This window comes from Trichomycterus rosablanca, chromosome 20, assembly GCF_030014385.1.
Source record: "Trichomycterus rosablanca isolate fTriRos1 chromosome 20, fTriRos1.hap1, whole genome shotgun sequence".
Taxonomy (NCBI): domain Eukaryota; kingdom Metazoa; phylum Chordata; class Actinopteri; order Siluriformes; family Trichomycteridae; genus Trichomycterus; species Trichomycterus rosablanca.
The window spans coordinates 14,464,030-14,587,458 of NC_086007.1; the positions used below are offsets into that span (position 1 = coordinate 14,464,030).

Here is a 123,429-nt window from a genome sequence, read left to right on the forward strand (position 1 = left end):
GACCCTACAAGACCTTAACAGACCTTACTGTAACTTAAAAGGCCTAACTGGACCTTAACAGGCTCTACTGGACCTTAACAGGCCTTAATAGATCTTAACAGGCCTTACTAAACCTTAGCAGACGTCACTAGACCTTACTGGACCTTAACAGATCTTACTAAACCTTACTGGACCTTAACAGGCGTTAATGGACCTTAACAGGCTTTACTGGACCTTACCAGGCCTTAAAGGACCTTAACAGGCCTTACAAGACCTTAACAGACCTTCCTGGACCTTAACAGACCTTACTAGACTTTAACAGGCGTTACAAGACCTTAACAGGCCGTACTGGACCTTAAACGGCCTTAATGGACCTTAACAGACATTATTAAACCTTAACAGGCTTTACTAGACCATAACAGGCCATAATGGACCTTAAAGCTTAATAGACCTTAAAAGGCCTTACCAGACCTTTAAAGACCTCATTAGACCTTAATGGACCTTAACAGACCTTATAAGATCTTAAATGGCTTTACCAGACCTTAACAGTCCTTACCAGACTTTTAAAGGCCTTACTGGACCCTAACAGACCTTAATGGACTTTAACAGACCTTACTGGACCCTAACAGACCCTAATATACCTTAACAGACCTTATTGCACCCTAAAAGACTTTACTGGAGCTTAACAGACCTTACTGGACCTTAACAAACCTTTCTGGACCTTACCAGACTTTAATATACCTTAACAGGCCTTACTGGACCTTAACAGGCCTTATGGGACCTTAACAGGCCTTACTCGACCTTAATAGGCCTTACTGGACCTTAACAGGACATAATTGACCATAAAAAGCCTTTCTGGACCCTAACAGGCTTTACTGGACCTTAACAGGCCTTATTGGACCTAAAGAGGACTTACTGGACCTTAACAGGACTTAATGGACTTTAAAAGACCTTACTAGACCTTAAAAGGCTTTAATGGACCTTAACAGGCCTTACTGGACCTTAGCAGACTTTACTGAACCTTAACAGACCTTACAGGACCCTAGAAGACCTTACTGGACCTTAACACACCTTACTGGACTTTAACAAGCCACACTAGACCTTAACAAGCTTCAGTGGACCTTAACAAGCTTTACTGGACCTTAACAGGCTTTACTGGACCTTAACAGACCCTACTAAACCATAACAGGCCTTACTAAACCTAAACAGGCCTTACTACACCTTACCAGGCCTTACTGGACCTTAACAGGCCTTAATGGACCTTAACAGGCCTTACTGGACCTTAACAGGCCTTGCTGGACCTCAACAGGACTTAATAAACATTTACAGACCTTACTGGACCTTTACAAACCTTACTGAACCTTAAAAGGCCTTATTGGACCTTAAAAAACTTTACTACACCTTAACAGGACTTAATAGACATTTACAGACCTTACTGGACCTTAACAAACCTTACTAGACCTTAACAAATCTTACTGGACCTTAACAAGCCTTTCTGGACCTTAACAGACCTTACAAGACCTTAACAGGCGTTACAAAACCTTAATAGCCCTTACTGGACCTTAACAGGCCTTAATAGACCTTAACAGACCTTATTAAACCTTAACAGTTTTTAATACACCTTAACAGGCCCTACTGGATCTTAACAGGCCTTAATGGACCTTAACAGACCTTAATAGACCTTAAAAAGCCTTACTGTATCTTAACAGGTCTTACTACACCTTAACAGGCCTTACTGGACCTTAACAACCTTACTAGACATTGTTGGACCTTAACAGGCCTTACTGGACCTTAACAGGCCTTACTGGACCTTAACAGGCCTTAATAGACCCTAACAAACCTTAATAGACCTTAAAAGGCCTTACTACACCTTAACAGGTCTTAATGGACCTAACCAGACCTTACTAGACCTTGTTGGACCTTAACAGGCTTAAGTAGACATTAACAGACCTTAATGGACCTTAACAGACCTTATAAGACCTTAAATGGCTTTACCAGACCTTAACAGGCCTCACCAGACCTTACCAGACTTTAATACACCTTAACAGGCCTTACTGGACCTTAACAGGCTTTAAAGGACCTTAACAGGCCTTACTCGACCTTAATAGGCCTTAATGGACCTTAACAGGACATAATAGACCATAAAAAGCATTTCTGGACCCTAACAGGCTTTACTGGACCTTAACAGGCCTTATTGGACCTAAAGAGGACTTACTGGACCTTAACAGGACTTAATGGACTTTAAAAGACCTTACTAGACCTTAAAAGGCTTTAATAGACCTTAACAGACCTTATTAAACCTTAACAGGCCTTACTGGACCATAGCAGACTTTACTGAACCTTAACAGACCTTACAGGACCCTAGAAGACCTAACTGGACCTTAACAAATCTTACTGGACCTTAACAAGCCTTTCTGGACCTTAAGAGACCATACAAGACCTTAACAGGCGTTACAAGACCTTAAAAGCCCTTACTGGACCTTAACAGGCCTTAATAGACCTTAACAGACCTTATTAAACCTTAACAGTTTTTAATACACCTTAACAGGCCCTACTGGATCTTAACAGGCCTTAATGGACCTTAACAGACCTTACTAGACCTTAAAAAGTCTTACTGTATCTTAACAGGTCTTACTACACCTTAACAGACCTTACTAGACATTGTTGGACCTTAACAGGCCTTACTGGACCTTAACAGGCCTTAATAGACCCTAACAAACCTTAATAGACCTTAAAAGGCCTTACTACACCTTAACAGGTCTTAATGGACCTAACCAGACCTTACTAGACCTTGTTGGACCTTAACAGACTTTAGTAGACATTAACAGGCCTTAATTGACCTTAACAGATCTTACTGGACCTTAACAGACCCTACTGGACCTTAACAGACCTTTCTAGACCTTAACATGATTTAACGGACCTTAACAGACCTTACTAACCCTTAACAGGTTTTAATACACTTTACAGGCCTTACTGGACCTTAACAGTCCTTAATAGACATTACCAGGCCTTAATGGATCTTAACAGGCCTTACTGGACCTTAACAGACCTTTATATACCTTAACAGGCCTTACTGGACCTTAACAGACCTTTCTAAACCTTAAAAGGCCTTAATAGACCTCAACAGACCTTACTAGACCTTATCAGGCCTTACTACACCTTAACTTGTCTTAATGGACCATAGCAGACCTTACTGAACCTTACTGGACCTTAACAGGCCTTAATGGACTTTAACAGACCTTACTGGACCTTAACAGACCTTACTGGACCTTAACAGACCTTAATAGACCTTTAATGGCTTTACTAGACCTTAACAGACCTCACTAGACGTTAACAGACCTTACTAGACCTTAACAGGCCTTACTAGACCTTAACAGGCCTTAATGGACCTTACTAGACCTTAACAGGCCTTACTGGACCTTAACAGACTTTACTAGACCTTAAAAGACTTTACTAGACCTTAACAGACCTTTCTAGACCTTAACAATCTTTACTGGACCTTAACAGGAGTTAATAGACCTTAACAGACCTTACTAGACCTTAAAAGGCCTTAATAGACCTTAACAAACCTTATTAGACCTTAACAGGTCTTACTACACCTTAACAGGTCTTAATGGACCTTACCAGACCTTAATAGACCTTACTGGACCTTCACAGGCTTTACTAGACCCTAACAGACCTTAATGGACCCTACCAGACCTTAATGGACCTTACCAGACCTTATTGGACCTTAATAGGCCATACTAGAACTTCACAGACCTTACTGGACCTTAACAGACCTTACTGGACTTTAACATACCTTGCTGGACCTTAACAGACCTTACAAGACCCTAACAGACTTTCCTGGACCTTAACAAACCTTACTGGACCTTACCAGACCTTTCTACACCTTAACAGACCTTATTGGACCTTAACACGCCTTAATGGACCTTAACAGGCCTTACTGGACCTAAACAGACCTTACTGGACCTTAACAGACCTTACTGGACCTTAAAAGGCCTTAATGGACATTATTAGGTCTTACTACACTTTAACAGGCCTTACTGGGCCTTAACAGATGTTACTGGAACTTACCAGACTTTACTGGACCTAAACAGACCTCACTGGACCTTAACAGACCTTCCTGGACCTTAACAAACATTACTGGACCTTACCAGACCTTACTACACCTTAACAGGCCTTACTGGATCTTAACAGACCTTACAAGACCTTAACAGGCATTACAAGACCTTAAAAGGCCTTACTGAACCTTAAAAGGCCTTAATGGACCTTAACAGACCTTACTAGACCTTAAAAAGCCTTACTGTACCTTAACAGGTCTTACTACACCTTAACAGGCCTTACTGGACCTTAACAGACCTTACTAGACCTTGTTGGACCTTAACAGGCCTTACTGGACCTTAACAGGCCTTACTGGACCCTAACAGGTTTTAATAGACCCTAACAAACCTTAATAGACCTTAACAGGCCTTACTACAGCTTAACAGGTCTTAATGGACCTAAACAGACCTTACTAGACATTGGTGGACCTTAAAAGGCTTTAATAGACATTTACAGGCCCTAATGGACCTTAACAGACCTGACTGGACCTTAACAGACCCTACTGGACCTTAACAGATTTTTCTAGACCTTAACATGACTTAACGGACCTTAACAGACCTTACTAAACCTTAAAAGGCCTTAATAGACCTTAACAAACCTTATTAGACCTTACTGGACCTTCACAGGCTTTACTAGACCCTAACAGACCTTAATGGACCCTACCAGACCTTAATGGACCTTAACAGACCTTATTGGACCTTAAAAGGCCATACTAGAACTTCACAGACCTTACTGGACCTTAACAGACCTTACTGGACTTTAACATACCTTGCTGGACCTTAACAGACCTTACAAGACCCTAACAGACTTTCCTGGACCTTAACAAACCTTACTGGACTTTGCCAGACCTTACTACTTCTTAACAGGCCTTATTGAACCTTAACACGCCTTAATGGACCTTAACAGGCCTTACTGGACCTTAACAGGCCTTACTGGACCTAAAAAGGTCTTAATGGACCTAACCAGACCTTACTAGACATTGTTGGACCTTAACAGGCTTTAATAGACATTTACAGGCCTTAATGGACCTTAACAGACCTTACTGGACCTTAAAAGACCCTACTGGACCTTAACAGATTTTTCTAGACCTTAACATGACTTAATGGACCTTAACAGACCTTACTAAACCTTAACAGGTTTTAATACACTTTAACAGGCCTTACTGGACCTTAACAGGCCTTAATAGACAATAACAGTCCTTAATGGATCTTAACAGGCCTTACTGGACCTTAACAGACCTTTATAGACCTTAACAGGTCTTACTGGACCTTAAATGAAGCATCTCCTCCGGGTTACAGTTATGAACATAAGCCACGTCTTAGTGGTCGTGGTGGAGGAATAGCCGCAATTTATGACAAGGACATAGGTCTTACTGTAAAATCAACTCCCATAACAAACTCGTTTGAAGTTCTTATCTCTGACATAACCAATAAATGTTCATCTGATAAAACTAGTATGTTTAAGCTGGTTACTGTTTATCGACCCCCTGGTCCTTACTCAGAATTTCTTAACGAATTTGCCGATTTTCTTTCTAAATTAGTTTTATCAAATAAGAAAGCTTTAATTGTTGGTGACTTTAATATTCATTATGAGGATAAATGTAATCCACTCAAAACTGCGTTTGACTCTATTTTAGAATCTTTAGGCATCACCCAAAATGTAACAGGACCCACTCACCGCTGTAAACATACCTTAGATTTAATACTTACTTATGGTATAAACATAGACAACCTGGAAATTGTACCACAGAATGACTTAATCTCTGATCACTCTCTACTAATTTATGAAGTGTCCCTGTCCAATAAGGTACAGCAACCAAATCGTTTTAAATATAAGCGCACTATTACATCTGCAACTGCAGCAGCGTTCATAAACTGCCTACCAGAATTACCAAATATATCAGCATCGGAACCTAAAGAACTAGATCAGGCAACTCAAAACCTAGAGACTGTATTGCGCGCAACCTTAGATAACGTAGCCCCACTTAAAACTAAACTGATTAGGGAGAAAAAACTTGCTCCTTGGTACAATGACCACACATGCGCACTTAAACAAGCAGCACGGAAATTAGAACGCAAGTGGCGTCACACTACACTGGAAGTGTATAAGATTGCTTGGAAAGATGCTCTAACTGAGTATAAACATGCACTTATAAAAGCTAAATCTTTATATTATTCGTCCCTAAAAGAGAAAAATAAAAACAATCCCAGATTCCTTTTTGAGACAGTGTCCAAATTAACTAAAAACGTCAATGAAACTGAATCTAATATACCGCCTGACTGTACCAGCGATGATTTTTTAAAATTCTTTAATGACAAGATAGAAAAAATACGACTTCAGAGTCAGAGTGTGTCACCTGCCAATGTTAAGTATGGACTCACTCTGAGCAGCATTGGTGAGAACAGTGATGATAACAGTAACGAGTTAATCCAACTAAATTCCTTTAATCCAATCTCCCAAAATGAACTAACTGTGTTGATTAAATCATCGAAGTCATCATCGTGTATACTCGATCCTGTTCCAACTCGTCTACTTAAAGATTTACTCCCAGCTATTGTAGAGCCCCTGCTTACATTAATCAATGCATCCCTTAGCCTTGGATATGTACCTAAATTGTTTAAAAGTGCTGTTATTAAACCCCTGATTAAAAAAACCTAATCTTGATCCACATGTTTTATCTAATTATAGGCCAATTTCAAACCTTCCTTTTGTCTCAAAGATATTAGAAAAAGTCGTTTCCAAACAGCTATGTTCTTATTTGAATGAAAATTGTATTCATGAAAAATTTCAATCAGGATTTAGACCCAACCATAGTACCGAAACCGCATTAATTACAGTAGTTAACGAGTTGTTAATGTCTTCTGATAATGTATGTGTCTCTTTTCTTGTTCTATTAGATCTTAGCGCAGCATTTGATACGGTCGATCATAACATTTTACTGGAGAGGCTAGAAATTACAGTAGGTGTTAAAGGACTCGCACTCTCTTGGTTTAAATCATATCTGACTGACCGCTCTCAATTTGTTTATGTAAATAATAAATGCTCGGAAACTACAAAAGTAAAGTATGGTGTTCCACAGGGGTCGGTACTGGGACCGCTATTATTTACACTCTATATGCTTCCACTAGGTGAAATTATTCATAAACATGGCATAAATTTTCACTGCTATGCAGATGACACACAGCTGTATATATCAGCCAAACCAAATGATACTGACACAATCAGTAAGATAGAAGATTGTGTAAACGACATAAAAAACTGGATGTCGTGTAATTTTCTTTTACTTAATTCAGATAAAACTGAGGTTTTACTTGTTGGCTCTAAAGCTGCAAGAGACAAGTTGTCTAACCTGGTGCTAAACCTAAACACTTTCTTTGTTACTCCCAGCCCAGATGTAAAAAACTTAGGTGTCACAATAGATTCAGATCTCTCATTTGATACACACGTTAATAATATTACTAGAGTTGCTTTCTATCATTTGCGTAACATTTCTAAAATAAGAAATATACTATCTGTTAATGACGCCGAAAAACTGATCCATGCGTTTATAACTTCTCGGTTAGATTATTGTAATGCTCTTCTAACAGGATGCTCTGGTAGATCCTTAAACAAACTCCAGTTAGTTCAAAATGCAGCAGCTCGAGTGCTAACTAGAACTAAAAAATTTGACCATATTACTCCTGTTCTATCATCTCTACACTGGCTGCCAGTTACATTTCGCATTGATTACAAAATACTTTTACTAACTTATAAAGCGCTACATGGTCAGTATCTGAGTGAGTTTATTAATTACTACAATCCAGCACGTCCACTTCGTTCACAGGATGCAGGGTTACTTATAGTTCCTAGAATTAAAAAGATCACGGCTGGTGGAAGAGCGTTTTCTTACAAAGCTCCACAACTTTGGAATAATCTTCCTGCCTCTGTTCGGGATTCGGACACAGTCTCAATGTTTAAGTCTAGACTGAAAACATATTTATTTTCTCAGGCTTTTGATAAGTATAGACAAAGGCGCAGAGCTTGGGGGTTCTTGGTCATAGAAACTTGTGGTGATCAGGGATGTTGGGTTGCTGTCGTCCTGCCTCTCTTGTCCGATCACTCAGGTTTGATGACGGTGGGGAGATGGGCGCTGATGTCCTGTGAAAGCCTTCATGACCTTGTTACCTGCTTGCTCTCCCTTTTAGTTATGCTGTAATAATTAGGGCTGCCGGAGTCTAAAACTCTCTGTAAAACTGTTTGTCAACTAGCATTGTACATTATTAACTACTTTCTCTGTTGTTTTACCCCGAGCACATTCTGATGGAAACCTGTTTACCCGCCGAGGTTAAGGATTAAAGTCGAGACTGCCGGGACAACGATGCTGCTCCTGTCAGATGTGACGGGTCTGGAGTAATTGCAACGACAAGAAATCACTACAGACTTTATTGAAGACTAGAGCGGATAACAACTCTATTATTATTTAATTGTTTATTTATCTATTTATTACCAGTTATGACTTTTAGATCATTTAATTCTGTGTTTGTATGATTTGTGTAAATCGTGTATTTATTTAAAGTATCCTCCAGGCCACCCAAGAAGGATGGGACCTGCTGAGTCTGGTTCCTCTCAAGGTTTCTTCCTGTAATTTTCAGGGAGTTTTACCTTGCCACAGTCGCCCTCGGCTTGCTCAACAGGGGTTTTTGTATCTGTTGGTCCTGGATTTTGTATAGTTGCTTTGAGACAATGTATATTGTAAAAAGCGCTATATAAATAAAGTTGACTTGACTTGACTAGACTTTATAGGAACTTAACAGGCCTAAATGGACCTTACCAGACATTACCAGACTTTAACAAGCCATACTAGACCTTATCAAACCTTAATGGACCTTAACAGATCTTACTGGACCTTAACAGACCTTATTAGACCTTTACATGCCATATTAGACCTTAACAGACCTTACTGGACCTTAACAGACCTTAATAAACCTAAAAAAGACCTTACTGGACTTTAACAAACATTACTGGACCTTAAAAGTTCTTACTAAACCTTAACAGGCCTTACTGGACCTTAAAAGACCTTAACAGACCTTACTAGACCTTAACAGGCCTTACTGGACCTTAACAGACCTAACTAGACCTTAACAGGCCTTAATGGACCTTAACAGACATTACTAGACTTTAACAAGTTTTACTAGAACTTGCCAGACCTTAGCAGACCATAACAGACCTTACTAGACCTTAAAAGACTTTAGTAAACCTTAACCAACTATACTAGACCTTAACAGACAATAGCAGACCTTAATAGACCTTACAAGACCTTACAAGACCTTACTGGACCTTAACAGGCCTTAACAGACCTTACTGGACCTTAACAGACCTTAGTGGACCTTAAAAGATTTTACTGGACCTTAACAGATTGTAGTAGATTTCACTGGACCTTAATAGACCTTACTGGAAGTTAACAGACCTTAACAGGCCTTACCAGACCTTACTAAATCCTAATAGACCTTACTGGACGTTAACAGACTTTACTGGACCTTAACAGATCTGACTGGAACTTAACAGACTTTAATGGACCTAAACAGAAATTACTAGACCTTAACAGGCCTTATTAGACCTTAACAGTCCTTACTAGACTTTAACAGACCTTACTAGACCTTAACAAAACTTACTAGACCTTAACAAACTTTACTACACCTTAACAGACCATACTGGACCCTAACCGACCTTACTAGACCTTAAAAAATCTTACTAGACCTTAACAGACCTTACTAGACCTTAACAGACCTTACTAGACCTTAAAAGACTTTACTGGACCTTAACAGACATTAATAGACCTTATCAAACATTACTAGACCTTAAAAGACCTTACTAGACCTTAACAAAGCTAACTAGAATTTAACAGACCTTACTAGACCTTAACAGACCTCACTGTATCTTAACAGACCTTTTTAGACCTTAACAGACCTAACAAGACCTTAACAGGCCTTACGTGACCATCACAAACATTAATAGACCTTAACAGGCCTTACTAAACCTTAACAGGCCTTACTAAACCTTAACAGGCCTTACTAGACCTTAAAAGACTTTACGGGAACTTAACAGGCATTTAAAAACTTTAACAGACCTTACTAGACCTTAACAGACCTGACTGGACAATAACAGACCTTACTAGACCTTGCTAGACTTTAACATACTGTAGTTGACCTCACTCGGCTTTAACAGACCTTACTAGACCTTAACAGACCTTACTGGACCGTAAAAGACCTTACTGGACCTTAACAGACCGTAGTAGATTACACTGGACCTTAATAGATCTTACTGAAACTTAACAAACCTAAAAGGCCATACTAAACCTTAATAGACCTTACTGGACGTTAACAGACTTTACTGGACCTTAACAGATCTGACTGGACCTTAACAGGCCTTACTAAACCTTAACAGGCCTTACTAAACCTTAACAGGCCTAACTAGACCTTAACAGGGCTTACAAGACCTTGACAGAAATTACTGGACCTTAAAAGGCCTTACTAAACTTAAAAAGACCTTACTAGACCCAAACAGACCTTAATAGACTTTAAAAGACATTACTGGACCTTAACAGACCTTACTAGATTTTAACAGACCTTACTGGACCTTTACAGACCTTACTGGAACTTAACAAATCGTAGAAGATTTCACTGGACCTAATAGACCTTACTGGAACTTAACAGACTTTAACAGGCCTCACTAAATCTTAATAGACCTTACTGGACGTTAACAGTTCTTACTGGACCTTAACAGATATGACTGGAACTTACCAGACTTTACTGGACCTTAAAAGACCTAACTAGACATTAAAAGACCTTACTGGACCTTAAAAGACCTTACAAGACCTTTAAAGACGAGCAATAATAGACCTTAAAAGGCCTTACTAGACCTTAACAGACCTTACTAGACCTTATTAGGCCTTACTAGAGCTTTAAAGACCTTAATAGACCTTACCAGACTTTACGGGACCTTAACAGGCATTAAAAAACCATAACAGACCTAAATAGAGCTTTACAGCCCTGACAGGACAATAACAGACCTTACAAAACCTTGCTAGACTTTAACATACCGTAGTTGACCTCTCTGGGCTTTAACAGACCTTACTAGACCTTAAAAGACCTTACTGGACCTTAAAAGACCTTGCTAGACCTTAAAAGACTGTGGCAGATTTCACTGGACCTTAATAGACCTTACTGGAACTTAACAGACCTTAACAGGCCTTACTAGATCTTACTAAACCTTAATAGACCTTACTGTACGTTAACACACCTTACTGGACCTTAACAGATCTGACTGGACCTTAACAGACTTTACTGGACCATAACAGACAATACTAGACCTTAAAAGGCCTTACTAGAAATTAACAGGCCTTACTTGACCTTACCAGACCTTACTGGATCCTAATATGCAATTAAAGACCTTACCAGGCTTTACTAGACTTTAACAGGCCTTACTAAACCTTAAAAGAACTTACTGGACCTTAAGAGGCCCTATTAAACCTTAAAAGACCTTACTAGATGATAACAGACTTTACTAGACCTTAACAGACCTTACTGGACCTTAACAGACCTTACTAGACCTTAACAAGTTTTACTACACCTTACTAGACCTTACTAGACCTTAACAGATTTTACTGGACCTTATCAGACCTTATATGTCCTTAATGGATTTTAACAGACCTTACTAGACCTTAACAGACGTTACTGGACCTTAACAGGCCTTAATAGACCTTAACAGACATTACTAGACCTTACTGGACCTTTACAAACCTTACTAGACCTTAAAAGACCTTACTAGACTTTACCAAACCCTACTAGACCTTAACAGGCCTTACTAGACTTCAACAGGCCTTACTAGACCTTAACAGACATTAGCAGACCTTAACAAACCTTAATAGACCTTACTAAACCTTAACAGGCCTTACTAGATTTTAACAGACCGTAATAGACATTAACAGACCTTACTAGACCTTAACAGGCCTTAGTAGAACTTAACACACCTTACTAGATTTTACTACATCTTAACAGGCATAACTAGAATTTAATAGAGCTTAATAGACCTTAACAGACCATAATAAACCTTAACAGGACTTACTAAACATTAAAAGACCTTTGCAGACATTAACAGACCTTACTAGACCTTATCAGACGTTAGTAGACCTTAACAGACCTTAGTAGACCTTAACAGATCTTACTGGACCTTAACAAGCCTCACTAGACCTTGACAGGACTTACTAAACCTTAACAGACTTTTGCAGACCTTAACAGACCTTATTAGACTTTAAAAGGCCTTAATAGACCTTAACAGAACTTACTGGACTTTAACAGGCCTTACTAGAGCTTAAAAAACCTTAGTAGATCTTAACACACCTTTCTAGACCTTACAAGGCCTTACTAGACCTTAATAGGTCTTACTAGACCTTACTGGATCTTATTAGACATTACTAGACTTTAACAGATTGTACTGGACCTTAACATGGCTTACTGAACCTTAACAGACTTTGCTAGACCTTAACAGACCTTAGTAAACCTTAACAAACCTTACTGGACCTTAACAAGTTTTACTAAACCTTACTAGACCTTAACAGGCCTTATCAGACTTTATCAGACCTTACTGGACCTTAACAGACCTTATTGGAACTTAACAGACCTTAATAGACCTTAAAAAACCTTACTGGACCTTAACAGGCCTAACTAGACCTTAACAGACCTTAGCACACCTTAGCAAATTTTACAAGACCCTAACAGACCTTACTAGACCCTAACAGACCTTACTAAACCTTAACAGGCCTTACTAAACGTTAAAAGACTTTTGCAGACCTTAACAGACCTTACTAGACCTTAACAGGCCTTACTAAACCTTAACAGACATTACTAGAAGTTAACAGACCTTAACAAGCCTTACTAGACCTTAACAGACCTTACTAAACCTTAACAGATCTTACTAGACCTTAACAGACCTTACTAGACCTTAACAGATCTTAATGGACCTTAACAGATCTTACTGGACCTTAACAGGCCATAATAGACGTAAAAAGACGTTACTAGACCTTAACAGACCTTACTAGACCTTACTGGACCTTATCAGCCATTACTAGACTTTAACAGACCTTACTGGACTTTAACACGCCTTACTAGACCTGAACAGACCTTGGTAGACCTTAACAGATCTTAGTAGACCATACCAGACCTTACTAGATCTTAACAGACCATACTAGACTTTAACAGACCCTACTGAACCTTAACAGACATTAGAACACCTTAATATACCCTATCGGACATTACCAGACCTTATTAGACCTTATCAGACCTTACTAGACCTTTACAGACTTTACTAGACCTTAACAGATGTTAGTAGACCTTAAAAGACTTTACCAGACCTTAGTAGACCTTAACAAATCTTACTAGACCTTTATAGACATGAATGGACCTTATCAGACATTGCTAAACCTTAACAGACCTTACTAGACCTTAACAAACCTTAAAAGACTTTAACAGACCTTACTAGACCTTACTGGACTTTAACAGACCTTACTGGACATTAAAAGACCTTTCTGGACATTACCAGATCTTACTGGACCTTAACAGACCATAAAAGACCTTAACAGGCCTTAGTACACCTTAACAGACCTTACTGGACCTTAATAGACATTACTGGACCTTAACAAACATTAATGGACTCTAACAGACCTTTTTGGACCTTAACAGAATTAACTAGACCTTAACAGACCTTACTAGACCTTAACAGTCCTTGCTAGACATTAACAGTCTCAACAAAATCTTAACAGACCTTACTAGACCTTAACAGACGTTAGAAGACCATAACAGACCTGAACAGATCTTAGTAGACCATAGCAGATCTTACTGGACCTTAACAGACATTACTAGACATTAACAGACCTTACTAAACCTTAACAGACCTTACTAAACCTTAACAGACCTTACTAGACCTTAACAGACCTTACTGGACCTTAACAGACTGAACTAAAACTTAAAAGACCTTACTAGACCTTAAAAGACCTCACTGGACCTTAACAGACCCTACAACACCTAAACAAGTTTTACTAGACCTTACTAGACCTTAACAGGCCTTACTAGACCTTAACAGACCTTTGCAGACATTAACAGACCTTACAAGACCTTAACAGGCCTTACTAGACCCTAACAGACTTTACAAGACCTTAACAAATGTTAGTAGACCTTAACAGACCTAAACAGACCTTAGTAGATCTTAACAGATCTTACTGGACCTTAACAAGCCTTACTAGACCTTAACAGGACTTAATAAACCTTAACAGACCTTTGCAGACCTTAAAAGTTGTTACTAAACCATGAAAGGCCTTACTAGACCTAAACAGACCTAACTGGAACTTAACAGACCTTAATAGACCTTAACAAGTTTTACTTAACCTTATTAGACTTTACTAGACCTTAACAGACCTTAACGGACCTTAACAGACTTTACTAGACCTTAAAAAACCTTACTAGACTTTAACAGACCTTACAAGACCTTAATGGACCTTAAAATACCTTACTGGAAATTAACAGACCTTACTGGACATTAACAAATCTTAATGGACCTTAACAGACCATAATATACCTTAACAGACCTTAGTACACCTTACCAGACCAAACTGGACCTTAAAAGACATTACTGGACCTTTACAGACATTACTGGACTCTAACAGACCTTATTGGACTTTAACAGAATTTACCAGACCTTAACAGACCTTACTAGATTTTAAAAGTCCTTACTAGACCTTAACAGATCCTACTGGACCTTAACAGACATAACTGGACCTTAATAGACCTAACTAAACCTTAACAGACCTTACCAAAACTTAACAGACATTACTAGACCTTAACAGACTTTACTGGACCTTAACAGGCTTTACTTAACCTTAAAAGACCTTACTAGACCTTAACAGACCTTACTGGACCTTAACAGACCTTACTAGACCTTAACACGTTTTACTAGACTTTACTAGATCTTACTAGACCTTAACAGGCTTTATCAGACCTTAATGGATCTTAAAAGACATTACTGGACTGTAACAGACCTTACTAAACCTTAACATACCTTACTACACTTTAAAAAACCTTACTAGACCCTAACAGACCTTACTAGACCTTGACAGACATTACTGGACCTTAACAGGCCTTAATAGATTTTAACAGACATTACTAGACCTTACTGGACCTTAACAAACCTTAATAGACCTTAAAAGACCTTAGTAGACCTTAACAGGCCTTACTACATCTTAACAGGCCTTGCTAGAACTTAACAGACCTTACTAGACCTTAACAGACCTTAATAAACCTTTACAGGACTTACTAAACCTTAACAGACCTTTGCAGACCTTAACAGACCTTACTAGACCTTAACACGCCTTATTAGACCTTAACAGACTTTACTAGACATTACCAGACCTTAACAGACCATAGTAGACCTTAACAGGACTTACTGGACCTTAACAAGCCTTACTAGACCTTAACAGACCTTTGCAGACCTTAACAGACCTTACTAGACTTTAACAGGCCTTACTAGACCTTAACAGACTTTACTAGACCTTAACAGAGGTTAGTAGACCTTAACAGACCTCAGTAGACCTTAACAGATCTTACTGGACCTTAACAAGCCTTACTAGACCTTAACAGGACCTAATAAACCTTAACAGGACTTTACAGACTTTAACAGATCTTATTAGACCTTAACAGACCTTACTAGACCTTAAAAGACGTCAGTAGACCTTAGCAGACCTTAGTAGACCTTACCAGACATTACTGGACCTTAACAGGCCTTACTAGAACTTAAAAGACTTTATTAGACCTTAACAGACCTTACTAGACCTTACTGGACCTTATCAGAAATTACTAGACTTTAACAGACCTTACTGGACCTTAACAGGCCTTACTGGACCTTAACAGACCTTGCTAGACCCTAACAGACCTTAGTAGACCTTAACAGACCTTACTGGACCTTAACAGACATTAATATATATTACTGGACCTTAACAGACTATACTGGACCTTAACATATTTTTCTAGACCTTAAAAGGCATTACTAGACCTTAAAAGGCCTTAATAGACCTTAACAGGCGTTACTAGACCTTACTAGACCTTAACAGACCTTACTAGACCTTAACAGAACTTACTTGACCTTAACAGAACTTTTTGGACCTTAACAGAACTTGCTAGACCTTAACAGGCCTTATTAGACCTTAAAAGACCTTACTACACCTTAACAGACCTTAACAGACCTTAGTAGACCTTAACAGATCTTACTGGACTCTAACAAGCCTTACTAGACCTTAACAGACGTTGGTAGACCTTGACAGACTCTAGTAGACCTTATCAGATCTTACTGAACCCTAACAGACAATACTGGACCTTAACAGACCTTAACAAACCTTACTAGACTTTAATAATAATAATAATAATAATAATAATACATTTTATTTATAACGCACTTTACATTTGAAAACAAATCTCAAAGTGCTACAGAAAAAGAGTAATACAAAACATAGACAAAGATAAGACAAATATAAACATTATGAGACATACATCATAAAATCAGCGGTTATCTAACGGTCATAACATCTGTTAAAAAGAAAAGTTTTTAGACTTTTTTAAAGCTTTCAATCGTCTATGGTGCCCTCAGATGGTCGGGAAGGGCATTCCATAGATGAGGAGAAGCAGAACAGAAAACCCGATCACCCATGGTACTTAGTTTAGTTCTGGGAATGTGTAGAAGATTTGATTTTGCAGAACGGAGGGATCGCGATGAAATTTTAGGGGTAAGAAGTTCTTTCATGTAGGGCGGTGCATTTCCATAGATGCACTGATATGTAAGGAGAGAAATTTTATATTCTATCCTTGCAGAGACAGGGAGCCAGTGGAGTGAATGAAGGATAGGTGTAATGTGCTCGTGTTTCCGTACTCTCAGCAGGATCCGTGCAGCACTATTCTGGATATACTGTAATCTCTGGAGACTCTTGGTAGAAATCCCGATGAGAAGTGCATTGCAGTAACCCAGCCTGGAGGAAACAAAAGCGTGAACCATTTTTTCAGCATCTAAGACGGTGATGGTAGGACGAAGTTTGGCAATGTTTCTGAGATGATGAAAGGAGGTCTTGCATAGATGTTTAATATTGGCTTCAAAAGTGAGTTGAGGGTCGAATTTTATGCCAAAATTGATAACCATTGAAGAGGGAGAGATAGTATGACCAGCCAGTGTAATACTGGTTATAGGGGATGACTGGGTCTGGAGTGAGGTGCCAACCAACATCACTTCAGTTTTTGCACTATTTAGCTGAAAAAAGTTGTGTTTCATCCACAAACTTATCTCCTCCAGGCAGGCATTGAGTATTGAAAGAGATGCTGATGAAGATGATGATGAGGGAGCAGCAGAATGGAGGGAATTTGTGTCAATTTTCATGTAAAGTTGTATATCATCAGCGTAGCAGTGAAATGAAACTCCATAGCGCTTTATAATTTGGCCAAGGGAAAGCATATATAGGGTGAAAAGGACGGGGCCCAGGACTGACCCCTGGGGGACTCCGCATGTCACAGCATATGACTGGGACCTTGCATTTCCAATAGAGATGTACTCTGTTCTGTCGGTAAGATAGGACTGAAACCAAGCCAGAGCAGCATCAGTGAGTCCAATGGTGTGGTATAACCGGCGTAAGAGCATACCATGGTCAATGGTGTCAAATGCTGCCGAAAAATCTAAGAGGACAAGCAGAGAAGGTGAGCCTGCATCAGCCATCATCAGAAGGTCATTGGTAACTTTAACCAAGGCCGTTTCTGTGCTATGAGCAGAGCGGAAACCAGACTGAAATTTTTCAAAAAGGTTGTTGTGTTTAAGGTGATCCTGGAGATAAGTGTCAACTACTTTTTCCAATACCTTAGAGAGAAAAGGAAGATCGGAGATAGACCTATAATTTGCAAAAACTTCAGGATCAAGTGCTGTTTTTTTTAGAAGTGGTCTAATTATGGCCGTTTTTAGAGAAGGTGGAACATAGCCAGCTTGGAGGGAGTAATTTACTACAGTTGTAATCAGAGGACTTATAGTAATGGTGTGCACTTTTATTAAAGCAGTAGGAAAGGGGTCCAGGGCACAGGTGGAAGATTTTATCTTCCTGATAATGTCTTCAATCTGTTGTTGTGAGACTTCTGGGAAACAGTTAAGGGGCTGGGAAACCTCTTCCTGTGTATAAAAAAGAGTCTGCACTTGTAGAGAGTGGGTACTAGAGAGATCAGAGCAGATTGAGTCAATTTTTGTTTTAAAATGAGTCATAAAGTTATTACAGCTTCTGTAGCTGTAGTGATTGAGGGGACCTGTGGGTTGAGGAGATAATTGAAAGTGGAGAATAACTGTTTAGAATTCCCTGGACTGTTGTAAATTATGCTTGAATAAAATTGTGAGCAAGCCTCTCTAAGGGACCTTGAGTATGCCTTCTGATGTTCCCGATAGGCCAAATTGTGGACGGTGAGGCCAGAAGAACAAAAAGTCAAAACTACAAAATAAAGAAAAAAAACAAATAAAAGTGTCAAAACTAACATAAAAAGAAATAGAGCCACAGGAGTGTGTAAAAAAAAAAAAAAAAAAAAAAAAAAAAAAACTTAGCAGCAGTCAAATGCGCCAGCGTCCACCATCACCATCACAACAGAGAAATTTACTTTAAAAGACCTTTCTAGACCTTAACAGACCTTACTAGAGATTAACAGACCTTAGTAGACCTTAGCAGACCTTAACAAACCTTAACAGACCTTACTAGACCTTAATAGACCTTAAAAGACCTTACTAGACCTTAACAGACCTTATTAGAAATTAAAAGACCTTACTACACCTTAACAAGCCTTACTAGACCTTAACAGACCTTACTAGACCTTAACAGACCTTACTAGCCCTTAACATAATTTTGCAGACCTTAAAAGACCTTACTAGACCTTACTAGACCTTAACAGGCCTTACTAGACTTTAACGGACCTTACTAGACCTTAACAGACCTTAGTAGACCTTACTGGACCTTTAAAGACCTTACTAGACTTTAACCGACCTTAGTAGACCTTACTGGACCTTAACAGACCTTACTAGACCTTAACATACCTTAACAGTCCTTACTAGACCTTAATAGACATTACTAGACCATAACAGGCCTTACTAGACCTTAACAGACCTTAGTAGACCTTAACACACCTTACTAGACCTTACTGGACCTTAACAGACCTTACTAGACCTTAACAGACCTTACTAGACCTTAACAGACCTTACTAGACCTTAACAGACCTTACTAGACCTTAACACACCTTACTAAACCTTAACAGACCTTACTAAACCTTAACAGACTCTACTAGACATTACTAGCCATTAACAGACCATACTAGACCTTAAAAAACCCCAATAGACCATAAAAGACCCTTCTAGTTTTTACAAGACCTTTACAGTTCTTAGTAGACCTTAACAGACCCTTCAAGACCTTAACAGACCCTAATAGACCCTAACAGACATTAACAGAATATAATAAACCCTACTAGACCCTTCTAGACCTTAACAGACACTATTAGACCCTTCTAGACCTTATTAGACCCAAAAAGACTTTACTAGACCTTAACAGGCCCTACTAGACCCTACCAGACCTTAACAGACTCGACTAGAGCTTACTAGACTTTAACAGATCTTACTAGACCTTAAAATTGTTATGAGTAGCGGAGAGGGAGGACCCAAGACGCGGAGATAAGAAAAAATAATGATTCTTTATTTTAATAAATGACAACAAAACAAGGAATAACATAAAACAATTCGGGAACCCCGAACGCTGCCGAAGACTCTGGCTCTGAAAAGAAAAGAGAAGCAAAAACCGGAACCAACTTGTAATGGAAGCGAGCCACGAACCCTGGTCGCTGGCACGCCGTCCCAAGACCGTAGCGCCTCGCTACGGCAAGGCTGCAGAAAGAAACCACGCCGGCGCTAAAACGAGGCACCGCGCTCAGCCGAGCTCGGGGAAAAAACCCACGAGGCAAAACCAAAACAGAGAAAAAGGAACGGAGAATCTAAAAGGCTAAACGGTGCTGTCACCAGCGCAGCTGGGAAGTGACCGTATAAAAAAACTAGTTCGCAATAAAGTAGCGAACTCCGGACGCGAACCCTGGTCGCTCCGGTGGAGGCGCGGCTCACAAGGGAAGCGCCAATGACGCTACAAAGATCCCCGAGCCGGTAAGCGCTATAAAGCACGGGGAAGCGAATACCCCGGCGTTAGCTTTAGCCGAAAGCTAGACGGCAAGAGCCGGAAAGAAAGTCCCAGCGTTAGGACTGCACCCAGTCGCACCAGCCAATCTACCCAAACCCTAACTAGTACCTCGGGCCTCCTGACCCTACTCCTCCAACCGCCTACGGCGCCTGGAGGTACCCACTAGACTGAAGGAAAGAAAAAGCGGCTGGAGCAATGCAGCCAAACGCCGGCATGAGAACAAAAGGTGCGACGCCGGCACACTGGCGACGCCCACTTATATAGTAAGCGCGCAGGTGCCGGTCGTTCGCCCTAATCAGCGGGCTTCCTATATGAAGCCACGCTGCTCTTTGTTCTGTAATGTCTGCGACGCCGAGGACAGGTGGTAAGTCCGTCAGACGCCGCAGACCCCCTAACAAAAATACCTTAAAATACCATACTAGACTCTAATAGATCTGAAAAGACCATGCTAGACCTTAACAAACCCTACTAGACCCTACTAGACCTTAACAAACCCAACAAAAGCTTACTAGATCTTAACAGACCCTACTAGACCTTAACCGACCCTACTAGACTTTGACAGACCCTAACAGACCCTACTAGACTTTAAAAGACTTTACTAAAACCTACTAGATCTCAACAGACCCTACTAGACCTTAACAGACTTTTCTAGAATCTGCTGGACTTTAAAATACTCTACTACATTTTAATAGACCTTAACAGAGCCTAAAAAAATCTACTAGACTTTAACAGACCCTACTAGACCCTACTACACCTTATCAGACCTGTCTACACCTTACTAGACCTTAACCGTCAAAACTAGACTTTAATAGACCTTTAAAGACCCTACTAGACCATACTAGACCTTTACAGACCCAACAATACCTTACTAGATTTTACCAGACCCTGCTAGACCTTACTACATCTTAACAGACCCTACTAGACCATACTAGACCTTAACAGACCCTACTAGACCATACAAGACTTTAACAGACCTTACTACAGCTTATTAGACTCTAAGAGACCCTACTAATACTTAACAGACCCTACTAGACCTTAACAGACCCTTCTAGACATTACTAGACCTTAACAGACCATACTAGACCTTTCTAGATCTTAACAGACCCTACTAGACCTTACTAGAACTTAACAGACCCTACTTAACCTTAACAAACCCTACCAGACTTTTCTAGATCTTAACAGACTCTACTAGACCTTAACAGACCATAACATACCTTAACAGACCTTTCTAAACCTTTAAAGATTTTAACAGATCTTAACAGACCCTGCAAGACCTTAACAGACCCTAATAGACTTTAACAGGCCTTACTAGACCTTAACAGACTTTACTAGACCTTAACAGAGGTTAGTAGACCTTAACAGACCTCAGTAGACCTTAACAGATCTTACTGGACCTTAACAAGCCTTACTAGACCTTAACAGGACCTAATAAACCTTAACAGGACTTTGCAGACTTTAACAGATCTTATTAGACCTTAACAGACCTTACTAGACCTTAAAAGACGTCAGTAGACCTTAGCAGACCTTAGTAGACCTTACCAGACATTACTGGACCTTAACAGGCCTTACTAGAACTTAAAAGACTTTATTAGACCTTAACAGACCTTACTAGACCTTACTGGACCTTATCAGAAATTACTAGACTTTAACAGACCTTACTGGACCTTAACAGGCCTTACTGGACCTTAACAGACCTTGCTAGACCCTAACAGACCTTAACAGACCTTACTGGACCTTAACAGACATTAATATATATTACTGGACCTTAACAGACTATACTGGACCTTAACATATTTTTCTAGACCTTAAAAGGCAGTACTAGACCTTAACAGGCCTTAATAGACCTTAACAGGCGTTACTAGACCTTACTAGACCTTAACAGACCTTACTAGACCTTAACAGAACTTACTTGACCTTAACAGAACTTTTTGGACCTTAACAGAACTTACTAGACCTTAAAAGACCTTACTACACCTTAACAGACCTTAGTAGACCTTAACAGATCTTACTGGACTCTAACAAGCCTTACTAGACCTTAACAGACGTTGGTAGACCTTGACAGACTCTAGTAGACCTTATCAGATCTTACTGAACCCTAACAGACAATACTGGACCTTAACAGACCTTAACAAACCTTACTAGACTTTAATAATAATAATAATAATAATAATAATACATTTTATTTATAACGCACTTTACATTTGAAAACAAATCTCAAAGTGCTACAGAAAAAGAGTATTACAAAACATAGACAAAGATAAGACAAATATAAACATTATGAGACATACATCATAAAATCAGCGGTTATCTAACGGTCATAACATCTGTTAAAAAGAAAAGTTTTTAGACTTTTTTAAAGCTTTCAATCGTCTATGGTGCCCTCAGATGGTCGGGAAGGGCATTCCATAGATGAGGAGAAGCAGAACAGAAAACCCGATCACCCATGGTACTTAGTTTAGTTCTGGGAATGTGTAGAAGATTTGATTTTGCAGAACGGAGGGATCGCGATGAAATTTTAGGGGTAAGAAGTTCTTTCATGTAGGGCGGTGCATTTCCATAGATGCACTGATATGTAAGGAGAGAAATTTTATATTCTATCCTTGCAGAGACAGGGAGCCAGTGGAGTGAATGAAGGATAGGTGTAATGTGCTCGTGTTTCCGTACTCTCAGCAGGATCCGTGCAGCACTATTCTGGATATACTGTAATCTCTGGAGACTCTTGGTAGAAATCCCGATGAGAAGTGCATTGCAGTAACCCAGCCTGGAGGAAACAAAAGCGTGAACCATTTTTTCAGCATCTAAGACGGTGATGGTAGGACGAAGTTTGGCAATGTTTCTGAGATGATGAAAGGAGGTCTTGCATAGATGTTTAATATTGGCTTCAAAAGTGAGTTGAGGGTCGAATTTTATGCCAAAATTGATAACCATTGAAGAGGGAGAGATAGTATGACCAGCCAGTGTAATACTGGTTATAGGGGATGACTGGGTCTGGAGTGAGGTGCCAACCAACATCACTTCAGTTTTTGCACTATTTAGCTGAAAAAAGTTGTGTTTCATCCACAAACTTATCTCCTCCAGGCAGGCATTGAGTATTGAAAGAGATGCTGATGAAGATGATGATGAGGGAGCAGCAGAATGGAGGGAATTTGTGTCAATTTTCATGTAAAGTTGTATATCATCAGCGTAGCAGTGAAATGAAACTCCATAGCGCTTTATAATTTGGCCAAGGGAAAGCATATATAGGGTGAAAAGGACGGGGCCCAGGACTGACCCCTGGGGGACTCCGCATGTCACAGCATATGACTGGGACCTTGCATTTCCAATAGAGATGTACTCTGTTCTGTCGGTAAGATAGGACTGAAACCAAGCCAGAGCAGCATCAGTGAGTCCAATGGTGTGGTATAACCGGCGTAAGAGCAAACCATGGTCAATGGTGTCAAATGCTGCCGAAAAATCTAAGAGGACAAGCAGAGAAGGTGAGCCTGCATCAGCCATCATCAGAAGGTCATTGGTAACTTTAACCAAGGCCGTTTCTGTGCTATGAGCAGAGCGGAAACCAGACTGAAATTTTTCAAAAAGGTTGTTGTGTTTAAGGTGATCCTGGAGATAAGTGTCAACTACTTTTTCCAATACCTTAGAGAGAAAAGGAAGATCGGAGATAGACCTATAATTTGCAAAAACTTCAGGATCAAGTGCTGTTTTTTTTAGAAGTGGTCTAATTATGGCCGTTTTTAGAGAAGGTGGAACATAGCCAGCTTGGAGGGAGTAATTTACTACAGTTGTAATCAGAGGACTTATAGTAATGGTGTGCACTTTTACTAAAGCAGTAGGAAAGGGGTCCAGGGCACAGGTGGAAGATTTTATCTTCCTGATAATGTCTTCAATCTGTTGTTGTGAGACTTCTGGGAAACAGTTAAGGGGCTGGGAAACCTCTTCCTGTGTATAAAAAAGAGTCTGCACTTGTAGAGAGTGGGTACTAGAGAGATCAGAGCAGATTGAGTCAATTTTTGTTTTAAAATGAGTCATAAAGTTATTACAGCTTCTGTAGCTGTAGTGATTGAGGGGACCTGTGGGTTGAGGAGATAATTGAAAGTGGAGAATAACTGTTTAGAATTCCCTGGACTGTTGTAAATTATGCTTGAATAAAATTGTGAGCAAGCCTCTCTAAGGGACCTTGAGTATGCCTTCTGATGTTCCCGATAGGCCAAATTGTGGACGGTGAGGCCAGAAGAACAAAAAGTCAAAACTACAAAATAAAGAAAAAAAACAAATAAAAGTGTCAAAAGTAACATAAAAAGAAATAGAGCCACAGGAGTGTGTAAAAAAAAAAAAAAAAAAAAAAAAAAAAAAAAACCTAAACTTAGCGGCAGTCAAATGCGCCAGCGTCCACCATCACCATCACAACAGAGAAATTTACTTTAAAAGACCTTTCTAGACCTTAACAGACCTTACTAGAGCTTAACAGACCTTAGTAGACCTTAGCAGACCTTAACAAACCTTAACAGACCTTACTAGACCTTAATAGACCTTAATAGACCTTACTAGACCTTAACAGACCTTATTAGAAATTAAAAGAATTTACTACACCTTAACAAGCCTTACTAGACCTTAACAGACCTTACTAGACCTTAACAGACCTTACTAGCCCTTAACATAATTTTGCAGACCTTAAAAGACCTTACTAGACCTTACTAGACCTTAACAGGCCTTACTAGACCTTAACAGGCCTTACTAGACTTTAACGGACCTTACTAGACCTTAACAGACCTTAGAAGACCTTACTGGACCTTTAAAGACCTTACTAGACTTTAACTGACCTTAGTAGACCTTACTGGACCTTAACAGACCTTACTAGACCTTAACATACCTTAACAGTCCTTACTAGACCTTAATAGACATAACTAGACCATAACAGGCCTTACTAGACCTTAACAGACCTTAGTAGACCTTAACACACCTTACTAGACCTTACTGGACCTTAACAGACCTTACTAGACCTTAACAGATCTTACTAGAATTTATCAGACCTTACTAGACCTTAACAGACCTTACTAGACCTTAACAGACCTTACTAGACCTTAACAGACCTTACTAAACCTTAACAGACTCTACTAGACATTACTAGCCATTAACAGACCATACTAGACCTTAAAAAACCTCAATAGACCATAAAAGACCCTTCTAGTTTTTACAAGACCTTTACAGTTCTTAGTAGACCTTAACAGACCCTTCAAGACCTTAACAGACCCTAATAGACCCTAACAGACATTAACAGAATATAATAAACCCTACTAGACCCTTCTAGACCTTAACAGACCCTAATAGACCTTCACAGACATTAACAGAATATGAAAAACCCTACTAGACCCTTCTAGACCTTAACAGACACTATTAGACCCTTCTAGACCTTAACAGACACTATTAGACCCTTCTAGACCTTATTAGACCCAAAAAGACTTAACTAGACCTTAACAGGCCCTACTAGACCCTACCAGACCTTAACAGACTCGACTAGAGCTTACTAGACTTTAACAGATCTTACTAGACCTTAAAATACCTTAAAATACCATACTAGACTCTAATAGACCTGAAAAGACCATACTAGACCTTAACAAACCCTACTAGACCCTACTAGACCTTAACAAACCCAACAAAAGCTTACTAGATCTTAACAGACCCTACTAGACCTTAACCGACCCTACTAGACTTTGACAGACCCTAACAGACCCTACTAGACTTTAAAAGACTTTACTAAAACCTACTAGATCTCAACAGACCCTACTAGACCTTAACAGACTTTTCTAGAATCTGCTGGACTTTAAAATACTCTACTACATTTTAATAGACCTTAACAGAGCCTAAAAAAATCTACTAGACTTTAACAGACCCTACTAGACCCTACTACACCTTATCAGACCTGTCTACACCTTACTAGACCTTAACCGTCAAAACTAGACTTTAATAGACCTTTAAAGACCCTACTAGACCATACTAGACCTTTACAGACCCAACAATACCTTACTAGATTTTACCAGACCCTGCTAGACCTTACTACATCTTAACAGACCCTACTAGACCATACTAGACCTTAACAGACCCTACTAGACCATACAAGACTTTAACAGACCTTACTACAGCTTATTAGACTCTAAGAGACCCTACTAATACTTAACAGACCCTACTAGACCTTAACAGACCCTTCTAGACATTACTAGACCTTAACAGACCATACTAGACCTTTCTAGATCTTAACAGACCCTACTAGACCTTACTAGAACTTAACAGACCCTACTTAACCTTAACAAACCCTACCAGACTTTTCTAGATCTTAACAGACTCTACTAGACCTTAACAGACCATAACAGACCTTAACAGACCTTTCTAAACCTTTAAAGATTTTAACAGATCTTAACAGACCCTGCAAGACCTTAACAGACCCTAATAGACCTTAACAGACTCTACTAGACCTTAACAGACCCTACTAGACCTTAACAGACCCTAATAGACCTTAAAAAGACCTTAACAAACCTTACTAGACTTTTTTAGACTTCACTACGAGACCTTACTAGACCTCAAAAGATCCTACTAGACCTTACAAGATATTAACAGACCCTACTAAACCTTACTAGACCTTAAAAGAGCCGACAAGACTTTACTAAACTTTAAAAGAAACTACTAGACCCTACAAGATCTTAACAGACCCTACAACACCTTACTAGACCTTAACAGACCCTACTAGACTCTACTAGACCGTAACAGACCCTACTAAACCTTACTAGACAGTAACAGACATTAATATACCATAATTGGCATTTACAGACCTTAACAGTCCTTAAAAGACTCTAGTAGATATTAACAGACCTTAAAAGACCTTTAAAAACCCTGCTAGACCCATCTAGACTTTAACAGAACCTACACAACCCTACTAGACCTTAACATGCCATACTTGACCCTACTAGACCATACTAGATGTTTCTAAAGCTTAACAGACCATACTAAACCCTACTATACCCTAACAGACCTTAATACACCTTAATGGACCTTAAAAGACCTTATTAGACCATATTAGACATTTAAAGATTTTACTAGACATTTACAGACCTTACTAGACCTTAATAGACCCTTCTAGACCTTACTAGACCTAACTAGATCTTAACAGACCCCACTTGACCTTAATAGACCTTAACAGACCTTACTAGACCTTAACAGACCCAACTTGACCTTAACAGACCTTAACAGACCCTACAAGACCTTAACAGACCCTACAAGACCTTAACAGACCCTACTTGATCTTAACAGACCCTACTAAAAAAAAATTAATTTTCCTAAAATAAAATACCTTCGGGATTAATAAAGTATCTATCTAATCTATCTATCTATCTATCTATCTATCTATCTATCTATCTATCTATCTATCTATCTATCTATCTATCTATCTATCTATCTATCTATCTATCTATCTATCTATCTATCTATCTATCTATCTATCTATCTATCTATCTATCTATCTATCTATCTATCTATCTATCTATCTATCTAGACCTTACTAGCCATGAACAGAACTTGACATTAAAAGACCCTAATAGACCATAAGAGACCCTACAAGACTCTACTTAAGAGTAACAGACCCTACTAGACCTTATTAGACCTCAACAGACGTTTCTAGTCCTTACTATACCTTAACAGACAATACTACACCTTAACAGACCCTACTAGACCTTTTTAGACCATAACAGACCCTACTAGACCTTAACACACCCAACTAGACCCTACTAGACCTTAACAGACCCTAATAGACATTACTAGACCTTAACAGACCCTTCTAGACCTTAACAGACCCTACTAGACCCAAGAAGACCTTAACAGACCCTACAAGACCTTAACAGATCATACTAGACCGTACAAGACCTTAACAGAACCTACTAGACCCAACTAAAATTTTACAGAACCTACTAGACCCTACTAGACCCTAACAGATTCTACTAGACCCTGCTAGACTTTAACAGACACTACTAGACCCTAAAAGATTCTACTAGACTTTACTAGACCTTTACAGACCTTATTAGACCTCAATAGTACCAAACAGACCTTAATGGACCTTAATAGACCCTAAAAGACCTTAATAGGACTTACTAGACTTCCAAAAGCCTTACTAGACCTCAAAAGATCTTAGTAGACCTTTACAGACCTTAAAAAACCTTAAAAGACCGTAGTAGACTTTAAAAAACCTCACTAGACCTTAATGGACATTAATAAACCTTAATATACAAACATACCTTAAAAGACCTAAACAAAACTTTTAAAGATTTTAACAGACTTTACTGCACCTTATTAAATCTTAACAGACCTTAATAGACATCATCAGACCTCAATAGACCTTTAAAGAACTTAACAGACCCTACAAAACCTTAAAAGACCTTAACAGACCTTTAGAGACCTTAATAGATTTTCACAGACCTTACTAGACCTTAAAATACCTTAAAAGAACTTATTAGACCTTAACAGACCTAATTAGACCTTAGTAGACATTAAAAGAATTTAATGGACTTTAAAAGACCTTAAATGACCTTATATATCTTACTAGACCCTACTTGACCTTAACAGATTATAACAGACCGTAATAGACCTTACTAGACCTAAAAAGACTTTAAAAGATTTTAAGAAACTTTACTAGATCTTGACAGACTTTATTAAACCCTACTAGACCTTAAAAGACCTTAAAAATCTTTAAAAACCTTACAAGTCCTTAAATGACCTTAACAGACATTAATAGACTTTAATAGACCCTACTAAACTTTACAAGACCTAACGCGAATTACTAGACCTTACTAAACTTTAACAGACCTTACTAGACCTTAATAGACCTCATCAGACCTTAATAAACCTTACTGGAACTTATAAAACCTTACTAGACCTTAACAGACCTTATTACACCTTAATAGACCCTACTAAACTTTATAAGACCTTACTAGAACTTATTAGACCTTAACAGACCCAACTAGAACTTAACAGACCTTACTAGACCTTAATATACCTTAACAGATCTTATAAATCCTTTACAGACCTTTCTAGATGTTTCTAGACCTTAAAAGACCTTAACAGACCTTACAAAACTTTAACAGACCTTTCTAGATGTTTCTAGACCTTAATAGACCTTAATATACTTTAATAAAACTTAACAGACCTTAGTAGACCCTAATAGACCTTACAGGCCTTAAACGATCTTACTAGACCTTAACAGATTATATCAGACCTTAATGGATCTTAATAGACCTTACTAAACCTTAATAGACCTTAAAATACCTTAATTGACCTTAATAGACTTAACTAGACCTTACTAGACCTTAATAGACCTTATCAGACCTTTAAAGACCCTAAAAGAACATACTAAACCTTATAAGATCTTACTACACATTAACAGACTTTAATAGACCCTAACAGACCTTAAAAGACCTTAATAGAACTTACTGGACCTTATAAGATCTTACTAGACATTAACAGACCTTACTAAACCTTAACAGACAATACTAGACCTTAATAGACCTGAGCAGACCTTACTAAACCTTCAAAGATTTTACTAGATTTTAACAGACTTTACTAGACATTAATAGACCATAACAGACCTTAACATACCTTACTAGACCTTAATACACCTAAACAGACCTTAATAGACCTTTAAAGACCATAATAGACATTAACAGAAAATAACAGTTCTTAATAGACCTTAATAGACCATAGTAGACCTTAACAGAACTTAATAGCTTTTACTAGACCTTAAAAGACCTTACTAGACCTTAACAGACTTTACAAGACCTTAACAGACCGTAATAGACCTTTTCATACCTTACTAGACCTTAACAGACCTTAATAAACCTTAAAAGACCTTACTAGACTTTGATAGACCTTGATAGACCTTGATAGACCTTACCAGACAATACTAGACCATACTAGACCTAACAGACCATACTAGACATTAAAAAAATCTTAAAAGACCTGACTAGACCTTACCTTACTAGACCTTAACAGATCTTAGTAGACCTTAATAGATCTTACAGGACCTTAACAGACCTTAAAAGACCTTAAACAACTTAAAAAAACCTCAACAGATTTTAACATATCTTAGTAGACCTTATTAGACTTTAATAGTAAGGTAAGACCTAACTATACCTTAACAAACCTTCTTCTTCTTCCCGGCCTTCGTGATCATTGATGATCCATGGCGACACGGTGGATAGTAGCTCTGTATATCCTTCTGTCTTCAGCCATTTTGATTAACGTTGATATTGTAGTGTTCATTGTCTCTGTGATGTTGTCAATCCATCGTGTTGCAGGTCTTCCACGTCCGCGTTTTCCACTAACTTTGCCGAGCATGATATCTTTCTCCAGTGATTGGTGTCTAGCAATATGTCCAAAGTAAGATAGTCGTATCTTTGCTACTTTTGCTCGCAATCTCATTTCGGGTTTGATTTCGTCCAGTATCGATTGATTAGTTCTCCTGGCTGTCCATGGCACTCTGAGAATCCTTCTCCAACACCACATCTCAAAACTGTCTATCTTCTTCCAATCAGTCTTTTTGATTGTCCAGCTTTCACATCCATACATCATAGTTGGAAGCACCAGACAGTTTACTAGTCGTACCTTGGTTCTAAGCCTGATGTCTTTGCATTTCCATACTTTGTCCATATCTTTCAGTGCTGTCTTGCCTATAGCGATTCTTCGTCTGATTTCTTCTGTATTCGAGGCCTTGTTGTTTACGATTGATCCGAGCAAGGTGAAATCATTGACTATTTCAATGGTTTCCCCATCTATCTCAAATTCATCCCTGCTGTTTGTGGCCAGTATTTTTGTCTTCTTCATATTTAGTGTCAGGCCCATTTCCATGCTGCATCTTTTTACTTTGACTATTAGATCTCGGAGGTCTTCTTTGCTTTCGGCCAGTATAGTTGTATCATCAGCATACCTCAGATTGTTCACTGTTCTGCCGCCTATTTTGATGCCTCGGTCATCTTCATACACCCCTGCATTACGCATTATCTGTTCCGCGTATAGGTTGAATAGTTGCGGTGATAGGATGCAGCCTTGCCTGACGCCCTTGCCAATCTGGAACCAATCGCTGTCACCATGTTCCGTTCGTACTGCTGCTTCTTGGCCACTGTATAAATTTCGCATCAGAACTATCAGATGCTCTGGTACTCCCATGTTCCGAAGTGTTGTCCACAGTCTTTCATGATCTACACAATCAAATGCTTTCTGATAGTCAATGAAGCACATGTAGACTTCTTTTTGGTGTTCTTTTGACTTTCCCATGATCCACCGAACGTCCGCTATTATGTCTCTTGTACCTCTGCCTTTTCTGAATCCTGCTTGATTGTCTGGTAGCTCTCGTTCAGTATAAGGTTAAAGTCTACGTTGAATGATCTTCAGCAGCACCTTGCTTGCATGAGGTATCAGAGCTATTGTGCGATAATTAGAGCAGTCAGCTACATCTCCTTTCTTGTGTAGCGGTATAATGATTGACCTTTTCAACTCTTTTGGCCATGTCTTTGTTGTCCATATTTTCTGGCACAGTGTTGTCATTGCTTCTGTTATGGCTTTGGATTCTTGCAGCACCTCTATGGGAATTCCATCTATTCCAGGAGCCTTGTTCCTGGCTATATCTTTAATCGCTGATTCCACCTCTTCTTTTAGTATGGCTGGCTCATCTTCATAATCTTGCATCTCTAAGTAACTGTCAGGTTGAACACTTTTGTATAGTGTTTGCGTGTACACTTTCCATTGGTCCTTGATGCCTGACAAACCTTACTAGACCTTAATAGACCTCAATAGACCTTAATAGATCTTACCAGACCTTAACAAATTTCTCTAGACTTTTAAAGACCTTAACAGGCCTTAATAGAACTTAAAAAACCTTATTAGACCTTAACAGACCTTACTAGACCTCAAAAGATCTTATCAGAACAAAAGAGACCTTAATAGACCTTAACAGATTGCAACAGACCTTTCTAGACCTTAACAGACCCTACTAGACCTTACTAGATCTTAAGACCTTAACATACATTACTAGACTTATCTAGACCATAACAGACCTTAACAAAACTTACTAGATCTTAATAGACCTTAACTAGGGCTGTAACTAACGATTATTTTAGTAGTCGACTAATCTGACGATTATTTTTTTGATTAGTCGACTAGTCAATGATTATTTATGTCATACCCTCCATCTCTGCCTTAACATAACAAAACTCTGTTATGTTATTTAAGTTCCAATATCAAATTAAAATAATGACCCATGAAACATGAATATGAAACTTAAACTTGATAGTTAAACCAACTAAACCATAACAGGTTAAATATCTTAACTGAATTATCTGCTGAGCTAACTAGCTATCATTAAGTGGAGGAGGCTTATTATTTAGAATGAATGCTCTCATTAACGAGAGCAAAAAGTGTGGAAGACGAGACAGGGTAACGTTAGGCTATAATGTTAAGTTATATAACATTACTCATATAAATGACTGATTAACTATTGCACTTAATGAGTTAGCTAGTAATCGATAAATCGAGTTCTGGGTGACAAATGATCAATTAGCCAAGTCCTCAAGTCTAACAAAGTTTATTTAGAAAAGGTTTGGTTCTCCTCAGTCCTCACCAGCTGGTATCTGCACTTCTGCTTTCAGAGAACAATCAATGCAAGTCAGAGAGAGACAGACCCCGTGCGCAGAGTTCAACGTGCTTTTATAACTTTGCCCACACCTTCTCTATAAATCGAGTTCTTTGTTCTCATGGTCTGTTCAAACCAGTCCTAATTAATTCTTTCAGATGTTACTTTATTGTCGTCATTGACCTTGTCCGAGGCACCGAATCCGGCCTTATCGGTACAGGACATTATTAGGGAGTTCTTCTATGTATCTGAGTGCTAGCAATTATCTGTTTTACTCCCTTCACATCGACCTTGCACCAACTCAATTGTAACTCACTGTTTTACTTTGCTAACAGGTGGGGTGTCCAATTTTAATTTTCCTAACAATCCCCCTTAGAATGCAAAACATTGCATTCTTCTCCAATAGCAGAAGTCAGATCTCTAACTTACACAATTAAAAGCATGCGTGGACCCTCAGATACCTGATAGAGCAGAGTTTAACGTCCTTTAGAGACGGGAAGCACCTATATGTGATAATCATATGTAATTAAACTAAAATACGCTAAATTCCCATTATGTCATTGTGATGCCATCAAATTGATTATACATAACCACACAAAAATAAAATGAAATACAAAAAGGTGTTCCATGTTTTTGATGATGATATCTTTTTATTAACAGGGTGTCTGGTTCAGTATGAGAAACGACAGCCTCATTTATCAGTGACCTCCCCCTTAGATCACTCCTTACGTTGTGCCTTTCCCAAGGGCACAGTCTCCCTGTTGGCAAGGTGAGACAAAGCAGGTGTTCTGGCAATCTTCCCAGAAACTGCTTCAAGCTATCACATTCCCCAGACCAACTTTTCTCCCTGAACCATCATCAAACATACAGAACCTACTGTATACTAAGATATATTTGTAACCTGTGCTAAAAGCAAATGTACCTATGTGTGTTGTATTTACCCATTACCCTATTCATTTGCTATCAAGTGTTCCTCTAAATATTTGTGTATTGTTGTAATGCAAGCTAAGTAAAAAAGACATAGTAAATTCAGAAGACAATCTTCTATTCTTGCTTCGCATGTTTCTGGATGTCATCCAACTTCAAGGTGTTCCTGTGAATAAATCACACACTTCCCAAAGCAAAGAAATCAACATACTCATCCTTATTTTGACCACCCAGATCCTCATGAGCGTCAGGGTTAAGCCCTGTCGACATGAACAGTACTGTCTCACCTGTTGTAACAGGAGAGGCCCCCTTTTGGATCACAGTGTTGATAAATTTTACTATCAGAGCGCTGATGCAAGGCACGCAGCAACACCCACACACGACCACCATAGCCAAACTTACACACACAGCCATGGCTAATTGCATGATCAGACCATTCCAAGACCCAAACATTTTTTCCAGCCATTTAGTAAAGGGATTGTCTATACCTGAATTTTCCTTCCATTCTTTGGACAAGGCTTTCAAACCTTCAAGGGCTCTAGAGACAGTACCATCTGGGGCTGTATTGTTGGGGATGAAAGTACAACAGGTTGCTCCAACCATGTGACAGACACCTCCTTTATCTGCCAATAACATGTCTAGGGCCATTCTATTCTGGATAGTCATCAGTGAGGTTTTATCCAATTGGTCCCTAAGTCCCTCTACTGCCTGAACAGTAAAGTTCACGAATCGTTGCTGGTTGTAATAGAGATAGTTAATCCAATCCACATTTTTATTAATAGTTGACCACCAGAACAAGATGCTTTCAAAACCAGATGCGACTTGATCTCTGGCTTTGAACTCATCAGGAACTCCTCTGGGAACGCCGATCCCATCTATCCATACAGTTTTATCAAATGATCCTCCAGGTTTCACTTCTCTGGTCTGCCTGTGACTTCTCATAACACCAGCTGGATCCTTCACTCCGTCATGTCTGAAGATCCTGAAAGGCATTATTAAAGAAACAAGAGCACATTCTCCTGTCCACACACCGGACAGTCTCCTTCTTACTTTCAAATCACCACATAGCCACAGCAAATCAGCTCTGTTTGTCATTTGATTGTAAAAGGTAGTATTTTTGAGACTGATGTTTTCAGTCTTGCTGCACCACCCTTCGGGGAACTGCCCTCTATCAATTTGCCCAGATACAGTGGAGTGGAAACATGTATAATTACCCTTGTATGCTACAATGTTCGCAGGTAATGGTTGGTTAGAAATAGAAAACCCTTTTTCCAATTCTTGGCAGACTGTAGTGTTTTCTATAGTCATAGGTGTACTAAATAACGTTACCAAACATGTTAAGTTTTCTCCTGACATGGGATGTGTAGCTAATTTAGGATTAGCTGCAGCACAAACAAAACAATTGTTAACCCCCAAACCTTCTGATGTGTATCTTACCCATTCCAGCCACAAGTTTTTGTCGGTGAATCCTGTTTCGACAGCCAGCTGGTCTCTCCATGTCATGTTCTGGGTCTGAAGTATCGTCACTGCCTGTCCTCCATCAGAAACAATCGGGGCTGGTTCACCTAAATTGTCAGTTTTGCTTGTAGTCCTAGGTTTCAGACATAGTCTCCCTAATGGATCACTACCTGATATGTCAGCACCCACTGTGATACAAAATAGATCTGTGTTTTTCCACCCATAATCAGCTAATACCGGAACAGACAACAAGGCTTGATCCCCCCTTAGTGTCATGTTAAAGTATGGAAACACTCTACTCTTACCTTTTCTCCACATGCAGACGGCTTTCGACAGAAGATAACTAGGCTGATATTGATTTTTATAGCGCGGGTTAGTGTGAGTGAATACAGAGTTCCAAGAGTCACAATATATTTCTGACGTGCCCCACCTGAGCGCATACTTAGGAGTCCAACTATCACATCCATACACATCATGCCCTCTCCAGTTCAGATTTTTCCTGTCTTTTCCCATAACTGTACGTATGTCAAACAGGATCGTGGTTGACTCATTGTAATTTATCTCTACTGTTACACCAGGCTGAAAAGGTGCTGCAACTGCCCTTTTCTGTCTTTTTAGCCCTGTCTGTGTGTCGTTTACATTAGTAAAATTCTGAATCCTGTCTTTCCCTTCCTTGTCCTCTCCTTCAATAACCTCTAACCACCCATCATCAAACTGTTTCTTCCTTATTTCTTCCCCCTTTTCACAGAGAATCAATACAAAAACCACAAATGTTATGGATAGCATCATCATTACAGTCGTGGTAATACACCAAGTTCTACAGCCCAACCTTCTCATGGCTTGTCCAACCGGATCTGTAGGTGGGTTAAACGGCATTTTACTGAAAGTACTTGAACTAGCTTTAATGGAAAACTGTAACTTGGGTCTTTGTTTGGCTCAAATAAGATTTGAGAATTGGTTTCACTACTTTCCACTCCAACTGATCCAGTCCACACCCTAATTTTGGAATCCCCAGAGTGGGCACATTAAGTGCCAGCAGCAGCTCCGTCAAATTTTCTACTGCTGAGATAAAATCTCTAAGCTTAGGCTTGTCAGTAGACCACCTCTTGGTTACCAGATTAAACACAGTCACCCCCTTTCCTGTGTGTACTGCACACTTACCAACCTGAACAGGATTCAGACCTTCCACTCCTAGTTGGCTTCTTATCTGCTTTGCCACTCCAGCTCCAAGAGTCAGGTCTGCACCTACACAATGAGCAATATACTCACCTCCTTCTGTAACCACGTCTCCCCCTATTTCTTGCCACCAGTCAGAGGTTTGCTCTGGAAGGGGAGGCACTTCCCACCACACTGGCAAGTTCTTCAGTTGTGTTTGGACCTCCTCAGTAGTTCTGGATGGCGGTTCTGCTGGAACACAGTGGGTGATGTGGTGCCAGTGTTTGTGATTCTTACCCTGTACTTTCACTGCATGTGATGTCACTTCTTCCACTTTCCATGGACCTGTCCACCTTGGCTCATTCCACTTCCTCTTGTGGACCTTGGTTCTTACCCACTCTCCGACCACTGGTGCCGGAGTCCTGGTGTCCTCTTCTCCTTGTTCTTTAGTCACCTGTTGGTCAATCCTGGAAATAAGCTTTGTTAAAGCATTCATATACCCATCCAGTTCTTCCTCCATTAAATCTAACGCTTTGCCAATTGTCCTGTCCCTAAATGGACCAGGCATGGGTCTCCCGGTCAAAATTTGGTGAGGAGACAAATGGCTGTCCCCCTTTGGTGAGGATCTCATTGACATAAGCACCAATGGAAGTGCTTCCACCCAGGATAGTTTTGAGTTATGGCATGCTTTTGCCAATTTGACCTTTATAGTATGGTTGGCTCTTTCCACCAACCCTTGAGATTGCGGGTGGTAAACAGAGCCAAATTTGTGCGTGATTCCCAGGGCCAATTCAACTTCAGCCAATATTTTGTTATTAAAATGTGTCCCATTGTCAGACCTGATTACTTTGGGCACACCAAACCTGGGAATCAGTTCATTTTTTAGCCATTTAACCACTGTTTTGGCATCTTCCTTTTTGGCAGGAATGGCTTCCACCCACCTGGAAAATCGATCCACCATCACCAAGATGTACCTGTACCCACTCACGCGTTGGTCAGGACCCATATCAGTGTAATCAATACAAACCTCTTTGAATGGTCCTTCAGGTGTTGGGAATTTCCCTATGTCAATCTTGTAACCTGGCTTTGGATTGAAAGACTGGCACACACTGCATTCACTCACATGTTGTTTGATCATGTCTCTAAGGTAAGGGTGCCACCATTTAGACCCAATTACGTCAGTCATTACTGGTATGCCTGTGTGTGTGGGTCCATGTGCTTCTCTCATTAGCAGTCCTAGAAGTCCCAAAGTGGCTACTGGTTTCCCTTCTGGATTTCTCCAAATCCCTTCACTCTCTTTTGCTCCTTTCTCTATCCATACTGATTTTTCATAGGGGCTAGCTTTCCCTTGAATCTCTTTCAAGCTTTCCTCTGTTAGTTCTGGCTCCTGTTCTGTCCCTAGCACAACACATTGAGTTAGTTTGTACCCTCCTACTGTCTTGGCTGCCTGATCTGCTGCATCATTTCCCTGAGCTATCAGATCACCTTCCTTAGAGTGGCCTTTACACTTTACGATGGCTACTTGTGCTGGGAGTTTTAAGCTTTCCATCAAGTTGTGAATTTGTGTGCTGTGTTTGATAGGGGTGCCTTGTGCTGTCACCAAACCTCTCCTCAGCCATTGTGGTCCATCAACATGGACAGCTGAGTGGGCATAGGCAGAATCAGTATAGATGTTAACTGTTTGTCCTACAGCAAAATCCAAAGCCTTGGTCAATGCTGTTATTTCTGCTAATTGAGCTGAAGCTGGTTGTGGGACTATTCCTGAGTCCACCACAACGAACTTATCTGGTGTGTGCAAGACTACTGCAAAAGAAGCAATCAGTCCTTTCTCTGCTTTGTAACAACACCCATCACAAAAAAGTGTTAAGTCAGGCTGTTCTAGGGGCTCGTCTCTGAGGTCTTCCCTACTTTTCAGAAGTTTCTGGGTAATTGCCTCACAGCAATGAGGTTCTGAGTGTTGGTCCTGTGTCAGTCCTTCAGTCATGTTCACAATTCCTCCTGAAGTGAAAGTGATGTGTGGCTGAGTCAAAATGCTGTCAATCCTGTCTTTTCTCGTTCTAGACAGGGTGAAGGCCGCTGACGTCAAAAAAGCAACTACTCCATGTGTCGTGTTGACCGTCAGGGGGTGGCACATCACCAAGTGAGCAGTTTTTGTAATGGCAGTTGCCAATGCTGCCAGGTACCTTGTACAACCTGGTTGTCCACAGACTACTGGGTCCAATTTTGAGCTGTGATACAAAAGTACCACTCTCTCACTCCCCCTCTTCTGAAATAGAACTGCATTCACAATGCATTCTCTTTCAGAAACATCCAAGTAAAATGATTTAGAGTAGTCTGGCGTTTGAAGCTCACTGGCCAGTGACAATTGTTGTTTTAGGGCAATGAACGCAGCATGTAGTTCAGGTGTCCAGGTAATTTTCGCAGACAAATTTTTCTGGCCTAGTCTGGTAACTTCAGCTCTCAATGGGTCAACAATACCAGAATAGTTAGGAATATAATTCCTTGAGTAGCCCGTCAGACCAAGAAAGGACAGAAGGTGACTCACTGTGGTCGGCTGAGGATGATGCAAGATGGTGTTTCTAGTGTCTGCTGTCATGGAATGTCCTTTGACAGAAACCACTCGTCCCAAGAAGGTAACAACAGGTCTGCAAACCTGAAGTTTGGTCTTGTTCACCTTATAACCTAAATTGGCTAAATGAGTCAAGGTAGAGACTGTGTCACGCAAGCAGACAGTGTCTGAAGTGCAGGCAATCAAAAGGTCATCCACGTACTGGATCAAGACTGTGTCCTTGTGTAAGATCTGTGAGTCAATCAGAACAGAAAGGTCAGTAAGCAAACACTGATTAAAGATACCAGGACTGTCTTTGTAACCCTGGGGAAGTCTGGTGTACGTGTACTTTTGATTCAAGTAAGTGAAAGCAAAAATTGGCTTGACGTCATCAGAAATAGGAATGCTGAAAAAAGCATTAGCCAAGTCAATAACTGTGAAGACACAATGGTCAGGTGTCAGGTTTTGTAAGGATCTGTAAGGATCAGGAACAGGAATGTTTTCAGTGACTGTGACGTGATTAATCAGTCTGAGGTCATGCACCATTCGGTACTCCTGTCGTCCTGGTTTCTTAACAGGCAAAATGGGCGTGTTCCAATCAGAGGTTGTGGGCTCAAGGACTCCTACATTCAATAAGTCCTGAATGGTGCTGTGAATGCCAGCCTGTGCTTCTGGCTTCAGAGGATATTGTGGTTTGTCAACCACTTGCACATTAGATTTTAGTGTGATTGGGGCCAGATGGTGTGACACACATCCAACATCCACCTTACTGACTGTCCATAACTGAGCTGGAACCTCAGCTAAATGTGTTACTGTGTCACAGTGGTCTGACAGTTCTCTGCCATGAAATCTAGTTAGTTGTTGGTGTTCAAAAGTAGCCAGGTCAGAACAGTCACAAAGAATTTTCCAAAAGCGGCCACAGTGCGAGACTAACAAACCAGGAACTTCAGTGTCCTGGTAGTCCTGTGACATGGCTAAACGCATCATAGGCCCCAGTGCTCTGGCCTCCTTTCCAGCAGCCAGTAGCAGTGAGACATGTGGTGCGCAGGAGTCAGGATCAAAATGCCAAAGCAAAGACTGGTCGGAGGACAGCTGCACATGGGCAGCGACACCCTCAGGTCCCAAGATCAGATAGTCAGTGTGTACAGAGGTTTGTTGACCCTCCGCAAGACTGTACCAGTCATGTTCATACTGGTCATCAGGTTCTCTTGTGTAATGCATAGTGCAGTGTGGAGGATCTTTTGGAGGTACCATAGGCGTATGGGCAGTGAGCCAAGGTTTCCATAGCGCAAAGAAGTACAGAATGTTGCTGTGATCAGACGTTGCAACTGGTGCATCCAATTTTGCCCAGTAGATGTCACACATGTTGGGTATTGTGTCTGGAACAGAAGAAGTCACTAAAATTCTACAAAATGTGTCTGAGTCATCACTTGAATAGACAGTCAGTTTGCCATCCCTATCACAGAAAATGGTACATGAAACAAGACAAAGCAAATCCCTCCCTAACAAATTAACAGGACAATTTTGGGAATGTAAAAAAGAATGATACACAGTCTCAGTTCCTATCCTCACCGGCAAAGGGGTCGTAAATGGTTGCACCATGGGTACTCCCGAGAATCCAGTAGTGCTGGCAGTCCTGCCAGATAACTGACTTCCCCAACTTGGATTGGTTAACACAGAAGTTGTGGCTCCAGTGTCAACCAGGAAGTCAACTTGCTCTCCTGCAACTAATAAAGTCAACATTGGTTCATTGGTGCAACCAGGAGAGGAACTGGAAACTGGGCAGCATCATTGGTTACTGTAGTAATTCTGATTCATAGGCCGATACCCTGCTGGTAGTCTGGCCTGAACTGGGACTGCTGGTAAAGTGTTTGCGGCTGGGGGTGCATAGTATGATGTCTGTGGCGCAGGAACAGGTGCCAATTGAGTGTGCTGTGATTGGGCTGGGTGTGGGCAATTTCTCCACCAGTGTTCTAGGGCCCCACAATTAAAGCAACCCCTTTGGGTGTGTCTGTGGTCCCAAGATGTTCTGAAATTTCTTTCAGACCCTCTTGGACCTCGTCTACCAAAACCTCTGCCCCTGTTAGGGTAGTTTTGCACATTTTGGTAATATGTAGGCGGGGCAGGTACCCCCTGAATTGGTACCATTATTTGGGCAGATGGTATGGGCTGTGGTAACACAGTTGCATTTTGTACTGGCACCATACTGGGTGTGGCTACTGCCTGTAGGGACTGAGTGTCCACCACCTCCACCAATTGCTTTTTAACCTTATTGGCCTCCAATTTGTCCTTATGTATTTTAGCAAGTGTCATTTTATCCTGGTTTTCTGCTTCAGCTAACTTTTTATCATGTTTGACCATGTAGTGGATGACATGAGAAGACCACGGGCCCTCATCCAATTGATTAAGTCCCACTACATCATCTAATTTATTTTGCACTGATAACGGTAATGAAGCAAGTACAGCTTGTCTGAAAAGTGTTTCAGTGGCCACGTTAACATCTGGCCTACCACCTGTGTTCCTCTTCCACAGGTCCTTCATGCGTTGGATGAATTCAACTGGCTCCTCCCCTGAATTCCTGGTGACACCTGTAAGGGCTTGAAAGTTCACAACAGTAGGGTGTTGGGTCCGCAACCTTGTCCATACTACATTTCTAACAGGATTAAATCGGTCAGAATTTGCCATATTTTGCATTCCCACAGCCCTCTCTAAATCCTGCCAGTTTTCACTATTCCCAATCCTTCCCATTAATGCTCTCATGTCCCCCACAGCCAAAACTTCACCTGCAGTCAACGATTCTAAAGTGCTAATCCAATTACTGGCACCTTTAGCTAATGGCGGCAACGAATCCACCAGTGACTGTAAATCTCTATGAGACCATGGCTCATATTCCCGTGTCCCTAGTCTAGTTCTTAAGGGAAAAACTCTGTGTAACTCAGTGTCCTCTGTGTGTTCAGACAAATCACCTTCATGTGATTGTTCTCTAAGCTTATAGGTCTGTGATCTAGTGACTATTGTCCCTGTGTGTGTGCTGGGAGATGCTTGTGGTGTCGCTGACAGAGAGGCTAGTTCGCTCTCAATCTGTCTGATGTCGTGTTTACGCTTTGCTATTGACTCCTGTAACGCCTTCTTTTCCTTATTCATCTGAGCTTCCTCATCGTACCTTTGACAGTCTAAGTCATAACCTGTTATGACAATAGAGTCCCTTTCTGTCCCTTCATTACCTGCAGGGTGTCTGCTTTCCTCCAGAGGCCCTATCTCAACACAGGGGGTACCACAACAATCATTACCTCTACAAGCATGGGTTGGGCTCCTTTCTGGGCTTAAGCTCTGACACTCACCTCGTTTAACTTTGCTGGAACCACTAGTTCTAGGTTTATTTATCTGCTCACTGTCTTTTCCAGCTTCCCTATTTTCAAAGACATATTTCACCAACTCCTCCTCTGCCTGTCTCACCCTTTCTCGATTCTCAACACGCAGTCCCTCCATTTCCTACTTTAACTGTCTTACTGCTGAAACAAGGTCTTTATTAACTTCCTCCTGTAAAGGGCAAACACCTTCAAGCCAACCTTGAGTTATTTTCAAAGCCACATTTGTCATTTGGGAAACACTTTCCTCATCTGCAGCAGTAAGCACTTGTGTATTGTCAACCATAGTCGGCATCTGTAATGTAGTCAAGTCAGGGCAAACCGGAGCAGACGGCGCTGCTCTGTGAGTCTGTGTCTGTGTGTTAGAGGAAGTGGTGACTTCCTGTGTCTGTGTGTGACGGGGAGAGTAAGGTGGGGGGAATGACGTAACCACGATCTGCTCAGCTGTGGGCTGAGTAGTCAGATGCTCAACCCCTCCCTTTTCGTCACATAATGACGTAGTCGGGGTGTGTTCTGTGGTGGGCTGTCCGGTGAGTGCAGCAGTGGGCAGCACCCCTTTCTCCACCCCTCCCTTCTCCTCACACACACCGGTCATGTATTGTAACACACGTTTTGTAAAAGCAAGTTTATCTACCAATTTATCAACTTCCTTTTTCGCCAAGAGTTTTTTGACGGCAGTAACTTGTCCAACTCGCTGTTGGGCGTCAGCCAGATTTTTCCTCGCTACGATGACAATTTTTTGACGCTCTAATTTGTCAGGTACTGGTTCAAAATCACTTGGGTACAGGCCCACCTTGGTGTGTTTCACAAACCACTCTGCCAAACATTGCTCCACATCCTTTCTGTCTTTTGAGGTAGTTGTGTCTAAAATCCTCAACATAACCAACTTCTTCAACTCACCGGCAGTAGCAGCAGTCATTTTACACACAAACACAACTACTCTATTGACACGTTTAGACAAGCAGAACAAATATACCCAGCAAGAGTTAGTAGACTCAGGACAAAACAACAAAACACGCACAGTTAGTAAGGGAAATAATGCGCCAGAATCTCACTGAAAATTAATTTGGAATTGACTCAAAACTACGTGGTAAGGAGTTCCACAATTGCACGGTAATGGCTCCCTTAGCACTTTTACACGTGGCCTCAAGCGTGGCACAAAATGAACAAGGTACCAGGATTTACACCACCTCAGAAACACCAAGATGCCAGGTATTACGTGAATCACACCACCCCAGAAACATCAAGGCGCCAGGAATTACGCAACCTCAGCAATACCTGTCCACAAGGTACCAGGATTTACACCACCTCAGAAACACCTGTCCACAGACAAGGTGCCAGGGATTACGCAACCTCAGAAATACCTGTCCACAAGGTACCAGGATTTACACCACCTCAGAAACACCTGTCCACAGACAAGGTGCCAGGGATTACGCAACCTCAGAAATACCTGTCCACACTTGCTCCAATTCACAAACTAAACACATAAACCAATACAGTCTTATTTCAACTGTCCAGAATCCAATTCACATAGACATATAGATAGACAAAGAACTCTAAAAGCTCCCTTAGCTTTATCAGAGAGTCTCCTTTATCCTAATTACTTCACACAATTATACTCTCTGTCGTTGGCCAACTTATACTAAGTGAGATTCGCAGAAACAAAGAATGACAGAATGAGAACCAAAGAATAACCAAACTCTTTATTACCTTAATTACACTGAATTTACCAGCACTTACACTGAGCAAATTAATTCACCACACTCCCCCTAAATACAAGTTTCAGCTAAATAAAAGAGCTAAAGTGCCCTTACCTTTTAGTGCGCGCACAGGGAGTGCAGGAAATTTGTCCGCTCAGTTGGCTCCAGTCAAAAATATTCCAAGTCCTCCAAAATGTAAAACTAACTAAAATCACAAAAAATTGATCATTTATTGATCATTTATCAAAGCCCAGAACCATCCTCTGCTACCAATTAATCGATAAATCGAGTTCTGGGTGACAAATGATCAATTAGCCAAGTCCTCAAGTCTAACAAAGTTTATTTAGAAAAGGTTTGGTTCTCCTCAGTCCTCACCAGCTGGTATCTGCACTTCTGCTTTCAGAGAACAATCAATGCAAGTCAGAGAGAGACAGACCCCGTGCGCAGAGTTCAACGTGCTTTTATAACTTTGCCCACACCTTCTCTATAAATCGAGTTCTTTGTTCTCATGGTCTGTTCAAACCAGTCCTAATTAATTCTTTCAGATGTTACTTTATTGTCGTCATTGACCTTGTCCGAGGCACCGAATCCGGCCTTATCGGTACAGGACATTATTAGGGAGTTCTTCTATGTATCTGAGTGCTAGCAATTATCTGTTTTACTCCCTTCACATCGACCTTGCACCAACTCAATTGTAACTCACTGTTTTACTTTGCTAACAGGTGGGGTGTCCAATTTTAATTTTCCTAACAATAGCTAACAAACCTGAAAAATAGCGATCTCTTAGTGATCAACTTTCACTCTTATTCTGCCTATGTCCCAATTTTGAGTGTGCATACAGAAAAGACTGTATGCTGCATATACAACAACAAACATATTAACTAGTTTACTTGATTTAATTTAATAATTTTATTTATTAACCTGAATTAGCTGTTGCTCTTAACCTTGATGTATGGCCACCACAAGGGGTTGCCTGAGATTCATATGGCATGTTTTTTTCTTTTACAAGCCCAATAATATTAAATTCTAGGCAGACATGAATCATGGGGATACTAATAATATACAGTGTATCACAAAAGTGAGTACACCCTTCACATTTCTGCAAATATTTCATTATATCTTTTCATGGGACAACACTATAGAACTAAAACTTGGATATAACTTAGAGTAGTCAGTGTACAACTTGTATAGCAGTGTAGATTTACTGTCTTCTGAAAATAACTCAACACACAGCCATTAATGTCTAAATGGCTGGCAACATAAGTGAGTACACCCCACAGTGAACATGTCCAAATTGTGCCCAAAGTGTCAATATTTTGTGTGACCACCATTATTATCCAGCACTGCCTTAACCCTCCTGGGCATGGAATTCACCAGAGCTGCACAGGTTGCTACTGGAATCCTCTTCCACTCCTCCATGATGACATCACGGAGCTGGTGGATGTTAGACACCTTGAACTCCTCCACCTTCCACTTGAGGATGCGCCACAGGTGCTCAATTGGGTTTAGTCCATCACCTTTACCTTCAGCTTCCTCAGCAAGGCAGTTGTCATCTTGGAGGTTGTGTTTGGGGTCGTTATCCTGTTGGAAAGGTTATCCAGTTTTCGAAGGGAGGGGATCATGCTCTGTTTCAGAATGTCACAGTACATGTTGGAATTCATGTTTCCCTCAATGAACCGCAGCTCCCCAGTGCCAGCAACACTCATGCAGCCCAAGACCATGATGCTACCACCACCATGCTTGACTGTAGGCAAGATACAGTTGTCTTGGTACTTCTCACCAGGGTGCCGCCACACATGCTGGACACCATCTGAGCCAAACAAGTTTATCTTGGTCTCGTCAGACCACAGGGCATTCCAGTAATCCATGTTCTTGGACTGCTTGTTTTCAGCAAACTGTTTGTGGGCTTTCTTGTGTGTCAGCTTCCTTCTGGGATGACGACCATGCAGACCGAGTTGATGCAGTGTGCGGTGTATGGTCTGAGCACTGACAGGCTGACCTCCCACGTCTTCAACCTCTGCAGCAATGCTGGCAGCACTCATGTGTCTATTTTTTAAAGCCAACCTCTGGATATGACGCCGAACACGTGGACTCTACTTCTTTGGTCGACCCTGGCGAAGCCTGTTCCGAGTGGAACCTGTCCTGGAAAACCGCTGTATGACCTTGGCCACCATGCTGTAGCTCAGTTTCAGGGTGTTAGCAATCTTCTTATAGCCTAGGCCATCTTTGTGGAGAGCAACAATTCTATTTCTCACATCCTCAGAGAGTTCTTTGCCATGAGGTGCCATGTTGAATATCCAGTGGCCAGTATGAGAGAATTGTACCCAAAACACCAAATTTAACAGCCCTGCTCCCCATTTACACCTGGGACCTTGACACATGACACCAGGGAGGGACAACGACACATTTGGGCACAATTTGGACATGTTCACTGTGGGGTGTACTCACTTATGTTGCCAGCTATTTAGACATTAATGGCTGTGTGTTGAGTTATTTTCAGAAGACAGTAAATCTACACTGCTATACAAGCTGTACACTGACTACTCTAAGTTATATCCAAGTTTCATGTCTATAGTGTTGTCCCATGAAAAGATATAATGAAATATTTGCAGAAATGTGAGGGGTGTACTCACTTTTGTGATACACTGTACATATTATTATTATAAGCTAGATAAATGTAAAAGTAATCACTGTAATTCCTTGTAGTTGCAGCAGTATTATTAATATAGTATTATTATTTATAGTTGTTAATGTTTTAATGACCTGGCTGTATCTATTTTATCTTATCATGTTAACAAATTGTGTCCTAAGGTTAAGACAAAGCTAGACTGTCGGAATCGTTACTCTTTTACTCCTGCTGCTAATCACGTTTGTTAAAATGTCCATACGGCTCTTGTTTGATTGCGGTGACACAATCAACAGATTTTCCTGCAAGACCTCCCTTCACAAGCTTGATATTCTTTATCATTCAGCTATTCAATTTGTCACCAACGCCCCCTATAAAACACACCATTCCTCGCCGTACAACCCTGGCAAAATGTTTTTTTTTTTCAAAAAAGACCTGGAATGCTAATTCGTCTGACCACAATACAGGTTTCCACTGTGTGATGGTCCATCCTATATGCCTCTGAGCCCAGAGAAGTCGACACCGCTTCTAGACATGGTTAACATAAGGCTTTTTTTTTTGCACAGTAAAGTTTTAAGTGGTATTTGTGCATGTAACTCTGTATTGTTGTGCTTGACAAAGGTTTGCCAAAGTAATCCCTCACCCATGTGGTTATATCAGCTGTTGTTAAGTGGCGGTTCTTGATGCAGTGCCGTCTGAAGGATCGAAGATCACGGGTGTTCAGCTTAAGCTTGCGCCCTTGTCCTTTACGCACTGAAATTCCTCCTGATTCCTTGAATGGTTTAATGATATTATGCTCTGTAGAGGGAGAGATATGCAAATCCCTTCCAATCTTTCTTTGAGGTTCATTGTTTTTGAAAATTTCAATCATTTTATCACGCATTTGTTGACAAACTGGAGATCCTCTGATCATCTTTGCTCATCAAAGACTCAGTCTTTCCTGAATGCTGGTTTTGTACCAAACCACGATTACAATCACCTGTACAATCACATGTTGGTTACTCTTCCCCTTATCTAACTTAGTTACTCCGGCCAGTGTCTGTGGCCAAGGTCCTCACAATATATCAAAGTAAAATCCCCTAAATCCAATATACTCTTTGGTCAGATATCATTTCACTTTGCCACTTCCAACAACTGGAATCTGTCACAGAGAACTCTACATCTAGACGATTCATTTCTGTTGCTGCTTTTAAAGATTTCATGGCGTATTTAATGATATTTGTTATTGTTTTATGTGTTATGTTGTGTGATGTATCTCTCTTCTGTTTGCTCTCTTTTTCTCTTGTCTCTTTCATCCTTGTTTTTATCCTTCCACGAGTGCTCCTTGGCATTTGACAGGCTGTCAACAGCTGCCATATTAAATGCAGAATTTCAATGGAGAGGTTCAAGTTTATGAACCACTTTCTTGCCATAAACATAAGCATCAAAGTTACTCTCACACTGCAGTTTTCATCCTTGTAGATCTCATTAAAACAAGTCCAACTTTTCATGGAAAACTTCAATAGGTTCATACATTTCTCAGGGAAATATTTGATCCTGACCTCAGGTTTAATAAACAAGTCAATTGTCAGGAGTAGCTTATACCAACTAAAGTAAATTGCTGTATTAAAAACATCTGGAAGATCTGAAACTGCTTTTTTTCAGCACTATACATCTGAGGTCAAGTTGGGAGGCATAGTGGCTAAATGGGTAGCACTGTCGCCTCATAGCAAGAAGGTCCAGGGTTCGATGCCCAGGTGGGGCGGTCCGGGTATTTTCTGTGCGCGGTTTCCTTCGGGTGCTCCGGTTTCCTCCCACAGTCCAAAAACATGCAGCCAGGCTAATTGGAGAAACTGAATTGTCCTATAGGTACCTAGCCCCTAGATGCACAAACCAGTGCACTGTAGTGCCAGTCCCAAGCACGGATAAATAGGGAGGGTTGTGTCAGGAAGGACATCAGGCATAAAGACTGTGCCAAATCAATAATGCGGATCACGGCCACTCAGGTGGTGCAGCGGTAAAGTACGCGAGCTCACCAGAGTTGGGGTTTCAAATACATCATATCAAATCTCAGCTCTGCCTTTCCGACTAGGCTGGGCGGCTGCATGAACAACGATTGGCTCTTGTTCAGGGTTAAAGGGTAAGAACGTAAGATCATAGGTTTTCATAACTGGTGTGACTGCGGCCCCTGCTGGCCGACTGATGGCGCCTGCACAGGGCTGAGGAATAATGCTGATGGGGGTGTGGCCCTCCGTACACAGTGCCCGTCAAGTGTATGAACTCGACTCGTGCAGGTGAAAAAAGCAGTCTGTACTGACTGTGTGTAGCGGAGCGGGCGTATGTCAGTTGAGAGGTGTCCTCAGTCAGCAGTGAAGGGTCAAATCAGTATAGAGGACGCAATCAGGGTAATTAGACACGACTAGACTGAGGGGGAAGAATATAAATAAAAAATAATGATAATAATAATGCAGATCACGATCCGCCGGCAACCCCTAACAGGAGATAAACAGGAGATAAGCATTAAATTGGAGCTCAGTGAATTCCAGTGTGGTACCGTGATAGGATGCCACCTGTGCAACAAGTCCAGTCGTGAATTTTCCTGGCTACTAAATATTCCACAGTCAACTGTCATTGGTATTATAACAAATTGGAGCTGATTGGGAACTACAGCAACTCAGCAACCAAGTGGTAGGCCACGTAAAATGACAGAGCGGGGTCAGCGGATGCTGAGGCACATAGTGCACAGAGGTTGCCAACTGTCTGCAGAGTCAATTGCTACAGACCTCCAAACTTCATGTGGCCTTCAGATTAGCTCAAGAACAGTGCGTAGAGAGCTTCATGGAATTGGTTTCCATGGCCGAGCAGCTGCATCCAAGCCTTACATCACCAAGCCACCACCAGAAGTAGCAGAAAAGTATAGATTTATTGCATATTACAGTGAACACACAATAAACCGAGCCATCCCGCGTAATGACTGACTTGCCATGCCTTTGGTCCTCTAATTATCCTACCAGCTTCACAAAAGTGGGCTTAGGCGGGTCGTTTTTCACCTACTCCTATTTCAGGAACAAACATACAGACCCCATGTTTCACGTGAGCCATTCCATCTTGTCACTTGTTTATGACATGGGCCCCTCTTTCTCACACTTTACGGTCCCCTACCATTTGGTTCCCAAAATTCCCCAAGTTGAAAAACAATCACAATGACTGATGGGTCCAACTGTTTGTAATTGTCTCTTCTTGAACATATACAAAAGCAGTACAGAATGTGACCAGAGATAATCACATCTGACAAATATACTGGTGATTTACCATAAGTATGCACTTATATTGATTAAATATTTAACTGAAAAGTCACTTTACTGGTTTGTGAAGTACTTTGGCACCGCAAGTGAACACTTTGTCAGCAGCAGATGACCAGGTGAGTCGGCATACAGCCCCCTTGAGGAGAGAGGTGAGAGAGGCGACAATGATGCTGAAATGTTTTGACAAACCTTTGGTAGCACTTGGTAAAAACCTAGGAAACTTGACCAGTCTTGTAATGCCTGCATCTTTTTCCCTTCCATACTGTCTGGGGAAAAAACATACCCTAAGAAGGAGACAGTGAGTAAATGGAATTGACACTTCTCAGCCTTTATATAGAACTGGTTGAATAACAGTTGTTTCAACACTCCTGAAACATGACATGTGTACTCCTTCTGATTGCATGAATGAACAAGAATTTTATCATCACAATGGTTGTGTTTGAAAACCTAGTGAGCTCTCTACATAGATGCATTTTACGTCATCCTACCCACGCTCCCGAGAAGTAGGCTGTTCGAAATCATAGTTGCCTTAATATGCTAACTAGTAAGGTATCTTAAAATTTAAACGCTATTTTTACTCAAGAACAAGTGAGCATCCAATGCTGCCTTAGTGGTGAAGGCAATCCCAGCATTCAGTGCGGCACAACTTTTCTCAAAACATGGCAGACGGTGCGGAGAAGCAAATGGAATTATTTTCAATGCACAAATGTTATTTATTTGCAAATTCGGGCTTCTCAGCAAATGTAACTGTCTTTGGTACATGGAGGGAGGTGTTAGTTGACATGCTAGCATGTTGTGCCACCTCATCCCATTGGTTTGAATGGCATGAGGCTAACTGTGTAAAAACTAAGCAAAAGCAAAAACTGATGGAATCGCTGTCTAAGTCGTGCGTTCGAATAACCTGCCTTATAAGTCAATGTGTACCACGAAAAACATATATTATTAGTATTATTGTTATTATTATTATTATTAGTAGTACTATATTCACTGATGGATTTTGTAGATCACTTGTTATTATTAAGGGCAGTTGTAGCCCCACCACTGCCAGGTTGTCACTGTTGGGCCCTTGAGCAAGGTTCTTAACCCTCAATTGCTTAGACAGTATACTGTCATAGTACTGTAAGTCGCTTTGGATAAAAGCGTCTGCTATATGCCCTAAATGAAAATGAAATGAAACTTGCAGGACTTCATTAATAAACGACTGGCTGTCTGGGGTTTTAAATCCTGGATTCCAAAGGTAGTAACATAGCTACCTAAATTCATCATCATTCATTTATGTAATAATAAGTAATGTCATTATGGTAATGCCTGAATGCCTTATTGTGGTTGTGGATATGGTTTAAAAGTTGTGAATAAAGTCCACCATGCCAAAATAGTGCAATGGGTTCAAAGGTCAACCATGTTATCTTCCAAAAGTATGTATTGATTTATTTGCATTCATATAGGTTTTGTGCTTTGTTGAAAAAAATAAATGAATAAAATTGTTATGCTTGTTCGTAATTTTTGGAAAACTGGTGTTTTTCCTTTTCTAGGAAAAACATGTTATATTTGGAACACTGCCCTTGTTAAAAGGAAACATATTGTTGTCATTCAGTAACTAGTTTCCATGCTCACTGAGCACAAACCCACTGGCCCACTCTGTTTTGTTCATATGGTTTGTTTCTTATTTTTAAATATTTAATTTCTGGAAATACATTTTGCATCTTTTTACATTATTATTATTTTAACAAGTAGATTCAACAATTTGAATCTTACATTTTAGCAACACTTTGTGGTAAAAATGGTTCTGGTCAATATGTTGTTTGTTTCAAAAAATGTCCAAAAAAGTCCCAATTTTTGTATTTTCTAAACACATAAAACAAGGTGACACCAACAACAGTGACACCAAGGGCAACTTGGAATTAAAATTATGCCTGTAAGTGCGCACAGGTGGCGCAGCGGGATAAGCCGTTAGCACACCAGAGGCGAGATTCAGAACTCCTCGGTTCAAAACTCGGCATTGCCTCCGGTCGGCTGGGCGCTGTCTAGCGGGCACATTTGCCCACTGATTGGCCACCGTGTCCGCTAGGGGACGGGACGACTGGACTGTGTGAGTGGGGTCTTCAAATGTTGTGCAAGGACCCAGATTAGCAGATAGAGGCGCCTGTGCAGAATGCATGGGTGAAAAGAAGGGGTCCGCTAGAACTGTGCACGGGGCGGACGAGGTGCGAGCAGCAGCATACCCTCCTCGAATGCAGTCAGGAATCCCCCAGCAGCGGAAGACAGATTAACTACGCTACATCTGGAGAAAATGCAGAAATAAAAAGAAAGCCAAATTATGCCTGTAAGTTTTATGGTTAGTTTTAACCGAAAATTAAAGAATGGTAATACACTTTAATCACTTGCTTGACCGGGTGGCACGGTGGCTAAGTGGGTAGCACTGTCGCCTCATAGCAAGAAGTTCCTGGGTTCGATCCTCAGGTGGGGCGGTCTGGGTCCTTTCTGTGTGGAGTTTGCATGTTCTCCCCTTGTCTGCGTGGGTTTACTCCGGGTGCTCCGGCTTGCTCCCACAGCAAGTGAGGTGAATTGGAGATACTAAATTGTCCATGACTGTGTTTGATATAACCTTGTGAACTGATGAACCTTGTGTAACGAGTAACTACCGTTCCTGTCATGAATGTAACCAAAGTGTAAAACATGACGTTAAAATCCTAATAAACAAACACTTGCTTGACCCATGTAAAACCTCTGTAAATTTAAGTAAAAGTTTTTTAAAGTGATGTAAAGACCTGGGATTTTTGCAGGTACTAAACAGTTGTATCACTTTGCTTTGATTTGTGTTAACACAATCAAAGATTGTGTTTGATGGTTCTGGTATAATTTGTTATCAATCCAAAGATAGTTTGCTTGCAAACTGTAGCATTCACATCATTGTTAGTATTGTTGGAATATTTATTTAAGAAAAACTCTTTTTAATATATAAATATTACTGTGACTATTGATATAAATATAAAAAAGATGACGATATAGATTTTATTACAGGAGTGTATGTAAAGACTAATCAAAGTGTTTTACACCTAACTGTAATGTAATCAAAGTGATTTACACCCAACTGTAATGTAATCAGAGCGTTTTACACCTGACATTCTTCGAATGTAGCCACTTTGAAGTACCATGATCTTAATCTGGTGTGTTACTGCTTGGGTGGAACAAAGGTCAGCACTCATTATGACACCATTTAACTCTGTACATGTGTTTTAACAGGAGGGTTTTGAAGAGAGGGTCTTTGGAATGAGTTGCAAATGGAGGCATTGGACTGGAGGAAGTTAGCAGGATCGTCAGTGTTTCACATGGTTAGTAAAAATTTCAGCTTTAATTAAAACACTAAACCTGATTTTAATGACATGTTTGGATTTACTTGGATTTAAAATGCTTATAGGAGTGCGTGGTAATGAGGTTGGCTGCCCTAAATCATATTTGGCATTTTTATTATTTATTTACACCATGTGAATTTTTAAGAACATGACATTTTTGAAAGCTACTTAAAAAACTTTCAGTGCCCGTAATAGAGCCCTGAACTGTGAGACAGGACTTTTTAACCATCATCAAGATCTGGCCCTTTATAAAATAATTGAGCCTGGGGTTGAGACCAGTTGGGTAACAAACACTACATTATTGTCCATGGTTTTGGAATGCAATGTCATGGCCAGATGTGTACATGTGGGACATATAGGGATTTCTATTGCTGGCAGTGAGTTAATAATTTACAGATATTTTAGTAGCATAAACAGGTATATTAATGTATGTACTGCTAATCTAAGATGATAAGATTTAATGACGTATAGTTGACATGATGTTATTGAATGGTGAAAATCTGTCTTTACACTTACACCAGTAGTTTGTTTTTGATGTTACATTGCTGGGAAGCTGAGTTACTAAAATGATTATTACTATATATACATTGATCAGCCATAACATTAAAACCACCTCCTTGTTTCTACACTCACTGTCCATTTTATGAGCTCCACTTACCATATAGAATTGTATAGTTCTACAATTACTGACTGTAGTCCATCTGTTTCTCTACATACTTTTTTAACCTGCTTTCACTCTGTTCTTAAATGGTCAGGACCCCCACATGACCATCACAGAGCAGGTATTATTTAGGTGTTGGATCATTCTCAGCACTGCAGTGACAATGACACGGTGGTGGTGTGTTAGTGTGTGTTGTGCTGGTATGAGTGGATCAGACACAGCAGCGCTCTGTTCACTCACTGTCCACTCTATTAGACACTCCTACCTAGTTGGTCCATCTTGTAGATGTAAAGTCAGAGACAATCGCTCATCTATTGCTGCTGTTTGAGTTGGTCATCTTGTAGACCTTCATCAGAGGTCACAGGACGCTGCCTACGGGGCGCTGTTGGCTGGATATTTTTGGTTGGTGAACTATTCTCAGTCCAGCAGAGACAGTGAGGTGTTTAAAAACCACTCATACCAGATTAACACACACAAACACACCACCACCATGTCAGTGTCACTACAGTGCTGAGAATGAAACACCAGCTAAATCATACCTACTCTGTGGTGGTCTTGGGAGAGTCCTGACCATTAAAGAACAGCATTAAAGGGGGCTAACAAAGCATGCAGAGGAACAGATGGACTACAGTCAGTAATTGTAGAACTACAAAGTGCTTCTACATAGTAAGTGAAGCTTAATACATTGGAAGCTTGCTCCAAATACAAGACCAACTTTTAATCACATCATTCCATTCAACATGCCAGTTAGAATTTAACAGACATTAAATCATAATTTTGCATTAGCAAACCATCTGGACACTATGGTTTCTTACATTTACTTTTATTTGATTGCAGACAGTTTGAACCCAAGATATGTTTAATGTGGCCAACTTTGTTTTGCTAAATAAATTTATCCAGATCAAAATCATGATTTGGAAAAAAGGAAAATCCATGAAAGGCTGAGTCTTTGAAGAGCAAAGGAATCTGGAGGAATTCCTGTACATAAAAGGCAAAGTTGCAGGCCTAAGCAGAACAGTCATGATCAGTAGCTGATATAACCTCATGGGCAAGGGATTACTTTGGCAAACCTTTGTTAAGCACTACAATACGGAGTTACATGCACAAATGCCACTTAAAACTTTGCTGTGCAAAAAAAAGCCTGTTAACCATGTCCAGAAACAGCGTCAAGTTCTCTGGGCTCTGAGGCATATGGGATGGACCATCACACAGTTTATTGTGTATTGTATTTCAGATCTTTTTTTGACAAGTCCAAAAGCCAGGGTCTGTCATGGTATGGGGCTGTGTCAGTACCCTTGGCAAAGGTCATTTACACTTCTTTGATGGCAGCATTAATGCAGAAAAGTACATTGAGATCTTAGAGCAACATATGCTGCCTTCAAGACGTCATCTTTTCCAGGGACGTCCATGCATTTTTTCAACAAGACAATGCACAACCACATGCTGTTTTTATTACAAAGGCATAGCTGTGATGTTTAGCAGACCTGAAATGCATGAATGTATGTATATTAATACATGAAATGAAGTTGACCAGACAAAACATGAAATATCATGTTGAGTTCATACTGTCTGCAATAAAGTAAAAGTCAAGTAAATATGAAAAACACTGTTTTCTTTATTTGCATCACTATACTGCCCCAACGTTTTTTTGTTCTAGGGTTGTATAATAATTAATTTACATTTATAACTTTATAAGTTATGGCACATTATTGCTCATATGGCACACAATACTCCACCTAGCTAAGAAGGTCTCCCCCACCCCAGTTTTCCCCACTACCTACTCCAAACATCCTTTTTCCTATTGTTGATTAAATCAAAGGTTGTCATTGTCTGCACCTCATGTAATCAGTGAGCTTTTAAGAGTTGTGAAATGTTCTTCTAGATGCCAGAAGAATGCACGGCTGTAGCAGAGAAACTGTCTCCTGCTGTTAGTGTGGATTTACTGAGGAACACCACTGAACAGGTCATGGATGGATCCAATCTCAGAACTGAAGCTCCTACGATGGAACCCAGCGCTAAACTGTTTTGCTGTCGCTGTATACGGCGCTGCCTTCCTCTGGCCTATAGAGAGGAGATCTACCACATTTTGTGCATGACTGGACCCCTGGTAAGAGAACATTACCAACAAACTTCTATCTTACACACACATTAAAGCAAAGGCAGATATTTTATCTGTGGTAAAGAAACTATATTGCCACTATAAAAAAAGTGTGATACCTTATATACAGTGTATCACAGAAGTGAGTACACCCCTCACATTTCTGCAGATATTTAAGTATATCTTTTCATGGGACAACACTGACAAAATGACACTTTGACACAATGAAAAGTAGTCTGTGTGCAGCTTATATAACAGTGTACATGTATTCTTCCCTCAAAATAACTCAATATACAGCCATTAATGTCTAAACCACCGGCAACAAAAGTGAGTACACCCCTAAGAGACTACACCCCTAAATGTCCAAATTGAGCACTGCTTGTCATTTTCCCTCCAAAATGTCATGTGATTTGTTAGTGTTACTAGGTCTCAGGTGTGCATAGGGGGCAGGTGTGTTCAATTTAGTAGTACAGCTCTCACACTCTCTCATACTGGTCACTGAAAGTTCCAACATGGCACCTCATGGCAAAGAACTCTCTAAGCATCTTAAAAGACGAATTGTTGCGCTACATGAAGATGGCCAAGGCTACAAGAAGATTGCCAACACCCTGAAACTGAGCTGCAGCACAGTGGCCAAAATCATCCAGCGTTTTAAAAGAGCAGGGTCCACTCAGAACAGACCTCGCGTTGGTCGTCCAAAGAAGCTGAGTGCACATGCTCAGCGTCACATCCAACTGCTGTCTTTGAAAGATAGGCGCAGGAGTGCTGTCAGCATTGCTGCAGAGATTGAAAAGGTGCGGGGTCAGCCTGTCAGTGCTCAGACCATACGCCGCACACTACATCAAATTGGTCTGCATGGCTGTCACCCCAGAAGGAAGCCTCTTCTGAAGTCTCTACACAAGAAAGCCCGCAAACAGTTTGCTGAAGACATGTCAACAAAGTACATGGATTACTGGAACCATGTCCTATGGTCTGATGAGACCAAGATTAATTTGTTTGGTTCAGATGGTCTCAAGCATGTGTGGCGGCAATCAGGTGAGGAGTACAAAGATAAGTGTGTCATGCCTACAGTCAAGCATGGTGGTGGGAATGCCATGGTCTGGGGCTGCATGAGTGCAGCAGGTGTTGGGGAGTTACATTTCATTGAGGGACACATGAACTCCAATATGTACTGTGAAATACTGAAGCAGAGCATGATCCCCTCCCTCCGGAAACTGGGTCGCAGGGCAGTGTTCCAGCATGATAATGACCCCAAACACACCTCTAAGACGACCACGGCTTTATTGAAGAGGCTGAGGGTAAAGGTGATGGACTGGCCAAGCATGTCTCCAGACCTAAACCCAATAGAACATCTTTGGGGCATCCTCAAGCGGAAGGTGGAGGTGCGCAAAGTCTCAAATATCCGCCAGCTCCGTGATGTCGTCATGGAGGAGTGGAAAAGCATTCCAGTGGCAACCTGTGAAGCTCTGGTAAACTCCATGCCCAGGAGAGTTAAGGCAGTTCTGGCAAATAATGGTGGCCACCCAAAATATTGACACTTCACAAACTTTCACTAAGGGATGTACTCACTTTTGTTGCCGGTGGTTTAGACATTAATGGCTGTATATTGAGTTATTTTGAGGGAAGAATAAATTTACACTGTTATATAAGCTGCACACAGACTATTTTTCATTGTGTCAAAGTGTCATTTTGTCAGTGTTGTCCCATGAAAAGATATACTTAAATATCTGCAGAAATGTGAGGGGTGTACTCACTTTTGTGATACACTGTATATATATATATATATATATATATATATATATATCTATCGGCTTCGCTTACCATATAGAAGCACTTTGTAGTTCTACAATTACTGACTGTAGTCCATCTGTTCTTAAATGGTCAGAACTCTCCCAGGACCACTACAGAGTAGGTAGGTGGTGGATCATTCTCAGCACTGCATTGACACTGACATGGTGGTCGTGTGTTAGTGTGTGTTGTGCTGGTATAAGTGGATAAGACACAGCAGCGCTGCTGGAGTTTTTAAATACCTCACTGTCACTGCTGAACTGAGAATAGTCCACCAACCAAAAATATATCCAGCCAATAGCAATAATAGATGAGCGATCGTCTCAGACTTTACATCTACAATGTGGACCAACTAGGTTGGTGTGTCTAATAGAGTGGACAGTGAGTGGACACGGTATTTAAAAACTCCATCAGCGCTACTGTGTCTGATCCACTCATACCAGCACAACACACACTAACACACCACCACCATGTCATTTTCACTGCAGTGCTGAGAATGATCCACCACCTAAATAATAGCTGCTCTGCGGTGGTCCTGTGGGGGTCCTGATCATTGAAGAACAGGGTGAAAGCAGGTAAAAAAGTATGTAGAGAAACAGATGGACTACAGTCAGTAATTGTAGTGCTTCTATATGGTAAGTGGAGCTGATAACATGGACAGTGAGTGTAGAAACAAGGAGGTGGTTTTAATGTTATGGCTGATCAGTATATATATGTGTGTGTGCTGGAGCCTATCGCAGCTTTTCAATGGGCGCAAGGCACACAGTAACACCCTGGACGGGGCGCCAGTCCATCGCATGGCAGACACACATACACTTCACAACATTCGCAATTCAGTGTCTCCTGTTAACCTGACTGGAAGTTTTTGGACTGTGGGAGTTGCCCCGGAGGAAACCCACATAGACAACATGCAAACTCTGCACAGAAAGGACCCAGACCGCCCCACCTGGGGATCGAACCCAGGACCTTCTTGCTGTGAGGCGACAGTGCTACCCACCGAGCCACCGTGCCGCCCCAATTGAAAACAGTTAAAAATAAATAACTGTTGCACAAAGCTTAGTGTGACTTATTGTACTAAATGCATACAAGCAATTTAATTAGTGGAGAGAACTTATGAGCAGTAATAATTAAGACAGGTTTAGTGTTTCCATGTCATAATTTTAATACATTGTCATGATAAGCTAACGAAACATTTTTTTAGCGAAAAGCGTTTTAGACTTTCTCTAAAAAAAAAAGCAGATTTTCTCAATTTCTCAGAACCCCGAGCTGTAAGAAAAATCTAAATTTATAACCGTGTGTCCCATTAGGAATATAATCTGTTATTTTGTAAATGTGCTTATAATTAAAAACTTCCAAACTTTTCCTGGTTGTGAAGTAAAACACTAACTCGTTAGAAAGCCAATCAAGAGTTTCATTGACACATCATCTGTGTGATGCAAACTGAATAAATGCAAATAACAGCATTTCTTACAAAAAATTAAAATCAGAAGGTCTGACTGGTTCAGAAAGTGGTCTTTCAACCATTAGTGCCAATTCTGTAGGAGTGTTCCATTCACCCCAGTTGTTCCTGTGAAGTCCACTACGTAGGGTACTCCACCATTTTAAGTGAGATTCCAATCCAAAGATAACGAAAATGTTCAAATGAAGTGAACTTCAAACTGTGTAGGGAGCACCGGAAGCTTGCTGTAACATTTACCCATTGCATGTGCTGCGGGTTAAAACGGCCAGAGTGTTATCAGAAAGCAGAATATTTATAATAATAATTATTATATACTGTATATATACAGTGTATCACAAAAGTGAGTACACCCCTCACATTTCTGCAGATACAGTGTATCACAAAAGTGAGTACACCCCTCACATTTCTGCAAATATTTCATTATATCTTTTCATGGGACAACACTATAGACATGAAACTTGGATATAACTTAGAGTAGTCAGTGTACAGCTTGTATAGCAGTGTAGATTTACTGTCTTCTGAAAATAACTCAACACACAGCCATTAATGTCTAAATAGCTGGCAACATAAGTGAGTACACCCCACAGTGAACATGTCCAAATTGTGCCCAAATGTGTCGTTGTCCCTCCCTGGTGTCATGTGTCAAGGTCCCAGGTGTAAATGGGGAGCAGGGCTGTTAAATTTGGTGTTTTGGGTACAATTCTCTCATACTGGCCACTGGATATTCAACATGGCACCTCATGGCAAATAACTCTCTGAGGATGTGAGAAATAGAATTGTTGCTCTCCACAAAGATGGCCTGGGCTATAAGAAGATTGCTAACACCCTGAAACTGAGCTACAGCATGGTGGCCAAGGTCATACAGCGGTTTTCCAGGACAGGTTCCACTCGGAACAGGCTTCGCCAGGGTCGACCAAAGAAGTTGAGTCCACGTGTTCTGCGTCATATCCAGAGGTTGGCTTTAAAAAATAGACACATGAGTGCTGCCAGCATTGCTGCAGAGGTTGAAGACGTGGGAGGTCAGCCTGTCAGTGCTCAGACCATACGCCACACACTGCATCAACTCGGTCTGCATGGTCGTCATCCCAGAAGGAAGCTGACGCACAAGAAAGCCCGCAAACAGTTTGCTGAAGACAAGCAGTCCAAGAACATGGATTACTGGAATGCCCTGTGGTCTGACGAGACCAAGATAAACTTGTTTGGCTCAGATGGTGTCCAGCATGTGTGGCGGCGCCCTGGTGAGAAGTACCAAGACAACTGTATCTTGCCTACAGTCAAGCATGGTGGTGGTAGCATCATGGTCTTGGGCTGCATGAGTGTTGCTGGCACTGGGGAGCTGCGGTTCATTGAGGGAAACATGAATTCCAACATGTACTGTGACATTCTGAAACAGAGCATGATCCCCTCCCTTCGAAAACTGGGCGTCATGGCAGTTTTCCAACAGGATAACGACCCCATACACAACCTCCAAGATGACAACTGCCTTGCTGAGGAAGCTGAAGGTAAAGGTGATGGACTAAACCCAATTGAGCACCTGTGGCGCATCCTCAAGTGGAAGGTGGAGGAGTTCAAGGTGTCTAACATCCAACAGCTCCGTGATGTCATCATGGAGGAGTGGAAGAGGATTCCAGTAGCAACCTGTGCAGCTCTGGTGAATTCCATGCCCAGGAGGGTTAAGGCAGTGCTGGATAATAATGGTGGTCACACAAAATATTGACACTTTGGGCACAATTTGGACATGTTCACTGTGGGGTGTACTCACTTATGTTGCAGCTATTTAGACATTAATGGCTGTGTGTTGAGTTATTTTCAGAAGACAGTAAATCTACACTGCTATACAAGCTGTACACTGACTACTCTAAGTTATATCCAAGTTTCATGTCTATAGTGTTGTCCCATGAAAAGATATAATAAAATATTTGCAGAAATGTGAGGGGTGTACTCACTTTTGTGATACACTGTATTTAAGTATATCTTTTCCTGGGACAACACTGACAAAATGACACTTTGACACAATGAAAAGTAGTCTGTGTGCAGCTTATATAACAGTGTAAATTTATTCTTCCCTCAAAATAACTCAATATACAGCCATTAATGTCTAAACCACTGGCAACAAAAGTGAGTACACCCCTAAGAGACTACACCCCTCAATGTCCAAATTGAGCACTGCTTGTCATTTTCCCTCCAAAATGTCATGTGATTTGTTAGTTTTACTAGGTCTCAGGTGTGCATAGGGAGCAGGTGTGTAGTACAGCTCTCACACTCTCTCATACTGGTCACTGAAAGTTCCAACATGACACCTCATGGCAAAGAACTCTCTGAGGATCTTAAAAGACGAATTGTTGCGCTACATGAAGATGGCCAAGGCTACAAGAAGATTGCCAACACCCTGAAACTGAGCTGCAGCACAGTGGCCAAGATCATCCAGCGTTTTAAAAGAGCAGGGTCCACTCAGAACAGACCTCGCGTTGGTCGTCCAAAGAAGCTGAGTGCACGTGCTCAGCGTCACATCCAACTGGTGTCTCTGAAAGATAGGCGCAGGAGTGCTGTCAGCATTGCTGCAGAGATTGAAAAGGTGGGGGGTCAGCCTGTCAGTGCTCAGACCATACGCCGCACACTACATCAAATTGGTCTGCATGGCTGTCACCCCAGAAGGAAGCCTCTTCTGAGGTCTCTACACAAGAAAGCCCGCAAACAGTTTGCTGAAGACATGTCAACAAAGGACATGGATTACTGGAACCATGTCCTATGGTCTGATGAGACCAAGATTAATTTGTTTGGTTCAGATGGTCTCAAGCATGTGTGGCGGCAATCAGGTGAGGAGTACAAAGATAAGTGTGTCATGCCTACAGTCAAGCATGGAGGTGGGAATGCCATGGTCTGGGGCTGCATGAGTGCAGCAGGTGTTGGGGAGTTACATTTCATTGAGGGACACATGAACTCCAATATGTACTGTGAAATACTGAAGCAGAGCATGATCCCCTCCCTCCGGAAACTAGGTCGCAGGGCAGTGTTCCAGCATGATAATGACCCCAAACACACCTCTAAGACGACCACTGCTTTATTGAAGAGGCTGAGGGTAAAGGTGATGGACTGGCCAAGCATGTCTCCAGACCTAAACCCAATAGAACATCTTTGGGGCATCCTCAAGCGGAAGGTGGAGGAGCACAAAGTCTCGAATATCCGCCAGCTCCGTGATGTCGTCATGGAGGAGTGGAAAAGCATTCCAGTGGCAACCTGTGAAGCTCTGGTAAACTCCATGCCCAGGAGAGTTAGGCAGTTCTGGGAAATAATGGTGGCCACACAAAATATTGACACTTTAGGAACTTTCACTAAGGGGTGTACTCACTTTTGTTGCCGGTGGTTTAGACATTAATGGCTGTATATTGAGTTATTTTGAGGGAAGAATAAATTTACACTGTTATATAAGCTGCACACAGACTACTTTTCATTGTGTCAAAGTGTCATTTTGTCAGTGTTGTCCCATGAAAAGATATACTTAAATATCTGCAGAAATGTGAGGGGTGTACTCACTTTTGTGATACACTGTATATATATACTGTTCAGCCATAACATTAAAACCACCTCCTTGTTTCTACACTTACTGTCCATTTTATCAGCTCCACTTACCATATAGAAGCACTTTGTAGTTCTACAATTACCGACTGTAGTCCTTCTGTTTCTCTACATACCTTTTTAGCCTACTTTCACCCTGTTCTTCAATGGTCAGGACCCCCACAGAGCAGGTATTATTTAGGTGGTTAATCATTCTCAGCACTGCAGTGACACTGACATGGTGGTGGTATGTAAGTGTGTGTTGTGCTGGTATGAGTGGATCAGACACAGCAGCGCTGCTGGAGTTTTTAAATACCGTGTCCACTCACTGTCCACTCTATTAGACATTCCTACCTAGTTGGTCCACCTTGTAGATGTAAAGTCATAGACGATCGCTCATCTATTGCTGCTGTTTGAGTTGGTAATCTTGGCTGGATTTTTGGTTGGTGGACTATTCTCAGTCCAGCAGTATTAGGTTAGATAGTGCTATATTATTTTCATGTTTAAAGTGACCATAGAACAATAGGTCATAATTATATTAAAAACATAGAAAAAAAGATCAATCAGATTTTTGTTTCCTCTGTAAACATGTGGATTCTTTTATCTCTGCTGACTAAATATTGCTCTGTTTGTATCTTTAGCTCATGTGTCGCTTCCTGAATTTCCTTCTGTTCTTTGTGGTCACCATGTTCTGTGGCCGGCTGGGAAACACAGTGCTTGCAGGTTATGGCATGGCTTCAGCTGTAAGTCTACCACTTTATATATAAACACACACACACACACACACACACACACACACTCACACTCACACACTTACATGCTTCCAAGTTTGCAGCAACAGTTTAGGACAGGCCTAAACTCCACCATGACTGTGTACAAAGCAAGCTCTATAAAGACATGAAGAAAAACATCAGTGACCTCCACACAAATAATCAAATACATGCTTCAGTCTTGTGTTTTTCAGTTGGGATTTTTAACAACCTCATTGTCAGTGTTTAAATACAGCCCCAAATCAGAAAAAGTTGGGACAGCATGTAAAATGCAAATAATAAAATAAAACACAGAGTTTCTTGCATTTACTTTGACTTTTATTTTATTGCAGACAGTATAAACCTGAGATATTTCATGTTTAATCTGCTCAACTTCATTTCATTTATTAATAAACTTCCATTCCTGCATTTCAGGCCTGCAACACATTCCAAAAAAAGTTGGGACAGTAAAGCATTTACCACTTTGTAATGTTGCCATTCCTTTTCACCACACTTAAAGACGTTTTGGCACCGAGGATACCAAGTGATTTAGTGTTTCAGCTTTTATTTTGTCCCATTGTTCCTGCAAACACGTCTTAATATGTGTGACAGTACAGGGTCGTCTTTGTCGCATTTTTTGTTTCAAAAGTCTCCACACATTCTCTATTGGGGATAGGTCAGGACTGCAGGCAGGTCAGTCCAGTACCCGTACCCTCTTCTTCCACAGCCATGCCTTTGTAATGTGTGCAGCATGTGGTTTTGCATTGTCTTGTTGAAAAATTCATGGACGTCCCTGGAAAAGATGACGTCTTGAAGGCAGCATATGTTGCTCTAAGATCTCAATGTACTTTTCTGCATTAATGCTGCCATCACAGAAGTGTAAATGACCTTTGCCAAGGGCACTGACACAGCCCCATACCATAACAGACCCTGGCTTTTGGACTTATTGCTGATAACAGTCTGGATGGTCCTTTTCCTCTTTGGTCCGGAGCACACGGCGTTATCTGCATTATTTAGTTTTTTTACCTCATTACTAGCCCTAAATTGCCCCGTCCCAACTTTTTTTGGAATGTGTTGCATGCCTGAAATTTAGGAATGGAGATATATTAATAAATGAAATGTTGAGCAGACAAAATATGAAATATTTTGGGTTCAAACTGTCTGCAATCAAATAAAAGTCAAAATAAATGTAAGGAACAATGCATTTTTATTTTATTTGCATTTTCCATACTGTCCCAACTTTTTCTGATTTGGGGTTGTACTTTTGCCCATATAGTGTAATAAGTTTCTTCCATGTATGCAGATTTTACTTATTTACACCTAGTTGTCTGAGATCTTTAAAGATCAATAATCACGTTAAAGACAACCTGATATAAATGTACACAAATAATTTACACAAATACAGTTTTTTAAATAATTGTTTTATTCAAAATATGGTATATTTAAAAAAAAAAAATTTGTAAAAATTAATAGCCCCATGAATTATACAACCAATTAACCAAATTTTATTGATAATTAGGTTCAATTAGACTAGACATACCCATGTCTGATTACTTTAAGCTCTATTGAATTTACACACATTTAAATACAATTCTTCCAGCAGTGTGAAGTCTTGATTTGAACCCTATTCACAAGCTGTAACAGGACCATTAAGAAGCTGTTCATGTGCCAACAGTCATGTGGCTAAATTAAAGCAAATCTACAAAAAAGAGTGGGCCAAAAATAAAAAAACTGCAACAGAAGTGTTTTTGTTGTTGCCTTTGGATTTGAATACCTTTTTTGCAATAGAAATAATTTATTTGTTCTATGTAAATGTGTGTTTTTTAGACAATCAATATAACCACAGCAGCAACTGGAATAGGATTAGCTCTGGCATGTGATACACTGGTTTCACAGGTATGTAAAACCTAAATTCTCTTTCACATTGCTAAACAAATGCTAAACAGACAGTGACTGAAGGTTAGAATTATGTTTTAGGCAGCCATGTTTCTGCGAGGCTTCCACTCCACCAGCTGTGCCACTGGTGATATTACTTCACTGTTCTGATTACTTCAAAACCATCGGAAAGAGTCTTTTTCTCCCTTTTTCTCCTGACTTTTAGCGTGTCCAATTTTTTACTAATTGCGTTATGTTTTCTTTCTACTGGTGCTGACCCCCGCCCCGATTGAGGAGAGTGAACTGACACACACCCCCTCCGACACGTGTGCAGTAGCCAACTGTATTTTTTCACCTGCACAAGTCGAGTTCATATGCGATCAGCCTTGTGCATGGAGAGCCACACCCTGATCAACGCATTATTCCTCTACTCTGTGCAGATGCCATCAATCAGCCAGCAGAGGTCGTAATTGCATCAGTTATGAGGTCCCTATTTGGCTCCCACCCTGTATAAACAACAGCCAAACGTTGTTCATAAAGCCGCCCAGCCCAGTTGGATGGCAGAGCTGAGATTTAATACGATGTATTTGAAATCCCAGCTCTGGTGTTTTAGCATGTTTTATCGCTGTGCCACCTGACCGGCTTCTCACCGCATGAGAAACTGTCATGCTGCTATGATAAATATAGCCACATGTACTCTAGAGTACTTCAGAAAACTGTTGTTACTTTACACAGCCTTTTACTGCATCAAGAAATGCAACCTGAAATTCTATTATGAACTGAGAAAGCTATACATCAATTCTATAGAAAAACAGCGCCAAGTTCTCTGGGCCTGACTTCAACTCAGATGGACCAAAATGGAATTTTCTTAAATGGGATTTGTAGATATGTAATAAATACTAGATATATAAACCAATTAATTAAATAAGTTGTGTATTGGCATTATTATCCAATAGGTTTATCCCTAGTTTGGATATTTCAATGCACAAAACTTGATTTATCAATAAATAATTCACATCTTTCTGTGCAGACATTTGGGAGTAAGAACCTGTTGCACGTGGGAATAATCCTGCAGAGAAGTATTCTGATCCTGCTGCTCTTCTGTTTGCCTTGCTGGGCTCTGCTTATCAACACCCAGCACCTACTGCTTCTTCTGGGACAGGACCCTGATATAGCCAGGTAACTTGTATGTTAAACTAATGTTTAACACATTGGCAAAAAATTCCTTCAATTGTTTAAAACATTCAACCATTTGTTTCTAAAGACTAAACAGAAACATTAAACCAAGCATTTCATTCACAGACTTCCATGACATTCCTAAAAGTAGTTACTATTAGTTCCAAACAATCTGCATATTATCTCACATTTACACTGTCAAATGTTTGTAGGCATAGAAAGTTCAAACATCATACAACCCCAAATCAAAAAAAGGTTGGGACAGTATGGAAAATGCAAATAAAATAACAATGCAGTGTTCCTTACATTTACTTAGACTTTTATTTGATTGCAGACAGTTTAAACCCAATATATTTCATGTTTATCTGCTCAACTTCAATTCATTTGTTAATATTCCTGCAATCCTGCATTTCAGGCCTGCAACACATTTCAAAAAAAGTGGTGACGGGGGCAATTTAGGGCTAGTAATGAGGTGAAAAAACTCAATAATGATGAGATTTTAAACAGGTGTTTAAACAGGTGCTTTTTCCAAGATAATGCAAAACCACATGCTGCACACATTACAAAGGCATGGCTGCAGTCCTGATCTGTCCCCAATAGACAATTTTGAAACAAAAAAATGCGACAGTGACGACCCCGTACTGTTGCACATCTTAAGACGTGTTTGCAGGAAGAATGGGACAAAATAAAACCTGAAACACTAAATCACTTGGTATCCCTGATCCAAAACGTCTTTTAAGTGTGGTGTAAAGGAATGGCAACATTAAGTGGTAAATGCTTTACCGTCCCAACTTTTTTTGGAATGTGTTGCAGACCTGAAAGTGCAGGAATGGATGTTTATTAATAAATGAAATGAAGTTGAGCAGATAAAACATGAAATATCTGCTTTTTCCATGCCATGCCAACTTTTTCTGATTTGGGGTTGTATTTAAAATCTGTGTCTTTACTGTTTCAACAGCATCAACTTTTCTAAATAATTGCTACATATTGAAACATTTTAATTCACATACAGTTGGCCATGTAGTGTCTCTGTACACTATATGGACAAAAATTTTATTATTTAACTCAGGTCTTTAAGCAACACCCACAGTTATCAGGAGTATATAATCAATTATAAATAAGCATGAATAATAATAATTTAAATAACAATTTGTTTACAACTTTGTGGGAACAGTTTGGGGGCTGTCCATTTTTTGTTCCACTACAACCTTGCCAGTGCGCACAAAATGAGGTCAATAAAGATATGGGTTGATGTTCAGTATCAGAACTCCAGTGGTGTGCACAGTTCCCTGACCTCAACCCCATTAAGCACCTTTATGATTAATTGGAATGATGATTGCTGTTAGATTGCTTCATAATGTCATGTTTTTTTGACTGATTCTCCACTCCAAAATCTAGAATGTAGGCTTTGTAGAGCAGTATGGTCAGGCAAGTTGTCGTGTTAATCCATTACATTTGCTTGTGGATTGTACTTATAAATTCCTCCTAATACAAAAACAGATGTGACTGTGATCTTATTTTTTTCAGGGTAGCACAGATATATGTTTTTGCATATCTTCCTGCTGTTCCAGTAAGGCCAAAATTTAATTATCAATAAAAATTTCAATGAAGTGACATATAAACACAATTTCTTACTCGTGTTACCTTCATTCCTTTTTTGCAGACTATTTTTCTATACCAGTTACAAATTTCCTACCTGCAAAACCAGGTTTGTTGAATGGAGGTGACAGTTGCTGCATCTTTTAAGCTGCCCAGTCATTATGAGAGTAATATAAGAGTCGAATTGCTGTGCTGTTATCATAATAAAGTGTAATTTTGTTGTCCAGGGTGTGATTCTACCACAAATGTATGCAGCTGTGGTTGCCAATATCATGAATGTGCTGGTTAACTATGTGTTGCTGTTCTGGTGGGATCTTGGAGTGTAGTGAGTGTTGTTATTATTATTATTATTATTATTATTATTATTATTATATTATTATTATAATTATTATTATTATTATTATTATTATTATTATTATTATTTATATTATTATTATTATTATTATTATTATTATTATTATTATTATTATTATTCAGTTATATGAGAAGACAAAAGCTGTTTTAATTATGATTGTTTTAATTGTAGTGGTTCAGCAGCAGCCAACAGTTTTGCACAGATTTTTACCTGCTTTGCTCTTTTCGCTTACATTCGCTTCAAGAAACTCCATGTCAAGACATGGGGAGGTGAGCATGTTTTTAATACATTACACGTAATTTCATTAATATTTGATTAATTTAATTGATATTGATGTTAAACATTCCTTGCATTACATTAAATTCCACTATATTCACTATATGGACAAAAGTATTGGGATACCCCTTCTAATTTTTTAACTCTATTTATTAAGAATTTCAAAAACAAATGACATGACTTTTCTACATAGTCACCTTCTGGTGCATTTTTTCCTAGCGTCGTACCAACTTTATAATGCGATCAAGCAAAAAATGTTTTTGGTTGAGCGTGTAGCCACATTATCACTCTCACTCACTCACTCACTGACTTAACCGCTTATCCAATTAGGATCGTGGGGAGGGGGTGCTGGAGCCTATCCAAGCTTTTCAGTGGGCGCCAGTCCATCGCAGGGCAGACACACACACATACACACACCCATTCACCTATAAGGCGAATTCAGTGTCTCCAATTAACCTGATTGCCTGTTTTTGGACTGTGGGAGGAAACCGGAGCTCCCAGAGGAAACCCATGCAGAAAGGACCCGGACCGCCCCACCTGGGGATCGAATACAGGACCTTCTTGCTGTGAAGCGACAGTGCTACCCACCGAGTTACCGTGTCGCCCTAACCACGTTATCATCACATGAAAATCTTCTTCCTCTTAAAGCTTCTTTGAAGGTGGAAATCAGATGGCGCTAAATCCGGACGCTTTCTCTCTCTCAGTCTCTCAGACACAAGCGATCTCTACTCCTTCCACTCTGACTATTTCCAAAGAAATTATGAAAGAGCGGAAACTTTTTGAAAATCTTTCATGTATATATACAGTATACACACAAGGGATCTTCAAAAAGTTTTCGCACTTTCATATTTTGGTTGGAAACGGGGGATATATACTGTATATGTATATATACACACCAATCAGCCATAACATTGCCACCACCTTGTTGTTTCTACACACATTGTCCAATTTATCAGCTCCACTTACCATATAGAAGCACTTTGTAGTTCTACAATTACTGACTGTAGTCCATCTGTTTCTCTGCATGCTTTGTTACCCCTCTTTCATGCTGTTCTTCACAGGACCACTACAGAGTAGGTATTATCTGGGTGGTGGATCATTCTCAGCACTGCAGTGACACCAACATGGTGGTGGTGTGTTAGTGTGTGTTGTGCTGGTATGAGTGGATAAGACACAGCAGTGCTAATGGAGTTTTTAAACACCTCACTGTCACTGCTGGACTGAGAAAAGTCCACCAATCAAAAATATAACCAGCCAACAGCGCCCCGTGGGCAGCATCCTGTGACCACTGATGAAGGTGTAGAAGATGACCAAGTCAAACAGCAGCAATAGATAAGCGATTGTCTCTGACTTTACATCTACAAGGTGGACCAACTAGGTAGGAGTGTCTAACAGAGTGGACAGTGAGTGGGCACAGCATTTTAAAACCCCAGCAGCGCTGCTGTCTGATCTACTCATACCATTGTCACTGCAGTGTTGAGAATGATCCACCACTTAAATAACACCTGCTCTGTGGTGGTCCTAGGAAGGGGGGTCCTGACCATTGAAGAACAGGGTGAAAGCAGGCTAAAAAAAATATGGGACCTTTGTACTCTTGTCCATAATTTTCGCAAATGTTTATTACATTTTATTTATCTTGCAATTTATCCAGTGCTTGTAACTGGATGAACTGAATTTGGTCAGAAACTGACTTTTTATTGTTCACAGTTACAGATCTCATGTATCAATATTACAAACATCAATGTAAAAATGATCATTCCACAAGTTATTGTAGCTTAATTGTAATTGTTAGTGTATTTAGTAGTGTAATTTCATTCTGAATTCCCTGTATATATTGCTCTTTTTTCTACCTAATAAGGTTGGTCCGCAGAGTCATTGCAGGCATGGGGAAGCTATATGAAGCTAGCTGTCCCTAGCACACTAATGGTATGCTTTGAATGGTGGATCTACGAGATTGGAGGATTCTTAGCAGGTAGTTAAAAATATATAAACAATACTCTTTTTTTAAACCATTTTACAGTTCTCATTTAAACAGTGGTGACTGCTTTTTCTGACAGGAATGTTGGGGGAGGTGGACTTGGCTGCACAACATGTGGTCATAATGCTGGCTTATATAAACTACATGGTAATGTACCTCTCAATATTCATTTACTTTTGTTGTGACACATTAATGTGACTGTCTGGGTTAAAAGACAGCTAAGAGAAATGTGTACCACAGTTCATGCCCGTACCGTTTAACAAAAGCAACACCTTTGATCTTTGTACAGTACAATTTGTTCAGCATATACTGAGGCCCTGATTTACAATGAATCTACATGTAAAATATGTTTTAACACAAGCTAAAGCATAGATGCTGATTTATTATGAGGGATTAGAAATGGTTGCATCTTTCAGATGAGCTGCATAACAATATGTGTCTGCATGAATATAATTAAAGGGCAGATATTAATCTAATGTTCAAATTGCATTATTGTGGCGGCACTGTTGCCTCACAGCAAGAAGGTCCTGGGTTTGACTCCCTGAAAACGATCATGTATTTATTTCTTAGCAGATGACGTCTTTTCAAATACCATTGTTTGGGGTGTCATGGTGGCTTGGTGGGTAGAGCTATTGCCTTACAGCAAGAAAGTCCTGTATTCCTGTATTGTCTGAGTCCTTTCAGTGTGGAGTTTGCATGTTCAGCCTTTGTCTGCATGGGTTTCCTCTGGAAATTCCGGTTTCTTTCCACAGTCCAAAGACAACAAAATTGTTCAGTGGTGGTTTTAGACACTAAACTTGAATTGATGAATCATTTGTAACCTGTAACACGAATCCTGAGTCATGCATGTAACCAAAGTGTAAAACACGACATTAAAATCCTAATAATAAATAAATATTATAATTTATTAGGATTTTAATGTCATGTGTTACTTTGGTTACATTCATGACAGAACAGGTAGTTACTGATTACACAAATTCATTACTTAATTTAATGAATGCCAAACACGGTCATGGACAATTTTGTATCTTCAATTTTACCTTACTTGCATGTCTTTGAGGGCGGCATGGTGGCTCGGTGGGTAGCACTGTCGCCTCACAGCAAGAAGGTCCTGGGTTTGATCCCCAGGAATGTTCTTCCCGTGTCTGTGTGGGCTTTCTCCGGGAGCTCCGGTTTCCTCCCACAGTCCAAAAACATGCAGACAGGTTAATTGGAGACACTGAATTGCCCTATAGGAGAATGGGTGTGTGTATGTGTGTCTGTCCTGCAATAGACTGTGCCCCGTCCAGGGCGTTACTGTGTGCCTTGCGCCCATTGAAAAGCTGGGATAGGCCCCAGCACCCCCCGACCCTAATTGGATAAGCGGTTAAGAAAGTGAGTCAGTGAGTGCATGTCTGAAATGTGGGAGGAAACCGGAGCTCCCGGAGGAAACCCACGCAGACACGGGGAGAACATGCAAACTCAAGAGGGAATCAAACCCAAGACCCCCTTGCTGTGACAGTGCTACTCTTAAATAAATAAATAAATTTGCATTATTGTTTGAGTTACTTCAGCAAGTAAAGTGTCATTAACATGAAAAGGGTTCAATTCAAGTTCTAGTTCAAGCTAAACCCACTCTACCAGCTGCACCACCATGCTGTGCATAATGCATATATTCATCATCATTTAAATTACTGATTTAAAGAACTGATTCATCTTAGTCAGTCGGTGCATGTTTTTGAGAATTGGAAGGAAAATCAGAGCACCCTGACACATCCACACAAATATAACAAAAATATCCAAAACTCACCCTAGGTAAGGATTAAACCCAGGTCCACAGGCAGAACCTGTTGTGCCACTCTGCTTCCATAAATAAATTAGAATGCAATATAATATAATAAAAATGACAACAACTGTTAATTGCATTTGTACGAGAGTTAATTATCAGCTAAAATGTAATAATAATGACGGGGCAATTGGCAAAAAAATTTAACACATGCAAATTAGTAGCTTTAATTAGGACTTAGGATCTTACTTGCCTATTTTATAGCACACTATACATGTGTTGTGCATGTATGGTTTATTTAGGAAACAGTGGTAGCCTAGTAGGTAGGGCTTTGGGCTATTAACTGAAAGGTTGAGAGTTAGAATCCCAGCTCTGCCATGCAACCACTGTTGGGCCCCTGAGCAAGGCCCTTAACCCTCTCTTCTCCAGAGGAGCTGTACAATGGCTGACCCTGGGCTCTGACCCTAGCTTCCAAACAAGCTGGGATATGTGAAGAAATAATTTTGTTGTATTGTACACCTATATATGTATGTATACAGATCAGACATAACATTAAAACCACCTCCTTGTTTCTACACTTACTGTCCATTTTATCAGCTTCACTTACCATATAGGAGCACTTTGTAGTTCTACAATTACTGACTGTAGTCCCCTGTTCACCCTGTTCTTCAATGGTCAGGACCACCACAGAGCAGGTATTATTTGGGTGGTGGATCATTCTCAGCAGTGCAGTGACACTGACATGGTGGTGGTGTGTTAGAGTGTGTTGTGCTGGTATGAGTGGCTAGGACAGTAGTGCTGCTGGAGTTTTTAAACAGCTCACTGTCACTGCTGGACTGAGAATAGTCCACCAACCAAAAATATAGGCAGCGTCCTGTGACCACTGATGAAGATCTAGAAGATGACCAAAACACACAGTAGCAATAGATGAGTGATCGTCTCTGACTTTACATAGACAAGGTGGACCAACTAGGTAGGATTGTCTAATAGAGTGGACAGTGAGTGGACATGGTATTTTAAAACTCCAGCAGTGCTGCTGTGTCTGATCCACTTATACCAGCACAACACACCCTAACACACCACCACCATGTCATTGTCACTACAGTGCTGGGAATGATCCACCACCTAAATAATACCTGCTCTGTGGTGGTCCGGTGGGGGTCCTGACCATTAAAGAACAGGGTGAAAGCAGGTAAAAAAGTATGTAAAAAAATAGATGTTGTACAGTCAGTATTTGTGGAACTACAAAGTGCTTCTATATGGTAATTTGAGCTGATAAAATGGACAGTAAGTGTAGAAACAAGGAGGTGGTTTTTATGTTATGGCTGATCAGTGTATGTCAAATAAAGGCATTCTTCTCATTCTTGCTTATAGGTTCCAGCTGGTTTGCACAGTGCAGCTTGTGTACGTGTAGGTAACGCCCTGGGAGCTGGAAATACTGCAGGAGCAATTCTCACCAGCAAAATCGCTTTCATATGTGCAGGTGTCAACACAATGTCAGTTTATGATTAAATACTTATTGTAATGTTATAATACCTATATAACTAAATGTATTTGATTCATTTTTAGCTGTATTGGCAGTTGTTCAGGGTGGTATCCTTGGTGGAACTAAATCAGTCATAGGCTTTATATTCACCTCAGATGAGTAAGTATTCATTAACTGGTTTTGCTTTATTATTTTGTGTTTCAAGTTTATTATCACACTGTTGAATTAAAAAAAATTAATTACTGCAAATCACTCCATTGTTCACGTTTAGGAGCATTGCACAGTTGGTTTCTGAACTCATGAGCATCTACTGCCCCCTGCAGTTCTTCAATGGATTATTGGTGCGTTCCCATATACAGCTATTATTGAAAAACTACTAGCCTCATTTCTGGAAATGCTTTATTTTAAAATACTAAATACAAATGATACTACTGCTACTACTAATTATAATTATAATAATATAAGTATTTTAAGTATTGTGTTTGTTTTTAGTGTGTTGCTATGGGCATACTCCTGGGCACTGGGCAGCAGAAGATTGCAGCCATTGCTAATCTCATTGGTTACTACTGCATTGGACTTCCATCAATCATTGCACTGACTTTTCCTGCCAAGTTAAAAGTTGCTGGTTTGTACTGTTTTATAAAGTGGAATACATTTTAAATTACTACGAGTGCAATTTTTGAGCCAATTTTAAACCCTTCTCTTGCTCCTGTTTATAGGCTTTTGGTGGGGCCATTTCATTGCAGACTTCTTGCTTTCAATCTTTTTCATCGTCATTATCTTCAAACTAAACTGGAAGAAATTAACAGAAAAGGTAGGTATGCATAATCAGGTTTTAATTTAACATCAACTTACTGGCAGCTTTATTGGGAACACCTGTACATAGGGTTGCCAAGTTTCAGAACTAGAAATAAGGAACACCCTGGGCTGACGGGTTGGCGGAGGACATAGAGTGGGGGGTGGGATGGCGGGTGTTTACCTGAGCGGGAGCAGGGGGTAGACGGTTAGGGTTGCACCTATAAAAAATATAACGGGTCTTACACCGTCATAGGAACATTTTACACATTCCATCACACGTTTTATTTAGGCTGTTTAACATTTATTATTTTCATTCTTTATAATAATAAATCAGAACCATATTTTAGGAAAAACAACATGCATAAAGAACATCATGTAACTTTTTTTTCAATAGTGCAAACAACATTTTTACATAATCCATCTTCATACTGATATGCAGCACCGATTCTGGACTGCATTGCTTAGGGGGGCAATGCCCACCCCAGCCAGCGCCCCCATAGCGCTTAGTGCATAGTTTGTGTTACTTTAGTTTCGCCTTGTTGCGCTGATATGCCTGCGCACACATGGCGTTACTAAGACTAAAAGTGAACACTACTTAAAATAATAACCAAACAATTTCTAATTCCCACGGTAGCAGCAGTTTCCTACTGTTTCATACATATTGGCCAGTCTCAGTCTAATCTGCAGCATTTCTCCCCCATTAATAAAAATACAGAACAAAGCGCATCCCGTATCAGTTCAATATGGAACACCACGTTTAATTTACGGGACGGTTGGCAACCCTACCTGTACACCTGCTCATTCATGCAATGCAATGCAATTATCCAATGTCCAGGGCAGAGCAATGCTATAATAATAATTTACAAAAAAAATTGAAAAGTGCCTTTCATGACACCCAAAGACACTTTATGATAAAAATAAAGAAAATCTAAGAAAAATTATTAATAAAATACACATTTACAAATATGGAAAACACCAAACATGTGGCACAGTTCTGGGTCACCCAAAAGCCAGCTGGAAAAGATGGGTTTTGAACACAGATGCAGATGAGAAGGCACGCAGCTCAAGCTCAAAAGCCAGTCAATATAAACAAACAAAATCATAAAACTCGAACATTCACCGTGACTGACCAGGATAAAGCATGTCAAATAGTCAGTGTATAGAACACAAACAGCTAATAAACCACTTATGGACAAACCCTGAGACTGAATAGTCTCTGTGGCAGCTACAGTACAAGAATACAAGAAAGTTTACTGATCGAGTTGCCAGAAACCAAGAAACGCTTTTAAATCTTGCCCAAAATGTTACAAATAATACTTAATTAGGCACAGAAAATGCTTTGAAGTATAGTTAAAAGAGAACTACACTGTAACTTGAACCCCTTATCACTGACAAGTCTTTTGCAAGTCTTAGATACTAATTTATATCTATGCCCTGACATATTTCCATTCACAGTTTGATCACAGATTCACAGGGAGTTCCTTGGACTCCATGACTTGTTTTTTGTCCTGACAATATTGTATGTGTTCCTCAATATTTAAGGAACAACTTATCCACAGAAGAATTAGCACACAGACTCGTAGATGCTGCCATTAACATCCCTTTTATTATTCCTCTGTTCACCTTGTAACCACACATCTCTTAACCGTGAACTCCCTCTATTGGCTGAACTATGACATAAACATATCACTCCAAATATGGTGTAAATTGTAGATCCGTAGAGACCCAGGTATCAGCCTTTTCAGACTATGTTCAATTAATAACAGGTGCACTCCATTTAAGTTCAAGACACACCTCAAGGATGATTAAAGCAAACAGGATGCACCTGATCACAGTTTGGAGTGACACAACAAAGGGTCAATAACCTCGTAAACCTCAATAAGAGGTTTATGTTTTTATTTTAATTCATTAAAAATCCTCTAAGATGTTTTATTGTGGGTGATTAAGTGTAGATTAGTAAGTAAAAAAATGCAGTTACATCTATTTAAAATCAAATCCACAACACAATATAGTATGCAAAAAGTCAAGGTATTGCTGTGGCAGCAGAATTTGACACGAATAAATTCATACTGATGCTGCCTTGTGTCAACAGTGCAGACTGATGGTTCAGTAATATGGGGCCATCTAATAATAATAATAATAATAATAATAAGCATTGTTTGAATGCCACAACCAGTGTAAGTCTCGTTGCTGACAGTGTGTATTCCAATTAACCCTTCTTATTGTGGCTACTTAGTGGCCTCCCCAGTGAAATATGAATTCAGTAAAGCACCTTCAGGATGTGGAAGCATAGTAGATTCACTGTATAATTTGCAGCCGTAACATAACACCTATCAACCTGGACCAAAATCCCACATTAACACCCAGTAACATCTACGCCATGAAGAACTGAAGCTGTTCTTAGAGCAAAGACGGCCTAACTAATATGAGCATGGTGTTCTCAGTAAAGTAACCACTAAGTAGTAGTAGTAGTAGTAGTAGTAGTAGAACTTTATTGTCACTATAAATTGCAGCATGTACAATTACAGCGAAATTAACCATCAACCTGTCCAGAACATTCAATGACAAGGGAGAGACAGGACAGGAAGACAGGATAAGAAAACAAGAAATAATGAACACATAGGGAAAGTAGGAGATAAAAAAAACCCAGCAACCAGATTGTGTTCCCTTAAGGAGCACACTATGGTAACACGAAGAAAAAAAAACCCTTACAGCACACAAGCACATATAAACATAACATAACATAATCACACAACCAGCCACGGGTTAGGGATGTGGGGATGTGAAAAAGTAACCACTACGGGAGGCAGCCATCCGGCGATTCGCAGTCATACCAGCGCGCGCTACGGACCCGTCCTACCATAGTGGTGGAATGAAGCTGAGAGTGGAGACGTTGGTTGGGGTTAGGAAAGTTCTGTCAGTCCTCCATTCCTGCAGCAAGAAAAAGTCTGTACAAAAGTTCGCGATAACATGGCTGTTTACAGCTCTTACTGCCCAGAATGAAAAACAGTCAGTGAAGGGGGGGTAGGTACGTCGCAGCAGATCCTCTGGAGGAATTTACTTATCAGCAAGGCCGTTGCTGATAACAGGGGAGCCAAGAGCAGAAATGACTTGTTGTTTTGTCTGAGCACTAATAAAAATTTAACACAAACTCTCAGAATGAATGCGTCTCTGGTTCATCTCATTTCGCAAAGCCGTTAGTTTCTCCAAGTTGGAATCCATATTGCGATTTACATTCACAGTCTGAGTTCCAACGGCTCTGCCCACCATATCAATCAAATCAAATTGGGCAGTTTCTGGGGACCTTTGACAACTGACCCAACTCTTTTAATTTCCCGATACAGCAGGGCAAAGCCTAGTCCAATCAGCAAAAACCCCACAATCAAAGTTCCGAATAGGTAAACATCCTCTACGTCCTCCAACGAAAGAGGTGCCAGGCACACGACCGTCCACTTCTCCCACGAGTCCATCGCGTATCCTGCCATCTGCGTTCCGTCGGGGCATGTGGGTTTCCCCGAACCCGAACTTCTCGATGAGAAGATGGTGTCAATAGCATTCAGAGACCATTTAACCAATTCCATAATTTGTTCTTTGAGGAGCTGTGCTAAGAAAATCTCTGTAGAGTAGACGAGACAGTACGATACAGGAGAAGCCAAGCAGGGAAGATAAGGGAGGAGGAGGAAAAAAGTGGGTCCGTCTTCCACAAGAGCGAGAGCGAGTGTCTAGTCATAAGCAGATATATTTCATTATTTAACATTGAGTACCTTTCTCTTTTGAAGGCTATTGAGCGTGCAGGATTGGGGAACAACAAAGGTGTAAGAAATCCAGAGTTTAGATCCAGCCACAGACTTTCTGATTCCTTTTTCCTTGCAGTCAGTAATGGAGAGGTAAGTTTCACTTGCCCAGACATTGTAATTGTAAATGTAAGCATTTTTAGTCAAATATATTAAAGTGCAACAAGAGTCTTAAGACTCTTACCTAAGACTTGTAAATATGCTTAATAAATGACCAATTGGCCTGATTTTCTGATGCTATAAAACCCTTGTCTACACTGACCACCTCCTTGTTTCTACACTCACTGTCCATTTTATCAGCTCCACTTACCATATAGAAGCACTTTGTAGTTCTACAATTACTGACTGTAGTCCATCTATTTCTCTACATACCTTTTTAGCCTGCTTTCAGCCTGTTCTTCAATGGTCAGGACCCCCACAGAGCAGGTATTATTTAGGTGGTGGATCATTCTCAGCATTGCAGTGACACTGACATGGTGGTGGTGTGTTAGTGTGTGTTGTGCTGGTATAAGTGGATCAGACACAGCAGCACTGCTGGATTTTTTAAATATCGTGTCCGTCCACTCTATTAGACACTCCTACCTAGTTGGTCCACCTTGTAAATGTAAAGTCAGAGACAATCGCTCATCTATTGCTGCTGTTTGAGTTGGTCATCTTCTAGACCTTCATCAGTGGTTACAGGACGCTGCCCACGGGGCGCTGTTGGCTGGATATATTTTTGGTTGGTGGACTATTCTCAGTCCAGCAGTGACAGTGAGGTGTTTACCAGCACAACACACACTAACACACCATCACCATGTAAGTGTCACTGCAGTGCTGAGAATGATCCACCACCCAAATAATACCTACTCTGTGGTGGTCCTGGGAGACTCCTGACCATTAAAGAACAGCATGAAAGGGGGCTAACAAAGCATGCAGAGAAATAGATGGATTACAGTCAGTAATTGTAGAACTACAAAGTGCTTCTATATGGTAAGTGGAGCTGATAAAATGGACAGTGTGTGTAGAAACAAGGAGGTGGTTTTAATGTCATGGCTGATCGGTGTATAGAGGATTCAACAGCTAAATCCAGTTAATACTATTAAGAAAGACTTAGGAGATCATAAATCAAATAAAGGTTATTAGAGGTTATTTTTAGACAAAGAAGCATGTGTCCCAATCATTTAATAACAAGCAGAACAGTTCCAGAAATCCAAAAATTGCCTTGAGTTAGAACATGGAACATATTGTTGTATAACAGTAATTGAACAGCATAGCTAATTTTTTCTATAATTTCCTTATTTTTTATTTTATTCTGCCCTATTTTATTTACTCTATTTACTGTACTTACACTGTACTGGAGCTGCTGTAACACTCAAAGGAATCTTATCTTATATTGTTTATGTCATGCTTTTCAGATGCAGAATGGAAATGGCTACAAGGCTGTGAGTTCACAGGACGAGGATGAAGAAAGAAACACTTCAACCCCTCAAGAGAGACTAAAAATGGCTCAGGATGAGAAAAAAATGAGCCAAGAACAGAAACTGTCCACCTGTCAGATTATAATCAGAAGAGGACTGACTGCTCTTACTGCTGTCCTTATTCTCTGTATAGGAGTCACTGTACATTGTATTGTACCTTTGCCTGAAGTGGCCTCTATCACTAACAACACTTTAGAGGAAAACTTTATTACCACAGTCACCCCACAAACGTTTTTTAATACTGCCTAACCTGGGGTAGACAGTTTTTTTAACGGATAACACATATTACTTTAGTAGTAAAGTATTCTTTAATAGCAATGTGCAATTCCCTTATGATAAACAAACTACTTGGGCTAAGACTTATACCTCACCAAATAATTATTTTTCTAATTGCTGAATTAAAATGCTAATGTGTTACTACTAAACAAGATATAATACAAATACTTTAGTAGAATTTTACATTTTGTAAGAGGAGAACTTCAACCACAAGCCACTGCTTCAAAACATGAACTTGGCAGTAACTTGTGGATACATAGACCAAACAACATCAGTAAAGCCATGGCAGTTGTAGCCTAGCGGTTAAGGTACTGGACTGGTAATCAGAAGGTCGCTGGTTCAAGCCCCACCACTGCCAGGTTGCTGCTGTTGGGCCCTTGAGCAAGGCTCTTCACCCTCAAATGCTCAGACTGTATACTGTCACACTACTAAGTCACTTTGGATAAAGGCGTCTGCTAAATGCTGAAAATTTAAATGTAATCATCAAAGCAACTAAAAAAACAGGACTTTTAGTTGGGCCAGTCAATTTTGTCAGTCCAACAGAGAAGCTAAACCATGGTCCACGTTTTCAGACTAGCTGGATTTAGATTCAGTCAGATTGTAACGCTTTATGGGCTAGACAGACAGGAGGGCGGACACACATGCAAAGATGTGATATAGAAACTATATTTAATAATAATAAATGACAAAAAACACTACACAAGACACAGATACAGACAAGAACCTATGCTAAACTACTAAACAAACAAACAAAGCCAAACAGGTACACAGAACTAAACATAGACTAAGCTAGGCTAAACAAAGACAAAGGCTAAATGAGACTGATCATACTAAATGTGCTAAACAGGTTAACAAGGACTAAACAGAGGATAACACACACAGGCTAACAAACAGGGGCTAGGCTAACAGACAAAGACTTAGGCTAACAGACAAAGACTTAGGCTAACAGACAAGGACTAGGCTAATAGACACGAACAGGCTAACAGACAAGGACTAGGCTAATAGACACGAACAGGATAACAGACAAGGACTAGGCTAAGACACGAACAGGCTAACAGACAGGATCCGGAAAACTGACAGAATATCGCAGAGTAACTAACGGACAGAGATACCAGGGCAGAGATACCAGGACAGAGATACCAGGACAGAGATACCAGGACAGAGATACCAGGACAGAGATACCAGGACACAAACAGAGTTACACCGACAATAATCTCCAACCTGCCCATTGCCCCAGCTCTCCTCAGAAGCGCCGTCGGTGGGTGCTGATAAAGAACCAGGAGCACCCTCTGGGGGTGCTGACTTGACAGGAGCGCCTTTGGAGACAGGAGTGCCATCAGGGGGCACCGACTCGGGAACAAGAGCGCCATCGGAGGGCGCCAACTCGGGAACAGAAGCACCATCAAAGGACACCAACTCTGGAACAGGAGCGCCATCAGGGGGCGCCAACTCGGGAACAGGAGCGTCGCCGAGGGACGCCAATTCGGGAACAGAAATCAACTGCGGTGAGCCTGGCGAAGAGGCTTCGGGAGTCAGCTGCGGTGAGCCTGGCGAAGAGGCTTCGGGAGTCAGCTGCGGTGAGCCTGGCGAAGAGGCTTCGGGAGTCAGCTGCGGTGAGCCTGGCGAAGAGGCTTCGGGAGTCAGCTGCGGTGAGCCTGGCGAAGAGGCTTCGGGAGTCAGCTGCGGTGAGCCTGGCGAAGAGGCTTCGGGAGTCAGCTGCGGTGAGCCTGGCGAAGAGGCTTCGGGAGTCAGCTGCGGTGAGCCTGGCGAAGAGGCTTCGGGAGTCAGCTGCGGTGAGCCTGGCGAAGAGGTTTCGGAAGTCAGCTGCGGTGAGCCTGGCGAAGAGGCTTCGGGAGTCAGCTGCGGTGAGCCTGGCGAAGAGGCTTCGGGAGTCAGCTGCGGTGAGCCTGGCGAAGAGGCTTCGGGAGTCAGCTGCGGTGAGCCTGGCGAAGAGGCTTCGGGAGTCAGCTGCGGTGAGCCTGGCGAAGAGGCTTCGGGAGTCAGCTGCGGTGAGCCTGGCGAAGAGGCTTCGGGAGTCAGCTGCGGTGAGCCTGGCGAAGAGGCTTCGGGAGTCAGCTGCGGTGAGCCTGGCGAAGAGGCTTCGGGAGTCAGCTGCGGTGAGCCTGGCGAAGAGGCTTCGGGAGTCAGCTGCGGTGAGCCTGGCGAAGAGGCTTCGGGAGTCAGCTGCGGTGAGCCTGGCGAAGAGGCTTCGGGAGTCAGCTGCGATGAGCCTGGCGAAGAGGCTTCGGGAGTCAGCTGCGGTAAGCCTGGCGAAGAGGCTTCGGGAGTCAGCTGCGTTGACCCTTGAGAAGAGGCGTCCGGAGTCAGCTGCGTGGACCCTTGAGAAGAGGCGTCCGGAGTCAGCTGCGTGGACCCTTGAGAAGAGGCGTCCGGAGTCAGCTGCGTGGACCCTTGAGAAGAGGCGTCCGGAGTCAGCTGCGTGGACCCTTGAGAAGAGGCGTCCGGAGTCAGCTGCGAGGACCCTTGAGAAGAGGCGTCCGGAGTCAGCTGCGAGGACCCTGGCGAAGAGGCGTCCGGAGTCAGCTGCGAGGACCCTGGCGAAGAGGCGTCCGGAGTCAGCTGCGAGGACCCTGGCGAAGAGGCGTCCGGAGTCAGCTGCGAGGACCCTGGCGAAGAGGCGTCCAGAGTCAGCTGCGAGGACCCTTGAGAGGCGTCCGAAGTCACTTGAGAAAACACTGGAGAAACATCATTCAGCTGCGAGGACCTTGGAGAGGCGTCCGAAGTCACTTGGGAGAACACTGGAGAAACGTCATTCAGCTGCGAGGACCCTGGAGAGGCGTCCGAAGTCACTTGGGAAAACACTGGAGAAATGTCATTCAGCTGTGAGGACCCTGGAGAGGCATCCGAAATCAGCTGCGAAAACACTAGAGAAACATCACTCAGCTGTGAGGACCCTGGAGAGGCGTCCGAAGTCACTTGGGAGAACACTGGAGAGGCGTCCGAAATCAGCTGCTTGGACCCTGGATATGCGTCAAAAGTCAGCTGTTTGGACCCTGGAGAGACTGGACTCGGCTGCGAGAACACTGGAGAGGCGTCCGAAATCAGCTGCTTGGACCCTGGATATGCGTCAGAAGCCAGCTGTTTGGACCCTGGAGAAACTGGACTCATCTGCGAAAACACTGGAGAGGCATCCGAAATCAGCTGCTTGGACCCTGGAGACGCGTCAGAAGTCAGCTGTTTGGACCCTGGAGAAACTGGACTCAGCTGCGAAAACACTGGAGAGGCGTCCGAAATCAGCTGCTTGGACCCTGGATATGCGTCAGAAGTCAGCTGTTTGGACCCTGGAGAAACTGGACTCAGCTGCGAAAACACTGGAGAGGCGTCCGAAATCAGCTGCTTGGACCCTGGAGAGGCGTCAAAAGTCAGCTGTTTGGACCCTGAAGAAACTGGACTCAGCTGCGAAAACACTGGAGAGGCGTCCGAAATCAGCTGCTTGGACCCTGGAGAGGCGTCAAAAGTCAGCTGTTTGGACCCTGGAGAAACTGAAAACACTAGAGAGGCCTTGAAACTGTTCGACTCCCGAACTTGAGTACATGGGACAGGAGCCGGCAAACAAACAGAGAGACCCCCGGAGCCCTTGGGGTCGAAACAAGAAACAGGACCATAAGAATTTTGGCTGGCTCCTAACGTGGACATGGGACGGTCACGAGCATGAGTAGCGGGCACTGGCACCCAGACCACATCATCAGTGGGCACTGAGGGAATTTTAACCTCCCCAGTGGGCACTGGATGCCGGGTATAAGCTGCAGTGGGCGCTATGCTGCGTGAAAATTCTCTCCTCATGAGGCCCTCGAACACCTTAGCCGAGTTCAGCACAACTCCCCTGTCAGACCACAGCTTCCTGGCCCACTCACGAGCGGGGCCCCTCAGCCTAGACATCATAAACCGAACTTTATCGGTTTCAGCTGGCTGGGGGTCCAAAAGGTTCTGCAGGTAGAGCTGGCTCTGCAGAAGGAAGCCTTCGACGCCTGAGTTGCTTCCATCATATGGAGCTGGCCTACTTAACGGGAAGGTCTGAGGGAACCTCATGGTGTTAAAATCGGGAAACGTGTAAACCAACAACATCTCGCTGTGTCCTTTAGTGGGAGATTATTCTGTAACGCTTTATGGGCTAGACAGACAGGAGGGCGGACACACATGCAAAGATGTGATATAGAAACTATATTTAATAATAATAAATGACAAAAAACACTACACAAGACACAGATACAGACAAGAACCTATGCTAAACTACTAAACAAACAAACAAAGCCAAACAGGTACACAGAACTAAACATAGACTAAGCTAGGCTAAACAAAGACAAAGGCTAAATGAGACTGATCATACTAAATGTGCTAAACAGGTTAACAAGGACTAAACAGAGGATAACACACACCGGCTAACAAACAGGGGCTAGGCTAACAGACAAAGACTTAGGCTAACAGACAAAGACTTAGGCTAACAGACAAGGACTAGGCTAATAGACACGAACAGGCTAACAGACAAGGACTAGGCTAATAGACACGAACAGGATAACAGACAAGGACTAGGCTAAGACACGAACAGGCTAACAGACAGGATCCGGAAAACTGACAGAATATCGCAGAGTAACTAACGGACAGAGATACCAGGACAGAGATACCAGGACAGAGATACCAGGACAGAGATACCAGGACAGAGATACCAGGACAGAGATACCAGGACAGAGATACCAGGACAGAGATACCAGGACACAAACAGAGTTACACCGACAATAATCTCCAACCTGCCCATTGCCCCAGCTCTCCTTATAAATGCTCCTTGATGAGGAGCAGCTGGGGCTGATTAGCTCAGGGAGCCAATCACCTGTGAGGCATGGCAGGGGAGTGAGTGTGCACACAGAGAAGAGGGGCGTGGCACATACAGTGTATCACGAAAGTGAGTACACCCCTCACATTTCTGCAAATATTTCATTATATCTTTTCATGGGACAACACTATAGACATGAAACTTGGATATAACTAAGAGTAGTCAGTGTACAACTTGTATAGCAGTGTAGATTTACTGTCTTCTGAAAATAACTCAACACACAGCCATTAATGTCTAAATAGCTGGCAACATAAGTGAGTACACCCCACAGTGAACATGTCCAAATTGTGTCAATATTTTGTGTGACCACCATTATTATCACTGCCTTAACCCTCCTGGGCATGGAATTCACCAGAGCTGCACAGGTTGCTACTGGAATCCTCTTCCACTCCTCCGTGATGACATCACGGAGCTGGTGGATGTTAGACACCTTAAACTCCTCCACCTTCCACTTGAGGATGCGCCACAGGTGCTCAATTGGGTTTAGTCCATCACCTTTACCTTCAGCTTCCTCAGCAAGGCAGTTGTCATCTTGGAGGTTGTGTTTGGGGTCGTTATCCTGTTGGAAAACTGCCATGAGGCCCAGTTTTCGAAGGGAGGGGATCATGCTCTGTTTCAGAATGTCACAGTACATGTTGGAATTCATGTTTCCCTCAATGAACCGCAGCTCCCCAGTGCCAGCAACACTCATGCAGCCCAAGACCATGATGCTACCACCACCATGCTTGACTGTAGGCAAGATACAGTTGTCTTGGTACTTCTCACCAGGGCGCCGCCACACATGCTGGACACCATCTGAGCCAAACAAGTTTATCTTGGTCTCGTCAGACCACAGGGCATTCCAGTAATCCATGTTCTTGGACTGCTTGTCTTCAGCAAACTGTTTGCTGGCTTTCTTGTGCGTCAGCTTCCTTCTGAAATGACGACCATGCAGACCGAGTTGATGCAGTGTGCGGCGTATGGTCTGAGCACTGACAGGCTGACCTCCCACGTCTTCAACCTCTGCAGCAATGCTGGCAGCACTCATGTGTCTATTTTTTAAAGCCAACCTCTGGATATGACGCCGAACACGTGGACTCAACTTCTTTGGTCGACCCTGGCGAAGCCTGTTCCGAGTGGAACCTGTCCTGGAAAACCGCTGTATGACCTTGGCCACCATGCTGTAGCTCAGTTTCAGGGTGTTAGCAATCTTCTTATAGCCCAGGCCATCTTTGTGGAGAGCAACAATTCTATTTCTCACATCCTCAGAGAGTTCTTTGCCATGAGGTGCCATGTTGAATATCCAGTGGCCAGTATGAGAGAATTGTACCCAAAACACCAAATTTAACAGCCCTGCTCCCCATTTACACCTGGGACCTTGACACATGACACCAGGGAGGGACAACGACACATTTGGGCACAATTTGGACATGTTCACTGTGGGGTGTACTCACTTATGTTGCCAGCTATTTAGACATTAATGGCTGTGTGTTGAGTTATTTTCAGAAGACAGTAAATCTACACTGCTATACAAGCTGTACACTGACTACTCTAAGTTATATCCAAGTTTCATGTCTATAGTGTTGTCCCATGAAAAGATATAATGAAATATTTGCAGAAATGTGAGGGGTGTACTCACTTTCGTGATACACTGTATGAGCACACCGAGGCTAGCAGTGTGACACAGATTTAGATTTCTAGATGCTGCACTCTGATGGTAAAGTACTATTAAGTTCTGATTAATCACTAAATGAGCAATTATTACACATGCTCAATATTTTAGTTCACTTATATAAAATTTTAACTTATGTAAGGTAAGAAATGACTAAAACAGACAAGCATTTATCAATATTACATCAATTTACTGCTAAAGTTGCACTCTGGACATCTATCCAGACATGATTGGTTACACTTGAGGAGGGTTTACTGGTTTACTAATAAAAACATGGGCCAAGAAAAAGAACAATTGATTTCAAATTATGTGCTTCACTTATTCAGTCACAGAGGAAGCAACTACAGTACTACAAACCCAAAACTAAAATACATGCATATGTATAAACAGTTGACTTACTATCTACAGTATATTAAGTATATACACGCAAAACCTTAGACAAGTCTATTTATTTATAAAACTGTGATAGAGGGATGGCACATACAGTAATGTAGCTAATCGCCGCTCAGGTGGCGCAGCGGTAAAGTACGCCAGCTCATCAGAGTTGGGGTTTCGAATACATCGTACTGGCTGACTGATGGCGTCTGCACAGTGCTGAGGAATAATGCTGATGGGGGCGTGGCCCTCCATACACAGTGCCCGTCGAAGGTATGAACTCGACACGTGCAGGTGAAAAATGTAGTCTGTACTGACTGTGCGTACCGGAGGGGGCGCATGTCAGTTGAGAGGCGCCCTCAGTCAGCGGTGAAGGGTCGAATCAGTATAGAGGACGCAATCAGGGTAATTAGACAAGACTAGACTGAGGGATAAAAATTGGGGAAAAAAGAGGAGGAAAATATATATATATATATACTGTATATACGTATATACAGTATACAGTGTATCACAAAAGTGAGTACACCCCTCACATTTCTGCAAATATTTCATTATATCTTTTCATGGGACAACACTATAGACATGAAACTTGGATATAACTTAGAGTAGTCAGTGTGCAGCTTGTATAGCAGTGTAGATTTACTGTCTTCTGAAAATAACTCAACACACAGCCATTAATGTCTAAATAGCTGGCAACATAAGTGAGTACACCCCACAGTGAACATGTCCAAATTGTGCCCAAAGTGTCAATAACTGCCTTAACCCTCCTGGGCATGGAATTCACCAGAGCTGCACAGGTTGCTACTGGAATCCTCTTCCACTCCTCCATGATGACATCTGGAGGATCTGGACAGCTGGTGGATGTAAGACACCTTGAACTCCTCCACCTTCCACTTGAGGATGCGCCACAGGTGCTCAATTGGGTTTAGTCCATCACCTTTACCTTCAGCTTCCTCAGCAAGGCAGTTGTCATCTTGGAGGTTGTGTTTGGGGTCGTTATCCTGTTGGAAAACTGCCATGAGGCCCAGTTTTCGAAGGGAGGGGATCATGCTCTGTTTCAGAATGTCACAGTACATGTTGGAATTCATGTTTCCCTCAATGAACTGCAGCTCCCCAGTGCCAGCAACACTCATGCAGCCCAAGACCATGATGCTACCACCACCATGCTTGACTGTAGGCAAGATACAGTTGTCTTGGTACTTCTCACCAGGGCGCCGCCACACATGCTGGACACCATCTGAGCCAAACAAGTTTATCTTGGTCTCGTCAGACCACAGGGCATTCCAGTAATCCATGTTCTTGGACTGCTTGTCTTCAGCAAACTGTTTGCGGGCTTTCTTGTGCGTCAGCTTCCTTCTGGGATGACGACCATGCAGACCGAGTTGATGCAGTGTGCGGCGTATGGTCTGAGCACTGACAGGCTGACCTCCCACGTCTTCAACCTCTGCAGCAATGCTTGCAGCACTCATGTGTCTATTTTTTAAAGCCAACCTCTGGATATGATGCTGAACACGTGGACTCAACTTCTTTGGTCGACCCTGGCGAAGCCTGTTCCGAGTGGAACCTGTCCTGGAAAACCGCTGTATGACCTTGGCCACCATGCTGTAGCTCAGTTTCAGGGTGTTAGCAATCTTCTTATAGCCCAGGCCATCTTTGTGGAGAGCAACAATTCTATTTCTTACATCCTCAGAGAGTTCTTTGCCATGAGGTGCCATGTTGAAAATCCAGTGGCCAGTATGAGAGAATTGTACCCAAAACACCAAATTTAACAGCCCTGCTCCCCATTTACACCTGGGACCTTGACACATGACACCAGGGAGGGACAACGACACATTTGGGCACAATTTGGACATGTTCACTGTGGGGTGTACTCACTTATGTTGCCAGCTATTTAGACATTAATGGCTGTGTGTTGAGTTATTTTCAGAAGACAGTAAATCTACACTGCTATACAAGCTGTACACTGACTACTCTAAGTTATATCCAAGTTTCATGTCTATAGTGTTGTCCCATGAAAAGATATAATGAAATATTTGCAGAAATGTGAGGGGTGTACTCACTTTTGTGATACACTGTATATAAAGTAATGTAGCTAATCTAGACTTGGCTTCAGAACAGATGATCTAACTAATCAGCAGACCACATAGACCTAGAATAATTAAAAATACAGATATGCCCAAAATGCCCATAACCGCCCTTTAAACCTCAACTTTCTTGCAGGGCTTGTGGGCATCTGGTCACATTGCACCTTATGGCCATATTTTCCAGAGCTGGTTCATTGCATCTGGTTAATTAGCATGTCTAGTCCATCTGCTGTGTCTTTACCTCTTCACAGTAGCATGAATAACAAGCCCTACTGTCAAAATAGTAAGCATGGCTAATAAAGTCAGGCCACGGCGCACTAGCAGGGCCTTTAACGGTAGTGAATTTCCCACTGTACAGACATTGATCTCGGGTGGATTCCCTGTCAAAACCACTTTGTCGGAGTGTGAATGCCCTTCAGTTGGCTCCAAATCTTCGGCTTGCTCTACTGCAGCTGCTGACACAAGTTTAATGTTAGTATGGTGCAAGGTCTTCAAATATATTACAACCCCAAATCAGAAAAAGTTGGGACAGCATGGAAAATGCAAATGATAAAAAAAACATGTACACCTTACATTTACTTTGACTTTCATTTCATTGCAGACAGTATGAACCTGAGATATTTCATGTTTTGTCTGGTCAACTTCATTTGGCTGACACTTGGCTTTTGGACTTGTTGCTAATAACAGTCTGGATGGTCCTTTTCGTCTTTGGTCCGGAGCACATGATGTCCATTTTTTCCAAAAAACGACCTGGAATGCTGATTTATCTCACCACAAAACACGTTTCCACTGTGTGATGTTCCATCTTAGATGCCTCAGAGCCCAGAGAAGTCGACGCCGCTTCTGGACATGGTTAACATAAGGCTTCTTTTTTGTACAGTAAAGTTTTAAGTGGCATTTGTGCATGTAACTCTGTATTGTAGTGCCTGACAAAGGTTTGCCAAAGTAATCCCTCACCCATGTGGTTATATCAGCTATTGTTGAGTGGCGGCGGTTCTTGATGCAGTGCCGTCTGAGGGATCGAAGATCACGGGCGTTCAGCTTAAGCTTGCGCCCTTGGCCTTTACACACTGAAATTCCTTCCGGTTCCTTGAATGGTTTAATGATATTATGCACTGTAGAGGGAGAAATATGCAAATCCCTTCCAATCTTTCTTTGAGGTTCATTGTTTTTAAACATTTTAATCATTTTCTCACGCATTTGTTGACGAACTGTAGATCCTCTGATCATCTTTGCTCATCAAAGACTCAGCCTTTCCTGGATGCTGCTTTTGAACCAAACCATGATTACAATCACCTGTTGACATCACCTGTTTGGAATCACATCATTATTTAGTTTTTTCACCTCATTACTAGCCCTAAACTGCCTCCGTCCCAACTTTTTTTGGAATGTGTTGCAGGCCTGAAATGCAGGAATGGATGATTATTAACAAATGAAATTAAGTTCAGCAGACAAAACATGAAATATTTTGGGTTCAAACTGTCTGCAATCAAATAAAAGTCAAAGTAAATGTAAGGAACACTGCATTTTTATTTGCATTTTTCATACTGTCCCAACTTCTTCTGATTTGGGGTAGGATAAAATTGACAGATTCTTACAATTTTCTGTCCCGTTTGACTCCACTCCAGCTCTGACCTGTGCCTGTAACCAAGTCAATGTGTTGATATCACTTATTTAGGCAAGAAATTGAGGAGGGATGTTCACAAAGTAAAAAACACTATATACACACTCAATGCTAGGTATATAAAACAAATGAAATAAAACTAACTGTTCATAACTTTCTGCCAGTATGTCCCTAGGTCTGCCAAAAATCCCTAGCACAAAGTAAGGGGTTATGAATACATAGCTTGATGAGTGGAACTCCAGTGGCTGGCACAGGCTCCTAAATATCTTTCAAATGAACTGGAACAGGCCAGTTTTTTAACTGATTGGGCACATATTCCAGACATACACACTTCTAAACACCACAATACAATGTATTACTTTGTCAATTCTCAAACCTGTGCAGTTTAATGCACATACGGAGTGACAAAGCGGTAAAGTACACTAGCCCACTATTGCTGAGATCCAGGGATTCAGGGCTTGAATCTCAGCACTGGTATCAATTGGCTAATATCTAAGGAGAGGATGGCCAAAACACTCAAGCCACTAAAAGGTGCACTTGTCAGTAAGCTCTCAGTGCAGATCCAATGCCCAGATAACAATACAAGCGTTGCTTCTGTTTGCAGTTCTTACCTCCTCAGTGGCCTTCACCCAGTTTAGTTTTAATAGAAGCACTATAAAGAAAACTGCCTGAAAGAAGACAGAAATTAAAAGGCCCGTCCAAAGACCTATAAGAAACAAGAGAATCATAAATAAATGAGTAAACCATGCAATAAAAATAAACATAATCGAAGAAATGTAAAGATTTTTCTTTACCAAATATGCCCATTTTGGCGGCAAACATGAGAGATGCTCCAATAGGAAAGCCTATTCCATAAAATCCAATCAGGTTTCCGGCTGCTCCAAATTTTTGCTTCCCGAGAGCTTTAACGATACTCCCAGCAGCTGCCTGATTTGTAAAAGCACAAGTCAAGTGTTAAGACAAGTTAACTGCTGCTTACAATAATTCTGGATGGATTCATGGATGGAAGGAAGGAAGGGAAGGATTAAATGGAAAGGAGGGAGGGAGAAATGAAAGGAGGTAGTGAGGGAGAGAGGGATGGATGGATGGTTGGAGGTATGGATGGATGAAGGGAGGGAGAGAGGGATGGATGGAAAGAGGGGGAGAGGGATGGATGGCAGGAGGGAGAGAGGGATGATGGATGGAGGGAGGGATGGATAGATGGAAGGAGGGAGAGAGGGATGGATGGAGAGAGGGATGGATGGATGGATGGAAGGAGAAAGAGAGTGATGGATGGATGGATGGAGGGAGGGACGGATGGATGGATGGATGGCAGGAGGGACAGAGGGATGGATGGATGGATGGATGGATACATTAAACTTTGTCAGTGCTCAGTACAAAGCATTGAAATGTGATTAGCATTTATAAGAAGTGCTAGAAGTTATATTATGTGTTTTCTCCCATTGTCTCCCAATTAAGCATAGTCAATTTCTCTTCTGCTGCTGAGGATCCCTGTTTTTTTGCAGTCGATGGTGGGTCGATGGTGGGTATATTGCAGCTCACGCCTCCTCCAACCCATGCGCAGCCCTTAACGGAACCCTTTTCCACCCATGCACTTTGCACAGGCGCCTCTATCCGTCAGTCAGGGTCCTTACACAGCAATTATGCCTGCTAGATGGCGCCCAGCCAACCGGTGGCAACGCTGAGTTTCGAACCGAGGAGTTCAGAATCTCGTTGCTGGTGTGCTAGCGGAATATCCCGCTGTGCCACCTGGGCGACCAAGTTTTTTTTTTTTTTACCTTTAAGGTTTAAAATGGCAGTTGTAGCCTAGCAGTTATGGTACTGGACTAGTAATCTGAAGGTTGCTGATTCAAGACCCACAACTGACAGGTTGCCACTGTTGGGCCCTTGAGCAAGGCCCTTAACCCTCAATTGCTCAGACTGTTTCCTGTCACACTACTGTAAGTCGCTTTGGATAAAAGCGTCTGCTAAATGCCGAAAATGTCAATGTAAATGTAAATTATTTTAGTGTAAACATTACTTTTAAGAGAAGGGCACAGTCTTAAACTAAAGCAAAAGAAAAACACAACAGCAACATTTTCTTTCTAATTAAGACCACTCATTTAAATCATTAAAAACAGACATGCACTATATGGCCAAATGTATGTGTACCACCATTCTTATAATTTAATTTAGGTTTTTAGCCTTACCCAACAGGTGTATAAAATCAATTCTGTTAATTTATGGTATCAACTTGTTTTGCCTTTGGTGTTCTTTAAAAGAAAGATCCACAAAGACATTGGTGTTGGGTGTGGAAAAACTCCAGAGTTAACCCCCAATGAATCGCTTTGGAATGAATTCGCATCAATTGTGAGCCTGGCCTCACAAAAGCTCTTCTCACTGAAGTGGCACAAACTCCCACAGGCACATTTAAAAAGCCTTTTACAGAAGAGTGGTGGCTATTATAGCATACAGTACCTTCTTAAAAGGCATATTCACGTTGCATTCTATGCAATGTTAGCTTTTGTTTGAAGGTAATAAATGAATATACTAGTACAAAAGCCTTCTCATCTCAGCAAGGACATTATTTTTCTTTACATGTTTAGTATCACTGTAATTGCAAAATACATCACATATCTTTTAATTAAGAGTTTAAATATGAACAGCTTTGCTGAGGACTTACTGCTGTTGCATCAAGCAGGTGAAATGGGGCATAGAGGACCATAACTGTACTGACTCTCTCTCTGATCTGTCTATAGGACAAAAGGATAAATGTTACCTGTTGGTAAATGTGGTCCATCACTGTCAATATTTAAGTTTAACATGTCAAATATTGTAAACCAATATTGCATTAATCATGTATATGAAACCCATTATTAAATTATGTGACCATAAATATGTTAATGAGATTATCTCAGCTGGTCCAAAAGACAGTGAAAACATTTTGTGGTCAGCAAGTCCACAGTTTAGCTTGTTTTTTTTTGTTTTTGTTTTTTTGGGGGGGGGGACGGATGGACGGACATCAACTTTCAAGATGAAACTTGGACCATCCAGACATCTGTCATGATATGGGGGTGCATCATGGGCAAATATTTTACTTGCACAACTGCAACAGTTAGTGTCCTGTGTTCCCACTCCATTACAATTCTCATTAATATAACATATATTGGAAGTCAGGGGTAAACATGGCATGTCCCAACTTTTCTAGATGTGTTGAATGAAGTTAATCAGTAAAAACATTGATTTATTTATTAGGATTTTAAAGTCATGTTTTACACACTTTGGTTACATTTATGACAGTTACTCATCACACAAGATTCATCATGTTTAATGTCAAACACAGTCATGGACAATTTTGTATCTCCAATGAACTTCACTTGCATGTCTATGGACTGTGGGAGGAAACCAGAGCTGCCAGAGGAAACCCACACAGACACAGGGAGAAAAACCAGGACCTTCTTGGTGTGAGGCAACAGTGCTACCCACCGAGCTATCGTGCCACCCTCTCCCAAACCATTAAATGTGTTGAATGTGATTGATCAGTAAAAACACTGAAAATCTTTCCTTTTTACTGTTGTCAGTTAAATAAATAGTCAAAAGAGGTAAAAAAAAAATAAAAAAATCACAGATTCTTCTTTTAATGTGTTTTTCAAAATGTCCCAACTTTTCTGGAAATGGGGTTTGTATTTACTCAATAATGAGTCATTATATAAAACTTACTCATCATTTGAGAAGATGTAAGAAATGACATCTTTGGAACAGCCGATGACAATCGCCAAGCACACAGAGACTGAAACTACATACAAAGTTCATAAATCAGGCTTTGAAGTATAATCTACGTTAAAACAATATACCTGACATCAAATATATAGCCAAAAGTATGTGGTCGCCTAACTCACAGCTTTATTTCAGTGTATTTTATGGTGTTCATTAAGTTCATGGTGTTTTATTTGTAGGATTGTTCAATTTTATTCCGAGTGTTAAAAGATTCACAGAATCTGATAAAATGGACAGTGAGTGTAGAAACGAGGAGGTGGTTTTAATGTTATGCCTGATCAGTGTATATTTACATATTTTGGTCATATAGTGTCCAGGTTTTCTCAAATACACTAAGAAGATGCTGTTGCATAGCAAAACAAACAGCTTGACACGATCACAATGTGATTTCAAAAGTACCTGCACAGGCTATGGAGAGCTTGGCTGACAGCTTAGCGAGGGTGGTGTCTCCAGCCCCTAGAGCATTTCCAACTCTTACAGCGCCTGCAGCACTAAATCCTATTGGAAACTGATAAAAAGTTCATTTTATGTATAATATTCAATTTAATTTAATTTATTTATTATTATAAAAGAACCATAAAACTTCAGTACTTACCATATATGCAATACTTGCCAATTCAAGAAGAACTGACTGGGATCCAAGTTCAACCTCACTTATTAAACCTGCCACAAAAACAAAGACAGTCAGTTATGTTATTGTAAGATACATACATTGATCAGCCATAACAATAAAACCACCTCCTTGTTTCTACACTCACTGTTCATTTTATCAGCTCCACTTACCATATAGAAGCACTTTGAAGTTCTACAATTACTGACTGTAGTCCATCTGTGTCTCTACATACTGTTTTAACCTGTTATTATTAACCGGTATTATTTAGATGGTGGATCATTCTCAGCACTGCATTGACACTGACATGGTGGTGGTGTGTTAGTGTGTGTTGTGCTGGTATGAGTGGATCAGACACAGCAGTGCTGCTGGAATTTTTAAATACCGTGTCCACTCAGTGTCCACTCTATTAGGCAATCCTACCTAGTTGGTCCACCTTGTAGATGTAAAGTCAGAGACCATCGCTCATCTATTGCTGCTGTTTGAGTTGGTCATCTTCAAGACCTTCATCAGTGGTCACAGGACGCTGCCCACGGGGCGCTGTTGGCTGGGTATTTTTGGTTGGTGGACTATTCTCAGTCCAGCAGTGACAGTGAGGTATTTAAAAACTTGTAGTGGCAAAAAATGCTTTTCCACGATAATAACCAGACCAGACCAGTTTGCCTTAGGAATTAAGAATACCCTTTATTCTTAAGAATGTAACGCCAGCGGGAAGGTTTCAGAACAAATCTGACCAGACCTTCCCCATACTGTTAACACTTGTGTCTTTTATAGTTTAGGAAACACCTTTCAACATGAAAATCCATACAGTTCGTATCCCATTGGCTAATTCCCAATTGGCTAATGCATTGTTCAAAAGAATCAAGAGACCCCCCAGGGTGAAACAGATGTAAAACTTTAGAGACGAGCCCATTTGTAAATTCCAGACCCCCCCATGAGTGAATCCTGTTCCTGGTGTTATCTTCCAGTCTTAAACCTCAGTTGTAAACCATCTGTTAGTTCCTAAATGACCCCATACACATCACAAAAATTACAACAATCTAAAATAACACAAGTTAATACAAACATATATACAGTGTATCACAAAAGTGAGTACACCCCTCACATTTCTGCAAATATTTCATTATATCTTTTCATGGGACAACACTATAGACATGAAACTTGGATATAACTTAGAGTAGTCAGTGTACAGCTTGTATAGCAGTGTAGATTTACTGTCTTCTGAAAATAACTCAACACACAGCCATTAATGTCTAAATGGCTGGCAACATAAGTGAGTACACCCCACAGTAAACATGTCCAAATTGTGCCCAAAGTGTCAATATTTTGTGTGACCACCATTATTATCCAGCACTGCCTTAACCCTCCTGGGCATGGAATTCACCAGAGCTGCACAGGTTGCTACTGGAATCCTCTTCCACTCCTCCATGATGACATCACGGAGCTGGTGGATGTTAGACACCTTGAACTCCTCCACCTTCCACTTGAGGATGCGCCACAGGTGCTCAATTGGGTTTAGTCCATCACCTTTACCTTCAGCTTCCTCAGCAAGGCAGTTGTCATCTTGGAGGTTGTGTTTGGGGTCGTTATTCTGTTTGAAAACTGCCATGAGTTTTCGAAGGGAGGGGATCATGCTCTGTTTCAGAATGTCACAGTACATGTTGGAATTCATGTTTCCCTCAATGAACTGCAGCTCCCCAGTGCCAGCAACACTCATGCAGCCCAAGACCATGATGCTACCACCACCATGCTTGACTGTAGGCAAGATACAGTTGTCTTGGTACTTCTCACCAGGGCGCCGCCACACATGCTGGACACCATCTGAGCCAAACAAGTTTATCTTGGTCTCGTCAGACCACAGGGCATTCCAGTAATCCATGTTCTTGGACTGCTTGTCTTCAGCAAACTGTTTGCGGGCTTTCTTGTGCGTCAGCTTCCTTCTGGGATGACGACCATGCAGACCGAGTTGATGCAGTGTGCGGCGTATGGTCTGAGCACTGACAGGCTGACCTCCCACGTCTTCAACCTCTGCAGCAATGCTGGCAGCACTCATGTGTCTATTTTTTAAAGCCAACCTCTGGATATGACGCCGAACACGTGGACTCAACTTCTTTGGTCGACCCTGGCAAAGCCTGTTCCGAGTGGAACCTGTCCTGGAAAACTGCTGTATGACCTTGGCCACCATGCTGTAGCTCAGTTTCAGGGTGTTAGCAATCTTCTTATAGCCCAGGCCATCTTTGTGGAGAGCAACAATTCTATTTCTCACATCCTCAGAGAGTTCTTTGCCATGAGGTGCCATGTTGAATATCCAGTGGCCAGTATGAGAGAATTGTACCCAAAACACCAAATGTAACAGCCCTGCTCCCCATTTACACCTGGGACCTTGACACATGACACCAGGGAGGGACAACGACACATTTGGGCACAATTTGGACATGTTCACTGTGGGGTTTACTCACTTATGTTGCCAGCTATTTAGACATTAATGGCTGTGTGTTGAGTTATTTTCAGAAGACAGTAAATCTACACTGCTATACAAGCTGTACACTGACTACTCTAAGTTATATCCAAGTTTCATGTCTATAGTGTTGTCCCATGAAAAGATATAATGAAATATTTGCAGAAATGTGAGAGGTGTACTGACTTTTGTGATACACTGTATATATATATATATATATATACGTATATATACACAAATTATTATATACATCAAATCCCACCACAAACTCGAGCAGTGCTGCTGTGTCTGATCCACTCATACCAGCACAACACACACTAACTCACCACCACCATGTCAGTGTCACTGCAGTACTAAGAATGATTCACCACCTAAATAATACCTGCTCTGTCGTGGTCCTGGGAGAGTCCTGACTGAATTGTAGAACTACAAAGTGCTTTTATATGGTAAGTAGAGCTGATAAAATGGACAGTGAGTGTAGAAACAAGGAGGTGGTTTTAATGTTATGGCTAATCGATGTATTTGAGCTTAAAATAAATTAGAATAAATAAAATCATTATTAGAAGTTGAACTCTAACCAGCCAAAAATCCTCCAAGCTCATAGGTCCACCATTCCGCACACAGCATTAACATGCCTGGAATACCAAGATGTAAAAAGGTATCCCACTCCTGTAGACAATCCATGGACCACCCTGCACAGGAGGACAGAGAGTTGACTTCAATACAACAAGCTTATGTGATTTAATACAGTCTATTTCAACTATTTATATATATTTTTTTAAATACTTAAGCAAAGGGAGAGGGGGTTGAATATTTCTATGGCTATTAAGTCTTTACACAACCCCAAATCAGAAAAAGCTGGGACAGTATGGAAAATGCAAATAAAATAAAATGCAGTGTTCCTTACATTTACTTTACATTTTATTCGATTGCAGACAGTTTGAATCCAAGATATTTCATGTTTTGCCAGCTCAACTTCATTTCATTTGTTAATGTACATCCATTCCTGCATTTCAGGCCTGCAACACATTCCGAAAAAAAGTTGGGACGGGGGCAGTTTAGGGCTAGTAATGAGGTGAAAATACTAAATATTGATGTGATTCCAAACAGGTGATGTCAACAGGTGATTGTAATCATGGTTTGCTACAAAAACAGCATCCAGGAAAGACTGAGCCTTTAATGAGCAAAGACGATCAGAGGATCTCCAGTATGTCCACAAATGCTTAAGAAATATATTGAAATGTTTAAAAACAATAAACCTCAAAGAAAGATTGGAAGGGATTTGCATTTTTCTCCCTCTACAGTGCATGATATCATTAAACGATTCAGAGAATCGGGAGGAATATCAGTGCGTAAAGGCCAAGGGCGCAAGCTAAAGCTGAACGCCCGTGATCTTCGATCCCTCAGACGGCACTGCATCAAGAACCGCCACTCAACAATAGCTGATATAACCACATGGGTGAGGGATTACTTTGTCAAACCTTTGTCAAGCTCTACAATACAGAGTTACATGCACAAATGCCACTTAAAGCTTTACTGTGCAAAAAAGAAGCCTTATGTTAACCATGTCCAGAAGCGGTGTTGACCTCTCTGGGTTTAGAGGATTTAGGATGGACCATCACACAGTGAAAATGTGTTTTGTGGTCAGATGAATCAGCATTCCAGGTCTTTGTTTGGAAAAAATGGACGGCATGTGCTCTGGACCAAAAACGAAAAGGACCATCCAGACTGTTATCAACAACAAGTCCAAAAGCCAGGGTCTGTCATGGTATGTGGCTGTGTCAGTGCCGTTGGCAAAGGTCATTTACACTTCTGTGATGGCAGCATTAATACAGAAAAGTACATTGAGATCTTAGAGAAACATATGCTGCCTTCAAGACGTCATCTTCTCCAGGGACGTCCATGCATTTTTCAACAAGATAATGCAAAACCACATGCTGCACACATTACAAAGGCATGGCTGCAGAAGAAGAGGGTACGGGTACTGTACTGACCTGCCTGCAGTCCTGACCTGTCCCCAATAGAGAATGTGTGGAGAATTTTGAAACGAAAAATGCGACAACGACGACCCTGTACTGTTGCACATCTTAAGACGTGTTTGCAGGAAGAATGGGACAAAATAAAAGCTGAAACACTAAATCACTTGGTATCCTCGGTGCCAAAACGTCTTTTAAGTGTGGTGAAAAGGAATGGAACGTTACAAAGTGGTAAATGCTTTACTGTCCCAACTTTTTTTGGAATGTGTTGCAGGCCTGAAATGCAGGAATGGATGTTTATTAATAAATGAAATGAAGTTGAGCAGATAAAACATGAAATATCTCATCCTGTCTGCAATCAAATAAAAGTCAAAGTAAATGTACACTATTCCATTGACAGATGAGGGTGCAGTTTAAGACTGCAAAAAAAAATTAAGAACTACTAGTTCTTACTAGAACTACTACTTTGTTGCATGTATAATTCAAGACATTTTGTTTAGGACAGCTGGATGAATATTATACAAAAGAAACCATTATTTTAGGGTTAATTAGAATGGTACTTTACTTGGCAAACATGATCAGTCAGCATTTAGCATGTTGTGAACTCACCGTTCCAGGTATCTTTGTGAAGACCTTTCCACCGGATGTAGATGAACAGTAGTATAGCCATGCTATACTGTGAGACAGCATTAGCAGCTGCTGAGCCACTGTAGATTAAACACATAAGTGCATTTTTCAACATTTAATAGTGCATTTACACATTTGTTTAGACTTTTATTTTATTTGGCAACCCTGGCCAAATAACAGATTTTTTTTCTCTCTTTTTCTCCAATTTTCTCCCCTAATCTAGTCGTATCCAATTACCCTGATTGTGTTACGCTTCACCTCTACCGATACAACCCTCCACTGCTGACTGAGGAGCTTCGCAACTGACACACGTCCCCTCCAAAACATGTGCAGTACCGACTGCATCTTTTCACTTGCACAAGGTGAGTTCATATGCGGATCAGCCTTGTGCACGGAGAGCCACACCCTGATCAGCATTATTCCCCAACTTTGCACAGGTGCCATCAAACAGCCAGCAGAGGTCGTAATTGCACCAGTTATTAGGGAACACTGGTCCGGCTTGTGAAATAAAGTAAACTCAACCTCTTAAATAATAAAAACAATTGTTTGCTGATTGGAAAGACAAAGCAAAAGCCCTATAGGACAGCAAGATTTAGCTGACACAGAACTTGAAAGAGACCTTAAAAAGAAACATCACCTGCTATCACGTCACAAAACACAATGTCTAGTTTGTTATTCAATCTGTAGATAAGGCACATGCCTTTTGGACAATAAACCTCTTGCATAACATGGTATGACGCATGTCCGCATTCCGAACTTCACCTATGTTTACTTCCGGCTAGAGCTTGCTACACATCTAGACATCTAATCTCTTTACCTTTTACAGAAGTTTCTATCAATTTTAAACATGGTGTTATTTATATTTATCATTATCACAGTGTATTTTAAAGCCTTCACTGTTGTTAATAATGTTTTATATATATACAGTGTATCCCAAAAGTGAGTACACCCCTCACATTTCTGCAGATATTTAAGTATATCTTTTCATGGGACAACACTGACAAAATGACACTTTGACACAATGAAAAGTAGTCTGTGTGCAGCTTATATAACAGTGTAAATTTATTCTTCCCTCAAAATAACTCAATATACAGCCATTAATGTCTAAACCACCGGCAACAAAAGTGAGTACACCCCTAAGAGACTACACCCCTAAATGTCCAAATTGAGCACTGCTTGTCATTTTCCCTCCAAAATGTCATGTGATTTGTTAGTCTTACTAGGTCTCAGGTGTGCATAGGGAGCAGGTGTGTTCAATTTAGTAGTACAGCTCTCACACTCTCTCATACTGGTCACTGAAAGTTCCAACATGGCACCTCATGGCAAAGAACTCTCTGAGGATCTTAAAAGACGAATTGTTGCGCTACATGAAGATGGCCAAGGCTACAAGAAGATTGCCAACACCCTGAAACTGAGCTACAGCACAGTGGCCAAGATCATTGAGTGCACGTGCTCAGCGTCACATCCAACTGCTGTCTTTGAAAGATAGGCGCAGGAGTGCTGTCAGCATTGCTGCAGAGATTGAAAAGGTGGGGGGTCAGCCTGTCAGTGCTCAGACCATACGCCGCACACTACATCAAATTGGTCTACATGGCTGTCACCCCAGAAGGAAGCCTCTTCTGAAGTCTCTACACAAGAAAGCCCGCAAACAGTTTGCTGAAGACATGTCAACAAAGGACATGGATTACTGGAACCATGTCCTATGGTCTGATGAGACCAAGATTAATTTGTTTGGTTCAGATGGTCCCAAGCATGTGTGGCGGCAATCAGGTGAGGAGTACAAAGATAAGTGTGTCATGCCTACAGTCAAGCATGGTGGTGGGAATGCCATGGTCTGGGGCTGCATGAGTGCAGCAGGTGTTGGGGAGTTACATTTCATTGAGGGACACATGAACTCCAATATGTACTGTGAAATACTGAAGCAGAGCATGATCCCCTCCCTCCAGAAACTGGGTCGCAGGTCAGTGTTCCAGCATGATAATGACCCCAAACACACCTCTAAGACGACCACTGCTTTATTGAAGAGGCTGAGGGTAAAGGTGATGGACTGGCCAAGCATGTCTCCAGACCTAAACCCAATAGAACATCTTTGGGGCATCCTCAAGCGGAAGGTGGAGGAGCGCAAAGTCTCGAATATCCGCCAGCTCCGTGATGTCGTCATGGAGGAGTGGAAAAGCATTCCAGTGGCAACCTGTGAAGCTCTGGTAAACTCCATGCCCAGGAGAGTTAAGGCAGTTCTGGGAAATAATGGTGGCCACACAAAATATTGACACTTCAGGAACTTTCACTAAGGGGTGTACTCACTTTTGTTGCCGGTGGTTTAGACATTAATGGCTGTATATTGAGTTACTTTGAGGGAAGAATAAATTTACACTGTTATATAAGCTGCACACAGACTACTTTTCATTGTGTCAAAGTGTCATTTTGTCAGTGTTGTCCCATGAAAAGATATACTTAAATATCTGCAGAAATGTGAGGGGTGTACTCACTTTTGTGATACACTGTATGTGTATATACACATTATTCCCAGACTCTGTGCAGATATATATATATATATATATATATATATATCTGCACAGAGTCTGGGAATAATGTGTGATTAGGATGTGACTCTGTACACAAAGCTAGTCCACATATGAACTCTCCTCATGCAGGTGAAAAGATGCAGTTGGCTACTTCACACATGTCAGAGGGGGTGTGAGTTATTATGGCTCTCCTCAGTCAGGATTGGAGGTCAACATCAGTAAAGAGAAAGCATAATGCAATCAGGTAATTGGATATGACTAGATTGGGAGAAATTTGGGGGAAAATTGGAAAAAAAAAGTGCTGATGTAGGATGTTTACATATTGGGTTATGGGATAGTTACACATTCTTTCTAGTTAATCACATTAAAAAACAGATAGTCTGTACTCACGCAACACCAAGACCCAGAACAAAGATGAGGATGTAGTTGATTAAGGCGTTAAGCACATTGGCTATAACACCAGTGATGACCAGGGGCCAAATAATTCCCTGGAACGAGATGCTTCATTAAAATACATTTTAAACAATGAAAACACTGCATATTTGTAAATTATTTGCTTACTTGATTTTGCAGATATGTTGACTCGATGGCAAATGTGAATATTGCCTATGAGAACATAAACAAAAATACTTTAATAACATATCTAACATATAATCTACCTTTCAAGTTCAGCATGTTTTATTGGGACAAATTCAAATTGAACGTGAGTCCATATCATGGGTCAAGAAAAGGCAGGTGGACCTTTTACAGGTATATCCATGATCATGAATCCAAACAACAGGCAATAGTCTAAACCAGAAGAAGATAAATTTAACGCTTTGTAGTGTGTGTATTAACATCAATGTTCAGCAAAGAAGTAACAGTACAAGAGGTACTTATATACAGACAAATTACTGAGGAAACTCAAAACAGACAGGGACAATAGACCAATAATCAAATCACAAAGGGCACTAACAGGGAAAGGAAACAGAAAGAATCAATAAAACACACCAAACATGGAGAGTCATCATAAAAATTGCTGCACCATAGGGGGGATGTAACAGTGACTAATTCACTCGACAGGGAAAAAAAAGTCTGTGAACACCTGGATTTCTTCAACAATTACTAATAAACTGTAGTACAATACTCCAATAATACAATGCTGGAGCATCTCAGTGGATGCCTGTGCAGTCCACTGACCCCCTCTTCCCATACTTCAGTGGATTTCTCATGCATGGAGAGTCATGCACTGATCTCTGCATTCCTGCACTTCTGTATAGGTTAATCAGGGTCCTTATACAGCATCAAAGACCCCATCCCCTTTTTAGTCTGGTATTTTGCCACCCAACAGTGTAGTGGCCAATTTTTGTCTGCTGCAGGCACTGCCAATTGTGCCTGCTAGGGGTCGCCAAGCCGACCGGCAGCAGAGCTGAGATTCGAACTGCACTCGCAAAATATCTCGCTGTGCCACCTTTTTTTTGTCCCTTATAATTAGGAGTTGCCATAGCAGATCACTTTGAAGCAAATACAGTGGTACTTTGTAACTTGACGCCCCCTAAACTCAACATCTTTGAAACTCTGAACTCTGTACCCTGGAATTCAGCGGTTCCCTTACACTCAAAGTGTTTAGCTTTTTTATTTATTTATTTAATTTCAAATTAACAATGAACGCTTTGTTCAGCTTGGCTTGAGCGGTTCTGTAAAACGCCATCAAAGTGCGAATATGAAACGAATCTGCATTTGTGTGGAATAACCGTCAAATTCACTTTAAAGGCGTCCATATGTATCTGTGTTTAGCTGGATTTTTCTCACTGTTTCACTTTTAAACTTGTGTTATAGCTCGGGGCTATAACACAAGTTTATCGTAAAAAAAAAGCCTAATGTGACTTAATGTACTAAAAGAACGACATAGAAAACTAAATCTGTCTTAATTATTACTGCTAATAAGTTCTCTCCACTAATGAAATTCCTCGCTCGTTGTTTTAATACAGTAAGTCACGTTAAGTTCTGTGCACCAGCACACTCCAAAGGAAATAAAGGCACAGCCAGCGCAAAAGCGGTTTTGTCACTTCTCATGTGAATTACTGAGCTTGCTAAGGAATACGGTATTCCAAGATCAAGCAACTTCACAATTAAGAAGCATAAAAAATCTATAAAAAAAAGTAAAGAGGTAAAGTGGAGGTTTTGTTATTTTCAGTGTAAGTGTTAAAAACAACCCCATTATTTTACATTAGCCTAAAATATATGCAGTTCCATGGGACCATGGGAACGCATTAACAGGTTTCCCATACATCCTTAGGGAAAAAAATTTACCTAATTTGGTGCAGTTTTATGCCAGATGCCCTTCCTGACACAACCCTCTTTACACCCAGAACACAACTAAAAAAATATTCAATTTTTACTAGTTTATTTTAGGACATTGTCTTATTGCATAATCCAACTTCCATTAATGTTAAGGGGAAAGTGAATTTCTGTAAATTTTTCTGGTAAAATTCTGTAATTTAATTATTTATTCATTATTTTATATGTTTATTTAATTATTTTGAACTTTTTTTTGCCTTGATCCAGCAAATTTACCTCAACCATAGTGCAACCTTCACCACACTTCACACCTGTAATGAAGTCGTGGTGTTCATGTTCACAGAATAATAATGAAACACAAAGTGTTCTGCAAGTTCTATAAATTTGGCTGTCACTCTAGGGGCCTCTTTACTATTTCATACTTATTCACTTTTTCTTGAAACTGTATCTACATACAAAACAAATGAATATAACTTTAATACAGTGTGTATTGTGGTACATACTGGAAGGGCAGGCATATTGATCTTCACATACATCTGAGAAAGTCTGAAACAGACATATAAATATCATTATACATTACACACATTACTGTTCATGCGTAAAAAAGTGCCAAAAAATGTATCAACCTGGCAACCTCAGGACTCTGCTTCACAGCCAGCAATATTGTCTCTGTGTTGATTAAAATGGCCCAACATGGGAAACAAGCCAAGAATAAGATAAGTAATCCCCTCTGGACAATCACACCAATTCGCTGCAGGTTTCCACTTCCATAAGTCTGTCGTGCATCATTTAACAGAGTAACACAGGTTTATTAATAGTGATAAAACGTGAGCAACTGAAGCTAAAACATGCATAATGTTGGGGACTCGATTTGTCTTGAGTGGCATAAAAAAGTTCACAGAACATCACAAACAATGCCATAGATTTATCGTCCAGAATCCAAGACAGCATAACTGGCAATACCCACTTACTACAAATTTACATGCTTCTGTGAACTCATGTATACTTGATAATTTTCCTTTGATTTGGTTCGTTCTCATTTTAAGGTCAAATCTGCAGTTGTATTGGATGAGCAGGTAAAAAATGGCTATGGTGGAAGTGATTTACCTGAGATATTAATGTGGCACAGGCTGATGACAAACCCCAGCCCACTGCAACTCCTGCAACATTAAAAACCTGCAAATATAAAAATATAGAACATGTGTCAAATGATCTCCCTGCTGATGAATATACCACACTGACCTACACAAGCCATGGTAACTGGCACAAGTGTTGGAACATGAACATAAATAGTTACACCTTTTAATATATACTTACATTTACATTTTCAGCATTTAGCAGACGCTTTTGTCCAAAGCAACTTACATTATTGGAATTTAGAGTGTTATTCATTATTCATTTCATGCACATATTACTATAAAACAAGGTGTTGAGATGAATGGATGGTAAGAAAATAACAAATCAAACTGTAAACATGCTTCTGAAACTCACAGCTACAGCTAGAGCCACTCCGTCCAACTCCGTCCTCCCCAGATGTCCACAGAACACAGAACTGATAAAACCTATCAAGTAGACCATGATGTAGGACAGAAACTAGAGAGAGAAAAAAGGAGGCTGTTATTGCTAAGTATAGACAGATACACTTAGATACATAGATTGATGGACAAAGATAGCTAGATAACTTACACACCAGCAACAAAATTATACATTATACAGAAATCAGTTACAGTTATTATACAGAAATAATAAGGTCAAATATAGTACTGTAGTATTTCCTCCAACTTTGCTGTAACAGTTTGGGGAGTGCGTTTCATTGTTCCATCATGACTGTAGACGGTTTTCCATCCACCAACTTTTTGCAAATTTTGAAAATGCGCATTAAAAAACCTGAATGGAAAAACTCAAAATTGGAAAAAAGACCCAAATATCGCAAAAAAAGTTTTCACGCTTGCACGAGGTGGAAAAGTTAGAATATCGCATCGCCGAAATGCGAAAAAAGGGGATGGAAACGGGTTTTGCGAATAAACGACGACGTTTACTGCTGGAGGGAGGATTGGATTGTGTGTACCATCCAGTGCACCGTACACCTGTGGTATGTGGTGCGCTGCATAATTACGCTGTGCTGTCTTCTGCCTCCTGCGCATTTGGTAATACGACGTAATGTTTCATTAGTTTTGATGTTATTGCTTGGCATACAGCGTATACACTACGGTGAACTGTTGTTCCGCTTACGCCGAACGTCTCACCCACTACCCTGTACTCCGCACAAGTGGCCAGCTTGTACAAGGTACAATAGCAATCCTCTTTTCAGTTGGCACGGGTGTAAACTTTTGGCTCTACAGATGACCCGATCACGGTGCATAGCTTATCAAAGGGTGATTTTGACATTCTGAAATTCTTGATCCAAAGCTCATCTGAAAAATGGTTCTGCACAATGTGCTCCCAAAATTGTTTAGTGCGTTTACGTTCCCAGATGCGAGGTGAACGTCGCCGTGGCATGGAGATTTGAGCCCACATTAGATGGGCCATTGCTCGTTCTGCCCGACGTCTCTTATGCCAAGTTCACACTACACGATTTTTGGGCAGATTTCGCTCAGCGACTGGTCGGCGCTAGATTTACCGGCTCGGGAGCAACTCGGCGTTCGCTCGGCGATCAAAACTCAGCACTCAGTCGCCATGTGTGAACTACTCAACAACTCCATCCAACCGGCTCGCCGGCATGTCAGAGATCTCAGTTGCACGTCTGGCAATGAGTGCTGTGTCGAACAGCCAATGAGAACGCAAGATACGGTGTGAGGGGAAACGCAAGAGAGGAGTGTAAACAGGTGGGACAGGGGGATAATATAGTTTATATCAGAATACACCGGCACACACACGTTTTACAGTATTTCTGACTGTAACGCTGCATTGCAAAAATATTAATTAACCTCCAACTTACTATAGAACAATCCATACTGTTCGTGTTGCCAAATCCACTCAGATTCATTTATTTTTCCTCCTTGATTTTACGCTGCACATCAGCGCACAAACACTTTAATCACTTGCTACTTGTTGACGTGCATTTTTGGACGTGGTATCATTAAACCCCTCGTCACTTCTCGCGTTCGTTTTCGTGACAAAACGTAGTTTGGGAGATCAGAGAGGCTCGCCTGTGATTTCAGTTGGTGATAGGTCGTGTAGTGTGAAACCCCCTATCGCCGATCAGTCGTGTAGTGTGAAATATACACCGACTGAAAGACTCCCGAGTGCAAAAGATTCAGTCGTGTAGTGTGAACTGTACAGCGACCCGACAAATCAGAAGGTCGTGTAGTGTGAACTTGGCATTAGCTGCAAACAACATAACCATAAAAAGATGGCAAATGGTTGTAAATATAATTCTACTTAAAGCAAAAACCGAATTAAATCTCTCCATCTTGCTCGTTTCTCTGCAGCGCGTTGACACGTCACTTAAAGGTTTTTTCGCATAACTGTAGTTGATGGAAACGCAACATTTTTCGCTTTTTTTCTGCCAATATTTTGTAAATGTGCATAACACTTGCAAAACGTTTGGATGGAAACCCGGTTTGTGACCCTGTGCTCAGTGGTTCAGGTACTGGACCAGTAATCGTGAGGTTGCTGGTTCAGGCCTCACATCTTACCATTGCTGGTCACTTGAACAAGGCTCTTAACCCACAACTTGCATGGATTGTATACCATCACAAAATTCGCTTTGGATAAAAATATCCACTAAACGGCGTAAAATGGAAATGTGAAGGTATGGTTTGGTGAGTTTGGTGTGAAACAACAAAGCCAGTGGCTTCACTGTCACAAAAGACCATAAACCTATCAACTCAACTCAAATACATAGGTTGATGCCAGCATGTAAATATGACATTTTCACAAAAATGAATGTTACAAATGTAACATTCTGAATGTTACCAATTTTTCAAAGGTGTTCACAGGGCACATGTACAGTGTGTGCTACTTTTTAGCAGAGGAGTGTAGGCATGAAGATGACTGATGCAGTTTTGTTCACTGTGTAACTGTTACGTTAACTGTTAATCTTCAGGTTGTTCTGTAACTTTTGAATGACTGCTGGTCTTTCATACCTTTCTTATCATTAGAGCATGTTGTAATATTTTATTGGGTGACAATTAAATTCACGGCATTTAGCATACGCTTTGATCTATAGAATACGGCACTTGTCACTAGATAGACAGACAGACAGACAGACAGACAGACAGACAGACAGACAGACAGAGTTAATTAAATGCCCAATTAATGCACTGGACTAGTGATCAGAAGGTTGCTGGTTTAAGGTGTTTGCTATGGTTTTGTAGCTGTTTGATCATTTTATCCATGTGAGCTTTAGAAAGCCTCTTAACCTTTGCCAATACTTCTATTACGTAAAATTTTCCCAATCACTGGCAATATCTTAATGATAAAACTAGGTATGGTGCTAGCCAAAAGAATGAGACCACTGGAAAAATGTTTTATTTATATTATAACAAATCATATAATCAGCCATAACATTAAAACCACCTCCTTGTTTCTACACTCACTGTCCATTTTATCAGCTCCACTTACCATATAGAAGCACTTTGTAGTTCTACAACAATTGACTGTAGTCCGTCTGTTTCTCTACATACTTTTATAACCTGTTTTCACCCTGTTCTTCAATGGTCAGAACCCCCACAGAACCACCAGAGAGCAGGTATTATTTAGGCGGTGGATCATTTTCAGCACTGCAGTGACACTGACATGGTGGTGGTGTGTTAGTGTGTGTTGTGCTGGTATGAGTGGATCAGACACAGCAGCACTGCTGGAGTTTTTAAATACCGTGTCCACTCACTGTTCACTCTATCAGACACTCCTACCTAATTGGTCCACCTTGTAGGTGTAAAGTCAGAGACGATCGCTCATCTATTGCTGCTGTTTGAGTTGGTCATCTTCTAGATCTTCATCAGTGGTCACAGGACGCTGCCCACAGGGCGCTGTTGGCTGGATATATTTCTGGTTGGTGGACTATTCTCAGTCCAGCAGGGACAGTGAGGTGTTTAAAAACTCCAGCAGCGCTGCTGTGTCTTATCCACTCATACCAGCACAACACACACTAACACACCACCACCATGTCAGTGTCACTGCAGTGCTGAGAATGATCCACCACCCAAATAACACCTACTCTGTATTGGTCCTGGGAGAGTCCTGACCATTGAGGAACAGAATGAAAGGGGCTAACAAAGCATACAGAGAACCAGATGGACTACAGTCAGTAATTGTAGAACTTCAAAGTGCTTATATATGGTAAGTGGAGCTGATAAAATGGACAGTAAGTGTAGAGACAAGGAGGTGGTTTTAATGTTATGGCTGATTGGTGTATGTGCGTAGTTAAATCTTGTTCCACAGTCATGTTGGAACAGAAAATAAACTGTTGCCATGAAGTTAAAATGCCTACAGTTATTTTATGTAATTGGTTTAATATATTGGTTAACAAGTATTCACTATTCGAATGTTAGGAACATTAAGGAAATGTGCATATAAATCTTTGGTATAGGTTTTTATCTTGATATTTTGGTTTTTATTATTGTAATGTTTCCAACTTTTTCATGTAAAAACCCACAAAGGTGTAAGCACAATTTAATGTATTTTCCATCACTGACAGTGTACAGGGCGGCACGGTGGCTAAGTGGGTAGCACTGTCGCCTCACAGCAAGAAGGTCCTGGGTTCGAACCCCAGATGGGGCAGTCCGGGTCCTTTCTGTGTGGAGTTTGCATGTTCTCCCCGTATCCACGTGGGTTTCCTCCCATAGTCCAAAGACATACAAGTGAGGTGAACTGGAGATACTATATTGTCTATGACTGTGTTCGATATAACCTTGTGAACTGATGAATCTTGTGTAATGAGTAACTACCGTTCCTGTCATGAATGTAACCTAAGTGTAAAACATGACATTAAAATCCTAATAAACAAACAAACATTAGATTAAGTAATTACATTTTCAGTACAGTGGGCTACAATGTTTTGGGTATCAAAATAGTTAACCTTTTTTAATTAAATAAATAAGTATGCCTTGCCGTACACATTTATGACAAACAGAAGACACATAATTCAGTTTTTTTTTCATATGTTTGCTAGTCTGGTGCTTTAGAACCTCAGATGAGTTGAAACTTAATGCTGAGGATTAGATTTCACAAAACCACATGTTACTTTGAAACTAGTAAAGTAATACTGGAGTGTGGATTTACCCTGGTAATTTATTGCATTATATTTCACAAAGATGTACAGCCATGTCTCCATAACATGGAAACCTACAACATGTATTCAAAATAAATTTGTTTTTGATATAACATGCTAGAACTGGCAGGTTTTCTGATAGTTTAATGTGTCTATAATTTAATGTAGTGATACAGAATAAGAGAACTTGAAAGTTGTTTTGCAAAAAGCTCTTGAACGATTTCACATTTAATGTAAAACAAAGCTAAACAATACAGCCTTGCATTATTAATCACATTAAATAATTTGTTTATTAAATAAAAAAGAAAATGACAAGTCTAAAGTTCATTGCCTCACAAGTAGGAAGCTCGTGAACACTGCCCAGGGCTGACGGAAAAGGACTGTGTTTATACACTGATATTACACTAATATTCCACATATGTAAAATAGTAATCAAACACGCAGTCTTACCAGTGGCAAAGCTAGAGGAACCAGTTCCTTTAGTTCTGTTTTGAGGCCGATAGGTATAATACTGCGAACGCGTCTCAAACAAGACGTGTAACAGTTCGAATCAGCCATGTTGAAGCTTGTGTAGCGTTCAGTGTTAGTTTCACTATACTGCTGATCTGAACTGACCGACCTTTTCTATCCAAATACAATCGCTTTTATCAGCTGTAACTCCACCTCACTTAAATCATTTATCCCATTTATTATGACCAATATAATGTATGTTAATCTATTTAAACACTCCAGTTCAAATAACTTGTAACACTGACGATTGATACAATATTACAAAGTCTCTGTAGTTTAAAGTTTCTCAGTCCTCAGCAACAAGTCCAAAAGCAAGGCTCTGTCATGGTATGGGGGTGTGTCAGTGCCCTTGGCAAAGGTAATTAACACTTCTGTGATGGCAGCATTAATGCAGAAAAGTACATTGACATCTTAGAACAAAATATGCTGCCAGGGACGTCCATGCATTTTTCAACAAGACAATGCAAAACCACATGCTGCACACATTACAAAGGCATGGCTGTGGGGGTACGGGTGAGGGTACGGGTACTGGACTGGCCTGCCTGCAGTCCTGACCTGTCCTCAATAGAGAATGTGTGGAGAATTTTAAAACGAAAAATGCAACAACGACGACCCCGTAAGACGTGTTTGCAGGAGGAATGGGAGAAAATAAAACCTGAAACACTAAATCACTTGGTATCCTCGGTCCCAAATGTCTTTTAAGTGTGGTGAAAAGGAATGGCAACATTACAAAGTGGTAAATGCTTTACTGTCCTAACTTTTTTTGGAATGTGTTGCAGGCCTAAATTGGAGGAATGGATGTTTATTAATAAATGAAATTAAGTTGACCAGACAAAACATGAAATATCTCAGGGTTATACTGTCTGCAATGAAATAAGTGTCAAAGTAGATGTAAGAAACTCTGTGTTCTTTTTTATTATTTGCATTTTTCTGATTAGGGGTTGTAATTAAGTGTAGCCACACCACACCCATTGTTAACAGGTGTATAAAATGTAAAATCTAAAAAATGAAATGCCTTAGTGGTAACCTACAATATTTGGTTTATGTTACAAGAAACAAGTTAGAACTAGAAGGTAGGAGGCATTGTCCCTACTGTTATTGCAAAAATTATCCACTGTAATTCACTGTTTAGGACATATTTTTATGCCAGTGTTATTAAGGCTTCCTGGCCTAAACAATAAAAATTAATAATAATAATAATAATAATAATAATAATAATATGACATGTCATTTCATTATCTGACCACACGGTGGAGCTACATCCCTGCGTCTCATTAGAGTTAGTCCAAATAAAGACAATAAACTGGTTATAAAACGGATATACTGGATGGCCAAACTACAGTGAAAAAAAAAGTTTTATTAAAAAGACTCACCACAGTTACAATGTAAAGTCTATCACATCCATAAGATCTGGTTACAACAGTAACTTGCTGTTCATTAGTGAAGTGGGATGTGATCAAGCTAAGAAATATCTCAGCTTGAAATTGTCCACCATTGTAGTTTAGCTAACATTTTAACTCTGACACTTTCTGCAATAAAATGCAATAAAAACTGTCATCTACAACCCCAAATCACAAAAAGTTGGGACGGCATGGAAAAAGCAAATATTAAAAAAACACAGAGTTTCTTACATTTACTTTGACTTTTATTTGATTGCAGACAGGATGAACCTGATATATTTCATGTTTTATCTGCTCAACTTCATTTCATTTATTAATATACCTCCATTCCTGCATTTCAGGTGCAACACATTCCAAAAAAAGTTGGGACGGTAAAACATTTACCACTTTGTAATGTTGCCATTCCTTTTCACCACACTTAAAAGACGTTTTGGCACCGAGGATACCAAGTGATTTAGTGTTTCAGCTTTTATTTTGTCCCATTCTTCCTACAAACACGTCTTCAGATGTGCAACAGTACGGGGTCGTTGTCACATTTTCCTTTCAAAATTCAAAATATTGGGGACAGGTCAGGACTGCAGGCAGGCCAGTCCAGTACCCGTACCCTCTTCTTCTGCAGCCATGCCTTTGTAATGTGTGCAGCATGTGGTTTTGTATTGTCTTGTTGAAAAATTCATGGACGTCCTTGAAAAAGATGACGTCTTGAAGGCAGCACATGTTGCTCTAAGATCTCAATGTACTTTTCTGCATTAATGCTGCCATCACAGAGGTGTAAATGACCTTTGCCAAGGGCACTGACACAGCCCCATACCATGACAGACCCTGGCTTTTGGACTTGTTGCTGATAACAGTCTGGATGGTCCTTTTTATCATTGCTGATTAATCTGACCACAGTTCACGTTTGCACTGTGTGATGGTCCATCCTAGATGCCTCTGAGCCCTGAGACGTCAAAGCCACTTCTGGACATGTTTTTTTTTTTGCACAGTAAAGTTGTAAGTGGCATTTGTGCATGTAACTCTGTATTGTAGTGCTTGACAAAGGTTTGCCAAAGTAATCCCTCACCCATGTGGTTATATCAGCTATTGTTGAGTGACGGTTCTTGATGCAGTGCCGTTTGAGGGATCGAAGATCACGGGTGTTCAGCTTAAGCTTGCGCCCTTGGTCTTTATGCACTGAAATTCCTCCTGATTCCTTGAATGGTTTAATGATATTATGCACTGTAGAGGGAGAAATATGAAAATCCCTTCCAATCTGAGGTACATTGTTTTTGAACATTTCAATCATTTTCTCACGCATTTGTTGGCAAACTGGAGATCCTCTGATCATCTTTGCTCATCAAAGACTCAACCTTTCCTGGATGCTGCTTTTGTACCAAACCATGATTACAATCACCTGTTGACATCACCTGTATAAAATCACATAATTATTTAGTTTTTTCACCTCATTACTAGCCCTAAATTACCCCCGTCCCAAAGTTTTCACTGCAGTGCTGAGATTCATCCACCACCTAAATAATACCTGATCTGTGGTGGTCCTGTGGGAGTCCTGACCATTGAAGAACAGGATGAAAGCAGGCTAAAAAGGTATGTAGAGAAACAGATGGACTACAGTCAGTAATTGTAGAACTACTAAGTGCTTCTATATGGTAAGTGGAGCTGAAAAAATGAACAGTGAGGGTAGAAACAAGGAGGTGGTTTTAATGTTATGGCTGATCAGTATATAACTGTAGTTTTATTTTGCCTCTGTCCAAACTTTTTTGAGTGTGTTGCAGATGTCATATTCTACTAATTGACAATTCTCTCAGAAAGTTTGGCACAAACTGGTGAACTAATGCCCCTTTTATACTCAACCTTGAACTCTCACCTTTTACCAATTAAACTGCTAATTGTGAAACCCTCCAGAACAGTGTTACTTATATAGGGGCAGTGATAGCTCAGTGGTTAAGGTACTGGACTAGTAAACAGAAGGTTGCCGGTTCAAGCCACGCCACCACCAAGTTGTCACTGTTGGGTCCCTGAGCAAGGCCCTTAACCCTCAATTGCTCATTGTGTAAGTCATTTTGGATAAAAGCGTATGCTGAAAATGTAAATGTTATATAACTGTTGTCTTATTTTGCCTCTGTCCCAACTTTTTTAAGTGTGTTGCAGGCGTCATATTCTACTGTTTTTTATCACAAAATACAATTAGGTTTGTTAGTAAAACATGAACAATGTTTTCTTTGTACAGTACTTTAAGCTGTTAAATAAAAATTAAAGCAATTTAAGTTTTTGCATTTTTAGAAAGTTTCCCATTTTTTGGAAATGGGTTTATATTAACGTTTATCTCTTTTTTTGTTTGTGGCTTTTTAGCTACAGTATTGTTCTACCTTGGTCATACATCTTGTACCTGGGTTCATTTTTCATTCTTGCAGCTTCACCTTGCCCTTCAGTAGTGAAGCACAACCCATCCCATTACAATTAATGAGTTAAAAGGCAATAAAAAATACATTTTTGTGCTTTTGTGCTACCTCAGCAAAGTCAATTATGTGCTTGTTGTAATTTACACACTTACTTTCATGTATAAATAGCTTTGACGGTTACACAGCATACATGTTCTGTTTCTGCTGGATAATGAATGGGTGTTTGAGCAAAAGAAAACGAGAGAAATGAACTGTAATTACATCTGCTTATGTTCAGAGACACATGATCATAGTGATCAGAGTGCCACTGCACATCCAACTGCTTGTTAACTTTTTTATTTGAGGAATCTGACCTTTTAATTGTTCCAAGAGAGAAATGAGATTGTGTGGTCAATTAAAGGCACATTTTAAAACCACGTTTTATGCTTATTTCAGTGATTGCTCTATTTCTCTCCTGTCAGTACTCACAAACGTCTACCTGGCCAGACTTGTGGGTTGTTATGGACTGGTCGCAGCTGGGTGGCCACACAGCAGGAGATTATAATGGTTGTGAAATTCAGATTTGTCTAAGCTGTTATTACTCCTTTGCTTCTAAGCTTTCTATGTTCATGAGGTCATGTGTGTAATCACTGTGATGCACACCTCAGCCGAAAAGTGGTTGGATTCGTTTACTTAAGCCGTCAACAACAACCTCACTGACAAAAACAAACTAAAAAAATGTAAAAAAAAAAAAAGACTGGCATTTGTACGTTAGCGTTTATATACAAAGTCTTCTTTAGACTGTAGAGTATGTATAATTACTGCACATTCAGCACAACTACAGTGACGCTACAGGGAGCACAATTAGCTTTTCTTAGCATAAAATATATGCAAACACATTACCATGAGCTTGTTGGATCTCCAATTTTAAAATCATGGCCATTAAAACAAAGTTGCCTCTGCCTTTGCAGCTCTAACAAGCATCGCTATTCTGGGAAGGCTTTACATAAGATTATGAAGTATTTATGTAGGAATATGCACCTATTTAGTTCAAATTGCATTTCTGAGATCAGGCACGAGTTGTTGTTTCTGGAAGTTCAACCAGAAGGCCTGGCTCACAAATGACTTTTCAATTCATCACAAAGGTGTTTAGCGTTGTTGGGGTCAGTGCTCTGTGCAGGTCAGTGGAGTTCCTCTTAAACAAACCAAACTTGCTTTGTGTAGTGGAACTGATTGCTACACAGACATATACACCGATCAGCCATAATATTAAAACCACCTCCTTGTTTCTACACACATTTTCCATTTTATCAGCTCCACTTTGTAGTTCTACAGTTACTGACTGTAGTCCATCTGTTTCTCTGCATGCTTTGTTAGCCCCCTTTCACACTGTTCTTAAATGGTCAGGACTCTCCCAGGACCACCACAGAGCAGGTATTATTTGGGTGGTTGATGATACTCAGCACTGCAGTGACAATTACATGGTGGTGGTGTGTTGGTGTGTGTTGTACTGGTATGAGTGGATCAGACACAGCAGCACTGCTGGAGTTTTTCAATACTGTCCACTCTATTAAACACTCCTACCTAGTTGGTCCACCTTGTAGACGTAAAGTCAGAGACGATCGTTTGGTTGTTGGACTATTCTCAGCACAGCAGTGACAGTGAGGTGTTCCAGCAGCATTTCTGTGTCTTATCTACTCATACCAGAACAACACACACTAGCACACCACCACCATGTCAGTGCCACTGCAGTGCTGAGAATGATCCACCACCCAAAAAACCATTGAAGACTAGCATGACAGGGGGCTAACAAAGCATGCAGAGAAACAGATGGACTACAGTCAGTAACTGTAGAACTACAAAGTGCTATATGGTAAGTGGAGCTGATAAAATGGACAGTGAGTGTAGAAACAAGGAGGTGGTTTTAATGTTATGGCTGATCGGTGTATGTGCGAGGGTATCACTGATGCTGTGACATATATTGGGATTTTAGAGACACATATACTTCCATCAAGCCAACGTATTTTCCCAAGAAGTCTATGGTTGTTTCAGCAAGACAATACCAGGTTTTATTCTGTATATGCTCAACAGTGTGGTTTCATATACACAGAGTGTGTGTGCTTGGCTGGCCTGCCTGCAGTCCAGATTTGTCTATTATTGAAAATGTATAGCACGTCAAAACTAAGAGAATCTGACACTGACTGATGAGCAGCTGAAGTCTCATATCATGCTAAATAAATTTATGTTTTCAACATACAGCTACATTAGTAAATAAAAACACTGTAAAGCATTTTTTGGCAGTAAATAAACTAACTTATAAATTATTCCTATTCCACTACACAGTTAAGTAAGACACAGACACATTTTGTTTTTTATGGACTAATTAAGCTTATTCAGGTAAAACAGCACCAGCAGTGAAGTTTCCTGTAGACCTGCTATTTCCAGTGTCTTTATATTACAGACTGTACCACAGTTAAAATTGGCTCCACATGAAATACTGTAAGTGGGTAAACAGTGTTTATAGTTCACAGTGTATACTTTACAGTGTACTTTCCATCTCAGTGTACATTGTTGTTGTTGGCTGCTGCTGCGCCTTGGTCATTTCTGTTTTGTGCCATAATCCCAGCGTGATCCTGACCTGACATCAATCTGAGTTCTAATAGGATTCTTTTGAAATAATGAGCCGCATAAATAAACGGGGTATTGTGTTACTGATTATGTAACATAATTTGCTTAACCCTTCTGTTATGTACGGGTCAAATTGACCCGTCATAACGTTTCAAAATCTAAAAAATATAGTTAAAAGTATTTTTTCTGTATGAAACTTCTTCTGCTTGGCTTAATAAGTGAAATCAACATATTAAATGAAAATGCTGTGAGACATATTTCACCCAAATCACCCCACATACACACACCCTGTGCACACACACACACACACACAGAAGTGCGAGAATAGGGCAAAACAAATAAAAATTATCTGCAAGGGGGTTACACCAGAATTACACACTGCAGCTACATATACTCTCTGTCAGAACTTTACAAAAACGAGCCCCAGAGGTTCTGGAAGTCATCTTTGATCATGACATTGTAATAGAGGAGCATGTGTCAGAAGATGAAGATCATCTTGAGGTAAATTCTGAGTCTGATGATTCTGATTATGAACCAGATGAGGAAACTGCTATTCATATTCCTCCAAGCAAGACATTCACATCAAAAAAGTTGTGAAATACAGTGGTCCTTATTCCCAAATATACATCAGGCAAAACTATCTGCAGAAAATATAATAAAGACAGTACCAGGGCCCACTAGGATGGCAGTGACTCGTGTGTCAGACATCAAGTCAGCTTTTGGGCTGGTTATGTTCAATTCAATATCATTCTAATTTTGAAGGAAGTCGTGTTTTGGGGGAGAAGTGGAAGGAGCTGAATAAAATGCGTATTCGGGGGTCCTCATCCTGGCTGGGGTCTACAAGTCAAAGGAACAGCCAGTCAGTGGGACTGGCAGACAGGCAGGGCTATAATTTGTGCCACAATGTCTCTGGACACTTCACATTTTCTCCAGAGTAATTCAATTTGATAATCAAGAGACGAGGGCTGTCAGACGGGAGAAAGACAAGCTGGCAGCTATTAGGACAGTGTGGGACAAAATAAAGGGCTTAAATAAAGTTTATTTTCAATAAAAATCCTCATGACTCATTTGTATTGATTTTAAGTGGGTCAATTTGACCCTGAACAGAAGAGGTGTCTCGTGTTAATTTATCATCACTCCATAAAAAGAAAAAGAAAAATTCAAATGTAAAATAATATTAGAAATATATAAATGACATGTTAAACTATTGTATTTTATATGTAGCTTTCAAATGTTCAAATGTACATTTAAAGTTTTAACATGCATTTTTTATTAAAAACGAGTGAATTGTCCTTATCGAACCATGATCTGTAAGAGCTAAAGAACAAAATTGCACTAAATATTGATTGAAATGGTTAGTAATGAAGTTTTAATGAAGGGATTTTTTGGTTTCTGATACTTTTGGATAATTAAACATGCCCCGGTTCAAATTGACCAAGGAACATTATTGCTGTTTCTGAGAAATGAACATAACAGGAGGGTTTACATTTATTAAACGCACTGTTAGCGCTCCAGTGTTTTCTGGTCATTTTTGCATAAATGTAGATTCATAATGCATTAAGTGCACTCTATAGTATTAATAAAACACAGAAAAATTGGGAAAAAAGGAAACCCAGAACGAGCTGGGTCTGGCGCAGTGTTCACCCTTCACCCTCCAAAAAAAGAAAGCTTGATCCTCCAGGGCAGTTCTGTCATGACAGCCAAAAAATACTATGAATTCAGCTAAGTTCAAGAATGCCTTTATGTGCACCAGTAAAAAACCAGACTGGATCAAGCCTGGCTTTATGGTTTCAAGAGAAAGCTGATTGCCACGAGAGGAGCCTGCAACTCTGTGAGGAAAGAAACCCTGATAAGTAGAAACACTTCCATCTGGAGCGCTTTAACACTCATGAGGCACAGGTGACTGTTAGTTAGGGAAAAAAACCAACACGCCCATCATCTGCATCTCCATGCCCCCTTTGCCAGCCATAATAAGCAAGGTTATAAGAAAATTATTCTATTAACCAAGGTAGAACAATACTGTGGATAAACAAGAAGGGTAATGGGAAAATAAAAGCAGTGGCCAAAATAACAGAAAAAAGAAACAAATACATCCACAGCTCACAATGGAGAAAGTGGATAGAAAATGGGTAGTGCAGAACTGAAGAACTTAAAGGTTGTCATAATATGGCAAGCTACTCAGACCACCTGCAACAACCCAGTTCTTAAAGATAACAGAGAAAAGAAGGGAAACTAACAACAAGGTGGCCCGTACTCATGGCTGGATTACTGACCGGGCCAGTGGGGCCAGCGCCCAGGGGCCCTTGAGGTCAGGGGGCCCCAGGGGGGCCCTGGCCCAAAACATTTTGCGATGCCTATCAACATTTATGATACAATATATTTTTATTACCGAGGGCCCTCCATTTTAAGGATCCTCTGACTATTAGGGACTTTGACCCCAGGGCCTCTTGGGGGCCCTAGCCATGCTTTTGGGGCCCCTAGCCATGCTTTTGGGGCCCCTAGCCATGCTTTTGGGCCCTAGCCAAAATACTTCTCTGTTATAGTTGACTCCACTCCAGACCTTGCTCATGTGGACCAACTTACTTTTATTTTCAGGTTTGTTAATAATGACGGACATGTAGTTGAGCGTTTTCTAGCTTTTGAGCCTATTGAAAACCATAGTGGGGACAGTTTGGCAGAGTGTGTCGTTGCTATGGTGGAGAATCTGGGCCTAGACTTATCCAACTGTAGGGGCCAGTCATATGATAATGCAAGTAACATGTCGGGAAAGTACAATGGAGTCCAAGCTCATCTTAAACAAAGAAACCCTTTGATTTGTTATGTCCCCTGTGCAGCACATTCACTGAATTTAGTTGGTGTCAATGCTGTTGACAGTAGCCCAGAAGCTGGACGTTTTTTTGACTTTGTACAGGCAATGTACACATTTTGTGCATCATCTACACACAGGTGGGGAAAGGTTTTCCGTGATACTAATATCAAACTCACACTGAAATCACTGTTAGAAACTTATATAAAATAGATTCTTGTGTTAGGGTTAGTTATTGACAGGTTGTTTAATGTATTAATTTATTTATGTTTTTGGAAGGGGGGGGCGCGCGGGGTGGGGGTGGGGCGGTGTTGACCTGGGCAACTCTTTGCCCAGGGGCCCAGACTATCCTTAATCCGTCCTTGCTCGTACTGTCTGAAAAGTGGCATGACACCAACTGAATTCCCAAAAAAAAGATAGAAGTTTGCTGGCCTCTTATAGCAGCAGAAAACCCGAACCAGACCAAGCCTGGCATCATGAGCACTATGTCGTCAACAGAGGAGGATCTTCACAGCAGGTTGGCTTGTTTCACATTTAAAGCTTAATTTAGCCTAAGTTTAGACTAATAAATCCTTATTTCCTTTATAGGGTTGAATATTTTCAACTGCAACACTTGGCCCATCACCTGTTGTTGTTTATAATGTAAACGTATTAACTCGAGACTGATAATTAGGGCTGCCTCGATACCACTTTTTTATGTCCGATGTCGATACCGATACTGCAAATTGAGTAACCGATGCAGTAATGCAGTAATAATACATGTCTCAATGCACCATGGTTAAACTAGCTATCTAAATAACAATGCTCAGACTGTTAAACAAATATTCTAAAGCAATAAATACAGAACCTACAACATCACACTTCCACAAAACTGCTGTTTTTATTTTAACTTTTACACACAGAACATTTAGCAGCATTTTTGGTTTCACTTACGTTTGAGCTGTTGTTCACGTGACACATCTCGCTTTATGGCGTGTCGTCCACAGTGTCTACAATTGAAAGATGTGGATGTCAATCGAACGCGATGGACCAATTAGAATTGACGCAGAGTTGAGATTTTATTTAGTTTTATTTATATCATTGCACATATTTTTTTTACCAAGATTTACAGTGTCACTGATCACCAAGCATTCTGCTAATAAATCCACAGGCTTTAATTGGTAAATATAAATTGCACAAAATAGTTCAAGTTAAATGATTAGTAAGCACATGACCTGAGGCCTATATAATGCATTTGTAAATTACAAAGAAATAAATACAATTCATATTGATAATTTGCACAGGACAATAGTATACCATATTTTGAGTAAAAGCACACATACTGCTGATTACTCTAGTAATAAAAGAAATGTAAGCTACAGTCTCTGAGCACCTTATTAGGTACATGATTTGTACATGCATTGATTATTTTATAAGCTTCATCTTTGTGGGTATACAATTACTGAGTGTAGCCTATATGTTGCTTAGTACACTTTGTCACCCTCCTGAACCCAATGTATTAATTAAAATGGATCCTATTTGGATAGCATCCCCAATGATCAGATGATGTGTGGGTGGTGGACCATTCTCAGCACTGCAATAAGACTAACAGGGTAAATAACATTGTAGTGTGTGTTGTTTTACTGTGAGTGTCTTAGGTACAGCAGTGTTGTTGGGATTTTTAAGTACTATGTCATTTTGATTGGACTATTTTTCTCCAACCACGTGATGCACTCATACCAGTACAACACATTCTGCGATATTATTACCATGTTACTGCTGAGATCAGTGAGTCCATTACTAAATAACATCTTGTCGGTGAGGTCCTATGGGGTTCCATTTGACTGACAAGTTGGGTACAAAAGGGTGCCAGGTATGGAGCAACATATGGGCTATAGTCAGTAGTTGTATACCCACAATCTTAAATATTTACAGAATTTAATTTACAGATGGTGAACCTAATTTGGTGCTTGGTGAATGTACATATTCATTTCAAATACTAAACATAATGGACCAAGATAGGTACATATGGCAAAAGATATGTGGACTCCTGAATGTAAGCTTACCATATTTTCAAAAATCATATGCATTATCTTACAGTTTCCTTTCTTTGCAGTTATAACAGTC

The 123,429-nt window shown here is 40.7% G+C and overlaps 2 protein-coding genes across 2 annotated transcripts; one reads left to right on the plus strand and one right to left on the minus strand.

Annotated features, from left to right (window-relative positions):
• Positions 1–56,024: 56,024 nt before the first annotated feature.
• Positions 56,025–80,655, plus strand: slc47a4 (solute carrier family 47 member 4). The gene is made up of 17 exons (XM_063016593.1): positions 56,025–56,192; positions 63,627–63,728; positions 65,562–65,630; positions 66,640–66,788; positions 68,313–68,355; positions 68,449–68,493; positions 68,612–68,709; positions 68,911–69,008; positions 70,874–70,987; positions 71,073–71,140; positions 74,133–74,241; positions 74,328–74,403; positions 74,516–74,585; positions 74,737–74,869; positions 74,964–75,058; positions 78,822–78,929; positions 80,234–80,655. The coding sequence occupies exons 1-17, from the start codon at positions 56,052–56,054 to the stop codon at positions 80,543–80,545; spliced, it is 1,830 nt and encodes a 609-aa protein (XP_062872663.1). The 5' UTR covers positions 56,025–56,051; the 3' UTR covers positions 80,546–80,655.
• An 8,933-nt stretch (positions 80,656–89,588) lies between these two features.
• Positions 89,589–112,159, minus strand: slc47a3 (solute carrier family 47 member 3). Its single transcript, XM_063016840.1, is given in 17 exon segments — positions 89,589–89,983; positions 91,130–91,172; positions 91,767–91,899; positions 91,901–92,082; positions 93,818–93,887; positions 94,855–94,930; positions 95,311–95,419; positions 95,507–95,574; positions 98,558–98,671; positions 100,565–100,662; positions 103,498–103,595; positions 103,669–103,713; positions 105,891–105,933; positions 106,014–106,162; positions 106,495–106,563; positions 106,879–106,980; positions 112,052–112,159. Coding segments are annotated over 17 exon segments (1,722 nt in total). The 3' UTR covers positions 89,589–89,768.
• Positions 112,160–123,429: the final 11,270 nt, after the last annotated feature.

What these genes read in the sequence shown, in the direction of transcription:
- slc47a4 (XM_063016593.1), top strand. Translation starts at nt 56,052, where the DNA reads ATGGATGGATCCAATCTCAGAACTGAAGCTCCTACGATGGAACCCAGC. An exon ending in CAGGACCCTGATATAGCCAG is followed by an intron (nt 66,789 to 68,312) that starts GTAACTTGTATG and finishes TATTTTTTTCAG; the next exon opens with GGTAGCACAGATATATGTTT. An exon ending in AGTTCTTCAATGGATTATTG is followed by an intron (nt 74,586 to 74,736) that starts GTGCGTTCCCAT and finishes GTTTGTTTTTAG; the next exon opens with TGTGTTGCTATGGGCATACT.